Source organism: Apteryx mantelli, chromosome 13 (genome assembly GCF_036417845.1).
Source record: "Apteryx mantelli isolate bAptMan1 chromosome 13, bAptMan1.hap1, whole genome shotgun sequence".
Lineage (NCBI taxonomy): Eukaryota > Metazoa > Chordata > Aves > Apterygiformes > Apterygidae > Apteryx > Apteryx mantelli.
The window spans coordinates 207,509-350,094 of NC_089990.1; the positions used below are offsets into that span (position 1 = coordinate 207,509).

Here is a 142,586-nt window from a genome sequence, read left to right on the forward strand (position 1 = left end):
CTGCAAAAGATTACTCTGATTCTCAATGCATGAAGGTTTCAAAGAGGCAAGGTATTTAGAAAGAGTGATTGGATTTGGGGGAGTGGGGAATGTGCTTTTTACCTCTAAAAAAATCCAACACTCTAAAATGATCCAAGATCTTTGTCAAAGGTATCTCACCATGAATTTGTAGGCATTAATGTCTGAAGAGGAGATGGAAGCTGTCTGTGCAGGAGAAGAAAGCCGACCTGCCATTCCAAGAGTAGTTCATAACCAGGCTGACTAATTTTCGAAACAGAACAGTCTAGGACTACCGTGTGAGAATGTGCAGTTCTCACATTGTAATAGCAATTTTGTTTTGTGCACTCCTTTGCTTATGAGAATCAAAGCTAAATTTCTGCCAGCCTTCTAAAACAGACCTTCTAGTATGGGACACCTTTACTTTGTTTTTTTTTTGTTTGCTTGTTTGTTTGTTTGTTTGTCACACTGTGGATGGAATAATTAAGTTCTCTATCTTCTGTTGAAGCTGTGGGCAGGGCAGCTCAAGTTATCCAATATTAGTCAAAAAACCCCTGTATGCTGGAGAAATGGTGCCTTTTTTAGGCACTTATGTTAAATAAGTATTATTTCAGACCAGATCATTTACCTGCTTTTTCTGCTTAGAAGAGGATACTATAAAAGGCTTGATCTAAACAAAACTAAGCCAATAAATCCCCAGTGAAATACCAGACCTCCTCCCAGGAGAATGCTTAATGTAATCCTGGTCTAATCTAATTCTGAAATACTTTAATATTATTTAGGCCCTGAGCAAGCTGGAAATAACAGCATTTTTAGAGGTCCTGGGCAATGTTATTCAATCTGTTCAGCCTCCTCCAGGGAGAAGCTGTAGTAAGCTGGCAGTTTTACTCCTTTAAATCTCATCCTATAGTTGGGGAGGAGAGATAACCCTTGCCTGTGGCTCTCAAGGAATCCACTGATGTGCTTGTTCTCACACAAGGCCAGGCAGGGAGGGCTCAGCATTGCTTACAAGCAATCCCTCCTCAGCAGCTGGCAAAGAGGGAGAGGTCTGTGGGGGAGGTGAGATCTTGGTGCAGCACATCCACAGCAGGAATTCGTAATGACGTTGTAGCTGGAGCACCCTAAGATAAAATGTGGTGTGAGAGCCCAAGAGGAGAACATTTCAGATGTCTTGTCCTCCCCCTTGACAGGGAAGAGGAAGAGGAAGGAAGAAGTAGGAGAGGAAGTAAAGCATGGAGACTGATGTGCCTGTCACAGGGAACCCTTGTCTTTCAAAGTGGCATGAATGGTATTTTGTTTGGTATTGCTATGAGTAACAGAGAAGAAGGACAAGAGAAGTGGTTGGGATAAGAAAGAAGTGTCTATCGTGCTGTAACCTCTGCTTTGCCTTGCCCCTTCAGAGGGTAGCCTGTTTGACGTATGGTTTGTGACTTTTCTGTGCGCACAGCCAATGCCTGGCACACTACGAGTGGAAATGTGATTGCTTTGGATCGGCTTGTCTCATTGGAATGGGACTTCTTTGCATCATGGCTCCTGCCCTTAGCACTATGAGCAAAAAGTCAGTTCCCTACATGCTAAATGGTGGCTCCTTAAATAGAAAATATATTTCCTCGTGGAAATAGCTGGACTTCAGTTTCATCATTTTTGTGAAAGAGAGTGGTTAAACCCTCCAAAAATTTACCTCAGTTTTATGAAGGAACTTGGGAATACAATGTCAAGGAACTGAACTCTCCCCTCGTATATGCTCTTATTGCATTGTAATGAAGAAGTCCCCACAGAGCTGCTTGAATTCAGTGGAAACCCTAACACTTAACATTCCAGGGTCCAAACCTGGCACAGTGGGTGCCCTCTATCATTTGTTAACGTCATGAGCAAGTACCTTATTGTTCTGGATCTTTTCTGTCCATATAAATTTCTGTAAGAAACAGGGGGAACCCTTCCATGGAGCAGTTTCATTTGGCCCAGTCCAAGAAAGACTCAGTTTAAGCATGAATCAGAAAAGGACAAAAACTGTGTAAAATATGCCCTTAGGAAGCCTGTGATCTTATGTTTAGACAAGTCACACCAATTTACATCAATTCAATTAAACTGGTGTTATTTTTCCTGTGTAGACACAGCATAGGGATTCTAGTTTAGGTGAAACCTGCAGATACAGATAAAGCAAACATAACAGTTTATCGACCCTGCTCCCACCTCATTCCAGGTGGACACAATGATATAATTTTACTACTCTCAGTAGTATTACTCCCAGTTTACTCTAGGGTGAAGTAAGGCCCTGTCTCTTACAGACTGCATTTTTTTTTAATAGGGTGAGAACTATTCTGGATTTTCTCTTTCTCACATAATGCTGCATGGTGAGGAAACATCACCCTGCAAAGCAAATCAACACATTTTATAAGTCTCTAATTTAAAATTTATTTGTGTTATATTACATAGGCTTTTACAGCAATATTATTCCTTGGGGTAAAAAAAAGAAACTTCCTTTCTGCAGACTGTGAGGATTTAATTATGGGTCTTTACAAGGCACTTTGAGATCCTCTGAATAAAGTGCAATTTTTTAAAGATGCACAAAGTATTATTATGAATCTGATGTCAATTCCCAACACGCCTCCATTTAACACTAATCCCAGCAGAATCCTCTAATCAAATGAAAGAAAACAGTTTACTCAGCAGGAATCTGTGCTGAACTGCCTAGTAGATCTTGGCTTGCCCCTTTTCCATTTTATAGCTGAATTTGTGTTTTCATATTAACACAATCTTCATTTATTCACATTCAGGGAAGAAGTGGGTTATGAAGTCCAGCTAGTCTTGCATGGTCTTTCCCTGAACCAAGATGTCTTAAAGATCTGAAAATGTTTAGCAGATTTGGCAAGAAAATGAAGTTCAAGAATGATTTAAAAAAAAGGTAGGTTTCTACTTTCCTTAAAAATAGAGACACGAATTTATTGAGAACATTTCATTTCCTTCTACTGGACACAATTTGTTAACTTTAAAAAGAATGGCATTTATTCTTGGGAGAAAATAGGACTAGGGTCACCGTTTTACAGTATGCTCAAAGTACCAAATGAGAGGAGATGCCTTTTTTAAATCCCTGTGAAAATGCTGGACCTTCATTTGCTCCCAGTGGTTCCAAAACACAGATGGCACGAGAAGGTTTGGTGAGTGGTCTGCAGCTGGTCCTCAAAGCATTTTAATCCATGAATTTGATTGTTCATTTATACCATGTAATTATGTCAGTGGCCTCTGAGAAGGTCTGAAGATTAAGGGTGGTTTGCCTGCCAAGTTTCGGGAAGCCACAGCCCTTTTGTGTCTGTGATACTTTTTAAATGCCTGAAACAGGATGTGTCCTTTTTAGCTAAACAGGCACTACAAACAGCTGGTAAATAAAAGCACGATCATCCGACAGCCCTAGTTCAGGAGACTGTTGACTTACTCCACTGCTGAGCTGCACCCCAGGTGTGCATGATTCAGACTAAATGAAAGACAAAAAGATCTATCACATGCCAGTGCTGTGATCTTGTTTTTATGACGATGAAAATGCAATTTGAAAAGTGTAAAAATAACGATATTTTATAGTCCATTAAAATAGTACTTTTAGCAAAGACCAAAAGTCCCAGTGGCACCCGGTATGCAAATAAACTTCAGAGTTCACGGCTTTCTCCTGTTTTTTGGGGAGCTAATTTTAGAAGCTGGGGAAGCCCGGCTACGAGGTGCCACGAGGCAGCAGCGGGGCGACGGGCTCGGGGGCACCCTGCGAGCGGGGCCGGGGCCGCGGGGCTCCAACCCCGGGTGAGGGCGGCCGGGTCGGGGCCGGGGCTGCGCGGCTCCAGCCCCGGGTGAGGGCGGCCGGGCCGGGGTTGCGCGGCTCCAGCCCCGGGTGAGGGCGGCCGGGGCTGCGGGGCCGGGCCCGGCCGGGCCGGGGCCGGGGCGGGCGGCCGCCGCCCGGGGCGGGGTTTGCGGCGGGGCGGGCGGGAGAGCCGGGCGGCAGCGCAGTCCCGTTAGAAGGCAGCGCGCAGCCCGCAGCGAGCCCCACCGGCGTAGGAGAGACCTGCCGTGCCCGCCGCGCCCAGCCCGCCGGGAAGATGCCGAAAACGGTGGGTGCCCCGAGCCCGGCCGCCGGCCCCGCCGCGGCGAGACGACTCCTGGCGGCGCCCGAGCCGGGGGGGCGCGGGGTGGCGGCGCCCGAGCCGGGGGCGCTCGGGCAGCGGGGAGGGCGGCCCGGCCCGGCCCGGCCTGGGGGGCGCCGGCGGGGCGCGGGGTGCCGCGAGCGGCCCGGCCCGGCCCGGCGGGGGCTGCTGAGCCGCGGCGGCTCGGGCGGCCGCGGAGATGCGGCGGGCGGGCGGGGCGGGGCGGGAGGGGAGCGGAGCGGAGCGGAGCTGCCTCCCTCCATCTTGTGCTCCCTTCCCGCCCGCTTCCTGGCACGCCGCGATCCCCGGCGGAGCCCGGCGGGGCGGCCGGGCCGAGTCCGAGTCCGCGTCCGCTCCCGCTCCGGCCCGGGGGGGCGGCGGCCGGGCCGGGGCCGGGGCCGAGTCCGCGTCCGCGTCCGCTCCCGCTCCGGCCCGGGGGGGCGGCGGCCGGGCCGGGGCCGAGTCCGCGTCCGCTCCCGCTCCGGCCCGGGGGGGCGGCGGCCGGGCCGGGGCCGGGGCCGAGTCCGCGTCCGCTCCGGCCCGGGGGGGCGGCGGCCGGGCCGGGGCCGGGGCCGGGGCCGGGGCCGGGGCCGCGTCCGCTCCGGCCCGGGGGGGCGGCGGCCGGGGCCGAGTCCTCGTCCGCTCCGGCCCGGGGGGGCGGCGGCCGGGCCGGGGCCGGGGCCGAGTCCGCGTCCGCTCCGGCCCGGGGGGGCGGCGGCCGGGCCGGGGCCGAGTCCGCGTCCGCTCCCGCTCCGGCCCGGGGGGGCGGCAGGGCCCCGCCGCGGCTGCCCGCCCGGGGGGTGCTGACTAACGGCGCGGTTGTGCAACTCCCCTCCAGAAACTGCCTGTCCTCTCTAAAATGTCGTCCTTCTGCTCGATGAAGGGGTGCCCTCTTCCCCTCGTCCCTGCAGCACCAGCACCTTCTTCTATCCTGCTTGCCTCTGTGCTCCTGAACTTGTTGATGCGCGCTGATCTTAAGGAAGCGTTTTAAAAAGCATGTTGGATAAAGCTTTTTAGAGCATGGTGGAAATTAATTAATTGTATGGCAACCTCTCATGTGCTCTGAAAAGAACACAGGTTTGGGGTTTTCGCAACTCAGACTAATTATGAGTTGCTAGGGAGCCTTGTCCCAGCTTGACTCAAAGTATTTCTTGGCTGGAGAGATCTTGGTACTTCAGAAAGTCTTGTCAAGTCTGTACTTGACTCTCCCTCTCATAGCAGGAGTTTAATGACTAATAAGGAGCGTGGGTTTTTCCATTTTAATCTCTCCTGGTTGGAGTCAAAGAATTGGTCCTTGCCCTTCATTGATAAAACAGGAAGGAGCAGGCTGGAAGGCTCTGGATATTTCCTCACTAAGAATGATCCAAAATGGCTTAAGAACATCTAACATGTAAACTATGAATCTGTAGTTTACACTTAAAAAAAAAAAAAAAAGAAAAAAAAAGCCTTACAACTGGAAGCTGAAATGGAATCCACCCTGATTTTTTTTTTGAGATAGTTTAACTTTATCACTTTATAATAGATAGTAAGTGCCTGCTTGACTGACTTCTGCTTTTCCTGCTGTCTTAAGTGCCAGCTCTCTGAGACAATAGCTAGGTTTTTGTGTGTGTGTGTGTGTGTGTGTGTGTTAAAACCTCAACATCTTAAAGGATATTAACCCCAAGTTACTCTTAACCTTTAAGAAGACAACATTTTCTAAAGCTTTAAAAAAGGCGGTCTTTTCAAACATCAGTAATGATTAGTGAAGAGTTATCTCTTCCTAAAAAAAGCAAAAGTTCAATAAAAACAATGGAAGTGGGATGAGGGGACTTCTGTGTAAACTGCCACTGAGACCTTTTAGCCAGAGAAGAACGTGCAGCTGTGATGAGTGACTTCTTTTAGTGTGAATCAGCCAAAAAATCCTGAACACATTGCAGAGAGCCGTGCTGGGCAGGGTTTCCCTGCGAACAGGCCGAGTCCAGGCGTTATGACACTGTATTACAAGGTGCTCATTGTAGCCTCTGAATCCGGAGGCACACCCTGGGCTGGATTCCTGCGTTCAGTCTCCTGCTTTATCCTTCTTACACAGCAGTTCTGCTTTCGGAGCTTTCAGACCTGGAGCAGATAAAGAAGTTGGAGTGCTTGCTGTGACGCTGTGTATCATATACTCTGGACCCTGCAGAAAGCTATTCAGATGTCTGTGTCTACTGAAGTACAGAGCTGCAGGCCTTTTGTTATAAAAGCCAGTAGCCTTCAGTTTCCTGTCTCATCTGCTCTAATTGCAGATTCAACTGAAATAATGTCTTAAATGCTACTTCTTGAGCTGTGGTTTGCAGGAACAGGAAGTGCTGGCATAACTGTGTAATCAGTTCTCTCTGTAAAAGAAACATGACCACCAGTGTGCTAGCTTAAGATTTGTTAATAGCTACTTAATTAACAGTAAAATGCAAGTGACTTTCCTTAACCAGGGTCAAATATGGGTGAAACTTGAGTAGTTAGATGTGGCTATATGTGGACTTCATCACAAAAATAAATCCATTGTGAAGAAGACAGATGGAGGAAATGTTCCAGGGAACAATTCTGGCTGGGCAGGAAAAACATTTGTCTGAAGTGTTTGGTAGCTCTTATCATTCATCTCACCAAGCTCACAGAACATGCTGCTGCGGGTGCTGCGTGGTCTGAGCAGCAAAACGTGTTGAGTTCTGAGTCTCTACTCTTCATTAAACCAGGCTAAATGTTAACGCATCTAGCTAGAGATTGCTGGTTTGCTGTATGAGATTTGGTCAAAGTGGCACTATGCTTTGGTGCACTATTAATAGAAATCCAAGATTAACTCTGGTAACCTTTGAACTAGTGGCACGACTTGCTGTTGTAAAGCACGTCTCTGCACAGTTGTGACTGAGGCATGGGGGTTTGGTTGCTGGAGGCTATGTAGAAAATCCATCATGAACAGGCCCACAGATCCTGCCACTCTCCACAGGAAAGATCCATTCAGCTTCATTATTTTATCTAGGGTGCTGTTATAGGTAAGCAACCAACTCCTGTTTATAACTTTTTTTTTTTGTTCCAAGAAGTCTGCAAGATATAAGCAGCTACAGCGCACGTGAAGGGACATATAATTCCCCCCTCCCCCCTTGTAGTGCAGAGGGGTGGAAGTTAGCTTGAGTGTTAAAATGCCTCCTGCAAGCCATTGTCAAACTCTGAGAAATCTCTGCTCCGACTGTGAGAAGTCTGTTTATTGGCCATGAGTAGGCTCAATCTTGCACCCGCTGGCTGGTGCTCGGTCACTCCCTTGAGCCGTTTCAGGCATGGTAGAGCTGGAAGCCACGCTCCCTTCCAAATCCTGATAGAAGTGAATGAGCTGCCATGCTGCAGCTGGTCCAAGCTCATAGTTAATTGCTTGAATTTATTACCCCCTCCCCCCAAAAGAAAAGTTTAGCTGGTGGGGAGGAGGAGTGGGAGGGAAAGTGACCTTTTTGTACCAATCATATCTGTTTAATGAGCTGATATTTTCTTGTATTTTTAGCTAATAGAAAAAGCAGCCTTTCTATATCAGGATTTACTAACTTTTGTATGTGAATATATTGGCTTAGCGGCTAAAGGAATGGATATGCCACTGAGCATTTGAGATGTGAGAATCTGACACTTATGAAGTGTACATTCAATTCTCTTAGATGTCCTATTGCTAGGACTCGAGTAGTTCTGTTTTAGGTAATGTAGTCCTTGCTCATTGTAGAGAAATGGGTTTAATCAGACCTAATCTTTTGAATACAGCAAGCTTCAAACTAGGGCATAATCAAGTTTGGACTCCCCGTATTGTATTAGCAGAATTAAGTGTTTCTCTAGATGTTCAGCATAGCAGTCTCCAGGTTTCTAGGGCAAAGTATTACTGCAGAAAAAATCAGCTTGGACAAAGTATGGAGTCTGCAGCAAAAATTAGTGAGATTCATAGGTCTCAACTCTCTTATACTAGTTTATTCTTATTTTAATCTTCCTTCCTTTTCTGCTGTTGCCTTTTCCCTTTATATTTTCAAAAATTCAGTATAGCAGTTAGCCATTAGGACCTTCAAAGACCTTGTCTGTAGCTTAAACGGATGGTGGTCCTAATTCCCAGTTGGACTGCAATTATCTTGAAACATATTTTCCTCTGTTCTTCGGAACTGCATGGATCTTGCTAGAAGGAAGGTAACAGAGACCCAGGCAGATACCATGAGAATCCTTTGTATAACTAGTTTCTTGATCTATAGCAACTTGCTACCAAACCCTGCAACAGGACGGTAACTGTGTAGCATTCTGCTTAAATGTTTGGGTGATCCTTTCTTCTTGTGGAGTTTGTAGAGGACTTGAAAGACTGGGGTGGACAGTGATGGGAACCATGACTTGTAAGGGATGGACTCTTTACTTCTGGTGTCTTGGATTGGGATCCTGTTGTGCTATGAAGGAACAGCAGAAGCATTCCAGACACCTTCTGTCTTACCTCAGATGTTTTCTCTCCCTTCCTCAGTATAACTTGGGAAGCTTGGCAGCACTGATCAAAGTTAGGTGGGCTTTGGTCTGACATGAGTGCTAGCTTGTGAGGCAAACTCAATCTCTTACATCTTTCTTCTAACATTATCACATATATTGATTTGCAATAAAAAGGTGTGATTGAAAGCTCTCAGAGCTTGCTTTATCAAGAAATCTGTTGTGCCCAGCTCTGGGAATTTCATGTGACTTTGTACTTCAGAAGCAACGATCACTAGAACATGCTGAAAGTACTGTGGATGCAGGTAAACTACTGGACTGGCATACCGTGAATTATCTGTAGCTTTTTACCTGACATAGGATGTTACAAACCAGGAGAAGCCTTTATGCCCTAGCTTGTATTGCGTTCATCAGCTTGGTTCCTAGATGCTGCAAGAATAACAGGGTTTTGCCTCTTGTGTGGATGAATCCTGGTGACAGTGAGCAAAAACTTCTGTTTGGTACTTGTGGGCTTTCTTTGTTGAAGTTAAATCAGGAGTTAAAAGAATACCACTGATGAACTTAGTGTTCACTTTTTACATAATGGTAATGAGACAGTGTTTACTTTCAAGAGAAATATGCAGGAAAACTTTATAAAAACTTGTAACCTTACTGAAGTAGCTGAGAAACAGATAAGTTTGTTTCTGTTGCTCTTTAAACTACATAATGGCACCCAGTTTGACACTGTAAGTCAATTAAGGTAGGTTTAGAGTCAAGTCAGTGCAGATTCATATTTAAAAACACATGCAGTCAGATCACGCTTCCTGAAAGTGTAATATACAAGTCTGTCTGCTATTGGGAATGACATCTCTAGCTGAGGAGCAGTCATAAAGTCTGTCCTGATTCTTAGGAATGTTCCTTGACCAGTTGTGCTTGGGAAAAAGCTCACTCTATAGTCAACTGGAAAAGTTACCTTACTGGCAATAAACCCCAAATACTAGAACTGCATGGTAGGGTAGGTGGGATTGCTAACCACTTTTAACACTCAAAGCAAGCACATAGTTTTAGGTTTGTGGTAGGTGTAAAAGATTCAAGCAAATGATTTTTATTTACTTTAGAAACAAATTTTTCATTCAATGCATTAACCTTGCTTTTCCTACCCTGTCTTACCGAAAGCCTTGTACCAAATTAGCAGTGTTGTGCAAAGCATTAGTTATAGTGGCCTCAAATTGCAGTGAGCAAGAACTATTCTGAGCACCTGAAGTGAATTGGCAGTCATGATCCAGTTCTTAAACTTCTTAACATGACAGATTATTAGGGCTAAGAGTATTTATTGTACCAGGGGTTCCATAAAATTGAATATGTTGAGTCCTTTTTTTGTTTTTGACCTCTTGATTCGTTGCTTGAGGCAGATGAGCTAGCTTGATGAGGTACACATAATAAGCGAAGCCTGAGGAAAGCTTTAGATCTCTTACTTCTACTGTTAGAGTTCTGTGGGGAAAATAGTGCCTAATTTCTGGGACTGGTCATCAGTCACTCCTTGCAAATATCCTGTCCCCCTAACAACACCAGGCAGTTCTTTTTTTGGACCTGCAAGGAACTGCAGTGCTTTCCTTGTGGTGACTCTGCCTCTTCTGATTACTCACCTTTGAAGCCTGATTACGCTTCTTGCTTCTCTAGCTGGGATGCTTCGTAAGATGTCTTAATATGGACTCCCTTTTCTGACAGGAAATGGCATCGCTGCCCCTAGAGGAAGCTTGTCTCAGTTGTTTTGCGTGTAATGTCTGGTGTGAAGTGAGATCCTCTTGTGCAGAGCGCTCTGAAGTCCCTAGGCAGCCACATGCGAGACCGCTGGTGAACTGAAACCTGGTGACTTGAAGACCTTCTCTGTCTCAGCTTGCTGTGGAGTTGGGGGTGAGGGGGGACAGGACAGGGCGGGACCCTTCTTGAGTTGCTGGGCTCTGCCAGTCCTCTCGGACCAACTGACACTCTTCAGAGACTTGTCTGGGAGAGGTAGCTCTGGCCCAGCTCCAGCTTATAAAGGAAACTGACTAAAAGCTTCCTCTAATGATGACGTCATCTCCTGGACTCTTTCCTGGCTTAGTACAGCTCAGCCTTATTTGGCTTTTTTTTTTTCTTTCTTCTGTGCGGCAAGAGGGCCTCCCTGAATTTGCACAATAAAGCTGTTGTTATCTGTGCTTAATCACTGTGCTGAGGACTACAAAGGGGTCTGCTTGAGAAGGGATCCAAGATCTCTCAGCGCTGTAAAGCTTCCCCCCACCCTCCCAGGTGTCTTGAGTGTATGCCTGCTAAATGATTATACTAGAAATCAGCGTCGCCCTCTGAGGAGGCTCTCTGCTGTTGCAGACACACTGCTGGAAGAGAGGAAATCCCTCCCTACCCAGGAATAATCCAGGGCAATTAACTGATGTAAATGAAGAGCACTAGTAAGCAGCCAGTTAATTGCTTGCTCTTCCCGAGGGATGTTTGAGAACAGCAGGAGTTTGCATAGTGCAGCCAATAATACTGCATCAAAGGAGTTTGTTTTTATCCCATCTGAAACTTCTAAAGCAGGATCAAGTCTTCCAAATTTGTGGAAAGCTACCTTTTGGGGTAAACCTCTTCCTAGCACTTCTGTGGCTGCTTTCTAGGTGGAACACTCAACTGTTCTGGAAGTCGTGGGCAAAAACCCACCCTTCTGACTCCAATAGCTAATGCTGACGCTTACTGTAATGCTTAATAGACTGTGCTGCAAATATTTGGCAGTGATGTAGGAAAAGAGACAGTCATTGGCAGGCTTGGTGATGATAAAACTACAGGATCAGCTGCAACTGTCTGCAAATTTAAAAAACTGAACTTGCAGAAGATTGGGCCTTATATTTGAAAGAAATAATTATGGTGGTAATAATGGGGAAGGTGATCTAATGCTAATTCCTTCCTGTGCAGCTATGAAATGATACGTTCGCTTTTGTGAATGTGTAATCCCCCAATGGAGTAGTGAGGTAGTCAGAAATTTCTGACCTATGTAGAGTAGCTTTTTGAACTTGTATTAAAATGTGGAGGAAACCCTCTTTGAAGGTTTTTTTAATGGTATGACTTGTTCAAAAAAAAAAAAAGATATTCTGTTCTCAACCCGTTTCTGGGCTAAGAAATAGGAGTATTTGGCAATACCAGACTTCTCTCCTGTTGGCCATTACTAGTTGACTAATAGCTACAGACCAAAGCACAGAAGTGCCCCTAAAGGAGGAAAGAATGAAAAAGCTCTGAATCTGATCAGCTCTGCAGAGAAGTGTGTGATTAGGCAAGAACCGATTGGCAGACGGGGGGAGACACAGCCTCCTTTCTCTGCCAGCAGCAACGCTCTGTGCAGGACTAGAAAGGATTGGTAAGAGGATGACTGAAGTTAGTGAATCAGAATGGCATGGTACGCATGGTCCAGACTGATCTATACTCTCTTGCAAGTTTATAGGACTGTTGGTCAACTTGTTTGTGTCTTGGAGGAATACTGACTTCAGCAGTGTAATGGAGTGTGAATGCTGGAAAGCCTAGATTGGACATGAAGTCTGTGTTGGAGAATCTTGCACGGAGTGTTCTAGAGAACTGTAGCTCTACTATTGTGCACCTTCCTATGTGCTACAGATATTTTCCTTTTAAAGGAAAAAATGGATGATTTCCTGCAGCCATGAGCCATTTTTCTTGTCTGTCTGTACATCACTAATTTGTTCTTTTCTCCTTGGTAAGCCCTTATGATTCACAACTTACTTTCTGGACTGGGAGATGTATTTAAGGTGGGGAACTGACTAAGTAGAGGAAAAATCTGCTCTTAGTCTGACCAATCATTTAGTAATACCTTCTAATAAATGTACTTGGTTTCATATGGCACAGTCTAATAAAGCATGAAATTCTGGGCTAGATACCTCCTATATCTTTTAAACTTTATTGAGCTTGACTCACCAATACTAATGCTGTGCTTGGTTACAGTGCAAAAACTGAGATGCCAGACAAATTGTTAGGATGAAGTGTCGGGGTTCTCAACATGTCCCCTCTCTTTTTCCTGGAAGGGTGGCTTTTTGTTCATGTTGTCTCTAAGAATAATTAAGTGAATTTTTTTCACCCTCTGAATATGCTCTTCTAGAATAATGGGTTAAAAAACCCACAAACTTTATCTTTTACCTCAATATGTTAAGCGTCTTCTCAGGCTGGCTGCTGGATGGACAAGAGGATTCTAATTATTTTGATATTTTTCTCTATTAAAATTCAGGACTTGGTTTCATTGTAGGAGGATCATAATCCACAAGACTTGCAGAATGATACCAAATGATTCTGAAGGCACCTTCTAAGGAAGTAAGGCAATTCCATTGCTGACAAATTCAAGCAACATCAGATTGCCCAACATTAAAGTAGCGATACAAAAACCACACAATACTTAGTGATCCAGTACATCCTCTCGAAGAAAAACAGTTGTTCTGTTAGTATGACAACTCACTGTGCAACCCTTGTTCTAGTTAGAAATGATAGAGATGGAGGGATTTGTGCATATGTGTTAAAAGTAAGGGTTTACTTAATGGATCAGTAAGCAGGCGCTTCGGTGAATGGTTGACCTGTTCATATGCAAGTAAGCAAGGGGCAGAAGTCTCTGTACAGGCATCTTTAGAAATGCTTCCTCTCTTGCGTGCAACCTTGCGGAAGTTGACCAATGGTGTATCTGCAGCAAAACTGACTCTAAGAACTGGTGCTCTAGCCTAAAAAAAGACATGGTAACAGTGACCCTTGGTCAAAAGAGTCAGCAAATCCAAATTTTTCACAAAAGCATGACAATAAATTTGCATAATTTTTATGGTATGAAGGTTTTCTAAATTGAACTTGCAGCTGGAAGCAAATGCCCATTCTTATCCCTCCCTTCTTATTTTGAAGAAAGACTTATCTGCTCTGGCCTGCACATTGGATATTGGAGGCACAGATATAGTTTCAGATTAGCTCACTTTTTTGTTGTTTTTTGGTGACTTTCACCATGCTTTCATGTTGTATCTTGGACATACAGCTTTAAGGTTATTAGAGTAGTTTTTCTGAAGATGGAAACTCAAAATTTAAAGGTTCTCAGTGAACTCAGCTCCTGTAACTTCCTTAAAAGTAGATTGGGTATTTTTTCTGTCTTTGGATGGGTAGGAGGTTTTAACTTGAGAAATTTTGTCCTATAATGAAAAAATTTCTTTCTGTTCAACTTGCTTGTAATATGAGTTTTGTCTTTCTCTTGGGCTCTGAAAGAAATTAGATAGTATTGTCCATCAAAACCTCTAGTTGGTTGATCTGATTAATATCTGACTACTAAAATAGATCTTCTGGTAACTGTATATGTCATGAAAGCAAAATTGCCTTAAAATGTGGATTTGTTGAAAGAAACTCACTTGTATTGCAGCTTATAGTGCAGCTGAGACAATAGAATACTCAAAATGTCTACACAATAGCAAGGTGCAAAATCGGGACATGCAATTTTTTTTGTTGTTTAAACTACAATTGTTCTTTCAGGATGACACCAGATATCCCTCCAAAAATAGACCCCATTATATTATTATGTTCCACTAACTTTTGTTTGACAGTGTCCATTAATGCAGACTCTGCCCAGTATGCATAATAAAGGTGCTGTTGTTCTAGTTTACCCTTCATAACCACCATATGTTATATACCAAATGTGAAGATAACTGTGTTCTACATCAGACTTACAAGTTCCAAAGCTCAAACATCGGTAATTATATTGTAGGGGCATATGAAATAACCAGATGTTGGCATGTATCTATATGTTAAGGAAACTTAAAACACTTTTCAGAAGTATACTCTTTCTCTTATCTGTTGTATTGAGTAGATGATGAGAACTTTAGCTGAGATAGACTGAATCCAGTCTCTTTCTGTGTTCAGAGCTTTGACTACGGTTATCCTCACTGAAACATCAGGACCTGAGATCACCTCAAGAGGAGAAACCTTTCTCCTATTTCTGAAAACATGCTGTGTGAACAACTTGGCTGTTGCAATATCTGTGTATTCCACCAAGAAACACTTGACAGCTGAATTTGGTTGCATTAGTAAAATATAGAAAGCAGTTTAAGAGCAGTGAAATGGTTATATGCTAGGCAATATCCACTATCTCCTGGAGAGCCAGAAATTCAGCAGCATGAATGAACTGTGTATTATGCAAGACTGTTCGTTTTGTGAGCTGCCTCAAACAAGTGCTTTGAGTAAGGTTACTAGCAGTTGGATAGTGTGAACAGAAAAGGCTAATATTACTTTTAATACCTGAAAGCTCTGTGGTTGGGAAGGTGGTGGGCTTTGAAAGAGTTCTTATTCAGCTCCATAAAATATTATATCACTAAAACAAGAAAATACTTGAATAAGCAATGTGTCTTAGCCCTCCAATCTGTAGCTCTGTTGTACTGCCATGCTCATGGGAGCTGGACTGTAAAATATTCCTTCCTGGAACACTGAGTGGACAGGTTTTCCTTGTTGCCGTAACATTAGTGCTTTGCCCCCCAAGGCAAGCAAATAACCTCTCATCTGAACTTGGTGCTCAAAACATCAAAAAGTGTTTAGTGTTTTATGAAGTCATCTTTGTTTTTGTTTTGTTTTTTGTTTTTTGTTTTTTTTTTAATTCAGTGAAGCACTAAACTTCACCTTTAACTCATGGCATTCTGGATCAACCCCCTACAGCCTTGGAAGCAATAAGTTCTAGAAAAACAAAACCTCCCCAGACTGAAGACTGAAGACTTCGAGTTTCTCACTCTTTTATTGGCATGCTGCTGCAAGTGTTACAGGCTATGTGAAATCTCTAGACACTTGTATCTTCTGCAGTGATGGGCAAAATGTATGCATAGGATGTTGGTGTGGTGACAGTCATACATGCGGAAGTGAGTTAAAATTCAACCCCTTCCCCCCACCCCCAATTTTTTGCATGATCTTGCTTGGTGGTTTGTTACTAGTGTCTCAAGCTGAGGGCCAACTGCAAGCTGCAGTTCATTAAGCTTATATTATATTCAATGTGAATATCCCTTTGCACACCCAGTAGAATAGGATGGAGATCCCTTTCAAATGAGTCGTCATATTAGCATTTTCAACTGTCAGTGTATCGCTGTAGTGTCTGTCTTGAATGTCTATTCCAAAAGACAGAGCAAATGGGAAGACTGAGTAGCTTCCAAATCTCCCAAAGATCAGAGCAACCAACTGAAGATGAGATGAAGTTCTGAACAGTACTTGTTTCGGCATCATATGCAGGAAATGTGACATTATCTTAGTGCTTGCTCTGACAAATTCTAAATAATCAAGTAGAAATCTGACTGAAGTCTGTACTGCTTCCCCTTTGCTGCTGAAGTTCTGACAAGTTTAATATGTAGGATTTCTGTCTTGCTCAGTACTTGATTCACTTCTGTGCTAAGCCTCTTCTGCCCGTAAGGACAAATGTAGCTTATTCAGGGGTGAGCAGCCACTTTTCCCATGGCTAAGCTTTGAAAAAGTGTCTTTCATTCACACTGTAAAAAGTTGGTTGTTTTTTGACATAGAACCCCTCAAATTCCTATAAGGTATTTTGGATTTGATATTCATAGAAATCATAGTTTGCTTCTTGGTCAGCTGTTTTCCCCTCAATTTGAGAGAGGGATGCGTTGCATTACCCTTCCCTATGCATCTTGCTATTGTATGCTGTATTACTCAGTTCTTTCAAGTTATGCTTATCCCTCTCCCTCTATCTCCACTTTGGTATCAGAAAAGTTTGGCATAGAAAACTTTCAGTGAGATATATTTACAATATTCCAATGACCGCTTTAATTTGGCAGTGTTTGGAAGGCTTTGAAAATAATTCAGATCTGAGAGGGTTCAGAGAATCTTGTAAAACAAGTGATTTCGTTGGTCTGCCATTCCCTGAGAGATGGAGGGACTGTTAGATGCATTCGTGTGAACCCATCTGTTTCCTCAGCAAGCCTAGGCAAGACAAATAGTTAGCTGCCGTTACTGCTTCCAGTGTTCTGGAGATGCACAGTTGGGCACGAGGTCTCCATGCGGGAATGCTGAAGGAGCCCCGGGCTCTGATCAAAGTTGAAGCAATGTCTGCAAATCCCATGCTGCTATTCTTGGCATATGGGGGGGGGGGGGGGGGACACACAAACAACAAAACCCAACCCCTACACAGCAGGGTTGAATGAGAGCTAAGCTCTCAAGTTGATTTCTGAGTGTCCCTTGCAGAACAGTGCCCTGCAGACTCCTTGCCTCTAGTTAGTCTAGTAATTTCTTCTGCTTGCTTTCATAAGTTATATTTACATGTATGTTGACTTACGCAAGAGTCCTACTCAGCATCTGGGAATTTTTCTTCCTGCTCAGTTGTGTTTCTCAGTTTTGACCTATAGCTTTATGAAGACTACTGACAGTTCTGCTTCTGTATATGTTTGGCTGCATAAGGGTAGTGCATGGCACCTCTGTTTGTAGAGGAGGTTTAAAGGACCTACATACTTAAACTGTAAATCACATAAGGAAATTGCTTCTGCCCACTTGATACAAGAAGTCAGTTTCTGCCGTGAGCGTTACAAAGATTTAAACTAATACAGGGTTAGCTTTCTGTGGCCTCTGCAGTCTTGTAGAATCACAGAAAAAGTTAAGCTGAAAGAGATGTCTGGAAGTCATTTGGTCCAACCCCATACTTGGAGCCGTTGAATCAACTTCTAAGTTAGATTGGGTTGTTCAGGATCTTGTTTTGGTTAGAGTGAGCAATAGCTCTTGACTTTTTGGCAAACAATCTTGAAAGTACTTGAACCTACAAAGTATTGCATAGGTGCCTGGAGGTTCTTAACCTTGTCTTCAAGAGTGCGGAGGTGGGGGAAAGTAAAAGAGCTAGTCAAGCGTAAGGATAAAAATCTGTCAAAAGCAAACCCTTCTTTAATGAACACATAGTATAAGCCCAGTAACTGCTGAATGTGACTAGCTCATCCATTCCCTCTGCTAGTGCAGCTGATCCATGCAGTGCATCTCCAATTATGTCCAGGCAGTATGCTATAAACACTTTTTCACAAGAAGTTAATGTAGGCCAGAAGATCATGTTAAATTGTTGGAACCTGAAGGCAGTAAGACACTGATGCATTTAATAGGTACTTCCTAGTGATGGTTAGTACACTGTTTCAGGAGATGCATCCCTGTAGCAGACAGGGAATAGTTTGACTTAACGGCAGTCACTGGAAATCTAAAGCTTTATTCTGTTCTGTAGACTGTAACCCTGTCCCTTTGCAAAACAGAAGGGACAACTAGACTTCATCAAAGGCTTCCAGATACAAAAACTGTTCAGGTAGCTATAACTTTTTTTGAACAGGCTTTGCTAGAACACCCTGAAAGATTAAAGGAGGAAATTAACTGGAGTGGAAGGGGTAAGTAGGCCTTTCATATATTTAGAAGTCTGTTTTTTCTTCATTTAAGTCAGGGCCTCTGTGAAAGGCTCTCTGCCCAAAGATGGCAACATGATTCAGAATGTTACTTATTCTTGCATCTGAAATAGTCAAAGTGATACCCTCTACTATAGCTGTTTCTTAACTACTTGGTCTCATTATGGCACCCTCTGCTGTCTGCCTGATCTTTAAAATGTCTAAGTATTATCTGCTCTCAATTCTGCACATCATAAGGGTGGTGTGTGATGGACCTGTACTTAAAAGGAAGACATGTTAACAGTTCTTCTGTGACCACAGGGATTGCCAGGCATTCACCAATCTCTTCATGCATGTATGTAGGTGTTAAGTGATACCTAGAGTTTATCAGGCTTTCTTTTCAAATAGCCTCATTTCAAATAGCGATGAACATCAAGGGGTGTATGAGAATGTGAACTCGGGGTGCATGTTTAATTGCAGCCTTTAATAAACTAGATCAACTTGTCTGCATGTTTAAGTTCTTTAATGGCTTGCTGCTGCTGAAAAGGGGAGGCTTTGCTCCTGTCTGTGGTCCTGCTTTGCGCTGGCTCTGCTAGTCCAACTCAATGGTGGATCCATTCTGTTTTGCTGTGTTGGCAGAAAACTGGGTTAATGACATGGGCATGTGTGGCTAGATTGGGGAAAAGTCTCACCAAGGGGTTGAATGAGTACCAGAGCGAGTGCAAAGGATAAAACGGGAGTGCCTGGGAGTGAGGAATAAAAAGTAGTTAAATAGCTTGGCCTATCCTGTCCAGTTGTACCCGGAGCCATCTTACCCTTTCCCTGTACTAATGTCCTTGTGTCAGTGCAGTGAGTGGGACCAGTGAACTGAATTTGCTGGGAAAAAAGCAGAAGAGTTATTTTCAGCCCGATTCATTCTTTGGTCCTGCTTGTTGCATAGTCATGTGAGTGCTAATACTGATCCAAAGAAGGCAATGGGAACGTGCAAGCATGGTGACAGGCCCTTTAGGACGATTTGCAGCGGCAGTGGGACTGCGCTCGTGGTGTGCTGGTACTGCTCTCCGGGGGTTCCCGTGGGCAGCTCTACCCCCGTTCCCGAGCCTTTTGGCACAGGGGATTGTGTTTATCCCACTGTTGTAGCCACTCTCCTCTATATTAGGAAAGCTCAAGTGCTTGAACTAGATGGAGCTTAAAATAAAAAAGGTACTCTGGCAATCACAAGTTGGTCTTTTATAAACTATGTGCAGTACCGACAGAGCTATTTAAAACCTAAAGTAGTTGGGTGGAGAGGGAAGCAAATGTGGGTGGGGAAACTTACACCTTAGGGGGAAAAAAAAAAAGTGGAGAACTGAGCTGTTTCAGGGAAATCCTGCATTTTAGGGAACTGTGACCTAAATAGATATGAAGAGGCTGCCACTCCCAAATGACACCCTGTACTGAAAGGAAATTGCAGGATTTGTCTGGCACAGACAAAGATAAACTGAAAATCACAGGATGATGAAACAGCTTTGCCTCACATTTGCCTCTGCCTGCAGTTAAATCTGGAGGGATGGCTCATAGTCTGGACAGCTGGATCTTGCAGCAAGGCTGTGTTCTAGCTCCTCGAAGTCTGGCTCTCGTTCAGGTGCTCGGCGAGCACCGAGCTGGCCAAGAGCTTGGTGTGCCGCACCCAGGCATTGCTTTGGCTGTCTCCAGCAGGCAGACCTGTGTTTAGCTGCCCTTTTTTATCATCTGTGAGCTGAAGTGTCATCTCTCTGTTGGCTGAAGAACAGAAAATCACATGCGACAGATAGACACCTTTCTGACTTGTTCATCCAAACACTGGAATCCTATGGGAAGGAAGGAAGGGAGAGCTCGCAGCCACGGCTGCGGTCTTCATGCTGCCTTCCTTGTGAAGCCTGTTGAATGATACGCAGAACTTCTGAGCCTAGTGGGTTTTTTTGTTTGTTTGTTTTAAGTCCTCTCAATTCCAGAAGTTACCTTTGAAAACAATTTCTAATTGTAGGTGAGTTTAGAGCCCTTTATGCAGGGAATGAGTGGTTTAGTCTGTAACTTGGGAGCCTCAGATACTTGCTGTAGTTGTGCTGCCCCTATGCAGCTCACACTTGTCTTGTTAACATCCTGTCTTGATCTTGTTTTTAAGCTACTTCCAGCAAAATAGCTGCTTGTAACTTTGGCAGACATCCACTGGATGCTAGGCTTGGAAAGCTTATTGGCCATTTGGAAATGCGTCTTGGCTACCAGGCTTGTCTGCTTAACCCCTTGTCCTGTGCCTTTGCAGCTGATGAAAAGTACTGGGAAATCCCCTGGCTTTGGAGTGAAGCTGGGGAGGGAAGAACTAGACTAAGCCAAGTTTAGGTGAAAAAGCTAAATCTAGCAATCTTCTCAGAAACCCTGAAACTGTTTCCAGTGCAGGGTGGTGGTGAGAAGTGTTTCACCAGTTAAGCTACTGCAGTAGCAGCCACAGTCATAGCACTAGTGTGCAGCGTACGTTTTGGGGGAAGAGGGGGAACAAACTCTTCGTTTGTGCCCTGTGGTTAGCATTGCCTGGGAGGTGCAGGCGACGGCTGTGAAGAATGTCGTACATACCAGTGCTGGCATTTCAGACATGCCCACTGCCCTCCTGACTGCCCTTAAGTTGAAGAGCTTTAGCTAGGGATGTGGTTAGGCTCAGACATGTGAAGTACAACTACTAACCCTGCTGATGAGGTTCAGAGGCCATAATTAATATGCACTGTTTCTTCAGAGAATAGCACCTTCTAATGTGCATGAAACAAACGGGTATAAAAAATGTCTCAAAGCAGCCCAGAGTGTAGAATTTGAATGATGGCAATGGCATCTGGCTGGATTTTGCTCTGAGGTTTTGCTTCCTGATTAAAATATTGTGGGGGAAGGGCTATGGGTTCCCCCCCCCTTTGGCCTTTTTTTTTTTTTTGCTTCTGGGTTTTGACTAATAAAGGGTGTTTTCTCTACTTAGCCCAAATAATTGCTACAAAAATAGTTATTCTAAAGGTTCCTTTCAAACTGGCTCTAAAGGAATGGCAAATGGCAACGTTATGGCTTGGATCAGCTACAGGAAAGTAAAGGGAGGTGCGTGAGGAATCTATTTATGAGAGAGGAAATGGCAAAAATAGAGGAATTGACCCATTGCACAAGGTTGCAAATAACTTGTGTAGTAAGTGACATACAAATCTTGACTTGACTGTAAATCTGGGGATCCACCCACGGCTTCTTTTACCAGCCTAGTACTTTTATCTTTCAGCTCCTCTTGTCAAACTGAAACTCGTTTGCCCTCCAAACAGGGTGGCAAGCTAGCAGCAGCCATGATGTTGAAACGGGTGCTGTTGGAGGATGTGACTAGTTACTATCTGCTAGGCTGGAAAGGAAGGAATTATCTTTGAGTAGTTTTAACTTGGAAACTTGTCATTAATGACTTTAACTGTTGGAAGCCATGATGGGTGGGTGGGGGATAGGGGAATTCCCTGTCTGCTTTTATTATGTGTGTGTGTATATATATATATATATATATATATATATATATATTTTTTTTTTTGAATGACCTGCTTTGTAGTAACGCTCTTAGAAAGCAGAACCTTTATTCCTGAAAAAGCTGCCTGAGACCCCGAATCTGGTCACTAAACAAATTGGATAAATGATGTTCCCAGAGTTCTGAAATTCCAAATTCTCCAACTCATGAAGAAGCACTGGTATAAACCAGTTTTTTCGTGGCTCTGTATTCTTGCATTAGTAGTATGTGCTTGCTGGTGCTATTGGAAGAAGACAGCTCTCTACATTCAAGATCCTGACTATGAGAAAACCAGAATTTTGGTGGGGGATGGGTGAAGGCAGCCTCTGAAGTAAGGCAACTGTAAACATCAACCCCTTTGAATAAGGGATAGACTTGTCTGAAGCCCTCTTGTGAGTTTTGTGAATATGCTGCCAAGGAATTCTCTTTATGGGGACACTTTGTCCTTTGAGTAACAATTTTGGTTCTCCACCACTTGAAATGAAGAAGCCTTGGCTTGCATAAGGATGATGCCTGGCTTAGACTCCCTGACTTAACGTGGGTAACTGATATCTGGACTGATGGACAAATCCTGCAGGGAGGATTCCCTCAGGCTCAACTTTGCCTGTAATTAGACCCCTCAGATTATTAGGGAAAGTTCAACAGGGAGGTAGTCATGACTTCTGACACCTGGTCTTGAGAGCCATGAAAGCAATGAAGTACTGCTATGCTGTTCTGCTCTGTAGGCATTACTTCTTAAATGGCAGCAGGTGTCTTCAAGGAAACTGTCCTTTTCATAGGAGCATTCCTGTTTACCAGGGGCTGTGTGGAAGAATTCTATTTTCCTTATCATTGGCAGATAAGCGGTCCAAATTTATCCCATAATGGGAGGATGGAAATAAGGCAGTAGTGGTAAGGGTCTAAATGCTAGAGTTGATGCAATAAGATGATACAGTAAGATAATACAGCTTATTGATACAGTGTTTTTAGAGTGCTTAAACTAATTTTTTGATGATAGGTTTGTGAGGAGATCCTCATGAGAAGGAAGAATTGAAATGCAGAGTATCTTGTCCATGGCCCTATCACAGACAGTGGTTGGTAGAGAAAAGACTCAGAAATCTGTGCCTATCTCTGACTGTTGCACTTCTGATAAGGGTGGTCATGGTAACTAGTAGCTCTTGCTGCTGTTCTGGAGTACTGCTTGGTTTCAAGTACAGGTAGACTTTCAGCAATAAGAGGCTGTTCTGCTGGGAACAAACAGCACGGATCCTTCACTGATATGCCTCTTCACATAACTCAGTCTTTATTCTTTTTGCTTTTGTTAACCTGTTGCACTCGGTTCTAGCATACAGTTCATCTGCTCATGTTCCTGCCACCTTAAGTCTAAAGAGTTTTTAACTGTGTAGAATGCATACTTTCGTAAACATCTGGTGTAGATGGCTATTGCTGGGTGTAAGTATAGAGGTCTTGCTCTTCAGCTAGAAGAATCCACAGCTATGGCAAGAAGGACCTGGGAAAGATTTCCTGAGGGAGTTTGGTCACTCCACCAACATGCTGAATTGTAATTGGATATGATATGTATCTTATTGCACTGATTTTTACCATATAAAAACAGCTGGCGGATATTGAGATGGTACTTCAATGAACTGCTGAAAGGAGTGAAGGAAAAGAACGGGAAATGCTTTCTCATGTCAGGAGGAATGCACTTCTCAAAATTCTTCTGATCAATACTTGGCTGAAGTACAGTGTCTTCACAAGGTGGTCAAGCATGGGGATTAAATAGGCAGTAAACATTGGTCATTAAAGCAGAAATTCCGCAGAGTTAAACTTGCAAAATCACTTGGTAAGTCCTAGCATTTCTTGAAAAAACCCTCCTAGAATTCTATTTTATGTTTATGTGGGCAAGCTACTTGCCATTTTAACCATAGCTTCCAAAATAGTCTTCTGTGGTAACAGCCAAATACATACGTATTTGGGGCTCTAACACTGCAGTGTGTGCAGGGTTTATATTAGGATAAATCGCTTTCCTTTTGAAACTGATTGCTTTAACATTATATTTTATACCAGATTTTTCATGCAAACTTGTTGAGCTTTTTTTTTCTTATCCTTTTCAGGAATAGAAATTGTCTCTCAAACACTGGTAAAATGCTTGCTATAAATTCTTTCGGAATACTTGTATAGGAAATGCTGCCAGAATGGACACTAAAATCAGCTTCTTACTTTGAACCTCTTTAGTAGGTAGAGCAAAATGTCCCCACTTTCCAAGCTCTGCCTGGGACAGAGGCATTTCTGAAAGACTTAATATTAATCACCAGCTGTTAGAGTAGGTAAGTTGCAGCACAGCTCTTACATTAATAGCCAAGATGCTGTAACCAGCTCTCTCCTCCCGTCTGCTGATGGGACTAAATCAGTGCCCCAAAGGGGTGTTTTGCTGGAAGAAACAGGCAGAGAATTTCTGCCCTGGCAGCGCCCACCTCGGTGCCTCTGCTGAAGCGAGATAAAATGTCAGATGCATGCTTGTGTCACAGGGCACGTCTGGCTTCCTGCAGCTCGGGCGCTCCCTCCTCCACCCTTTCTCAGTTCAGTTTCTGCAAGTCGGCTCTTCAAAGCTGCAGACTTTCTCGGTCTCGAATGCAGTAACTAGCTCGCTTCCTGCGGCAGCTTTTTAGCCCTGCTGTTCTCAACCATTTGGTTCTTCGGAAGCTGTGTGAAAGCTGCAGCTTGCTTCCCGCATGTGCCACCTTGCCTTGCTCGAGACTTGGAGTAACCAGGGAAGGGGTGAGGGACGCAGCTGTGATGTGGCTTTGTTAAGGTGTGGCTCCGCGGTGGGTTTGCCTCTAAACCGCTCGCTGCTGCGCTCCTTCACAGGGAAGGAGCAGGACCACATGAGCCAAAATGTCATGTTCAGCCAGGTCGCCTCCCTGACCTGTCTTGTTAGTGCTTGTGCCAGTGGGGACAGGGCTGTGTGGTGAAGTTGGAGAGAGGGAGGCTGCAGCTGCTGCACCTTGGGTCGGCGGGTATTGCCGTGGAACAGGGCGCAGCTCGCTGCACCCTTACCGCCTTCAGAGGACACCAGAGTTGTCCGTACTTGTGTCCTTCTGAGATGCAAACTGGTGGTGCCTTGTCCCAACTTTCCTTCGGTTTATCGTATAGGAGCAAGTAGGGTGAACAACGGTCGTGTTGCCACGGTGTGATCTGCTCTTTTCTTAATTTTAGTTCAAACACTGACCTTAGTATGTCTTTCATGGAAGGTGCAGTGCTCAGCCCTATCTACCTGTTGACTTAGAGTGAAGAAAGTACTTTTGTAAGTGGACCTACTAATATGCATGGTGTACCTAGGATAGAGCAGTGTATTGCATATGTGACTACAGTGCTTTGCCCATAAACCAGTGGTTATACACTCATGTTGGATCCCATTTGTGGTTTAGCTGGGGAGCGCTTTGCCTGACCATAACGTTGCTGTTTCTTCTCCAGGTCACTCAGCAGCAATAGGTACTTTCCAATAGAAACTGGAGGATGCTACAAGCTCCTCATGCTTTTGTGCTAGGGCCTGGTGATGTATGGTTTGTAGCACACTGGGTGTACAGTCTCTCCTAGCCTTCTCCAAGGGTGGTGGTGGTGAGGATAACGGAACAGGGCAGAAAAAATATTTGCTGCTGAAGCTCATAAGTGGAGCTTCTTTCTGTGCTTCCAGACTGCTGCTGTTGATGTTTCTGCTTAGCTTGTTCCAGACCCTGGGTGAGCCCATTGACTGAGATCAAGTATCTAGTCCCATGCTCTGGTTGCTTAATAGGAAGCCTGTCCTCCCTCTGCAGGTGTTTTTTTTTTTTTAATTTAGTTTTATAGGTATGAACTCAAGTTTCCTTCAGTAGATGACTCTGTATTATAAGCCTCAGACCTGCCATTTCTTGCTGAGTCCAAGATTCTTGTGGTTGGCATTTTCCATGCTGTAATGACAGCCACATGCCTCTTGTTCATGTAAAGTAGTCTGACACTTGTAATGTTAGGCTAACTTTAAATGGTGGCTGGGTGCATAAAGTACCGTAACCTGTAAGAAAGGCAGTAAGCTACAAGATCCCTAGGCAGTTCAGTATCTTCAGAAATTTGGTCCTTGATCTACAGCTAATTGTCCTGTGTCACCTCTTCAGATAGAGCAACTGCAGGAAGTTGGGACACATTTATAACTAGCATATTATTGAAGGATACTGTCAACTCCAAATCTGTCTGTCAGAAATGAAGTTAAAAATAGCCCCAATTGAATAACTGATCATAACCTCTGCAAAATCAGCTTAGATGCTGTGGAGTCACATGCGCAAAGAAGGCAGAGGTGATGCGTGGGAAAAGGACAATACTTCCTCTGTTACAACAGTCTTAAGAGTTTCTTGTATAAAAGGTAAAAAGCTTTCAGATAATGATCTTTGCTTGCGTCCCCTTTTAGTTTTTCAGCTGACGATGACTACAACCTGTATGTTCAAAAAAGCTCAATTTTCGTGTAACATCAGTTCTTTGTCTTCAGACCATGCATTAAAATCATTAGAGATTCTTGTAAGAGTGAGTTCCTATTACAGGCTGTAGTGAGCTAGCAAAGCAAAGACGGAATGAATGCCTGGAAGGGAGATTTTATAATGCATATTACGTAGCACAGAAGTGGTACTTCGGGTTCTCTGATACTGAGTGCCTCAAAGGTGGGCAAGCCCCTCCTTTATTATATTATGGCGAATTTATTCAAAATGGCATGGTGGGGTGGGAACAGGACAGCTTCTGTGGCCTGTGTGGCTCCCTGCCTCAGTCAGACGAGGAGCGTGGTGCCCCCCTGAATGGAGGGGAGGGGTGGGAAGGGCTGCCAAGCTCCAGGCAGCCATCTGGAGGGTTAATATTTCCTCCTTGGGCTGCAGCGCGTGGGGGTCAGGCTGGTGGCCTGGGGGTGCCTGCTGCTGTTCTGTTCCCTGATGAGCTTAGGGGTATGAAAAGGCCCTTTAAGACTGCTGGAAGGGGGCTTGGTTTAATTAAATGTAATCCCTTCAGAAATTGCAAGCACTTTCATATGACCCGAGTCCAGCCTCACCCAACACGCAGAAGGCCTGGGACTGTTTTCGGAGGAGCGCTGGCACTCAAAAAGCAGCCGGATGTCTGTGAGTATTGCGGGTGCTGCAGGTGGGGGCCTTATCTCTGACGCTCTTTCTAGCGAGCAAGGAGCCCCAGCGCGCTCTGGGTCGGCAAGCAGCTCCTGCCCTTCCAGCAGGGCGTTGGGTGAACGAGGTGGCAGGGCCCAGGTGAGCTGATCTGCTCAGTCAGATGTGAAGTACAGTGCTGAGAAGCATCTGACCTCTGGAAAATGCAGTTAGGTTAGTGGAGCAATTCTTATCATACTGTTAGTCTTGCTGAAAGACAAAACGGGGCAGATTTTTAGATTATTAGGGTGCCTTACAAGATCTTGAGTTCCTCATGTGACTTAGTTGGGTTTACTATGTTTCTCTGGTTAGAACTGTTGGTACTGATGCATGGTGTTAGTCTGCTATCTTTACCTACAGCAACTGCTGGGTGAACAGATGCCCTGAAATATATAGGGTCTGTAAAGATGAAGGGATGTCCTGGAATTTCTCTTCAATTAGACTTGCTCCTCTTCCATGACAGTCAAATGAGCAATGAAGTATAGCTTTTCCCTAATGCAGTTTATGCTACTTTCTCTGGCAGTTGTCTGGTTGATGGTATAAACCTGGGAAACAGTATCCGAGGCTTGAAGCCTACAGACTAGCAGTGTATAACAGCCTCCTTGCATTCAGGAAGTCCAGGGAGGAAAGAAGTTTTAATAACTCAAGGTCAGGGTTTTGTAGAAGTGATACTCTGTTGTGCTGACTTTACCTATTACTCTGTCATTAATTTCCTAGTACTGTTCCTGTCTCGAAGTTTATGACAAACACTTAATCTGTTGTACCTCTTACACTGCTTAACGTACTGGAGTACTAGTACCAGTAATAACAGCTGTTGTTTAGTATGATGGTATCAGTCTTTCCTGTTTGTCTTTCCATATACAGCTACAAACCATCCTCTTAGGAAGCAGTTACAGCAGGTTATTAACAGGGTTCATTCAAAGATCTGGAAGATAACTGATAACCATTGCTGCTAGTTAAAACTTCTTGAGAATTGCAGTGGGGCAAAAAGCAAGACTGGAAGGTATATGGGGAAAGTTAAGCCTATTTGCAACAGGTCTTTTAAGAGGTTTTAACAGTGGTACCAGGTGCCTATCTCCTGCTGTCTGCTAGACTGCTGCGGGAGGAGGTGGTGGTGCCCTGTAGCTTGTGAAGGCCTTTGTGCATCAAAAGGAGCTCTCTGCCTGCAGTTCTCGGCACTGGGGCGATGTCTAATCCATGCAAGAGGCTCTGTGCAGGAGGTCTCGCCCTTGCCACAACACTGTCCTTGGCAGCAGGAAGCTCTTTAGTGTGCTGTGGTAGGGACAATCTGTAGGCCTGCTTTGACTGGTAAAACAATGGCAATTCCTCAAATAGAGATGAGGAAGAATTACTAGGTTTCTGGCTCTTTCCTGTAGGTGATGTTATGAAATGAATCAGTTAAATATCTTTTTTTCCTGAGGACTTTTTTAGCTTGGTGAGTGTAAAGTTCCCTGTTGAAATATTTAAATTTTCCTCTAATATGCAAGGTGGACTCCTGGAAGCACTTCATGCAATATTGTTAGCTGTCTGTATGCAAAATATTATATTAAATGATAATATAAAAACAAATTAAGCCTCTTTAGAGGCCAGATACTAAGATAAGACTTCTGCTAGTTTAAGATCTGAGCAGAATTTCAAGGGTGGCAGACACCTGGATGCAGTGTTGACCACGCTATAAACGCTAAGGTGAATGAGCTCAATGGGTTGCTTTAAATAGAATTTCACTTTAACTTACTGCATTAGGATAGTATTTTCGGTAAGTCTGTTAGTGATGAAATCTGGTAGGTCCTCTAACAGCACTTCCTGAATGTTGAGAGTTTAAGACAAAGGTTCACTAAGAGTCAGTTTCAGAAAATGGGTGTAGTGTACTTGGGGATCAGTGCTGGCACTGTGGACCTTGTGGTCTGATCAGTGGGGGGTAGTGCCTTTTTCTCACTGTTATTCCTATCGCTTGTATCAGAAGTGTGTGCCTTCCCCGTCTGGACTCACAGAGCAGGAGCTGCGTATGCTTGGCAGTCCGGGCTGGTTATCGTATTGAGGAGCAGTTTATCCTGCTCGCAAACCAAACAGTAAGCGTGCTGATGGCTGTGCCCGATCTCAGAGGAAGGTGTTACTGGGGGATCAGTCCGGCTGTTCTGCAGCTTGCCCAGTCTCCCCGTCTGCCTGGCTGTGTTCTGGAGCATTCCAGTTTGGTGGTCTTGATGTATTTCCCTGGGAAAATAATCAGGTTTTTCAGTCATCACTTATCTTGTTATGGGGTGGAGAGTCGGTGCCTGTAGAGAAAGGGATGGTACAGTGCCTTTGACTCAGGACCAGTGGTTTACCATTCCCGCACTGTTACTTGGAAGAAAAGTTTTTATTCTGAGCTGGGAAGAGAGCTCTCACACAAACACTACAGTTGTTTCTCATGGGGATGAGGTAAACCTATGCTTAGTACTTCATAGATAGTAGGGTATTTAGCCTAGGAAAACCTCATCTGGATGATTTAGAAATACAAAGTGCAAAAGATTAATGCTAATGAATCTCGAGACTATTCCTGCTTAGAATCAACACTGATGGTAAATTAGATTAATGTTTTAAAAGTACTTTGGCAGGGTAACTCAGAGGGGACAAAGCAAACAGAAGAGTCTAAGTTGTGGTGGGACTGGATTATAATGGCTTTCTCCCAGTATAGCACTTTATATATTTTATGTGTCTTGTGTAACTTCCGCGCTGGGTAGTGCTCAGCTGGGAATGCCTCAGTAAGGTGGTTTCAGTAAAAGTAAGGTTTCAGATGAATTGGGAGAATGGAGCAAGTGCCAGGCATTGCGTGTTACTTTGTCAGGGAGAGATTAGAAGCATCCACAGGTCTCTTGATGTGTAGGTTGCCCCCGAGACCTGCAGGCAGAACCCACGGCCGTCGCAGTGAAACTTTCCCTAGCGTAAGGTGGTCCCTGGGTGTCTTTCAGATCAAAGCTCCCTGGGTCCTTGGTTTCTCAGCCTCTTTACGTGCTAGAATCGCCCATTTGGATTTTCTGCACCAGTGCTTAAGCTCTTGAACTGAAACAAAACACCCTAGTTAGGCTGCACTGCTCGGAGGTGTTGTTCCGTGTCTCTTATCGGCTAACTGGGAGTGGAGAGCAGTGCCTCCCACCACCTGACACAGTGGAATCGTCACTTTGCTTTGCCAAGCCACAACAACTGGCTCAAAAAAACAGCTTAGCAGCATATGGGAAAAATTTTTTTCACTGTATGTTGTTTCCACACCAATAGGGCTTACAAAGCTCAAACTTTCAGCAACCTACATCTCAGCCCAATATGAAATTACTGCAAAACCAGTAGTTAAAATGTCACTGATGCATCCCAGGACATGCTTTCCCTCGCTCGGTCCCTTGACGGTTAACATCAGTACTCTATTTAACGTGTTGTTATAACTTTGTTCAGACCGGGGAAGCTAACATTACCAGGGTGTGGTTCGTAAAGCACAAGCGTGTTTCCTGTGGTATCTTAGCTCATGCGAGCCTCTGAAATAGCACAGCCTGAACTGCGAGCTCAGACCCCATTCAAGACTTCATTGCTGCCCCTAATCCTGAGGTTGCTACTCATCTTGAGCACAGAGGGCTTCTTCTAGGGACAAAAGTAAATCCCTTGCTATTGAATGTACTAATCGAAGGACTATAACTGGTCAGGTAGCATAAGTGCACTTAAGTGAGTGACAGTAAAAGAATTTTGCTGGTTCCAACGTGGGACCTTATTTTAATGTGCCGACAAAGATACAAGTCTTACAATAAGATTTCTGCATGAATTATGTATTCTGTAAAAATGTTTGTTTATTGAAGCAGCTTTATTTTAATTTTTAAGGTCTGATTTGGAGTGATGCTTAAAAGCTATTCAGGCCCAAGATGGAAAGAGCTGGCCACAAATGTTTCAGTTCTGTTTTCTGGCACTTCCACCGTCCTCAGATGTTTTAGTGTTCAATCACCTGTGCAGATGTTATCAGCCAGCAGTTGTTACTGGATTTTATCCTTAAACAGTGGAGGAAAATGACTATTTTCCTTCCTTGGTTACTGGTGCAGTAACAGTGGTTTAGGTGAAAAAGAAAGACTTTAAAATAAACAATCAAAAAACAACATGTTGCTTAATGGCTTGCTTGGTGTAAGCCCTCTTACACTTGCAAGTGGCTTACAGACACCTGTGCCCTCACCGGCGGGTGTTCCAGGCAAGGCAGACGTACAAGCCAGCAAACTCTGGCTACCTGTGCAAGAGACAACTTCTAAGTATAATTAGCAAAGTTTTTTGTTAAGGGGGCCCTCAGCATTTATAGCAAGCACTAAGATTCCTGGTTCACCAAAGCACTGTAAAATCAGCCAATTGTCAACATCTAGACTCTGGAGAGACTAATTCTGGAAAGGTATAGCAAGAAATCCTGAGGCAACTGCATGCTATTGGAAGCTGCTAGTTTTAAAACAAAGCTTGATAGCATATGAGTTTAGGCTGTTTGTTCTTTCCTTACTACTTCTGTGGGATGGTTGTTTCTCAGTTCTACTTTATTCTGTCAGAAGGTTCAGAGTGTTTCAAAACCAACTTATTCCTGGTCTGTTTGTTTATCATTTCTTTGCTCCAACATTGTCTAGTTATCCCTCCCTGCTACAATCAGAACTGCAGCTCTTTTTGACTTCAACTTTGCTGTGCTAAGTCTACCTTTAACCTCTTATAGAATAACCTCTTATAGAATATGCTTAGATTTGTAGCTAAACTCAGAACAAGAAAACCCCTAGCTTCATCACCAGGTGATACCAAGTACCAAACAGTGGTGTACCAAATAGTACCAGGCTGCAGTAGACTTACTGGGAAACTCTGAGATGTGTTTGGGCGTAGTGGTCTCTTTGCACTTGATTCAGTCTTAACTAGCTGAGTCCTTCTTGTTTATGAACAAATTTGGTTGTAGGTTCTTTGCAGTCTTCTGATATCTTAGTACAATATATGAAATCTGTATGAAATCTGTCAGTAAAAATAAGGGGATCTGAACTGGCTGCTTTCATAGCAGTATTGGGTGGTTCCTTGAATATTTCTCTGCTTACTCTTGCTTTTTTGGTCTCTAGTGTCATGTGGTTAAAATCTAGTCTAAATTTGAATTTGAGTTATTCTTAGTAAAACTGTCCACAGCATATGCCTTCCCTGCCCCGCCGCCCCAGAAGAGAAGGCTTGCAGGGAGGGATAAGAGGATTGATTGCACTGAAGAACAAATAAATCAGGATTTGGTGATGCAGGCTAATTTGGCTGTTGGCAAGGAAGAGAACTATGAATGTAGTGCCTGTATGCTGGGTATTGGTGCACTGGGAATCTCATCTGCATAACTTTGCTTTGAAACTTTGCTTTGATGGAAAAGCATTAGAACACAGTTTGTACTAAAACTATTTCCAGCTTGTATACATAAGCTGTAAAGCATTTTTTTTTTCCTTTTTAAATTGATAGGTATGCAAATAGAAATGAATTCTCAAACAACTTGGTGCATCTGAGGGCCCTAAAATTAGCCTGGTCAAAAGTTAGCAGTCATCTCCATGTTCAGGCAGAAGTGTTCCTGTCTATTCCTAAGAATCTACAAAAGATTTTCCAGCAATTCCAGTTCAGGAGTTCTGAATAGAATCAGCTCTGTTTTACAACCTTCTTTGAGGGGAAGAGCCTTTGCTGGTTAAACTATTGGTGTGTGCTTAAGATGTACAGATATTGTCCTGCTTCTGTGAGATGAACCTGCAAACTCCCTTGCTGCTGTTCCCTTCCCACTTTCATTTTACATGTGAAAACATGCTTATGAGATTTTACTGTCAAGACTGGGTCATAAAACATTTCTTCTAAAAGACAATTCATGATCTTACATCTACCTTGCTTTTTATGTCAGAGCCCTAATATTGTTATGAAATCTTGACTGCATAGTAAGCTACACTTAAAACATTTCTTCAGTGTTTACAGAGATCTTTCCCTTTCCAGAAGGACCTGCAGGTCAGTAGACCACTATCTAGAGATTCTTCTGCTGCCTTGTGAAGTGTCTGTACTTATTAGTGCATATGTTAGTTCAGTATGCATTCTTTTTGCCTTAGCGCATAAGGTCATCCTCGCATCCTGTCTGTTTTGTATCCTGCCCTCTGAGTATGTCAGGGATTGTGCCTTATTTGCCCAAATATCCATGGAAACTGGAACAATATTGTTCTATATCCATTGGCCTTCTGCAACAGACTAAGTTCTTAATGCTTCCCAGGACTTTTCTGACATTCAAGTGGAAGAAGTTGGGTGTCTGGTTGTGTGTACCAAGGTCTGGAACATCTTTGCTTTAGTGAAAAGTGCTGGGATATTCTGCACTCAGAGAGCTAACTTCATAAGCTGTAACTGACTGTCTCGCATGTGGCAATATTAGTTGGAATAGATGTAATAAACTCTTACGCTGCAAAACAGGAAGGTTTACGTTCTGCTAGTAAACTGTTAAGAGCTGCGAATGCTTTGCTGGCAGGAAACTTGTAACTGCTAGCAGTGGAGCTTCTGGAGTCTTGGGAGCTGGTCCCTGGATAGAGACAGATGTGGCTTTTCTTTATTGTGTAGTGTCACTTGGTGCATGTGTTGTAATGATGCATCTTCTGTCTTCCAGATCAGTGTGCGCGTTACCACTATGGACGCTGAGCTGGAGTTTGCCATCCAGCCCAACACTACTGGGAAGCAACTCTTTGATCAGGTAAGTGATGGAGCGGTGGAAGACTTACAGTTGGTACTGATATTGTGATTTTTCTTAAGGGCTTCAAAGATTAAACAGTAGTATAGTATCCTCAAGAGAACTCAGCATAATCAAAAATTACACACTTTTCTCAAAACTAATGTACTCTCTTTAGCTCCAGGAGTGCTGGGGCCTGTTCTGACCTCTAAGAAACTCAACTGTTGCTGTATCCCATAGGGAGGATTGGAAAGCAATAGATGTCCGTAATCCTAATTCATAAAATAGGAACTGTCTTCTGGGGGAGCTAGTAAGCTTTCGTTGGTTGGCTTATGTGCAAGCATCGTATAATGGATTTCAAAGAGCAGTCGGTCTCTGGAACAGAAGCATAGCTGGGGTTTCAAATGTTGCCGCAACTCTTGAGCGCAGGTGAAACAATGTTCTGTCTGATACTCCCAAAAGTTATGTACTGTCTGTGTTGAGCTGGCTTCGTCTGGGTGCCTAAACCTTCCTCTGCATTCACTGGCTAGGCAGACTTCCTCCTACCTTGGGCCAAGCAGAAGCAGGGAGACGTGCAGCCAAAACTTGGAGCAGCTGAAGATGGATGTTATCAATTGCAGCTGTTGAAACTTTGACAGGCCCCACTATGTGTCTCAGCTGTAGTCCCAAAGGCCATATCTAGGCAACTGCCTTCCCTTCAAAGCATCTGCTCTACTAGCAAGTGAGGTAGTCCTGTCTTGCAGAGCAGTAAGAGGCTTTGTGAGATCACTGAAGAAGAAATCAGGGCTTTGCTACTTGGAGAGGAATCTGAACAAGTTAATAGCTTAAGGAAAAGGAGTCTTAGAGTAACGACAAGATGAAGGAACTGCCAGACCAGATATGTCAAACATGGGTGTGGTTCAGCAGTGCTAGATGTTCTGGGGCCAGCTTTACATTGCACCTGTTTTAATGAAGAAAGAAACTTGAGGGCTGACCCACCCATGGAAATCAGCTATCTCATTTGGGTCCAATAAACCTAATTTATTTATTTACTTTCTTATTTTTGACCACAACAACTGCTACTTCCTCTCATACTCATCTGGGTGATTCAACACTAGATGCCACAGTGCTCTCTGCAGCCCACTCCTGAGAGGAGGGGAGCTCCTAGCCTTTTGGTAAAGAACACCCTTTCATAATGGGAAAGGCAAATAAAGCTTTTTGGGAAGGTGCTGAGTTGCACTGTAGTTTCTCAGCTGTCTGCATATTACTGCATAGGTCAGTAGCTCCCAGACTTCTTTTAGCACTGTGTGATCTCAAGTCTGAGCTGTTTGATAATGGAAGTGAGTGCCGGATTCTGTCTAGAATTCATGTGCACAACACAGAACTGCACCACACTTATTTTGTGGAAACATATTCCAATAAAATTGACTTGACGTGCTACAAGTTCATCAAAAGGTGAGCTGTTTTAGGGGGGGAGAAGGGTCCCCTCAGTTGGATGCTTCTTGTGATTATTCTTCTGTATCTAATTTCTGACACAGTTATCCAAATAAAGCAGCTGGTGCTAAAAAGCACTACTACTGACTTCAGTGGTATTTCTCTTCTGAGTGAATTTTTCACTCAACTCAAGTCCATCTGCAGCTTTGCAGCTTTTGCCTCCCTTGACATAGAGCACAAACTGAAATTGTAGTGCCAAACTTGGACTTGAACAACTTGTCTGTATTTGAGAAGCATCTGAACATGCTTCCTGTATGGGAACTTTTCATGTCTTAGTAATTGATTTCACTCCTTTGTGTCATGTTCTTGACCAGCTGTACATTCTCTTTCCTGCAATGCATTTCACACTGCACCTGTCTAAACAGAAGTTTTGTTTTGTTTTTCCACAGTAAACACTGTGTAAAGGGATAAAACAAATGCTATCGCAGAACTAAGTTTCTGAGTTGCTAATGTAAATGAGGCAGGATTTGCTTCAGCCGCACTGGGCTGTAGGTGGAGTTGCAAGAGGGAGGGAAGAGGAACTAAGCAAATACTGTAGCTTCAAGTGCAGTGGAAAAGAAAAATTATTGTGTCTAAAGCCAACTTACAAACATCAGTTATTTCTGAAAGGTCCAGTGTACACCACTTCTTCAAACTGTCCATATAGCATAGACTTGCTGAATAAGTGCTGTAGCCCCAAGAATTAAGCTGTATTCTGTTGTTTAGCACACAAGATTTCTTTGTGGAGGTAGTGTTGTTGGTTCTTGATAGGACTAATATTGAAATGATTGTCCTAGAGACTCACCAGTGACCATGTGCAGACTTTGACTAGATGATTCAAGACCTACGCAACAGTGATTCAGAATGGAGGCAGGAAGAGCCCTGCTCTGCCAGGGCTCGGGGATGCTGTGAGCAGTCAGGCAGGGGGCTGGTGGTAGATATGGAGATGTCAAGTGTTCCATCTTTGGGATGGATTGAGGCATTTTGGAAGCTATGCTATGTCACTGGATTGATGGGGAGGCTTATCCCAGCTTCTGTTACTGACCTGCAGCCTAATAAGTGGCTCTGGACAATTAAGGAAACTAACTGCAAAGGAAGTACCTATTCAGCTCGTGCAATGGGAAACTTTTCTTTCTGGCCTGAGGATACAAATACACACCAGCCTGCTTATTTCTTGATGGAAAATTCAAGGCTCTGCCCTATTGCAGAAGAGATTTTTAGTCAGACTTCCACAATAAATGAGGCTAAAATTATTGGGGAGGGGGAAAGCAGACACTTCTGGTATATGGACATGCTCAAACAAATTCTTATTCTTTGCATAAAGAGATAAGTTGAATACCAAACCAAAATATGAGAGCTTCTAGTGAGCTGTTAGTAAATAACTAGACTTGTCTGGTTAATACTGGGACAGGGCTTTGAACATCTTAAACTACTGGGCTATGAAACTTACTGATCAGCATGTGACGAATCTCTTGCTGAGTGTAAAGTGATGAAAGAATCCAATAACAAGGAGCCTCTAGTATTTAGTTATCTAGCAAAGATCACCTGGAGGCAAAGATATGAACAGCGGGAGCTCTTCTGTGCTGACCTTGTAGATGCAAATACTGCTCTCCACTGTAACCAGACCCGGTCATATGTTGCAACCGAATCATCTCATTTTATGGACAGTTCTCAACAGATTGCTATAGGCGTCTTGCTCTTGCATAAACCTCCCTTTCCTTGGTTTTATAAAGGGCTGTGCTTTCGTCTATACTGACTTTACCCTTAATCATTTACTCTGCTCCACCCTCCTGTCTTAGTTCACTGCTCTCTAAAACTAACACCTGCTGACCTCACTCTTTAGAGCATTTAGGTAAAGTGGGATCTTGTAGCTTAGCCACTTTTTTTCCTGTCTTCTCTTTCTTAAAAATGTTTTACTGGGTATGTGCCAGCTGACAGTGTATGTTTCAAATGTCTGAGCTGGTGTCTAGATTGGTTCCTGCAAAAAGGCTAGTTGAACTGTTGTCCCTGCTGTCACTGCTAACGGGGACTAAGCAATGGCTGCTGTCTGATTAATAGTCTGCTCACTCTGCCTCATCCTGAGAAGGTCTTGGGTCCATGGTGGGGTATATGAGAACAAGGTTATGGCTGTCTGTATTCCGATTGCCTTAAACTATGATGTGCTCCTGCAATTGCTAATCTAGTATTTTCTGCATGTACTGGTGCTGAGCAGTGGCTGCCTTCATCAAGGCTTTTTGGGGGTAGAGCAAGTTCCTCTGTAGAGCTATCTTATGGTTTTGCTGTGGCTGCATATAAACTTTCTGTGTGAAACCTGATTTTGACTCTTTCACAGAAGGATATTAAGATGTCCTGAATGTTTTTGCCCTAGAGTACCCTTTTGCTTTCAGTGAGCCATTAGATCTGACTTGGGGAAAAAAGGAAGCTATTAACTTTTACCAAAGTTTCTAGCCACACAGCTATTACAGTGCAGGCTGCTGTCTTTGTTCAGTAGCATTCAGGCAGTGTCTCTTTCCACCTATTGTGTTTAAAGGTGGAATAAATGTTTGTTATCCCACACTTACTTGCCCACTCTGAATGGGATTTAAAGGACTTCTGGAAAGCTTCTATCTAGTTAATGGCTTCATGAGGAAGAGCAGTTTGAGTCTAGAGATAAAGTTTCGTAGTAGTAATAGGTGAATGGGCTTCAGGTAGAAATGCTCCCATTTCCCTCTTTCCTATCTGGTTAAAATGCCAAAGTGAATTTTTGGAGTGACAGAACAAGGCAGGTGCTGCACAGCTTTGTTGGAAGTCTGCTGCTGCCCCAAGGTAGCTGGATCTGGAAATATTCTTATGAATATAGTATGCAGCATAGTAACATCATGCCTTGTACTAGAGATATCTTCCTACACCACCCCCTTCCCTAGGCTTGCAACTGTACAGCTTTAGCTTAAATAGCAATTGATTTTGTAGTTGTTAATGATCAGCTAGAGGTACCTCAAGCCAGATCTGGATGTCTGGAAGCTTAAGCAAAAATCTGGATTAATTGAGACCAGAGGATTGAGCAAGGCTGGACTCGGACAACATCCCTATATTCCTTCCAGGTTATCTGTCTCTGCTTCCACCTTACATATTTCTTAACACCAGCTGCTGAACTCCAACATGCGCCAACTCACTAGCAAAAGCATTAGCTCTGCCAAGGGAGAAATGGCGTTCTTCAGCTGCTGCTGGTGGATTCAGTGAAGAGTTTGAGTATGGGCTGTGCCTGCTGGGGGTGATGCTTACCCCGCAGTACTGCCTCATGGTACCTCAGCATGCTGCTTTACTGGATGTGCAGGGCACAGGCATGGGGACTGCAACAGGGAGAGCTGATGGGTTTTCCTTCTTTAATCCTTCTCTGCAGCAAACCAAAATGTAGTTTGGCTGGAGACTAGTGTGCAAAGCAAAGCATTGCTTTGCTGTGTACCTCTCTCATAGGGGAAAGATTAATGTTATCTCTGGTAAAACTACTTAGATACTTACTGCTGTAGATAGCTTTGAAGTCCTGTCTTTCTTTTTTTGGAGGTAAACTGATTCTAGCTTCCATCCGTGAGATTTTGTTCTGTTTTCTGTCATCCTGGGTAGGGCTAGCCTGTACCTTGGACATGGAGAGGTAACAGTAATTCACCAGGAGCCTAATGCTCCACGCTTGGCTGCCTGGAAAGCTTTCCCAGAAATGCCCTGGTTTAGTGGACACTGTGATTCACAGGCTTCTCAGGAAGCCTGTGCACAGACTAGTCACAAAATCTTCTACTTCAAGTACTTTTGTGATGTGAAAATGTACTCCCTTCCCCCGTGTCCCTAACAAACTGCATAAGGCAGCTTCCCAAATGCTTTGTTCCTGACCTTGGACCCTGCTGGTTCCCCCTTGCTCTTCCGTCCTCTTTCGAGCCCCTTATTCCTTCCGATATGTGGCAGAGGCTCCTTTGCTGTCTGCAGTACCAGATCTGTTGGGTGGTGAACGCAGTGGATGGGTGGGGCTCGGTACCCATTTGATAGTCCTTACATCAGGGTTTTTAACAATGAGTTGTGGTTACTAAACTGTTTAGTCAGTACTTCCTTCCCCAGCCTAAAATGAACTCTATTTACCTGACTTCAAACCAGATTTGCTTCTCAATGGCATGCTTTGCACTCTCTTAGCCTATGGTTTTCCGTGTGAACTTCAGTCCTTCCAACATTAGACTCTGGATATTGTGAAGTCCAAGAGATGGTGGCTCCAGCATGCGACTCCAGAACAAGCTGGTTTCAAGAGTAACCAAAAGCACCCGGCCTCATTGAAGGGCATAGCTGTCCTTTTAAGAGCCACAGGTTCGGTCACAGGTTAAGGAGAAATGTGACACTAGAAATACTTCATCTGTTGCTTCAGACTTTGAAAGCAAGCAGTTAACCTTCCTAGGAAGCCTTTCCCCAATTTCGTGAGCTTCTAGGGTCGAAACTAAACTGTGTTAGAAAAGGGCACTCAGTTATGGAATAAAATTGTAACAATTGGCATCTCTCTGCTCACTCTAAATTTAATCGCTGATGCTTCCCTATATTTTATGTCCATTAGTGAGCCTAATGCATACTGGTGTGTGTGTGTGTTTTCCTTCAGAAGGATCCTGCAGGATTCGTTAGGAGCCAGAGCTCCTCAGATTCTGAGTTCATGTGCCCTGTACTGATGCTTATCTGATGCACTGAATTCAGTGGTTTTGTAGGGCACCAGTCTGATAGTCTCTTATTCCCTCATGGTTGCTAAAGCTGACAACAGAGGCTGACCATATCCCTCTAAACTGTATGAGAAACTCCAACCCAATTGAACTATTTGTGGAATAAATGTGGTTAGTCTTTCATAGTCTGTAAAACTAAGCTTTGTGAGGAGGGAGACCTTGGGGAAGCCTTTCACCTTGGTAAATTTCAGCCTAGCAATGTTTAAATATGCAGGAGCCTGGCTTGGAACACTTGATCCAGTAAGTGAATGCACTGAACGGAGAACTTTCTTTGACAGCTTCATAGTAGAAAGCAGCGAGTCTCTGGAGAGCGGCTGGTTCCTCCAGCAAAACCCAGAACCCATCTTGTTTGCGCAGCAAAGGCCTGTGGTTGCAGTGGTATGGAAACATGTCTCAAATTTCACAGGGACATGTGGAAACTTATTGGCTTTTATAAATGCAGTAGCCTAACCAAAAATTGACTGCTTGTTGCTAAGGAGGTCAATGGCAAACTGTAATAGGCTAAAAACTCTCCTACAGAGACAATCCTCTTATTTAGCACTTTGGCACTCTTAGAAGGGACAAGTTAGGAACACACCCGTATTCTGGAGAAAGCATCCAAATGGAAGGGGAGCAGCTGAATGTTTGTTTGGCTGTAGATGGAGTCCTCTTGGATGTTCAATTATGGTACCTGCAAGACTGTATTCTAAGGTGTTTTTGATAGGAAACCATTTTTCTATCAAACACGTTCTCTAACCCTCTCCTCCCCTCTCCTCCCCACCCTTCCCCCTCCAAAATGGAAAAAGTTGGGTTTGCATGGAAATACCAAATGACTGAAAAAGCAGTGCCTAAAAACAGGAGATATTTGGGCATGGCCAAAACAAGAGTTCTTCTCTTCTGAGATGCTGCTAGAGCCAGTTGTGGTGGTGACCATTCAAGCCCCTCATATGCCATTCTTCTTTCCCCTCTGCCCACAAACTCTTTTTTTGATGGGACTCTTCTGTGCAGTGGCAAAAGGCTGTTCACCGTGGCTGTTGTCGGATGCCAAAACCAGCTTGTGCAGTAAGCTATGCAGCTTTTGTTATGTTGAAGTTGGAATAGTGTTGGCAAGCAAAATGGAACAATCTCCTTTAGCAATAAGTTTTAAACAGACAGTTGAAGAAACTAAAGCTTGAAACTTCAAGTTATAAAAGGACATGAATCTCCTTCCCATATTCTGAAGCTTTTCAAGCTTCCCGTTTTTGAAGTTTGTCTTTCTGTTCTGCAAGTAGTCTAACTTCTGCAATGTGGTATTGCTTATGCATGTGATCTTTCAGGTACGTAGCCAGAACAGCAGGGTAGTAGAGGGATGGAAATACCATCTAATAACTCAAACAATTCTTTTCATCAGACTAGTTAAATACAGATTTGGCATGATGCTATAGAGATCGAAAAGTGTAAGGAGCAACAAATGCCTTTTGAACATCTTGATGGTCATCTTGATTTACAGTAGTAAGTCTCTTGGGGGATGTCTCTGCCATAAAGTCACTGCTGGATTTCTGTTGCAGTATATCAAACTACCTCAAATGGGGTATAATTCAATGAAGCATGCCATTTTGATTCTATATGTGTAGAAGAGAATTTGAATAAAATCACCTACTTTGACATTTTCCCCTATTGCTGAGTCTAAAATGCACTAGCCTGTGAATTGCACTCCTCTATGTACGCAACCCAAGCAATGAAAGTGAGCAGCATGTTGCTGCTGATGGTGCTAGTTGGACAGGGTGGCTGTTTAGGAGAGTGGCGCTAAAAGGCTTTGTGCTATGCAACTGGAATAGATACTGGAGTGATGAAGCCCGCTGTTCAGTGTATGCTTTACAAGACTAGTTTACCAATCTGAGCCCTACTCAGAAATACATAGGGGGTAGACCATATATCTTCCCGATGCTTTCATCAAACTGCTGAGAAATCAATAGGGGACAGAGATGGGTTGTAAAGTCTTTCAGGATCCCTGTGAGGTAAACAAGTTATGCAGTTGCAGGGAGCCAATTAACTGGCATCTGGGAGGAAACATAACAGCTGTTATAAAGCGTAAAACACCAGAAAGTTAATTCAGAATCAGTGTGTGGAGTGGAGGTTGCCTTTGAAACACTCACTTCACATAAATGACCTAAGGCAGGATTCCACTGGTCTTTGCAAAGAGGAAACTTTACAAGTCTTAGCTGAGACATTTTCCTGGAAATGTAGCTTAGTGATGAGGTCAGCTCCTGAAGCAAACAAGCGATGTTACTGGCTCCATTCACCTTTTTAGAGGATAATTAATGGGAAGCTGTGTAGCTAATCTTGGTCAATGAGATTACCTTCTTCCCCTCTGATTTGTTGTCTTTGTTGAGAGACAGTGTCAGCCAGTGCATACAATGTTCATTGTCTTGGCCTAATCTAGAGTTCCTTGACTTGTTTGGGTCTCATTATGCAAAGTGCTAGTTAGGCCAGCTGATAACCTTGTCAGTACTAGCTTTCTCTCGGAGGTGGAAAAGTGCTCAGGCTTTCTGCAGCGCTGATGAGATGAATGGCCGATGGTGCTGGGCTTTCTGCTCATGGACCACATCACATGTGTAAGTTTCCTTTAGCTTTTGGTTGCTGTCCTCCCATGGTATTTCTCGCTTCTAAACAAAAGTAGCTTCATAAAGAGGTCCTCAAACAGAGGATGTGGTGGGTTTTTTTTAATTAAAAAAGAAAAAAAAGTGTTGAAGCCTTTGATAAACAAGTGGCTGTAGGAGTGAGCACCACCAATACCAAAGTGGGTTTGCCTCAAACTGCACAGACCCCGCAGAAATAAAACTAGTGTTGTGTCCTTGGCACAGTCCCTTTACCAAAGGAAGATTTCTAGTAGCTTCTTCTGAGGAGCCGGTCTGGGGCATTGTGGCTGCGTGGTGGCACGTCCTCCGTTCTGCAGCAGAGGTGGAAAGGGGGAGCGCTGCGGCGCTGGTGCCATGAACAGGCCCGTACGTGTAGGCAACTGCTTGAAGGATTACTTGGCTCTTGTTAAACTTACTGAATGAAATGCTTTTCAGCTGTAATGAAATGCTTTGCGGGTGTTTCTCTTGAAGCTAATTTTATAAATCTTTCACGTGCAGGTCATAACCAGCTTGAACTCCAAGCTTAATCTGAATTTAGTAGGTTTCCAGAGCTTTGCAAGGGTATTTGTAAAGAAAATACTTTTCTGATACAGTGTTTTGATGAAGAAATGGATGTAAACTTTCTTAAATTGAGTTCTGGAATTTGGAGGTGCTAGTTAAACAAGAAATTTACCATAAACTGTAGATTCACATTGGGTTCAGATAATGCTGTTCCCAAGTTTGTTCAGATATCGAAGTTATTTCTTACCACAATGAGGGAGTGGGATCACCGAGAGGAAGGCAACAGGAATGACCTTGTAAAGCTAAAATGAAACTTCAAAATGGCTCTCTAACCCTTGCTGCTATCTTCAAGTTTCTCTGCATCTTCCAAACTGGAATAAACAATCAATCTGACTCATTTCCAAAGACTTAAACACAAGGTATCAACTTACTGCAGTTGTACTAATGCAGGTTAATAGCTCAGCAATTTGTGAGGAGCTAATACGGTTGCGCTTCCCTTCATACAGGATATTTAATAACTATTACTAGCTGCAGATGCCTGCAGGTACACTGAAATTCAGACACTGTGTTTGGGATCCTTTTTTTAAATTTTCAGAGATCCTTAATTGTCTTGCTTGCTAATTTTCAAAGCAATTATATGTTTTCCATACAGAATATGGAATATTTAGTGTGCAGGCAGGGTAACCCTTGCTCCAGTGGTCTTAAGTAGAAGGACTTCATTTCAGAGATAATTAAAATTAATCTGTTCTATTTTTATATATAGATAGATAGATACAGATATTTTACACTCCCACACAAAAATGTGGGTTTCTTTAGTTTAAGGGGTTACATTAATGTAGCTTGATTGAGTAGGAAGTTGGATAGCAAATTCAATTCACTCGTGGATTTCTGAACACCCCATGTTTCCTATGAGGAGTTAATAGCCCCAGTGCATCTCTTCATTTTTTGTTATTGTTGCTGCTCTGGACACATTCTTCAAGCAGACAACTAGAGACTTCTTATGCTGAAGCCAATTCTCTCCTGAAGCTCTGTTCTACCTTTTCCCCTCAAGCTCCAAGGGAACCCACTTCAAGTCCTGTGCATGGCTCTGAAACCTTGCTTGGACACCAGCAATGCAAATTAATGGCTTGAGTGTCTTGAACTGTTTTGTGAGGAACAAACAAAGGAAAGGGTTACCTGGCAAGCTTAAAACGCTGTGCTAAGAACAGTGCTCAGTGAACCTTTGTAATTAACCACTGCGTTTTGTGTAGCCATTAATGGGTCTTCTGGAAAGTTTTCAATGTGTATGACTACCTGGGAAATAGATGCAAAAACAGAGGTTAGGGTTAACAGGCAGGTAATAGATTTGGAGCCGTGTTGACTCTTGTAATTCAACTTGTAATCCAAGGGTGATGCAAGAACTGTGGTTTCCATAGGTTTAAGCCTGGTTTTCTTCAAGCTGAATTCTAATTGAAAGGAAGGCTACCAGGCTGCTCTGCAGCTTTGTAAATATTTGAATGAGTTGTTCACAGAATAATGGAAATGGGGAAGCTTCTAAAAACATGGAATAGATGACTGCTTAGTGTAACCACAGCACAGCTCAGAAGTGGGAAGACTGCTTGTGTAGAAGAGGGCTCTTGGGCCTTCCAACATGGAAGAGTTGCAGGCAGTTCTGACACTCGGACCACCTCCGTTTTTATGTTACTCAAGGCCACCAGGCTTGCCTCCTCTCTTGTGCCTAGGGAGGAAGGCGTTGGTTAGCTAGAATCGCTTCCTCCTCTATGCAACCAGCGTGCTGTTGTTCTAGAGGACAAGCACTCAAGGCAGGACAAAATCGCCAGGGTGTATCAAGCTGGTGTCTGACGAGGACAGCATCAGGCAGTGTCTGATGTCTGGCTGAGTTGTGTACCTGAATGCCCAAGGTGGCTGGGGCTGTTGTGTGTGTGTCGGGGCAGGGAGGTGTTGGAGAGAGCCAGGTTTCCCCAGTCCTTGTTGCAGGGGATGTTGAAGTATGACTTAATTTCACATGGCTGAAGTGGTGCAACAAGCTGCCTAGCAGTTAGCCAGCATTTGGCTAAAACATTCTGTAGCCTGTGGAAGAACTAAACAATGATCCAGTAAACAAATCTTATCTCTTTTCAATCATAAATAGCTTAGACTGTGGCACTTATAGCAAAAAATACTTTCTTTCTTTTCCTCCAAGGGGTTGGTTCTTTAATTTTCTATAGGCATTACAAATTATTTGAGGAGCTTGGGCTTTAAGCAAAATGATAAGCTGTGAACTAATAAGAATAAGGCTTAAAAGGAGAGCAGAAGTACTTCACAGGTTATCTGATGATCTAAATGCTTGAGGCGTGGTAGTCTTGCATGGACAGTTTAAATCTAGGAAGATTAGAAAAGAGAACCAGCACGAGTGATAGTAGCTTGTCCTGAATTACTTCATTCTTGGGCTTTAATCTCTGCAGGCATCTTCTATGCCTTCAGCCAGACTAAAGATTTACAAAAATAAAAAAACCCCCTTCAATTTGCTTGAAAGGCATCAGCTGTATCTCAGTGTGATCTAATTTTGGATTAGATTCTGCGAGGTTTTTCTGTAAAAGTGATCTATACTTTGTCATTGCAGGTGTATAAACTTTTTCATTCTTATCCAGTAAGACAGCAATGCATATCACCTTTCTATGCCTTTGAAAGTGCCTGGATGAGAACTTGTTGGTTCTTGAATAGTCTACAGTTGATGCTTGGCCTTGCAAATGTAGCCAAGGTACAAATCCACAAAATGCTGGAACTTTAATTTTTTTCCTCTTAGAACATGAGTAATGGTGAACTACTTAGGGACCTTCTGAATATATGAAACTGAAAGCAAAAAAAATTCAATTTGGTGATTTATTCCTAGTTGTCAATTGAACTAAAAGGAGCTTTCTTCCTGTAAATTCCATTCTTACCTCTAATCCTTTCCACCCACACTTGATTCTGGGCATAACATGCCTGAACACCTAAATCGCTGGCTGTGCCAATGATGTGTTCAACTTTCAACAGTAGTTGAGAGAAGGCTTCCCCCTCTTCCCCACCAAAATCGTGGGAGAAAATGAAACCAAATAATGCCTGGGTCTGCTGAGGATTACTTGCACTTCCGTGGTCTAATCAAGGAGGGGTGCTTGTGCAATGGCACAGAGTGTTTGAGTGTCAGTAAGAGCAGGATGATTAAATAACACTTACCTGCTAAGTGCCCTGTTTGCTAGCCTGCACAGAAGAACTATGAAACTGTAGGTGTGCCACAGGTTCAGAGCTCCTCCAGCACTGTGGCTTGCTAGCGGTTTTCTCACAGAAGTACTTCACTTGCCCATGATATAGAAAGGGGGACAGGCCCTTTTTATTTTCAATCAGGATAGCAGTTGAGGTTCAAGACAGCTTTATGTGCTGTGGCGTAACCTGGTGTGCTGGTCTTTGGAGCAGGGACTTGGCCAGAGTGGAGTGTTTTCCTCTCTGCTTGCATGCTTTGGTCTTTCCCTTGTGCAGATGCTGCTTTCATGCAGGTTCCACGTTTGTTTACAAGTGTGGTGGTATATTTCTTGGGCTGAGAATGAGGGCAATCATCAGCTCAATATTGATGCTAAAATCTACATTTAAGAGGCCTACTTGTGGCTCTCCTGCTTTGTGGCAGCACGTAGTGGTAGCAAGAACATAGCGGGGAGAAGGGTGCATGCTTCAGGAGAAGGATGGAAGTAGGAAAAAAGTGAAGTCAGGTAGACCTGGGAAAAGTGGAGTAAGAAAAATGAGAAGCAGGAGAACAGGTTACATTTTCTCCTCTAAACACTTGGAAAGAATGGTATTAGTCATGTGCTTTGGTTGTCTCTAAAAGATGAAGATGACTTCAAGGTTACTAGAAATACACTTCTTCCCTGAAGGTAGAGGAAGAGGGACTTAATTACTTAACAAGTGCAATTTTAAGCTAATGGTGCTTGAAGGGCCTTGTTGTAGCTGGTCAAGGTACTGCGTGACGGCTAGAATTAAAGTTTGCCAGTAATCTGTTGCCAGTTGAAGACTAAGCCTTGTACTGCAGGCTGAGCACAGGCCTGGGACTGACTTAATGTCCTTCCTGGCAGGAGGAAGATGGCACTCTGTCCAGCCTAGAGACTAAACTTGGGTATTTAAGTAAAGTAGTCTGTGTTAAATAGTACTCTTTGTATTCCCTTATCCCCTGTGCCAGCTTTCATCCATCCTTAGCCACTACCAATAATTGTTTGCTTTTCTGCAGTTAATCAGGAATCTAAATGCTGCATGCCCCCAAGCAAAAATAGACTGATAATTGGGCTGCTAACTGCCAGCCAGATTCCTTGTGGCTGTAGAAAGCTGTCTCTTCCTTGATTGTCCTTTTTCCCTTGCCAAAAGGAACTAAATAGCCTCTTAAAGTCGGGATGGGAAGGACAGAGGAGGAATACCTTTCCTCCTTCCTCTCCCCTTACTTGACAGAGGCTACCTTCATGCGCACTTAGAAAGCAGCTTCAGATGAAGGCTAGATGGGCCAGCTCCACACTCGGGTAACAAGCAAGAACATGCCTTGCTTTACAGCTCGCTTTACCAGAGCGGGAACTGCAGGCACTTCAGCGTGACTCAGTAGCAGTTTGGGGGCGTGATGTTGAGTCTGCCGTGCCGTCTCCCCCTCTCCGTCCAGCCCGTTGTTGTCGCTGCTATTGCTGTGCAGGCTTCTCTGCTGTGAATAAAAGCCCTTTTGTGCAGGGGCCGCAGTGTGATGCCGTTCAGTTCCTTGCTGGCGGTTCAGCGCGTTGAGCTCCCTGGTTTAAGCTGCTGACAAATGAAAGTGAGGCAAGCAGACACATGCAGCAGCGGGGGCGAGCTCCCATCCCATTCAGATGTTAATGCTGCTGGGAACAGAGCCTTGCTTAAGCTGCAGGACAACCTTTCTTCCTCTCTTTGTACCATATGCTTTCAAATCGTATGTGGCATTTTTTAATGCTCCCCTGAAAGCACCCTTAACTGAGTGCATCCTACTGAGTGACACATACAAGTCACAAGTGAAGGTTTATCTGACCACTTCCCTCCTGTGTTTACTCCAGGCTTGAGGCAGTGCTCCAGTTCATATTCAAACAAGGGCAGGGTGAATACTTTCATGGAGTCCAGTAGGATGATGCATACAGACTACCAGCCTTGCGTAGGTTTTGTATGCATGTGTGCGCTACTAATGGCATGCCTCTGATGAAAGCTCCCTTTGCTTCATGTGCCTGAAAGGAGCAAGGGCCCAAGTGCTGGCTGCTTTGTCAGACCAGAAGAAATCTCTGACCCAAGCCGTAAAGAATCTAACTAGTGATGCGTTTGCAGGGAACCTACATTGTTAATGTGTTGCATCATGCCGATGCCATCGATCACATCGGAAGGGAACAGAATGCTTGGGTTTCGAGGAGGAAGTAGTCTAGAAGGAAAAAAAGGGCTTAGGATAGAGAACACAAAACATACGGGGCAAGGCAGCACTAAATCCTCTTCTGCAACTTGTTGAGACCCTGAGTCTCTGGTGGAGGGGAGCTGTGAGCAAACACAGGGGCTGGGCAGTGGGTAAAAGCAGTCCTTTAAGTAGAGTGTAGACCTTCTAAAAACAGAAATGTCTTCTCCCTCCATATTCCTTGTCTAGTAATGGAGATGACAGGTACATTTCTGGGGGACAGATGAGACACCCCCCCCCCCCCACACACACACACCTTGTTCGCCGGTGTAAGAACAACGTCCCAGGCTTCAGAAGGGATGTGGGGGAATGTCAGTGTCTGGACTTGCTAAATCCTGTGGCATGCCTCAGACTTGCCAGAGCACAAAGCTGTAGTCTTGTATTTGTGAACAGGCTCTACCAAGAAACTTCCCTCCTCCTTTTTACCAGAAATAGTATTATTCTGCAGTAGTCTTGCTGCATGTTGGGTGGGTTCTTGATGTTACAATATGTCTGTAAAACCTTCTTAACTCTTATTTACATAGCATCTATAGTGTGCTAGGGCCGTGACTAAGGAGAGAGCTTACATACCAGTGCAGGTAATCCCTTTGGTGGCTCTTTGCCCTGACACAAGGGAAGTGTGTTGACTTACTACAGTACCTCTTCATGGTGCCACTCATTAAGCAGCTTCATGAAAAGCCTGTCCATAGCTATAAGTAGAGTAAAGTACAAATCTTAGAATAGCACAGCCAAGTAGGACATGCATCCTAGCGGTGTGATTCATGGCTTGCCCAGAAGTAGTGCATTTACAGGACAAATGAGGGGTGTACCTGAAAATGGAGCTGAGGTGTTAATTTCTGGCAGCTATTGCAGCTGTCAACCTGTTGCATCTCATTTTGGCTATACGTATTGACTTATAAATGGCTGAACAAAACAGTATCCTGGCTGTCGCTTTTAGATAGCAACAAAACTTCAAGGTGTGGGAGACAGATGAATATAGTACATCTCCTACTTGGGACCCCTCAGATGCTCTAGTATCTTTGTATTGGTGTAGTAGCAGGGGAAACAGGACACAAGTTCAGAAGAGAACTAGAAAGGCCAGTGTCCTAATCTGTAATGTGCTTTCTGCCACTAGTGAGCACAGCCCCTCTCTGGCAGGGGCTCTTGCTAATAATCTTTTTTTCCAGGTTGTGAAGACAATTGGTCTAAGAGAGGTCTGGTTTTTTGGACTTCAGTATCAGGACACCAAGGGCTTCTCAACATGGCTGAAACTGAACAAAAAGGTATGTTTGCTTCAAGCTCTTATCTGTTCTGGGCTACTGTCTCTTGGAGGACAGGGGCTGACTTAGTCTTCATGTCAGGGATCTATTCTTGCCTCTCTGCAAACCTGAAATACAGTAAGATTAATGAGTTGTCACTGTCTTTCTTCAGACCCCCCAGAGAAGGAGGAGTCACAGTGCCCAGTCTGTTCTTCCTGCATGTAGTCCTGTTTGTTATCCAGGCAGATCTGTTATCCTTCCCTATAGTTGCTAATGTGGGTGCTCATGTAAGCATCCTGATTGGAGAGAAACCTGGAAAGTAGCTTATCTAGCACTGATCAGAACTTGTGGCTTGCCATAAATGCTATGGGGGGAGGGTGAGGAGAGGAGATATTTAATAGCAGGGGATTGAAAATTCCTGCTCTCTGCATGTTCACTTCTGCATTGGAAAGGAGGTTTTCTTTCTAATGCACGCTTGTCTTCTCTTTCTCTCCATAAACCTACTCCCCTTCAGTTGGTGTGTTGCCTGTAAAATCTGATAAATTCTGTCGCCACAGGTGACGGCACAGGATGTGCGCAAGGAAAGTCCCCTGCTCTTCAAATTCCGTGCCAAGTTCTACCCGGAGGATGTGGCAGAGGAGCTGATCCAGGACATCACGCAGCGCCTCTTCTTCCTCCAAGTGAAGGAGGCAATCCTGAATGATGACATTTATTGCCCTCCAGAAACAGCTGTCCTCCTGGCTTCTTATGCTGTCCAGTCAAAATATGGTGACTTTAACAAAGAGGTGCACAAGCTTGGCTACCTTGCTAGTGACAAACTGCTCCCGCAGAGGTAAGTGAACCTCATAGTCTTAGAGTTTCTGTGCCCTAAAGAATTTGGGATTTTTTTGTCTTGATTGGACTGTACAGAATGAAATCCAGCCTTATGTGTTTCCATGAGCATGGGGATTGGTATTCACTTAAGAGCTTTAATCTTAAAGATCCTATTGCTGCTGAAGAAACTCTAATCAGAAGTAGTGGGAGAAGCTCTGAAAAATAAAAATGTAATGGTACAAGAAGAAACACAACTGGGTGGGATTTGACAGGAGTCTGAATATTTGCCTCTGTTTCCCTAGCTAGCCTTGTAATAAAAGTGTGTCTTGGACCACCTGTGTGAAGGAGTTGTGTGCCAATGGAGTGCTCAATGAAATATTGCTCAGGAGTGATGTGACTGCATGTATGTAGATGTAGTGGTTGGTCTCAAACATCCCATGTGCTCTTCTGATGTGCTTCCATTTCCTTTCCAGAGTTCTGGAGCAGCACAAACTTAACAAGGACCAGTGGGAGGAGAGGATCCAGGTGTGGCATGAGGAACATCGAGGAATGATTAGGTAACTGATGCAGTGTGGAACTGCTGAATGTAAAGTAGCGTGAATATGCTAGTGCATAACATCAATGTAAAAATCCACAGCTTACTCCAGGATGGCTGTTGGTGTTCCTCAGGTTATTCTTCTAAAGAAGAACTAGGTTCATGTACCTCTACCCTTGCTAGTCTACACTGGCTGGCTGTTTGTAATATAGCAAAGCTAAACTTACTGATCTTGTCCACTATTATCTTCTGGGGTGATACTTGGAAATTTCCCAGCTTGTTGCTGCTCTATCCATGTAGGAAGACAGCACCTTCTCGCTCTAATGACTTAAATGGACTGAGAAAGGAATGTCTGCTTTCTTTTTGCATGTTGCAGAGAAGATGCTGTCTTGGAGTACCTGAAAATTGCACAGGATCTGGAAATGTATGGTGTGAACTACTTCAGCATTAAGAACAAGAAGGGCTCTGAACTCTGGCTAGGTGTAGATGCTCTTGGACTCAACATTTATGAGCAGAACGACAGGTAATAAAACCTATCTTTTTGTCACTGCCTTCAGCTTCTTTCCAGTACAAAGGAATATTCGAAGTAATCTTTTTTTGGAAGTCAAGTATCTTAAACTAAACCCTACTATCTCTGTATTATTCTTGGCTGCATTTCTGATGCAGCCAGAAAGATCTGGTAGTCAATCCACTACATAAACAGTTGATGTGAGGAAACGCTTTCGTAAAACATGTTACTTTGGACCAAAAAATATAAGAAGCTGTCAAATCTCATCAAGCTCATTTCACTTGCGTCCCAAGTCTTCCTGCCACAGATACATTCTTCAGTTACAGTTTATATTAAAAAAAAAAAAGGGGGGGTATTAAAGGAGTTTCCTATGTTTGTAGTTCATGTTTACGTCTCCAATTTTATTTGCTGATTCCAGTCAGTATTAGAGTACTGAAATATCATGAGGGCTGATTTGGCAGAATTTTAGGCTTTGCATTGTAGGCCAAGAATTTGGAATGACTTGGGGCTTCTATCTCCTTTGCTTTCCATTTCTGCAGGCTAACACCGAAAATTGGATTCCCTTGGAGTGAGATCAGAAATATCTCATTCAATGACAAGAAGTTTGTTATCAAGCCTATTGACAAGAAAGCACCAGTAAGAAGCAACATTTGACCTAATATATATTTTTTTAAACTTTCAGCGCTTTTTTGTTGTTGTTGAATGATCAGGCTTTTTACTGCATATAATCTCTTTACCAATAATATCAATGCTACTTACTACCTAATCTGTTCAGGGCAGTATGCACAGAATGGGCCTGATAGCAGATATATAGAGTTTAGTTCTGGCTAGGAGAGGAGAAAATTGTTCAGCCTAACCTTAAGCTATTCAAAGTCAGTGGAAGAGGCAGACTCTTGGCTTAGGGTTTCCAGTTCTCTTAAGGCCACTCAGTTCTCTGCTGTTACAGTTAAAGATCTGAGGCACCTCTGTTAGAAGCAAATGCTTCCTATGCAGCCTGTCGGATTTAGTAGTGTTCAGGAAAGTCTTTTGCAGTTTTTTCCTCAAGTGTAGTGTTTGTCACCCTACTTGAAGCTGAAGCTTCAGGTCATCTTGTAGGGTATGCTAGGAACGTTTTTTTTTTCCTTCTAGACTTTTAACAGACATAATTCAGCTTGGTTTCATCTTCAAGGCTCCTTAATTTTCCGTGTGTCTGCTGACACCTCTCTTCTCCTTCCTCTGGTCACTCGTTTCACTACTGCTTGGAAAACATTTGCTGCTGCTGTTGCTCCTTGTTAACAGAACAAAGTTATTTATCCACAGGACATAATGTTTAACACCATTCTGGCATAAGACAAAACATTACACTTCATGTGGTTGGCAAGACCACTGCATTAAATAACCACGTGGGAGGAAAGGTGGGGCAAGTCATAGTTTCAGTGTGTCTGGTAAACCAGCCTGTGATTGTGTTTGTAATAAAACCATGAATCTAAGTCAATATGTACTCTACGTACTAGAAGTGCTTTACAGTGAAGCACAGTGTGCTGTAACAGCAAGTTGGGCACTTCTGCCCTGTGTGTATTTATCAGGTTGAAATTCATTCCTGAAAGACAGGTGTCTGATTACCACCACTGATAAATTAGATACTGGTGAGAAAAGCTGTCTAACAGTTCTAGGAAGTTCAGGGTTTTGAGATGTATTGCATTCAGAGGGCTGTTTCTACTGAAGGAATAAGTCTAATGCTGCTATCTCCTTGTTCCAAGGACTTTGTATTCTACGCCCCTCGGTTACGGATTAACAAGCGAATCTTGGCGCTTTGCATGGGGAACCATGAGCTCTACATGCGCAGACGTAAACCAGATACCATTGAGGTGCAGCAGATGAAAGCGCAGGCTCGGGAGGAGAAGCATCAGAAACAGATGGAGAGGTTGGTAGGGTTCTATGTAATTGGACTTGGCTGATCAATGCACAGTAGCATCATGTGCTAGCAAAATTGCTAACAGCACTGTATTATTAATCTGCTTGAGCCAAAGATGGGGCGGATTGCTTTATGCTTCACTAGATCTAACAGGATGATGGAAGTAGCACTCATTACAAGGGTGACCCACTGTCAGGCTCTTAAGTTAAATATATGTCCATCTATTTGACAGGACTCAGATGAGTCTTGATATAAGGAGTTTTCCCTTGGCGACATTGTTGTTATGAGTACCCCATTGAGATAAAGGTCAGCAGGGCTTTTTCTCCCTGCATTTCACTTCAAAGGGATACGGATGGATTAAAGCTGATCAGCTCAGTGCTGTAGCGCACATCTCTGGCATGCTCATAGCTTTACCAGGAAGTGCTCCAGTTTGAGTAGTTGTTAATGCTAAACTGCATTGTGACCTTCCCCCTCATCAGAGCCCTGCTGGAGAATGAGAAGAAAAAGAGGGAGTTGGCAGAAAAGGAGAAGGAAAAGATTGAACGTGAGAAAGAGGAGTTAATGGAGAGACTCAAGCAAATTGAGGAGCAAACCAAGAGAGCTCAGCAAGGTAATATGGGAATACTGGAGTATTTCCTAGATGCATGTTCTGAGTGAGAAGGGTTACTGAGTAGTAAAGCCAGGAGCATCTCTGAACCATTTGGTGCTCCAGTATTGTGTGCTAAGTGTGTTAGGGCCCTGTTTTTGCAGAACTGATTTAGCCTTCTGAAGTTCAAAGTAACCTCTCAGTCTGCAACTGCTGAAGTATAGCTTGCATTAAGGAGGTGGGTGGCAGCCGGGTTGCCTCTCTGACAGTCAGAATACCTTATAGCTGTCCATGTGCTGGCTGGAAGCTTTATCCCAGCACCCCTGTGAGAAGAAGAAGTCAGGAAGCATAGTACCTGTTACATTGGCCAGCACTCTGGTCCTTACTGTCTAATTGCTTGGCCAGTGTTACAGTGCAGTGTTATCCAGGCAAAATGCTGTATCCTTCTCTGCCTCTAAAGACTCAGTTTTGGGCTGGGTACTTCCTCACAAATCCTATTAGGCAAGTAATCTCCTGGCTTTGAACAGGCCTGGCTCTGAGTCTTCCAGCTCCAGTTGTATGTGAAGGGGAGGAAATGGGAGAATTGCTTGCATGTCTCCTTTACCCCTTCCTGTGAAGGGAAACCCCTATCCAGGAGGTAGGGGCACCTTCTTCTACAGCCATTCTATACTTGGTCTCTCTTCAAATGCACTCTGCTGTTTTTTCAGAACTGGAAGAACAGACCCGCAGAGCCATGGAGCTGGAACAGGAGAGAAAACGAGCTCAGGAGGAAGCAGAGAAACTGGCTAAAGAACGCCGAGAAGCAGAAGAGGCAAAGGAGGCCCTCCTGAAAGCATCCCATGATCAACAAAAGACCCAGGAACAACTGGTAAGTGGGTGAGCTAAAAATCTGGTAGGGAAGATAGTTGCAGGGTAAGGATCTAAGCTCTCAGAGCAAACTAGACTATGAATATAATGGGAGGCATAGTTTGATTCTTTAGTTTTTAGCCTCAGGCAGATGAGCTTGTACCTAAATGCAAGTATATTTGTACAGTATGTTTGGGTTGTGGTCTTTGCACACTGTTGTAAGCAGTGCTGAGAACAGAGTGTGGAGCTCCCTAATTGCTTTCCCTGGCTTGGGTTCAAAGAAGTAAGATCTGTAGCTCTGCAAAAACTTTTTTGACTTCCTATTGCCTTGCATCATGGAGATACCAGTGGGACTGAAGTATACAAAAAGGCTTTCTCCTTACCGAAAAGGTGTTAAAGATACTCATTTTATTCAGGCTTGGACTAAACACTTCATTTAGCAGATACTTGGGTTTTGTCCCCACTAAAAGCATTTCTTTTGCAGGCTGCTGAGATGGCAGAACTCACATCTAGGATCACGCAGCTGGAGCTAGCCAGGCAGAAGAAGGAGAGTGAGGCCCAGGAGTGGCAACAGAAGGTAAAGCAGAATCCGAACAAACAGCAGAATTTTTCCTGGAACTGCTCTTTATTCTGTTGTGTGACCTGCCACACTACACTGTCTGTCTGCAAGCTTAAGGCTGTTGCAGAGACACAGCTTTGCTCTTCCTGGTGGAATGAGTGCCCTATTCTAACTCCAGGTAGAAATAGTTTGTCTCATTAGTTTGACTCATTTTCCATGAATTGTAACCATTCTTCAAATGTCCGAAGTGCTAGCCAGCAGAAGGTTTTGCAAGTGATTGGTGGCTGGAAACATATCAGTTCAGTGTGCAATAGCTGCAGGGCTTGCTTTATGCACTAAGTAGTGCTTCTGTGCACTCCTTCTGGGCAGAAGTCTTTTGCACTGCAAAGAAACTTTGTCTTCAGGATTACACTGTCTAACCCCTGTGGTTATCTTACTGCAGGCGCAGATGGTGCAGGAGGATCTTGAAAAGACCAAAGAGGAGTTGAAGACTGCCATGAGCACCCCCCACGTCGCTGAGCCCATGCATGCTGAGAATGAGCACGATGACGAGCAGGATGAGAATGCTGCAGAGGCCAGTGCCGAGCTGCGGTCGGAGGCCACCATCAAGGACCGCAGTGAGGAGGAGCGCACCACTGAAGCAGAGAAGAATGAACGGGTCCAGAAACACTTGAAGGTAAAAAGTTGGCAGCAGAGAGAGCCCGTGTGTCTGGGTGCTGCCTCTGTTGTTCTTGCCATTAATGCAGCTGGCAGGTATCATTGTTAAGAAAGAAAGGAATCATGATCTTGCCAATTAGTTTAGTAACCGCAGAAGAGCGTGGCAGATCTTGTCTCCTGGCACTTGTCTTCCATTTCATCGGTAATAGTGAAGCATTTTCAAGTGGTGCCAAGAAGCAGCATCTGTCAGATGTAGCGTGCTCGTGTGAGTCTTGCCAGCCATCTGACAGCTGTTCGTAGCCCTGCCTGCAATGAATTGGAGGACTCGGTCCAGTTCCTATCAAGCAGCTGTCAGTAACTGTCTGACTAGGTTGCACTGCTAAACTCTGAGAGCAGCCCACTAGGACCCAGCATGGGGGGAGCAATGCTGCCCCTCCTTGTTGTAAGGATCACCAGTGTCCTGCTGTTGACTATTCCCAATCATTTTGTTGTACTGCCTGCTACCTGCCTGACTGCAGCAGTTTTTGCTTGTTCTGCCTCATGCTGTGGTGGTTTTGCACAGGCAGATTGACAGAAGTGCCCTTTGTCTTCCACAGCGAGTTTTAGTGGTCAAAGGCTAGTAATTGCTCTATTTTGGCAAGACATTCTTGATGTCTTTAGGGATCCCTCCACCAGACTTTTCCACTCTTCCTCTGAAGTAGACTGATAACCGTTTTTTTTTCTTGTGCTAGACAAAGATAAACAGGGTAAGAGTACCTGATGCTTTCTACCTTCAAATGTTAGGGAAAGATACTAACTTACGTAAGTGAGGTTTCCTGTTTCCATGGGTATTGAATCTTTAGGAGAGCTGGATGAGGAAGGCTCTTTCTGAGAGAATGGCATATGCTAACCCCTTCCTATCTGTTTCCCCTCTTCCAAAGGCTCTTTCCTCGGAGCTGGCAAACGCTAGGGATGAAACCAAGAAGACAGCCAATGACATGATCCATGCTGAGAACATGCGGCTGGGCCGAGACAAATACAAGACCCTCCGTCAGATTCGGCAGGGCAATACCAAGCAGCGCATTGATGAGTTCGAGTCCATGTAAACTCTCCCCTGCACCTGCTGCCCCGCACTCTTCTCCCCTCTTTCCCATCCTCTCCCATCACTCACTCGTAATCGTGCTGTGCTGGAACCACTACAGAAGAGTGAACATGGTCTTATTTATAGAGTTTTGGGCAAGTGCTGCAGTTCAGCAACAGAGGGAAAAACCAACATCTGCATCTTCCTGGGGGTGGCTGGGGAAAGCAAGCTTGTATTGGGGCAAATTTGAAATTGCTTGGCTTTGGGTAAAGTCTCACTGCATTTAGTTTTGTATTGCTTGTTGAAATGGCTGTGTTGCTGCTCTCTCCCACTGGGTAAAGAGGCCATCAGATACTTTGACTGAATTACTTTGAGTAAACTGCTACAGTTTGACACCGTGCCTTCCTACTAACTTGCGCAAACTTCAATATTAAGCTTAATGGCCAGGGTCTAAATTTCTGACTTTATACAGGGTCTGACTCATGTAGCTGAGAAAGGGAGGCTGGAGGTAGGGAATAAGGGTTGACAGTATAATACAGACTTTCTTCTAAAAGACCAAAGCTTTTGACCTTAAAACTTAAGCAGGCAAAATACATAAACAGTGGTGTTAATAACATCTTGTATGACCCTGCTGGTGTTAGCTTTTCTTTTTTAATGATGAAATTTTGAATCTCCTAATCATGTGGAGGCCTTTGGAATATTTCCACTGAAGTGTGTTTTGGACCATCAACTTCCCTGTTTTCCAGAAGAAGTGTTTTCCTCTGGGTAAATTGCTTTGTTTACTGTCACTTGTCTGACTTGAATGTAACCAGTGAAGCAGAAATAGCTAAAGAACATTGCCTTACATTTTGGGGTCACCAATGGAAACCTAGAGGGATAGGCAGAAATGCGAAGAACTAAAACTTGTTGTAGCTATGTTTTCCCTTGCTGTAAAACAGTATACTCCTGGTTGTGGAATGGGATTTCAGGTGTCCAGAAGAGGCCTTTTTAACACATAGTCATTGGTGCCTTATGACTGTGTATAGATCTACTGTAGCTCAGATGTCTTTGCTTAAACCAGATATAATCATAAAAAGTGATGAGCAGCTGGGGACCAAAAATTACTTTTGTATCTGAGTCATGTACAAGTTTGAATCTGTCTTCCTAGCTTCCAGCAACATCCGAGGGGAGAGGATCATGAAGCATTTGTCCAGCTGCTGCCTTAATCTTCACTAGCATTCTGCTAGGTCCCTGGCTCAGATGTTTTTCCTTCCCCAGAAGGATGTGTTGCCCCTTTGCAGCTTTGAGAACAGAGGGCTCTGTCTATTAGAAATAGACCCTAGTGGCTGTGAGAAGACTTGGCCTGAGAGCCAGTTGTAACAATTGCCAGTGCCCTTGACATCCTGTCTTCCTAGCTATCCATTCCTGTCCGTGCTGTAGCTACCCAGAATCCTTTCCTCCATTTCTGGGGAAGGATCAGCCATGTATGCTCAGGGTTGAATTGGATTTTGCCTTGATCCTTCATAGAAGGAAAACTTCAACTTTAGAAGAGGCCTTTTACAAATGGATTCCATCTAAAATGGAGTTCTCCTTTGCTTTGCCCTCCTTGGATTAGCCTGTCCCTATAGGAAGTCATCAGGCTAGCCTGTAATTTAATTTCTTGCCTAGCATGATCCTAAATCTTACAGCTTTCTCAGTTTTATGGATGTCTCTCTTGTCTCTATGGTATCACTGTTAGTGGTGGTAGAAGGAAAACATCTGAATATGCTAGGACTCTTTCAGCTACCTACACTGTGGAAAAGGTAAAGGGGAGTGTGCCAAAAAGAAATGTTCATGTCAGTGTTAATAAACTGCAGTATTTCCCCAAGAGTTCCTTGGGCTGCTAGCAACAACCTCACCAGTGCTGTATTTTTTTGGAAGCAATACAAGTCTGTGTGGAGATCCACACGATGCCAACCAACCAAACCTCTGTTAGGAGCATCACTTCGTGCTCCTTCTACACATCCAGCAAAGTCACGTGGGAGCCCCCTTCTCTCCCCTGGCCGCAGCGTGTCTTTGGCGAGTGGACACGGGAAGCCTTGAGTTGGCCAAAAACACATGCCCCAGTGCTTTGAATGTCACCAATGAAAGATTGCAGTTAAACTTGTCAGAACTGATTTGCATATTTCTTTACTGAAGGGTTATTGGCACTGGCTCTGCATGAGTCTCATTATTGGGGAACAAACAACCATTACACTTCTGTTCTGGTGCTTTAAAGCTGATTCTCAGCACTTCTGCTCTGTCCATGGCAACTACCGGTGCATCTGGGGGGGGGAAAAAAAGCCCTTATTGCATTTTAATAGTTTCCTAATGAGAAGATATATGGTGCCTGGAATATGTGTTCAAATAATAAACCAGTAAACCTCTTTCTGCTTTGATGGGTCACATAATACTGCTGAACTCATGTATTACAATGCTGGCATGACTTCTGTTTATAGTTTTTGTTTTTTTTATGTCGTTCTAATTCCAAATGGTCAAATACAGGAATAGAACGGCTTGTGCCAGTGAGTCCACCAAACTCCTTGTGTAGTTGTTTCAGCCCTGCCCTCTTCTTAACCAGTATTATATTACAGTGGTATCTAATGATATCTGATTTCAATATTTCTAGCTATGCACAATTAGAAAATATTAGTCATGGGGCGGAGGATATTTTTATGGTTCCCCATCCCTTGAAAATGTATACTGTATTGTAAAGAGATGATATTTTGCAAGAAAACTAATGTAAGAAGCTTTCAGTATTACAGTGAGATTTCTAGACATGTTTTTTTTATTTTCTAGACTACAGTGAGTTTTTCTTCCTCTCCTTGTTCCAAACTAATTGGATTTATACTCCTCTTAGGGTTGGGGGGAGGGAATTACCTTATCAAATGTTTGCCTGGCTTATTTTTTCTTTTCTTTTTTTTTTTTCTTTTTGGTTGCTGTAAATTATGTTGATTTTTGTTTTGTTTTGACCAATCTTTTTGCTAGTTTTTATTAAAGTATCAGTTCCTTGTGGGGTAATTCATGGGTCCATGTGGTTATCTGCAAAGAGCCTCAATAGTAAGTTTTTTTTTTTTTTTTTTCTCCCTATTTGGAGGAGTTGTTAAAACCCATACCTTGTTCTTCCTACAGTGCCAATAAAGTTTAGAGAAGTTCAACAGAAAGTGTCTGGATGATTGCTTAAGGCTTTCTTTGAGTCTGGCGCTGCGTTTCCCAATTAAATGCGTCTGCCGTGTGGTGTCTTAGCGGTCAGCCTTCCCACAAGCCAGGAGGTTGTGCTCGATTCTGGAGGATGCAAGCGGCCGCTTGAGCGACCCCCTGCCTCACGTGGTGGGGGCCCTCGGGGCACCCGAGCAGAGCTAACGCCGCATGGGGAAGGGGAGCGTGAATTTGTGTTGGGTTTAACACGCTTGCCGCCTGAGGGAGGAGACCCAGCTCTGGGCACCCGTCGCCAGCGCGCTCCCGCATGCCTGGCTGTGCCCGGTGGGAGTCCAGTGCCTGGGTGGCCTGGCCATGGCGCCCGCCGGAGACCTGCCGATGGGTCTATCCTGGTCCGGCCACGCACTGGGATTTCGACCTCCGCTGCTTTGCCCTGGCTGTCTCCCTACCTGCCTTTCCTGAGGTCTCAGGACTGAGTCCGGTGAAGGAAGAGCATGGCTACTATTACATGTATTTTTAGGCATTTAAATGTCTAATTACGTTACATTTACCTTGTCTATGAAGTGTGGAGCGAGGGAGGATTTGCAATCCGTCAGGCTTGGAATGGCTTCAATTCCTGTAGGAAGGAATGAGGAAGACTTGCTTTCCAGCACCCCCAAAACCTGAAGACCACTAGAAGAACTACACGTGCATCTCATTCTGCCATACTGCCATCTTCAAGTGAAGGTTAGTCTGGAGAAGGTTGCTCTTGCAAATGGTACTCTGCACTCATTCCCAGAAGGACAATATCTTCCAGCTTGTGCTTACATTTCTGTGGTCTCTGAAGACTGTGTGCCTGCAGCCAGATTACTATTCTGCACGAGTGTCCTAGGTTTCATTGCATTCCATTGCCTATGTCTGTAAAGACTTAAGATGCTCAGTAATTCTCCAAGCGTAGTTAGATATAGCTATATTCAGTCTATCTTTGAAGGAACGGAATCGCAAAATATTAATGGCTGAAGGCTGCTTCTGTGCAGTAAAAAAACCCCTGATTCCTATAACCTCTTGGGAGGTATTTGGTTGTTTGGGAATCAAAAGTTTGTGTTTAACCTGCACTTTGTATGGATAGCTTCAGCTGGATTTGCTGTTCTGTCTGTGGTACACTTCAAGTCTAATCTAGGCTACACCTGCAAGTGCCAGGGGCCAAGATGCTTTTGTCTGGGAGACAGGAGCAGACCGGTGGATAAAAGGCCCTCAGGAGAGCTGGGGACCTGAGATGCTGCCCTTCGCTAGGGTCTGAAATGTGGCTTTATTAAGCAGCGCCGCTTACTAAGACCTCTAATGTAAAGAAGAGCCAATGTAACTCTGGAGTCATGTTTCTTTGAGATAAATCTGCCTGATGGACTGATGTTTTTTTTAATCCCCCTGCTCAGAATGCAGTGCAGCTATCAGAAGTATGAGTATCTCCTCTCCTCCTGGTTGCTTTTTCTTTCTCTTGTTTTTACTTCCCAAGACTGGGAATTACAAGGGGTTGCTCTCCAAGTTTGGATTTGTTTTATGAAGTCCTGTAGGTGCTGCTCTAGCTGGATGACAAACTTGTTGCTCGCTTCCTCAGACTAATGCACCAGGAGGGAAGCACGGGCATTTTTTTCAGTGACCTGGTGTTAGATCCCCCGTGAACAGATAAGCCGGATCTAGTCTTTTGGCCACTTCCTTTTTCTACGCTGAACAATAATAGGATGTAAACACCCACTGATGCCAAGCTTATCAGTTCAGGTCAACTAGCGTAGGATACTGTCAATAGCAATAGTAATTTAGAAAAGTAATCTAGGTTAAATTTTGCTCTCATCTTGTAAGCACAGGACCCTTTAACTTTCAATACCACTTTCCTCTTGAGGTCTATTTTGGGCTGTGGAGATGGCAGAGTAGTCTGAGACACCAAACAAGCTTTGTTTCCCCATTTCTCCTGTTAGCTAGTACTGAGAGCTGTTACTTGTACCTGTTACCTGGCTTCGGAGTGGGAGGTTGAGTTCAGTCTCCAGGGTCTCATACTGCAGTGGCTCTTTGTCATTAAGTAGCTGCCTCTGTTGTTTTCAAACATCTTGCAAAGCTGGATAATGCGGTATACAAGGTAAGGTATGTTGATCACAGATTGTTGCATGGCAGCTGCTTGAACACCTACAAAGGCAGAATATCTCCCAAAGGGCAAACAGAGAATAACCGCAATGTAGCTTGTTTGCCCTGTACAATCAGTGTTGCCGCTCTGTTGAGTGCTGCTTTCTCAGCTGCACATAACTCAGTTCTTGTGCACACAGTCTAAACACTTTATGCCAGTGTATAACCAGAGCACTTAACAATTGGCAGAGAACAGTGGAATTCACCTGTGACAGACGTCAGCTCAGAACTGCTGCATACCTTCATGCAAGTTGATGCCATGTGAGATCTGTTGATGTCTTTTCCCTTGCAGGAAAATCAGCTTGTTTGTAAGAAAAAGAATCTCAGCCTCAGTGCATCTAGTGTTAGGGAGAGTCTGGCTTTTGTCTTGCAGGTATCTGCAGCTCTCATTTAAACGCATTATGGACAAGGATGTAAGTCCCTAGTACAGGACAATGCCTAAATGAACATCTAATGCCAAGTGACGGGTTAAGGTCTAGTAATTTTAAGAGGGACTGTCAGGACAGAGGGCAGGATGAACAGAGGAGGAAAGAACAAGGTAGAGGTGTCAAGGAAAAATTAGTGGTGAGACTGGAAAAAAAGACATATTGGAAGTTTCTGGAGGGGACTAAAATGCACTTGGTCTCAGTAGGTCTTAATTCTATCAGTACAGCTTTCTGGTGAGCAGAGCTTGTTGGAAAATTACAAGTCTTTCGCCTCCAATAGTGATCTTTTAAAGAAATACAAACCAGGGTTGCTTTTCCATCAAGATTGAGGGAGGGTCAAGGGGATGTGGAATATCCCAGTCTTGAGCTGGGAGGCTGCAGTGAAGGCTGCCTGTACCCCACAGGCAGCGGTATTGCCCTCCCATCCATCTTCAAAGCATCCTTGACTGACTGAAGGAGAAGCATCTGCTGCTGTGAGTGAAGGACGTGGCGAGGGCACTGTAACTTTGTGGTGGCCTTCACCCAGCCAGGCAGCAGCTACATCACCAGGTGCTGGGGTAGCTGCTGGCAGAAGCCCTGTTATGAATTCGTTTGTTTCCTTGCTGCGGGGTTAGCTCATCTCTGATGATGGCTTTACTGCCCTCTTGCTTCTAGTGCTGAAAATTTGGCCCTTTTGTTCGTAGCCTCTTAGGAGGCTGCTAAGCATTTAGAGAAAGGTCAGAGGAAGCAAATGGTCGTCTTGTCTGACAGATGTGGGAACTGAAGCACAGTGTTTCAAACCTTCTCCCCAGCTCTCCAGCTGTGACCAGTCAGTGCCAGAGACTGGAGCACGCACCTTGTCTGGAGGCTCGGGCTCAGCACGCCGTTTTGGGCAGCCCCTGTGCCTGCCCCTGCGGGCTGGGAGGCAGCAGTAACTGGTGGGCTGGGCTGCATCAGCCTGGCTTTCCTGAGCGCAGCGTGTCCTATCTGCTTGTCTTAGCAGCTTGTCCTGTAACAGGAAAGGGTGGTTAATGGATTTTCAAGGGGATGATGGGGATGGGAATTTTGTTCAGTGACTTTAATTTTATGTATGTAAGCAGCTTCTATCAAGTTATAGGGATATTTGTGCTGGATGAGGAGATGGGCTCGGGAGGAGGTCAGGGACGGGACATTTTTGCTGTTTAAGAAGGAAGGCTAGGCTCTGGCAGCCCTGGTTATGCCTGGGTCTGTGTGTCTGCCACTGATTAAAGCTCCTGAGACTTCATCCTCAGTGACAGCACAGACTTGTCTGGCTACCTCTTGGCAGCGGCGACGCTTGTGCCGCTCTGCCGAACTCTGGCAAGAGCACTTCTTTGTCTTAGGTGCATGTTTTATCTATTTCCCCTCACCCTTGGAGGCCAACCAGGAATCCTTTCTCCCTTCTTCTGCCCTCTCACACCCAGACCGCCTGCCCTCACACTGATCTGGAGGAGAGCATGGACCAGCCTTACTTGCTCCAGCTAGTGACAGAGCTGCTTCTGTGCTGGGAGACAGAGCTAGTCTTCAGCTGTGTCACAGCTGACGTCGAGGAGCTGCTTGCTCAATGCCCCTCGCTCTCCTCTGGGTGTTTTTCCTTTGGGAGTTGCACTGCTGAGCACGTGGGGTTTTAGCAAATGCTGATTCAAGTGGTGGCAGAGTAACTCTCACAAACCCAGAACCACAGCATCACTAAAACTGTATTAATGTGTATATTAATAACTACATGATTAAACCAGGATTTTCATGTGCCTTCGGAGAGGCAGTAGGCTAATACAATAATTTTTAAACCTTCTCTCCAGGGTCTCTTGGAAGCCACAAGGTTAGCAGAAGAGCTCTTCTGGTTAGAGCTGTTTGCACAGGGCGTCCTGTGTCTGAAGGAACCGATGCAAGGCTGCCGTGTGCTGATTATGCCTATGTGTTTGCTGAACATGCCCATAGAAGGACTGAAACGCGAATGGTGGCCAGCGGAGCTGAGTCTGGTATCCAGGAAGTCTGAGTGTGCTTCCGGCTCTGGAGGCTGCAATGCTGTTGAGTAATTTCTTTTTGGATCAGAGAAGTGCTGCATTCAATCTGATTACTTCTTACACGGATATCAGGGATGGGGTGGAGTTAACAGCATCTTGCAGCCTGTTGCGAACATCTGGGTGAGAGTCCCCAGGCTGAGTGAGGAGGGGGAGATTGTCCTCTGCAGCGCAGAAGAGATTGGGCAATGTATTTCGGGCTAGAAAACCACTTCCTTCTAGCGTGCACTGAGACGACGCCGGGCGCGTAGGCGCAGCCGTTGCATCGGGGCAGAATGTGACCTGCTGGCGAGCAAGGGGGGTGTGCATGCCCTGGTGAACATCTGGCTCCTGCCAAATTTCTGTGAAGCAGAGCTTAGGATTCACTTCCACTGTGCCCGTCTTACCCTTGAAGCATGTGCTGACCTCCAAAGCAATTTTTTGAGGGGCTTCATCAAGGCACAAGGTTTTTTGTTTGGTTGGTTTGAGGGTTATTTTTGGTTTATTGAGGGTGGGGGGCTTGCAAGGCTTTCTATTTGTGCCCTGGGCTAAATGAACAGGGGCTTGCTTGGGAAAGGCTGCATTTTACTTCTAGGCTGGCTGCTAGGTAGGGGCAGAGGAGAGAGAAGCAGGCCTTGCTTTGTTCCTTTGTCCTGTTTCAAAGACCTTAAAACAGGCTCTTGGCAGCCGGTATGGGGCCCCCAGGGGGGCTGCTCCTGGTTTAGCCAGTGGACAGTTGCCCCCTTCACACTCCTGACTCCCCTTGGGTTTGTGTGTGATGATCTTGGCCCCAATGTTCCTCGCAGTGTTGGCCCCTCTCCCATCTGGTGGCATTGACCTGTCACTTGCTGTGCTCTGAGTTCCAGGCAAGGAGAGGGGTCAGTGCCAGGCAAACACACGCACGTCCTTGCCATGAGAACTGCTGCGCATATATCAGGCATATCTCTCAATTCAAGGTTTGCTGGAGAGATAAGACGCTCGGTAGTTTGTTTGGATGTGCTCTGGCCCCTTTCCTGCATCTCTCATTGCAAGCCTGGCTTTCCTTTTGTGTAAATGTCTGGGAGACAGAACCGGGCCACCTGCGTCTTCCCTTGGCGGTGCCTGGAAAGTGAAAGGTGATCTGGGCAGAGTCTCTCAGTGGCAGAGGCTGCCCAGACCTATTTTAAATTGAGGGCTTAGCTGAGACCCAAGCGTTTGGGTTTGAGGCTGAAGTATTCAGGGCAGCCTGTAGATGAGAGCAAACCACCTGGGACAGCTGGCCTGAGCGTGAGGGACCACAGAGCAGAGACATTGCCCGGAGCTGCTGTCGGAGGTATCCAGCCGCTTGTCTCGCTGCCAGCTCTCCTCTGCCTGCAAATGGGGGTCAGCAGGGGAGTTTTCAAAACCTGTTCTAGAAATGAATCGAAATGGGCAATTGTTATGTTGATCAGGCCTGGCGGATTGAATTTCTGCGAAATCCCAGTGACCCTGGGCTGGGCAGTCTGACATGCACCCATGCCCACCATGTGGCCTCCTTGCTTTGGCATCGTGCCCCTGCCCCATCGCTCCCAGGGATGTACTGCAGCTGCTTCCTGGCAGAAGGCATCTTTTTGCCATTGCTAGGCTCAGAGATGGCATTCACACCACATTAAAACCCTAGTGATACTCAGCAGTTCATCTCACGCTCCCCGTGCTCACAGAGCTGCTGGTCGGGATGGAGCCAGCGGGGCGAATCCTGCAGCAGGATAACATGCATGTGTGGAGGAGCGGGGCTGGCGCACGTCATGGCTGCTGCAAGGCTGGGGTTGCTGGTTGCCATGCCCATCACACGCCAGCTGGAAATGCCACCCCTCAATTGGCAAAAGGCGCGTGGAGACTGTGGCTGGTGGTGTCCTGCAAATCTGGCCGTGGAGCTGAGGACAGCGCTTTGCTGCTCTTCACATTTCTGTGGTGCTCCATGTTATCTCAGATCGTATCCCTCCGCAGCAGAGCACTGCCTGTTCCTCTTGCACGCCGCCTTGCGTCGGGACGGTCCTGCTGAGCCTGCCTCAGCAAAACGGGAGCGGGGAGGAATGAAATAGCCCTCTGTCAGCGTTGCTCTCCCAGATGCAACAGGCATAGAGAGAAGCGGGCAGGTGATTTTAGAAACTGGGTTTCCCCTCAAGAAAAAATTTTTTTTTTTTTAAATCCTTCATGTTATTCCCTGTGATTTTTCTCTCCACTTTTAATCATTTTGGTGGTGTGTTTGAAAGCTTAGACATTTCCCTTTAAAACTTTATTGGACAGAAAACTGAGATTCTCTCCCCTGCCCTCCCCCCCTTTTATGGAAAATACTTGCTTTCCTAATGTCTTTGATGTTTTTCTCAGTTTAACCATCCTCTCCCAACCTGAAAGCTTTGGGTAGAAAATTTTTCAGAGTGAAAAGTCAAAACTTCCCAGTTATCTCCAAAACTGTGGGTTCAGAGGGAGTGTGTGTGTGTGGAGAGAGGAATATTTTCCAGCAAGATCTCATTCTTGCACTGCAATTTCTCTCCCTTGTAGGGGCTGATTGAAGCATCCAGCTCCAAAGGTTATTGCTTATACCGGCTATTAATATCGGCCCCTGCCCTGCTGCTCCCAGGGATGGCCTGCAAGCGCTTCTTGGCAGAAGGCAGCTTTTTTTTGCCATCTCTAGGCATCAAAACAATTGATTAAAACAAGCATCCTATCAAACAGTAAACTGTTAATTTGTTATTGGGGGACAGTTCGGACTCCTGAGATGTGTGCTATTCTTAAACTTCACCAAAAAATGGATTGAAACTGTCTCCTCTGTTGTAGCAATGGAGCCTCCTGCATTAGGAGCGAATTGATTTGCTCTGGAGAGGAGGATAGACTAAATTAGTGTCACTGCTTCTGGGAATAAACTAAGGAGTTTTCTTCTCTGGAAATCTCACTAACATTGAATATCAATTAACATGAAATGAATTATATTTATTTATGCCTCTGTTGCACTTTTCGACTATCAGATTGGTTAAGCACGATTTCCCCTTGGTGAATCCATGCTGACTTCTCCTGATCACCTTCTTTTCCTCCACATGCTTAGAGATGACGTCCAGGATGAGCTGTTCCATCACCTTTCCAGGAATGGAGGTGAGGCTGACTGGCCTGTAGGACCCAGGAAACTACAGGTCAGTCAGTCTCACCTCCATATCTTCTCTGAATAGCTTCTCTGGAGATATCCAAAACCTGCCCGGACGCGATCTTGTGCAATGTGCTCTAGGTGACCCTGCTTGAGCAGGGGGTTGGACTAGATGATCTCCAGAGGTCCCTTCCAACCTCAACCATTCTGTGATTCTGTGAGAAAACTTAACCAATAAACAAACTGTGGCTCGTTCTCTCCACCATCCTGCAAAGTAAGTGAATGTTCCCATTTTACAGCCGGGAACCTGCAGCATCGGGGCTCATGGGAACGGGACTGGACAACCTCCGTGTCAAGAGCAGAACCCAGGCGTCCCGCTCTCACCACACTACTCTAAGTGCTGCACCCCCCCTCCTGAGGCAGCAGTGTCCAAGCACTTGCTGCCCCCACCACTCTGCTTGTCCAACGCGGAGTTTGCAGTCCCTGTGCAATTAGATGTTACAATGGATATTGTTCCTGAAATTGGCTTTAGGTCTAGCTTAGTCTAGTTTCTAGAGGGGCAATGTGTAGGGAAAAAATGAGGTGAGTCTTGCCAGGGACAGGTTTGTGGAGATGATGCTCATTACCACACTTCTCCCAACTCCTATGGCCCAGTACACCCACGTGGGCTGCGCTGCAGCGAGATCCAGCACGATCCCTCCCTCCGTCCTTCCCTCCCTCCCTCCACCCCTGGGAGGTTGTCCTCGATTTTTTTTTCCCCTCAGCTGTACTTATAACTCTGACTCTGGCCGGCCTTGCAAAGACAACCCAGGAGGCACGAAGCAAGACTTAGCTGGCATGATAGCTCAGGGCATCTCGGGGCTCATGCGACCCTTGCTAAATGGACTGAACGTGAGCAGAACTCGCTTTATTTATCCCCGCAGGGTGGCTGAGCAGAATCACACGCTGGCTAAGCAGAGGTCAGAAAGAGGCTTCAGCTCCTCAAAAAGGCTCCAGGATGCTCCCGGGGGATCGAGGTGAGTAAAAAGCTGAACTCCGCCTCACCACGTCTGGAAGGGCCTTTTCAGGAAGGACGGTCACCCACCTCTGCCTTGCCCTGCGGAAGCAGGAGGAGAGGGCCAGGTGCAGGACCTGAGCTGTCAGGAGGCGGTGGATGGGGCAGAGCAGGATCAGCAGCTGCGAAGGGCAAGGAGGAAGGCGATGGGAGCTGGTCTGTGAGGGGAGCAAGGAGGCCATGGGCAGGGGAGCACGAAGATGACTGCGCAGCACGTGAGCCCATGGCCTGGAGGGGCCCAGTCACCTGCCTGCGAGGGATGGGATGGCTGGCAAGGCCCGCCAGTCAGCTGGGCCGATGATCCGCTGTGTTCCTGCTGTGGGGAAGGGCTCAGCTGGATGGCCGTTGGGCCAGTCTGGGGACGGCACAGGTTTCTGCAGGTTTCACGTCCCCGCTGCTGTGAAGGCAGAGCAGGGAGCCAATGTGGCCAGCAGCCCCAGGGAGAAAAATCCCCTCTTTAATTCACAAGAAGCTGCGCTGCAAGCTCCCCCGCCTGCCGGCACACCCTGCCTGCCAGGGAGAGGGAAAAGGTGGCTCCGGGGCTCTGCCTCGGGGTGCGGGCTGCACCTCCAGGAGGGAGGTGCTGGGGGCTGCAGCTGTGTCCCACCTGGCTCCTGTGACCTGTGCTGGGCTTGGCTGAGGCGGCTAGCTGGGAACGGGATGCACGGTTTGCCGTAGCGGGTGGGTTTGTGATTTGGACTCTGTTGTGGAAATTGGCCAGAAACTTAGGTTAGAAATGCCTTTAAGTGCATTTGGGCCCTGCCAGGGTGGAGGACTCCAGGTGGTCACGTGAAAGGGCCTGGGAGGGTGCTCTTATAGGAGAGAGCAGGTCAAGCTGCATGACCTACAAGTTTCTGTTCCTGGACCCTGTTAAACCATGTCCTCGACGGTATGGTAGGTTTTGAGAAACTATGACTATACCCTCCTCCTTGATTTTGTTTTCCTGAGCCTGAACTGCGCCTGGGCAGAGCTTCACCCAGGAGGCCAAGAGAGCCAGACTGCACGAGCGCAAACGCTGGCGGTGGCCCACCGGGCAGGGCTGAAGCGGGGGGCACAGCGGAGGCCCCTACTTAGCTGACATCGTCCCATGCCCCTCCGTGCTGAGCCTGACCCTCACGTATCCGAGTTATTTGGGACACTAAAGCACGTCAAACTAAGCCCCTGGTCTGTACACGAGCTCAGTTTAAGGGCTGACCTCATATCCACTGCCTTTAGCTATCCTTCAGCATGGGGTTATCTGTTCAGCTGTTAAAAAGCCTCCTCTTTTACCATAGATGGCTCCTATGATTTCCTGAGTTTCTTCCCTATGCTTCAGAGGCTTTCGCTGATATATTCTGCCGCAAGTCTTTGGACTGTTTGCAAGCCTAAGCTAAGCCTCACCTCCTTACCTCAGAGTCGTAGGTGGCTGTTAAAACATGGTGACCCAGACGCAGCCTGTGGCTCTGGTTTTGAACGCACCGGGAGCTGGGGGCCTGGGAAGGTACAGTAGGAAACTGCTCACACCTGGTTCCCCTGAACACGTGCTCCTGCCCTCTGATGGAGACAGGGTGGTGGGCAGGCTGGGCCTTTGGTGCGACCCGCAGCGGCATGCCGTAACGCTCAGCACAGCAGCCGATGGATGGGGGTAAAGAGTCCAACCCGACTTCTGTACAGACACAGGTCCTCCAAGGAGCAGGCTGTGCTCCACTCAGCTGAGTAAATATGCCAGAGTGGGTGGCATGAAAGTGAGGAGCAAAGGAGTGTGGACTATCAAAGGGAATTTCATTAGCATCAAATGCATTTAAAAACAGAATAGGAACTGGATGGAGGCAAAAAGCCCGGTTCTGTGTAGTCATTATAGGATTTTCTGGATGCGGGTAGGGTTAGACTCTGGCGAATTTGCTCATGGTGACAGTATAATCCCTAGGGAACTGCACAGAAACATTGTGGAGGTGAGTGGAGAGAGGGGGGGATGGTGCTGCGATACCTGCAGGGAAGGAGGAGGCTGACGGGGAGGCTGCTGACACAGAGACTGTTCATTTGTATTTCTGTAGCAGGCACTGCAGAAACAAGATCCACCACAGCTCTCCCCGCCAGTCTTTCCTCTGTCTGGTCCTTAGGGATTATTTGGAAGGAGACTGCATTTCTCTGCGCAAAATAAAGGGAATTAGTAGATCTACCAAATACGATCCGGGTCAAACTGTAGTCTGCTAGTGGAGATTATGGTGTGTCAAGAAAAAGAGCCCAGCCAACAGCACAGAAAACACAATAGACCATTTTGCTATCTGACCTTAGAGAAAAGTTATACTGATAAGCCTGTTTAATGGGATTTATGAAGAGCTGTTATCAATTGGTTTCCTTTCTAATTGGTTTGCTGCTGATGAAGTTATCTCTGCCAGTACTTGTAGGCACCTCGCTGTTTCATATGTCCTTGGAAAGTATCTTTTAGGCAAAAACATTGAGAGGGAGAAGAGCAACCTTCCTGAAACCCCCTTCACTAGCTCCCTGTGTCACAGAAAGGTTGGGATTTTTAGAAGGGACTAATCAGTTGGTATGCATTGAGTTTGTGGGGCTGAGCTTGTCACGTGAAATTAAGATCTTTCCGAAGTAAGATCTTTTCGAGTAATCATCCTCTGACATTAATGCATTACAAAATCATTCAGCCTAAACGTCTCAAAATTGCTGAGATTTAATTTTGCTTTGTTTTAAAAAGCTTTGTTCAAAATTCTTTTTTTTAACAAAATGTGAAAGTAATTTTTCCGTAGTTTCAAAAATACTGATGAGCAAATCAACTTTGAATAAAACCAAAAAGCAAATAGAAAACAAAAAGCATGGATTTGCTTTCCAGGCGCTCCTGCAGCCTTGGGATCCCAAGGCGGGAGGCCTCTAGAGAGGACACGAGCGTGGCACCGATTTGGGGGGTACAGAGACAACTAGGCCACGCGCTAGCGGGTCTGCGGGAGGTGCCTGACTGGGACAGTGAAAACGGGGAGTACGCGGGCTGGGTTTATGCCGCCAGCAGAGGCACCTGTAAAGAACACAGACAGCTTAGGTTTCCCCTGCAGACAGCAGAGAAGCTACTTAGCAGTGCTTTCTATGTAACGGTCTCGGAGCGCCTGGCATCATCCCCGCTCTCTCGAGGGTGAAGTGCTGCACGCAGGCTTCTCCGAAGGCACGCGGCAATAGCATCTGTGCGTCCTTGTATCTAACCTAATACCCTGCGTGCCATCTCAGGCTGCAACTCCGCTGTTTCAGGACTTGTTTCACCTGCGATAGCAGCTGAAGCAGGGCTATGTCTGTGAGAAACCATGGGACTGGATTCCCTGAGCGTCCATGGGAGCCCTGTGCGGAGATCCTCCTGGTCCTGATGATGGCCGAATTTCTGGGGGCCTCGGGCACAACGTTGAGTCCTGCTCCCTGTGCTTGCAGGCGGCTGCCTTGTACAATCCTCTTGAATTGCTTATTTACAGAGAAATGTCTGTGGGTCTCACCATGAGGGAAACCGAAATGTCTTGGAAGATGCTCTTTGGCAGAGTGTGCTTTGTGAAATGGGGTGGTCCGCTTGGACCTGTGCGACTGTGGTGTGCTCTTTGCATGCCACGTGTGGGAAGCTGCTCCCTCTGCAGCATGGTCTTGCTGCTGACTTCACAGCTGTTCCCATAACCAGGGGACCGTGCTGTAGAGAAATGGTCCAGGCATTGTTTTCTGACTGAAGCTTCCTGGAAAACAGGAAGCTGGCCGCCACGTGTGAAGGTACAGCCGCTGCTCTGGTTCACTGCTGCTGGCTGAATCAAGCCATAGCCGAAAAAAAAAAAAAAAAAGATCAGAGAAGGCAAAAATACTGTTTAAATCTTCTCTCCGCTTCCAAGTGTAGATGGAACATAGGGATCGGCTTTTCAACAGATGATAATTATTTGGAAATTTCTGGTCATGAAGGCTTGCTGGTGAAATAAGACAAAGCTTCAAAAAAATAGCATCCTTAGTCACTTAGAGATGTACAGCAATTATGATTTTGTCAGAATGCAAATGTGATCAGATCTAGATGGTGATTCTGACTTCTGGGAAGAGGGATGAACAGACTGGCAAACTTTAAAGCAGGAAACATTTTTGCTTCTTTCTCCATCATATTTTTACAGATTTTTTTTTCTCCCCCCTGTCTCCTATTCACCTGGATACATCCCATGTGCCCCAACTTTGGCTCTTGTGAGTTTGGAGAGGTAAAGGAAGTTTCTTAAACTTGATCCTTATGTACTTTTGTGCTCAACATTAAAAGGAAATCAGTAGAGATTGCCACATGCTTCATATACATCCGCCACATAGCAGAGAGGGACGAGCAGTTAGTTAGGATAAGGCCTTTCAGCTGCTGCTTTTGCTGTTCCAGGGACAATTCATGTTTAGCCAATTCCTCCTCCCAGGCCCTGTGACTTTCCAAGCAAGCGCCTGGCATGGAGGAGGGTAGACGTGATCGTGTGGGCACTGCTCCTCTGCCGGAGTGGGGAAAGGTCAGAGGGTTTGCTGTAATTGTGACTCTGGCTGTGACAGTTTATATTCAGAAAGTGTGTTGCAAATATTTTTCAAGAAGTCAGCAGATAATATTAGAAATTCTCAGAACCTCCAAGTCGCTCTCGCTATGTATTTCTCTGGCCCTGGGGCTTCCAGGAATATGGCATTAACAGTCTTTTTATACCCTGCAGAAGAATGCTTTCATTGCAAGAAGCGGGTGCTGCTTCATTCAGCCTTGTGTAATTGGGAAAAGAGGGGATTGTGAACTTGGCCAGTTCTCACTGCGAAACACATTCTATTTTCAAGGCTGTGGATCTTTCTTCTTATGCCAGAAATGACAACAGCAAGGCCACGGGGCAGCACCAACACTTCCAGTGCTCAGGAGCTTATCAGGGCTGTGAGAGATGGGGATGGCTCTTTCTAGAGAAGCGGGAGAGCTGTCTGCATTGTTGGATTTACAAGAAAGGATGAACCCAGCCTCCATGACCTGGAGAAAGTCCTGGGCTTTGAGACAGTGGGCAAATGGGCAGTGCCACATTGAGAGGTTCTGGGCAAAATGCTTTCTGCATTCAGGGTGCTTCCCTGTGTCAACACCACCAGTGGGATTTGGGTATCTGGGACCTGCTGCTTCTAAGTGACCACTTGGTACGTACACTAAGGGAGGTCACTCTTTGGTTGCTTAGTGCTTCCCATAGCAAATAAATCAAAGGGCCTCAGAATATGCCTTCTTGGTGAGAAATCCCTGACATATTGCTCTTCATGGTGGGCATCTTGTCCATGTTGGTGGAGAGGGCCTGGTCTGGAGGAGATGAAGTGGATGCTGTGTATCCTCGATTTTGTAGATGTGGTTTCCACAAAGCAGCAATGAGAGATGCTGATGGCCTTGTTCTGTAGCTCATTACCAGATTAAATCCCTTAGGCTGTCAATATAACCAGCAATTTCTCTTGAGCAAGGATCATGTAATCTCGGAAGAGTTTCTTCAGAGGTGTTGCCTCACAAGCTGGGACTGAGTGTGTCTCTTATCACAGCAAGGCTCCCAGTGATTGAGGACAGGGAAGGTGTGAACATTTCATGATAGAGAAGAGTGGAAAAGGAGCAGTCAACAAATAATCCCCTTGGGAAGGGAGGAGGACACAAAAATGTGAATGACAAAAACCTGCCTGCAAACGCTCCCACCACCAGCCGGGGCAAGCAGAGGCAGCAGTTGCAGAGCTTCTGCACTTGTCTACTCATAGCCAAACACTCATTCCAAGAAAAGTTTCATAAAGGGGGAAATGTTTTGGGTCAGTTCGGATTTGAACAGCTCTAGTTTGCTCATCTCCTCTGAGAACTGATACCTGAATCTTTGGAAACTTGTCTTACAGCTCTACAGACCAGGTGATGGTGCATTTTATAAACCAGGATGGAGAGAAACTCACCGCTATAGCCAAAGAAGGAGAGACTTTGCTGGAAGTGGTTGTCAATCAAAACTTGGCCATTGACGGATTTGGTAGGTGTTACACAAGGTTATGTGGTCTTTTGGGTTGTGTGTGCTGAGTGACCAGTAGGTACCTGGGAACACTGCAAGTATACACATGCTGCTGTGTTCTGGTGACCACAGAGCGTAGGGAGGATGCAAATACTTCACTTTCTGATCTGGTCATCAGCACTTTTGCTCTTCAGTCAGTCAGCTTTCCTTGACTTGCTGAACTTGTAGCCCTTAGCTGATCTACTTGCTGGCAAGCTTCTCTTCCTCAACAAATCCTTGCTGAGCTGGCTTACCACACTGACCTAGCAGTGTGACTGCCACTCCATCACTGCTGGGACTCCAGTGGCCTGTGTCAATACTTTTATTTGGTCAGAGTTGAAGTACTAAATTGAAAGGTGATTGGGATCCTCATGGAGAGGAAGCAGGCTGAAGTCCGTATCCATCTATTGTGTCTTCTGAAGTCTTTTCCAACATGCTGTTTATCTGTCAGACAAGCTATTTGCTCACTTCCCAAAGATGATCTCCCTCACCTTCTTGTTTTCTCTGATGTGCTGTTACCCACTTACTTCTCCTCTAGGTGCATGTGAAGGGACATTAGCCTGCTCCACCTGTCACCTAATTTTTGAGAGGGACATCTTCCAAAAGCTGGATGCCATCTCAGATGAAGAGATGGACATGCTGGACTTGGCTTATGGACTCACTGAGACGTAAGTGCTCCTGCTGATTGTGGTAGATACTCAAAGCCTCTGAGATGATAGATTTAGGAGAGAACAGGAGTTATTCGTATTATAATTGTGCCTTTAGGATGGCTTGGTTTTGGGACACAGCCTCTTACCTTTAATAGGAGCATTAGGGAAAACCCAGACTGGATCAGACATTGCCAGGGTGAGTGGGGAATTTCTGCCTTTTCTGTGGGAATGGATGAACCTCACTTAATGTTGTTTTCTTCTCAGATCTCGCCTTGGCTGCCAGGTGTGCATTAAGAAGTCGATGGATGGTCTGACAGTGCAGGTCCCAACGGAGGTATCTGACGTCAGGAGGCAGCTGGAAGTCGGGAAACAAAGCAAACAGTAACCAGAAACAAATCCTGCACAACCCACTCCCTTCTTTTCGGTGCGGTGGTGGCACTTTGCTTTTGGTTAGCTCCAGCTTTGTGCCTAGCTTGCAGTAGACAATGGAGGTCTGATTCAGCATGTGTGACTGTTCAGCAAATCTCTTATTTAAACAAGCTTAATATTAGGGTCTTCAGTACATGCTTTAAGTTAAGTAAGTGCTTAAGTGCTCTGCTGAATGCAATTGGACTAAAGCATATGGCTTTACATTTTCCTGGGTGGGTGACAGTAAACATCTGTGCTGTGTGTGATTCACTCTCTCCCTTTAAAATTAAGGATGTGCTATTCTAAGTAATTGCTGGGAATTTTGCTGGGCTTGGCTATTCAGCTGCAGAGAGATTTTTTTTTTCCCCCCCAATTTAAGGTGTGGGAAGAGGTGGCTGTCCCAAATACGTGACTGTGTATCAGCACTGGCTTGATGACATGGGCTTAGTTTGGGCAGCAAGAATATACTGATAACCATTTAAAAGCTGATGTTTCCTGTAGGAGGGAACCACTTTCCATGAATGTGAGATATTATGTCACTGAATTATGTGCCATGATTTGCTATTGTCTCCAAATCTCAAATTTTCTCATTTCTGTAGTACCATCTATGTCTAATAAAATTCTAATAATCAGGTTTTTAGACCTATGAGATGCACTTTCTTGGCAACATAGGCCTGGTTACAATAGGAGGAGAGTGATGTAATTTTATGTATAATATTCTGTTGCCCTAGTTTACCTGACTCATTTTTTTTTTCCCCTGTGCTTGAGTGAATATTTCAAACGTCATCTGAGTCATATAGAGAACCTATGGTCTGTAAACAAGTTTCCAAACTGGATCCTGCACGGAAAACTTTCAGAGCAGTGTAGATCTAGTTATAACCCACGCTCGGGGTGGGGATGCCCTGAGGGACTGCAGGCCAGGATGGACCCACACTTTTTTACATTTTTACATTTTTAACATTAGTACATTAAACAGATGGCATTTAAAAAGTTCACTGAGACACTAAGCATCCTGGTGCAAAGTGGAAAGGACCTTTTAAAAATCAGGATCCATCCAATTATGTTAAACGATTTTGTCTGGGACCAGCTCGTAGCTCTGGCTTCTTCTGGAGTTTTCCCCCCCCGTACCGTCTAGATTTGAAATATGTTTGTGTTGGGCTTGGAAGCCAGGATCCACCTGACAAAATTCAGCAAAGCCAGATCGCCTCCAGGCTCACAGATCTCTAGTCACTAGCATTAAATACCAGCACTGCTGAGCCAGACTTCCCCAAACGCCACGGGCCAAGGAACAGCAGTTCCTGAGGGCTTCGGTTAGACACGAGGTGGAGCTCTCTGCCCATCAGCAGCTCCTTGAACACAGAGCAGGCAGAAAGGAAGGGGATGCGACCTGAACTTGAATTTCCTTGCATTCATGATTCAGCCTCCTTCTGTCTAACTTGCCCCATGTTTACTATAATAAAGCAAAAAGAATAAAATGAGGATTTGGGATTTACCGTAGGCTGCAGAAGGGGTAAATAAGAGCAGTAAATCCACCAGCTTCAGTGCTTCTTCATGTCTCTCCCTGCTCCTCACGCTGCCAAAATTCTCTTGCAAAGCAGGGATCAGCCAGGGCTCTGCAGTGCCACTCTCAGCCCTCTCCTGCTCCTGAGGTCAAACCTGGACCACAGGCTGCTGCTGAAAGATGTCAGTTCTTTGCATGCAGGCATGAAGGCATGTCCTGGTGGGATGACAAGTGGGGTAACAGCTGTGGCTGAAAGGCTTGTGTGACTGTCACATTCTTCCTCAGAGAATGGCTGCTTTTCAAAGAATAAGTTCCTAGGGTGAGCTGTTTCCTTTGATACCCAGGTAGCAAAAATAGCCTGCACCACTCTGTGGCAGGTCCGTCCCGCCAGGTGACATGAGGTAGCAGAGGAGGCTGCACAAAATTGCTACTTGCAGAGGGCAGGGGGGATCCTTTCTGAGTACATCATGGCTCTCCTGACTCTGCTGGGCAGTCAGAAATGAGGTTAAGACAGTAGCAATAAATAAATATCGCTGCCCCGAGCATGTCCATCATGGTTTCTGTCAGCCTGCAGGATAAGGGAGCAAAGCACACACAGGCAGAAGCAAGAAGGGGCTGCAGTACATGAATCATTGCTGCCTCAAAGCAAATGAGCTGGGCTTGGCTGGGCTTGATCTATACTGGGAGCAGGTCAAGAAGGCTCCTTGCTTCCGGCAGGGCAACCACTCAGCATGTCTTCCTCAGTGACCGTGTCCGGCCAGGCACCAGGTTGGGCTTTCAGTATGTGTCAGGCCAACTTGGACTAAATCTCTCCTTTTCATCCGGAAAAGGGCAGAGAGAGGGGAAACCCATTTGTGTCTAAGTTTGAGGGCTGTACGTTAATGGAAAACATGGCCTTTCTGGAGCAGAAAGCCGAGTGCCTGCATGTTTGGTATCCTTTGTTCTGAGCAAACTGGCTGCTGTGGAGCTTTTTAAAGATTGCTTGGTGACTCTTCTGTCTGCTCCCTCTCTCAGAGCAGTATGTCTCACTTGGGTGTTTGAGACTGGTGTGGGCCTTTGGTACCAGTGGAATATAGCATGCAACGGAAAAAAATGGCATCAAGCAGATACCTAAGGTGTCATGGATCAGCTTTTCAGCAGGTGTAGATCAGTGGCAGGGACTGTGAGCTCTGAGGATGGCATCTGCTCCTGCCGAGGAAAGGGGCCCTTATTAGAAGGTTTTGTAATTGTGTTCCTTGGACTTCCCAGGAGAGTTGGTCCAGAGACCCCACCACGTGACAGAAGATGAATCAAATATATATTTACTGGGAAGGCAAAGCTAAGTGCGATTTGCTGTGGGAGTGCTGGTGAGCTTCAGCACCCCCCCGGCCCACTGCTGGGTGTCTCTTATCAGGGACTGACAGGAGAGCGGGGTGCTTGCACATGAATTAATGCAAAATTCATATTTTGGGCCTCTCCAGATGCCAGTTTATACTTGTGGTCTTGAGTTTCTTGAGATTAAAAGCAGCAGTTTGGAGTTATCGTCTCAGCAGAAGCCAGGAGCTCTGGGATGTTTGTGTCTTTATGGCACAGTTTCTTGCAGACTGCAGCCAGGATTTGGGGGTATAGAGGCAAGGCATTATATTGATGCACTTACTTGCCCCTCAACTAGACTTGGAGAGTGCTGGATGGTGACACAGCTCACAGGATTCCTTGATCTATCCCTAAGAAAGTTATGAATAGTTTACTACATGCATGCTGATAGCTTGGAGGCAAGGGGAACACTTCTGCTAACTTATTAGATGTAGGATTGGGTGCATAAATGTGGGGAACATCTTGGTCTACAGTGAGCTAGACCTTCAGAGTTGCATTATTGCCAGGGCTCATGGAAAAGGAGCGCAGCAGCTCTCAGCACCTAAGCCCTGAGGTGGCAGATAAGATTTCTGTGTCCCTGTGAAGGCCAAGTCCCCCTCTGTCTTGTGCAGCACCCTGGCTCTGGCACTCCAGACCATTAGTGACAACTAGAAAGGATATACTTGCATGTGAGATCAGCCTGTGTCTGCTGGTTTTCGGGTGCTGTGGGGTTATTTAAACCAGCACCTTTGGAGAGTTAGTGCCAGCCAGTGCCGCTACCCACCAGTCATCTGTGGTGCGGGGAGCAGGCAGGCATAGATGGTAACAGGGTGCTTTGGCTAGAGGTAGCGCCAGCTGGTGCAAAAGAGTCACACACACCTCCCACCCCCCATCAGCATGTTGTCCACGTCCCCAGGTCAAAAGTGCTGCCCTGTGGCTTTTGTAGTGACCACAGACGTCTTGACCTTAGCAAGCTGGAAATCCACTGAAACCAGGCACAGGTTAAGCTGGATGGGGGCTTTGTGACTGAGCCAAATGTGCTTGCGGAGGATGCTGCCAGGCCCCTTTGCTAGATGGCTGCAGCTCCCTGGAGCAACGCCTGGAGACTGGCAGTGGAAGGACTGTGCTGCCTGTAGTAAGTTTTCATCCAAGACCCCAAGCAAGGTGTCTCTTGTTGTGGTCGGCCACAGCTGTGAGGCAGCAAGTGCTTGCTGTTTGGGAGACCTGGCAGCTGGTGTTCGTTTTTTTTCCTCCTCATGTGATAAGAACCATCTCAGATATTTCTGACTTGTTGAGAGCAGATGAAGGTCTCTTCAAGCCCATCTTAGTTGTGCTACGTGATGAGCTGAACCTGCCCTAGTCAGAAGAAAAGCTGCTAATCTTGGTGAGTGCAAAGTTTCTGGCTCTGTCAACCTTACTGGTAGCATTTAGCACTGGGCCGAGGCCACAGCTTGTCTCTGAGACTCAGCTGCAGCATATCATCAGTCCAAACCTTTCTAAAATAGTGTTGTTAAAACATTGAACATGAAACACCAATGGGTACGAAGACGCCCTTTTCCTTGTTGAAATAAGTTGTCTTCATCCCACTGGTGATTAGTTTCTTGATGCCAAAGTGAAGCCCTCCTAGCAAAGGCTAAAGACAGTATCATCAATCACATGCACATGAAGCTTGGCAAAAACCTTGGTGAAGAAGCTACGCACTTTCTTGCTGCTGAGGTAGCTGCTTTATTTAATCTATAACTTACTCGACCTCCCTGGACACCGGGCTGGCACTGAAGTATTTCAGTCTGTGTGAAGTAGCAAACATGGGCAGCATAGACAAGTTGGTGCATGCAGGGCTGCCTCCGCCATGCTGCAATATGCCCAGGACCAGGTGTTTGTGTTAATCTTTTCTGAGAAATTTTGGGGGAGTTTTTTTTTTTTTTTTTAATGAAGAAAAGGTATTAATAAAGAGCTAGGTTAGAGCAACTCTCCAAGGAAATGGGCCCTTATTAGGCAGACTAGGCTGAGAGGAAAAAAAATTGTTTTGCTGCCCCCCCCCCAATATTTCTTTAAATGGGTCTCTTTCTAAATTGCTCTTAATTCTTTCGTGACACAAACTGGGAGCTCTTACTCTGCATTTGGTCCAGGTCCTTCTTGTTTGAACTGAGACCAGCCCAGCCATTGAGTCAGTTTACAGTCCTTTAGCATGTTTAGAGTACAGATTAATTTCTCTTCCAAGTACAAATAGACTTTTCTCATAATATTTACTGCAGTTTCTCCTTCCTGGAAAGACACAAATAAGAGTAATGGCTGAAGATGACTCATTTTACAGCAGCTCCTAAAAATCCTGTCAGATTTGGTTTGCCTACCATGTCTAGACCTGGACCCCGGAGTCAGGAGCTTTGCAGTTCCCGGCGTGTGGGTATCACCACGATCCTCAGCTGCAAGCTGCAAACTGGGCTCTGGGACCTGAGCTTCAGCTGGGCATTTCAGCCGCAATCTGCAGCACCTGGCTGCAGCATGCCGGGCGAACATCTTCCATAACCCTGCAGCTCACCTTAAAGCAGCATATTGTTTCAGGGAGTTCTTCTTTTCGAAGATTTCCAGCCAGGCAGCTATCCTGCAGCCCCAAGGCATCCATGGGTGGGGTCTTGCCCTCAGTCTTCAGCAACAGAAAAACAAAAAACCCTCCTTGCTTGCAGGGTTATCAGGGCAGGGTGCCGCAGCCGCTGCGCTACCCGAATACTGCAGCATCAGGCTACCTGCGCCCTCCCTGACCTGGAGGCAACTCGCACTCATTCAAGCAGCACGGAAGGAGATTCATACGTATTTAGCTAGCTCTTTTTGTGGCGGAGGGGGTTTTTATACTGTCAGAACAGCAGTGACGTTATCTACCAACCTCCCATTCGCACGCTGTGGGCAGATCCAGTCCCACTGCGAGGGCCTCAGACACCGGGGGCTATAGAGGAGAAAGGGAGCTAGACCAGGGCTCCTCTGGGTGTGCGGCCCTGTGCTGCGGGCGGGTGCTGCCCGGAGCCTGGATGGGTGCTGGAGGACTTGGAAATGCTGCTTTGCCAGCACCCACCCAAGCGCAGAAGAGGGAAAACGAGAGTGAGGGGAACGAATGCAATTACCAGACCACACTGACAAACAAACTTGTGTCTCTTTTATTGAAATAGTTACAACCGTAGCTTTGGAAAAAAGATGGTGAATGCCTCTTTAGTGTTCATCTGTGAGGGAAATGATGGCAGGTGGTTTGTATTACAATTATATACACCTTTCATCATACACAGGCCACCAAGGTGAGCTGGGACAGAGGGTGCCACAGTGGGTGAGTTAAAAACTCTGCATATATCAAACTGAATTGTGGTTTTGCTTTGGTCCTCCCTCGGCCCCTGATGGGGCATTCAATGGCATGAATTGGGGGTGCTGGCCCAGCTTCCAGTCACGGACTGTCGGAGGCAGGTGGAAGATCAGTGCAGGCAACTGCTGCTTATTGAGCCATTTTACAGAGGTGGCTTCCCCACCTACGTGGGGAACCCACGGCAGGTGTTTGGAGCTTGGAGAACGGCTATGGTAGACACTCAGCTGCTTGCAGGGGGCACTTGCTCCACAAGGATCAGCTCTCAGTCATTGTGGTTCAAGTATTTCTTTTGTCTGTCTTCACCCATTCACTGTTAATTGAGTAAAAGGGGTGTCTCTCTGAGAGAAACCAACTTAGAAAACTTTCATATGAAACATCCCTAACCTTTGAGACTTCTCCTATTGCTTTCTTAACACCTAACAAACTAATGTGGCTGCCTCAACTTCTTTTTAAAGCTCAGCTGGCAGCATCATAGCCCTCCAAGCAAGTCCCATCATGGCTGAAGCTCTTGGGTCTGAGTGGACTCACAGGGATGCTCCAGAAGGGCACTGGCTGCATTTCTTTTGGGGTGCAACACAAGCCACCTTGTTAGCACATCCCTGCCTGGCACTTGTCCATACCTAACACTGCTGGAGCTCACTGGGCCGTGTACTTTGCTGAGTGGGAACTCATTACTATTCTGAGACAGCATTAGTATTGTTGAAGCCTGGATAGTCTCGGCTTTATGGGCTGACAGCTTTCTGGCCAGATGGGACTTCGCTTCAGCATCCACTTGACAACACTCTCAACTACTTCCACAGCTCCTTGACTTCTTGCTAAAGCCAAATCCTACTTAACACTCTCCCCCCCCCCGCCACTCCCCTGACTAGGGATTTGATTAGGATCTCTATCCACACTGCCTCTGAAAAGAGCCTTCTGAAATTTCACCATCACCAAAAATAATGTCATCTTTCCTAGGATTAGAAGGACCAGCTACTCCCAGGGGAGACCACAGAAGATAAATGTTCATTGCTCTGCTGAAATGACTGAGCTAGAGTTCTTTGTAGCAGCTGTGGCTCTGCCAAATGCTAGCTTTGGGAGAGGTAGGAGAAAAGAGAATTAATGCATAATTAATTGGGGAGAAAAGGAATTGTGGCGTAAAAAGATTACCAATGGCTTCTGACAGTGGAAGCTGGGCCTTGGGCTCCATTTGGTGTTTCTGGAGCACAGCCTCAAGCAGTAATGAACACAAGTAGTGAGCTAGACCACTGTGGGACAAAAGGAAAGTGAGAAGAGAGAAGTAGCAGTGATTTCTGGGGTGGAGGTGAAGGGCCTTCCTTTGGATGAATGGTGGTGATGAACAGTGAATAGTGGAGAATTTTGTGCAAGCTTAAAGACAATTGTTAACTAATTCTGATGGAGTTTTAGCTGCCCCAGTTCTCCAGTCATCCACACACACTAATGACTGGAGAAAACAAAGCAGAGTTTCTCCTTCCCCCCTTTAAAAAGAAAAGGAGTAAGACTCTGTAGGTCAGCTAATTCAGGGACAGAGTCTGGTGGCATTCAGCCCACTCAATACCCAGTCAATTAAGTGTCTTCAGTAGAAAAAGGGTGTAAAGAAAAAATAAAGAACAAAAAACCCCCTCCCAAACCCAAACAAATGTTAAACCCCAACATTACTTACACATTAGTGTCACTTTACACTTACTGCCCCATGCAGCCTGTTAGATTCTTCACACCTTGGTCATATCTTACAGAATATTTTCTGCTGCACATACACACAAAAAAATATTCAGTTCTCCCACAACTGTCTCCCTAGACAAATGTCTCTTCTGCAAATGCCACTGTATCATGCTCCTCTGTGGCCACCTCTGCTGGTGGCGGGCTCCTGAGCCACTCCACCCTGCTCCGAAGGAGTTCATTCTCCACCGCTTCTGCCTCCGTCACATGGCAGTTCTGGGTTTCATCATGCTTGAAATATTCCCTGACAGTGTTTCGAATGGAAGCTGGGAGAATGATGCGGATGGTGTGGCTGAACGTGTTGAAGCCCTTGCTCTGGGTTGGCGCCTGCGCCATTTCCACTGGCTTGCTCTCCAGTTCCTTGGGAGTGGAGGCACTTTGAGGGCTGGCTTTGTGCTCTGTCTGCAGGGACGGGGTTGTTGGTCCATGGTGGTTGCGCCTGGAGACGGACTGCAGGACTAGGGGGGTGTTCTGCCCATAGAAGACTGTCTGGGGGATATGGACTCTTACAGTCTGTAAGCTCTTGGACAGGCTTTGCTCACCGCTGCTGCTGGCCGAGTCACTGTTGCTGGTGTTCACCGGGAATCTCTCCTCTTCTACTAGAGACCCCCAAGAGCTTTCTTTATTTGGGGCCATGTAAAAAGTTATCTTGGTGCGCTTCAGGCTCTCCTGGCTTGGAGGGGAGGCATCAGTACTTTTGATCTCAATGTGTTTCACTGCCTTCTCCCTATGCTGCTGGGGGCTGATCTGTGGGGATTTCTCACCAGCTGGGCTGAGAACCGGGTGCTCAGGATTTTGTTCAAAGTCCTTGAAATAATCCAGGCTCCTGAGCACTGGGCCAGGGCCCCCTATACACCTCAGCTGTCTCTCCTCTTCTTCCCAGTCAATGTCAGTCAGCAGGCTTCCCGTGGCTGCTCTGCTGACGGACGCAAAACTTCTCACTTCCCCAGAGCAACGGCTGCTCTCTGCAGCCTTGGGTACACACTCATGGGAAGTGTCCAGGTCACAGGGATGCAAAGGCGATGTCAGGGACTTGTGCCACTCTTTCAGGGACCTCTTGGCAACCTTGGGGGACACAGCATGGAGCCTGGCAGATGTCCCGAACATGAAAGGCAGGGATGAGACATCTGTGGGACTAATAGCTGATGACTCTGAGCAGTAGGAGAAAGCACTGTCTAAGGAGCTCAGTGAGGAAGCGGATGGGGAGGTGGTGGTAGAGGACAGGCTAGAAAAGCTGGACCTGTTGGACGGGCTAGATTTCTGAAGGCTGAGCTTCTTCACTGTAGAGCTGGTCTGAGGCGATCGCCAGAAGTTCTGCCTGGTCTTATTAACCCCAGGGCTTAGGCCTTCATCAATCAACTTCTGGCTTTCCACCTGCAGCTGCTTGAACCTGTGGATGTAGTCGGTATGGCTGTGCATGATGGTGGCATCGCAGCTGGACTGACGGGCCACTGGCTCGTGGCTCTGAGTAGGAAGCTGGGAGCTGAGGCAGACGCTGGGCTCCGATGAGCACCGATCCCTGGCTGGGCTGAGGGAGCGTATTGAGCCGATGGAGCAGAAGGAGCCCTCCTCTTCCAGGAGGTCATAGCTGTCTGCGCTGGCGTTCTTCCGAGCTTTGCTTTGGTAGCAAGCTGTGATCTCGCTGAACAAGTCCCAATCTTCCTGCTCCTCATCCAGTAACAAGCTGCTGGATGGTTCAAAAATGGCATCTGTTTCAGGCACCAGGTGGTGCTTTGGTCCTTCTGGGTCACAAGCAGAAAACTCCAGCTCATCGGAGGAATCATCATGCTGAGCCAAGCCTATGCCTGGGGCAGAGAGTGCAAATTAATCTGTTGCCTATGTCTCCTAACCCAATACAGTGCCTTACAACCACAACAGGGAAATATTATCAACTCCATTTTGCAGATGGGAAAACAAAGATTCATGATTTTCCCAGAGACTAGAGGAGAACTGAGAACACCACCAAAAATTCTGGCTTGATGACCTGAGCTTTCACTGCTAGTCTGCATTCATAGGACAATTTAACAGAGATGATTGGATCTCTTTCCATTCAACCACTTGGTTTAACTTTAGAAAACTAATTTGGAAGAAAAGGTCGCTGAGATATGCATTGCTAAGACTATTCTAAACTCCTGTGGTGGTACTCTAAGCTGGAAGGGCTAGCTGGAATAGATGGAACAGCAGCCACGGAGAAAGACAACCATGTTCAGGGACACACTAAAGGTGGTTTACTTCAGCCCTCAGCTTTCCCCTTGCTTCCTGCCTGTGCCTGACAGGAAAAACCAAAACTGACTGTTTTTCAATGGTTTTCCTTAGTAGAGAGGTGAAGGGAAAGCAAACTCTTTCACATGAGGAGTTTACCTATTTTTAGAAGATTTCAAACATTCCTGGAAGACACAGTGCCATCAACTTACCTAGGGAGTCCTCTGAGTTTTTGGACTTCTTTTTGTCTGGTCTTTGAAACAAGGAAGCAATGTCACCTCCAAAAATCTCTGCTGAGTTTTCAATCAGGAACTGCACTAACATGGCCACCTGTCAAAGACATGAATTCCTGGAGTCAGTTTCAAGAATATACAGCCAGTTATACAAAACAAGTCAAATCAGCCCTGAGAGGCATCTCAGATGCCTTTTCTCAGACAAAGATGTAATTTCCTACAGAACCTTTTGCTCAAGAAGCTGTGAAGTATTCGGCGACACTTCTGTATTAACCACACCGGGGGCGAGAAGCTGAACTACATGAACTGGTAAAGTGAGCCTGGTATGGCATGTTCTGTGTTTTTCCTTACTATTCACAACACCTCATAAACTACAAGTAATTTTTCCCCCCTCTGATGCACTGTCATTTCATTGTTTAGCTTCTCTCTGCTAGACAGCTTTAGATCCAGCCGAAGTGGCAGTGTCTAACATAAGCTGCTCCATCTTTCCTGTGAATGCTTGCCCAGAAGGCAAGCTCACCTGGTAAAGCAGCCACAGCTCCTCCTTCTGCCTTGGATAAACTGAGCAGCTAAGTTCCCCTACCAGCATGGGTGATGTTGGGTAGGGGAAAGGATGAAGCTGCTCAGCTGGCAGTGTCGCTGATCCTATGCCTCCTTTTAGTCTACAAAAGGAATACTGTGCCCATAAAAAGCTGTATAAAGGAAAGACCATCATGGGGCCAAGCCTACAAAAAAATTACCTTCTTTGTAGACCTGCTCTCCTCTTCAGGCCCAGTGGGACTAGGTAGCCACAGCATATTGGGTGCTATGCAAAGAGCCAGGTTAAAGGCATTCATCTGATTCACACCCGAATTCTGCTCAATGTGATGTAGGACTCCAAAGAGGTGTCTGAGTAAAATGAGGTTGGCCTCCGGGAGTTGATTAACGAGACTGTGCAGGGAGAGGAAACAAAGGCAAACAAGGTTGTTCATAAAAATCTGGTCTCCGAATATCAGAAATTGCTTCCCAAAGCTTTTGCCCGCTTCTGCTTTTTTGTCACTCCCCTCCACCAACTTGGGAGCCACAACTTTACATCCATATTGCCCAGCCTCTCTGCTTCCGGAGGCTGAAGGACCAAGGATGGCTACTCAGGGCATGAGGGAAGACGTCCACAGTGCCTTGGCCAAGTAGAGAGCACCCGGTGGGGTTGCACACGAGGCAATGCCCTTGCCTGTGTTCCAGCTACAGAGACAACAGAGGAGGAGACCCAGGTTCAAAAACTGAGCTGAGCCATCGACAGGACGAGATTTATTCCAATGCATATCCCACATGATGCTAACAGACTATCCCTGCTCAGGGCAGCAGTCCTAAGGCAGTAAAGCCATTTTCAACATCCCAGTCTCCACCCTGGAAGGCCTATTTCTTCTAATGGCCAACATGGCAATCAATCAGCTTTGTTTTGTGCACATAAAATTTTTTACCATTGTTAAGGATCTAATTCCACTAATATCTGCTGTACTCCTGGTGGCTGAATTACTGTGGTTTTTCAGTTTGCTCGTTCTGGTAGTTTGAACTGGTCACCAGAAAAGAATTTTTTAATGACTTTTTTTTTTTTTTGCCAGAAATGTTAGCAATGTTCATAAAAGATTACTGAAAGGAAAATATTCTGACCAGTGACACTGTCAAACAGCAAGAGCTCTGCTGTGGCCTGGAGCCACATCAGGAGTCTCCCAGAACATGATGTCTATGCTTAAGGCCACATGCTCCCCCTTCTCCCACCAAAAGAAGCTTTTACAAAGGCTTTTACAAACCTTTTGATGGCTTCAATCTTATGTGCCCGATTTTCTGTGTCCACAGCTTCCATCCACAGTCCGTGCATGTCTGAGGATAGAACACTGTCAGGTATATTTCGGAGAAAATCCTGAATTAAATATATATATGCAGAGCAGTCTGGTCAGTTTTGAATTTCTTGTGTTGGTTTCATGATGCATAAAGTCAGTGTTTATTCATATTAAGCATAAGATAAAATGAGATACGACACAAATACATTTCTCCTCCCCTCCCCACTCCTACCAAGCTGTCCTCTGGGCTCTTCATTTGCAGCACTGCAAAGCCTTGTCTGCAGTTTGTGCTGGAAGAGGGTGAACAGTCAACCCTCACGCCCTGCCCCTTCTCAGACAGGATTGCTCTCTGTATTATAACAGTAAAGGACTAATATCTATGTATTACAGTCCTGTTCTAAACATTTCTAGCAATGGAGATTGTTGCCACTTTTCTCAGGGGACTATTTAACAACTTAACATGTGTCTCTTGTTGGAAAGTGCCTGAATATCTTCCCAGTGAACAGTTTGCTGTACTAGGCCAAGTGCAAGAAACAGGGATGTTTATTGATATTTCAGGTTCCTGAATTGTTCTAGCCAGATTTAATTGCCAGTGCAAGTGACAGGCTTTTCCTTATTAAAGCTTGGGTCTTACCCCAAGTTCAAACAAACCCTTCACGTGGATTTGGGAGCAGTTTTCTCTCATGCTTGCTGGCTGATTAGAGGGTGAAGGCTCAGGGTCTGGTTAGTACAGGCTGCCTTTTAGCATGGCCTCTCTGCTGGGGCATGCAGAGCAGTCGCACTCAGATGGAGTCACACTCCTTCGACGTCTCCCTGCAGTCTCCTCTGTGTGTCCAGAAAGGACAAAGAGCAGCTGTGGTGCTGTCCCCATAAGGCTTCATACCTATGTGAGCACAGCATCTGAACTGTTGAGCCCAGACTCTGGCATGCTGTTTTGCACTGTGAGATAACTTATGCATGAATACCATGGTTATCTCGGAGGTTAGACACTACCACACTCTGCGGCAGGAGGCTGTTTTGTACAGGGAGGTGCAAAATGAAACCCTGGCCTGAGGGCCAATGCACATATCTGCATGTTGAAACAACCACCTTCAGGTCAGACAGATACCTTTGTGCACATAGATGGACCAAGCCATCAGGTGAGAACATGCTTGGCTGGAAAATGTTTTGTCCCCCCCACAAATCTCCCCTCCCCGCAAAGGCTTGTGTTGCTTCCTTACTAAAAGAAAGAAGGTATGACTAGCCTGGACAGCTGAGTTACTTGGCCAGACATACCGTGATGACTGCTGCAGCCACAAAGACTGACTCTCCATCCACCTGGACATCATCTCCAGAGTTCAGTTTCTCTTTCAGTTCCTTGCAAGTCTTAGCATTGGCAGATCGTCTGAAAATACCCCTGGTAGAGGGACCTTCGTGGTACAGCAGGAGCAGCATATCCTAAGAAAAAGCCCAGTTATACTTAAAAGCTTAATGTTCTACCCTATTGCTTGAGTGCATTATGCCTCACATATAATTTTAGGGTAAGATTTATCATGACTGAACCAGGAACAAGAGTCCACGTGGGTGCTCTTATCCTGTGGCAATTGTGAGTTCAGTTGATTCTGGTAGTGAAGGAGGTCTAGGCTATGTAGCATTGGTTAGTCCATTGTCATTGTCCCTTGTTAGGTTGTGATGACCTGTTTGGAGATGCCCACTGAAACAGGATGGACATCTCTGCAGGAAGTGGTATAGATGATGCAGCAGGAGATGCAGGAAGGGATGCTTTCACCCCAGCTACTGAGCTGGATCTGAACCACAGGCAAATGCTGTTCTTCATCCCCATCCAATCCCATAAATATCAGAGATGATTTTAAAGTCCTGGCTAAACAGGTAGTACACACAAAGTTTATGCCAGGACATACAGCCCAGGCTGCTCCTTACCATGATCGGCTTGGGAAGGATCCCATCAGGACAGACAGAGGACAGAGACAGGCCAAAGAGTTTCCGTGGGGTGGTGGGCGACTGGGAAGGAGGACTGCCCGTGGGCGTACTGGTACTGCGGCGCAGGGCCCAGTCAATCAAGGACTTCTTCCTCTTGGTGTGTTTCTGCAACGATTCTGAAACAAAACACAGACCTTTGTTACACGTGTCTCTCCTTCCTACTGGCCAGCAAGCAATCTACAGCTGCAGACAAGGTTCCCAGCAACGCAAGGACTTTCTGCCATTGCCTGGTGAATGAGTACAATCTAAATGGGGATGGTCAGACAATACACAGCAGTGAAACCACTGGTTCATCTTTCAACCATCAGCACTACCATTACTCACTCACTGTTCTTCAGGGAGTCTTGCTGTCTGTTCAATGTAAGAATAGCTTGCTATTGAAAGCTATTCAAGGACTGAACGCTAGTTCTGAACTAGCTTTGACAAATTCAGCCCCCCTGCAATTCCTTCCTCTTTGCATACACTCAGGTGTGAGAGCCACTTGGTGTAAGTGTGTCATGTAGGAGGACTTCAGTATTGCCATGGAGAGCAGCAGTCTCTGCCTCATCATAAGACATTACTTCAGCCCCTACCTCTCCTCAGCTGCATTGAAGCTTGGAGCCTGGGTTTCAGGACAAACTGGCACTGTTTTTCCTTCGGGAGCTGATCAAGGAGGGGAGCCTCTGTCCCATCAGCCAGGAGGGTGTTATTGTTGGTTCCTTGTTGCTGGTCGACAGAATTTCGGAGACAGTTCAATGCGATGCTGAAAGGATGCTCGTGCCCTGTTGAGTAAAGAGGGGCATAAAGGGCAGGCAAAGGTGCAGATACGTCTGTCAGAGATGCAAGCAGCAGCTTACGTGCATCTAACGGCTTTGGATTAGATGCTGGGTAGATCAGAGGGTACTTCTTTGCTTCCACTCTGGCTGGATCCTAAATGGTGGGCCGCTTAGTGCAAGTATGAGCTGCCTGTCGGGACCATCAGTGCTACCTCGCTCTGACCCAGCAGAAAGGCCATGAGGACAAGACCCTCATGATCTTTTGGCCTGGTCCCTGACAGATGTGCAAACTCTCAAGAAAGTATTTTAAAAAAGAACAAACCTAAAACACCACAAACATTCTCAGAAGAACTAATTAAAGTGTTCTGAATTTTAGGAAAAGTTCAAATCAGGCTTGATTTGTATTTTATCTTAATGTCTCATCCCTAAATATGATTCCATCATCGAATCAAACATAATAATACAATTTGTTATGAATTACTATAGGAAAAAAACAAGAGATACCTTTTACATGCTTACCCAAAGTAAAAATGCTGCCTAATTTTAATTGTATATTTAATCTTATTTTGCTGTCTTGTTTTTGCCAAAAATGCACATATGAAAACTATTATCATCATCATCATCGGCAAACTTCAGCTTTGGTGATCTTCATGCTGAATGCCTAGTGCTTAACAAACAAAATTTGTTTCATTTTAAAATGTTTTGTTGTATTTCTAAAATCATCTCTTACAAATCTCCAGAACTCTCTTCCATTTTAGCTGTCTTCAAACCCCTGTACCTGCACATCTATTTTCCCTCAAGCCTCAGAAGTGTCTATAACTTAAAAAGCAATCGTTAAAAAAAGGAACTTTTCAAATAGACAGACTGCAAAGGGCATTGCCCCAAATGGCCCATCTCTCCTTCTGAGGTTAGATCAGATGCTAAAGACCCTCATGAAACAAATTGGGTGTTTAACATGACATGACATCTTGCATGGAAAACAGCTTCCTTGTTTGTGAACTGGAATGCAATGAAAAAAAAAAAATACCCCCAAAAGGAGGATAAATGTGTTAGCTTCTTAATTAGAGGCTTAAAAGTCACCAGTGAATCCATTTAAAAATTCTGCTTCCTTCAGCTACCAAACTGCTTTCACCTGGACCTAACATGTCCCTGGTAAATGGCAACCTAACTGCGATGACTTGTTTTGCTTTTGGTAGGGCCTGAATGCAAAGTGCTGGAAGGTGTCAGGAGTCGCTATGCCTGACAGACGCCGGTGGGTGCCTCCGTCACCGCGTCGTGACCGTGGAGTGAGGAGGCCCCAGGCCCTGAGCACGCCACTCTGTGACCTTGGACCAGAAGCCACGGGGACGGGAGCGGGCAGGCCTCGAGGCATGCCCTGCCTGCAGCCCCTTGCATCGCAGCTGCTGCACAGATGCAGCTTCTCAGGCCAGCCTAAAGGACTCCTGCATATGTGGGGCATCTACTGAAGAGTGGCACCAGGAGCTGTCTTCCAGAACTTGCTTGAAAAAGGGAGGTGAACACGAAGAAAAGCTTCAAAGATGCTACCATCCCTTGATTAAACACGGATCCTGAGACCATAAGCCAAGTGACAAAACAGCTTGACACAGCCCCCCTATCATTGCTTCTTTCAGGGAAGAGTGCAGTTTGAGATGCTTCTCTGGCATACAAACCAGTGTCATTTATCACTTATTCTAGTGGTGGTACAACTGAGGGAAATGGGAAAGCTCTTACCAATGAGAGGGTAAGCAGGGTCATCTTTTCCCGAGATCACCCAGAGGTGGTGGTCGTTTGTTCTACCCTGGAAATTGAGGGACAGAGAAGAGAAAAAAATTAGGTCAAGGGGGCCAGGATGAGGGTCTGAGAGGCTGCGCACCAGGCAGGAAGCAACGGATAGAGATAATGGCTGAGCGGGCCAAGGGGCAGGAAGCGCGTGGCCATCTCCGGGACCGTGGTGCGGCTGGGAGGGACGGGTGCGCCTGTCTGACACGCAGCGGAAGGGGAAAGGTTCAGGAGACGGAGGGATTGGGAGCTGGCAGGATGTAAACCCACGTTAAGGTTTCCTGAATGTCCACCCAGCAGGCTCCGATTCAGGAAATCCATTGACACACTGAGCAAAGCACCAGCAGTGGAGTCCTGGTGCTTGCTCAGAAATGTCAGCGTCCTTCACGAAGCGCAATACCATTTTCCACCTCAACAGGCCAAAGCATTTAGCTGTTGCTGCCAGGTCAGGTTACAAATCTGCCTATTTGGGTTCCTACCATCCCAAGTATTTCCTACATCCCCTTGCATGACAAAGCACAGCCACACTTGTATGATGTATTGTCCTCGTATGTTCTGTGAGCTGAAGAAAGGTGAGAAAGATTCATCTCCCTCTCAAGGTTGGGGAGTTATAGAGTATGATCAGCCTCATGTTCATAAAACCATACATGAGCATATGACACAACAGAAGTGATTTTGCAGGGGGTTGGACTAGATGATCTCCAGAGGTCCCTTCCAACCTCAGCGATTCTGTGATTCTGTGATTTTCTTAATATGTGGTGAGAATGAGGCTTCCCAGGACTATTTCAGCAATACATTGCACAGCCCTCCTTGGTATTGAACTGCTGGGACACTATCAGAGCCCCCTGTTAAATACTGTAATTGACGGACCACTGGGAAAAGGGAAATGGGAATGGGAAAAGGTTTGTCTGATAACAGCACTGATTTGCTCAGTCATTTGATGGCTACATTAATAATCCTTTGACTCAAGACTAATGCTGAGCACAAGCTTTGAAGTCTTCTGAAATCCAAAGGACTTCATTACACAAGGCCTGAGTTTAATGTAGGCATGTAAGCATGCCTGTGTTTCTGATTTTTTGTATCCACACAACCAGTTTGCTTCATCTTGTAGTCAAGAGAATATTAATGCCTTAAAGTTTAACTACAGCAAATCTAGACTTCTCCACGTCTGCACTATCCCATAAACCAGACGTTGCCAGCCTCTCAAGCTAAGACCTGGCAGACTATACAATAGTCACTTACAGGAAGTCCAAGCTGTTCAAGTGTCTTCTTGATCACACTGTCTACAGTTTCCACATTGGACACATTGACTGTGGTACTCTAGAAAGGAAAACAAAGAAAATACAGTAAGCTGATAAAAAGGCATGAAGTTTGATTGCAGTTTCTTGTAGCTTGAAAATCAGGGGAAAATGTCACTAATCTGTCTACTGACTGCCTTTACTAAATGCTGATGGTTAGAAGAGTTGTGCTAATTCAAACTACACTGGAATCATTGTTAAAGGTGATGGCTATGCAGTGTGAAAACTGTTCCCAGCTACTTCTATCACGGGCTTATTACAGCATCCAAAGGCTTCACCCAGTGGAAATCACAGGAACTGGGTAGCGTTCAGATGCTGCATTTGATCACATTGGTAGTTGACTGATAGTAGTGCCACTGTCACTCCAAAGGGTGAGCATGGCACTAATAAATCAAGAGTGCCTGGCGTCCTTCTCTGGGAGAAGAGTCACCAGGAGGTGAAGGTGACCGACTAAGCTTGGCATGAAGCCTAGAAATGTACGCTAGTTATATGAAGAGACAAGAACACATTCCAGTATATGAATTCAGGAGAACACTCCAGTGACTCTTTCACGATTAATATCCTCAACTTACTGCATTGAAAATAGGAATTACTGGGCACTTAACCACAAACCATCACCAATTATGAAGTAAAGCAGAAGGAAAAGAGGGAGGAAGCCAAATGCAAAGAATAATCTTAAGAATTAACTGTTCTTTGGTAAGGGTCTGACTACCTCCCGATTTCCTAAACAAAACTCTCTGAGTGAGCTTCCAGCAGGAAGTATGCAGCTGCACACTCTCTAAAACCTTTGCAGGCGGGAGTTGTGTTTTAAACGGGGATATCAGCAGCAGCATCACAGCCCTGTCTGCCTTCCCCCACCTCACAGATCTCCATGTAGTATTGGCCTGATGGGCAAGTTCTTAGTTTTACTTACAGAAGAACAGTTATCGGCATCCTGCACAAAGATCTGAAGGGCTAGAGTCTTCAGGTATTCATTCCGTTTTGTCTCACTGATATGCCTGAATGTCAAAGGAAAGGGGAGGAATATAATTTCCCAGCAGAACCCAAGAACAACCCTAAGATTTGGATCCAAGAGGTCCGAGTGACCTGCTCCTTGGCAGTATAATAATAAAGACTAATTATGCCAGTAATAACATGCATAGTTCATAGTGTGGTCATATGCTCTTACTGGCTTATTTATCTTTCTTTGAGGCCCCAGAAAAGAAAAACCCCACATGGCAATACTTTAATGCAGAGGTGCCTAGTGTAATAGCTTCCAGCATCCTTATGGTAATGTTCTCCACAAATTCGGAGACAACTTCTTCCCCTCTTTGTACCTACACAAACACTTCTGCCTGGATGTTACTGGAAACAACACTTAAAATCATAGTATTAGAAAAAACTGGAGCCTCTAAATGCCATGAAATATGATCAAACCAAAAACCATCTAAAGAATCAATATATTTGTGACATTTCGATAGCAATTAGCAAAGCCAACATCTAGCTCCAAAGGAAAAAAACGTGCTCCAAAAATGTTATCTTCTGGTGGATTTAATCTTTTCTGGACTGTCAAAACCAATTTTTCTTTCACCAAGGGATTCTACATTCAGGTTTCAAAAGGGGATTTTTTTTCAAATGGCAGCTAGGCACTTAATGTTCTGAAAATCAGAGGTGATTTGATATCTAGCATTTACATTTCTTCTGAGGACTGTAGAAGAGCCACCCAGAAGGAGGATGAAAGGAGTGTCACTTACCATAGTAATGTGGAGAGCCACCGTTCCTTCACGTCAGCTGAGCTGAAGATAAAAAGAGAGGCAGATCATCAAGTAAGTGCTGAGTGGTTAATAGTCTTTGGAAACTCTACCCAGTTTCACTTATATATAGCTGCAAGTCAAAGTTCCTTCCTGCAAAGCCCAGGAACAAAAGCACAGTCTTTTCCTGGTTCTGTTCTATTTTAATGAATAACAACAATAATAATATTAAAAAATCCCAGCAACAAACTGGATTACATTTCCTGCCCAGGCTGACAAGTGTTCAGATAAGAAATGAATATCTTTCTATGATGCTGGAGTTAACTCATCTTGCGGGCCTTTAATATTTTTGCAACGACCTTTAATTATTATTTTTTTCTACTGCTATTTCCTTTCCAACATCTGCAGTTCCTAGAAGCTTCTGCTGCCAACACAGGTTACTCAGGTCTCAGTGACGTGAAGAAAAGGGGACTGCTGTTGAGTTTGGATTAAAACATGTCTGCTTACATGTTAGAGCATGAGTCCTAAGGCCAGGATCAATCACACAGGAGGGACCAGCCTGGCTTTTGAACATGATGAGACAGTGCGTGTGAAATGAGAGTGTGGTTCCCGTTTCTTTTTCCACGGAGGCAGCTGCCCCACGGAAGCAGCAGGAGCTCCCAGACTGGCCGCACTGTCCAGCCGTACCAGCCATACCCTGGGGACAGAAGGACCCTTGAAGACTGATGGCCTCTCTGCCTCGCAAAGCAGAGGATGGAGCAGAGACGCCTGACCTAACAGAGACCTGAGCCTCCTGTGGATACACCAGCTTTATATTCAATCTAGCCATGCTACACAGAGTTCAAGCTAATTAAAAACTTACCTGCTTTTTGGTGAGCCCTCTTAGCTCAGGCACAACACTAGGTTAGTCTTTTAGATGTCATCTGGACATGATCTGGCTATTATCTAGCCTGTTCCATGCCCCCCCGCCTTCCTATCTTGGGGGTTAGCAAAGACTAAGCAAGCTCTGGACTGTGCTGCTTGTGCAGATCCATCCTGAAGAACCTCTCCATCTTTACAAGCTGTTGCTGCGGGCTTGGGACAGCCTGTCGGACAACTGCAGGAAGGTGGTTTGCCCAGGAGCTGCCCATGTCATACTAGTGGTGGATAAAGGATTTAATCCTGGCACAAGGCCATCTGGCATTTTTCATGGGCGTAACTAACCTGTTCTTCATAATGAAAAATTCTCAAACTAGGGCTAATCTTGTACAGAAGTGGCTGCTGGCAGTTGCTGAAACAACATACTTGTAGGTTACACAACGGCACAGCTGGCTTGCTATAGCAGATTTGGATGTGCTGTTCCAGGACGTTCTGCTGCAGGGTTAGCCCTCACTAGAACAACACTTGCAAGGCTCAGACCTCTAGTTTAAAAGGCTCTCAGGGACCAGCATGCAGATATAATTTTAAGATGACTGTCTCCCAAGATCTAAGTTTTTCCCGCACTGCTAAATGTTAGCAGAAGTCCTATACTCAACAGGGCCATACACCCTCAGTCATCACTTGGCTTGATGCATGGAGGACTTGGGCAGCTGCCAGGCTGCAAACAGAGGACTGGTGTCTGATGTGATACCTGAAGGTGACAACATAGTTGGTGGTAGGCCAGCCGATGACAAATGAATTCTCAGGACTCATCTTTTTCTCTGTTACTTCGCAGAGACAGGTGCTGGTCCATATTTCACTCAGATGCACCTGCTTTTTCAGCTTCAAGCTGGAGGAGGATCTGAAATTCAAATCAAGGATTTCTTAGGCCAGATCCTAACATCTAGACCTCCACAGTCTGGTCACACCATCTTCTAATCACGCAGATGTAGCGACAGCAACAGCCCCCAAAAGGTAAATGTCTGGGCATGTGCAGGCACTACCAGAAGGTTTTGCAAGTTGATTTTGGGGTTGGCGGCTGCAGTGGGACAGCTGTGGCTTACAGCAGTGTGATTCACTAGAGCCACAGGCAGGCAGATGGTGATTCAGGCTAATTACTGGCTATGCTGTCTTTCTAATAACTGAAGTCACCCAAGCTGTTCACTTATGTGTTATATGAAACCCTGGCAGAAGTGGTCAGACCAGGAATCAGTTTTCTGCACTCGCTGTCTCCTGTCCTCATGCTATTTCTTCAAGAAGCCACATAAGAAAAAGGGAAAAATACTTAGATAACCTTTTCCTTCAGGAAAACGTTGTGAAACATTAATACCAAGAGGAATTTCTGGAGGTGAAAGGGAGGGGATGCCACATTTTAGAGCCAAGTTTGAAAAGAAGGGTTGTTCTGGTGCCTGCTCCACAAATAGCGCAGAGTCGAGCCGCAACCGGAGGTACTGGGAGAATGAGCGAGTGTGAATTCCTCTTACTTGGACTTGGCGATGATCAGCGCATCACTGAACAAGATAAAGTGTCTCTCCTGGGTCTGCAGGCCCATGGTTAGCTGTACTCGCTCGTCCAGGATGAAAGTAGAGCCCGGGCTGCTGCACACCCCACTCGGCAGCCCATTGTCCGAATGGGGGGAGGAGAGGGTAGTTTCCCTGCAGGAGGAAGAAAAATCATAAGATTTTGTCAGTAAGTCTTTCCCATAAGGGTTCATGACTAACACTGGACACAAGTGACTTTGTTTTGGAACAGCTTGATAGCCTAGTGCTTCTCCCAGCACTGCCCCTGTTGCTCTCAACTGTGAACTGCATTTGCCTGCCTCTGCCCAATTAATTTCATCAGCCACAAGCCAATGTGAATACCTACACCAAATCTGGAGGGGTTAAGCTGCTCAAATGTTCATTTTTGAGTCATTTCCCACTCAAGCAAAACACTTACCCCCTGCTTGGGCGTATGAGTTGTGACTCAAAAAGAAGATGGAAAATGACTGGCAATCCCTGGCTTGTGGCACCATTCAACATAGAGCGGTGAGGGAATGCATGGCTTTTTCATTTCTACCCATGTTGTCTGTCTGTATTGAACTGCTTGTCAATGCAAGGGCTGCAGCGCAAAGAAAATGAACTGCATGTACTCGTCTAATTCCAGCCATCTGATTCTGATTTGCCTGGCTGAAATCCAGCAACTTGTGTTTCTGCTGAGACTGATTTAGGTGCTGGCCATTTCCAAAAAAAAACGATGGCTGCTGCATGTTGATTGAAGTCAACAAGCGGTCATTGGGATTAAACCAGATCCTCTCTCTGTGCTCTCCCCAGTTGTGACAGCCGCTTGTCTCCCTGCTCTCCTCCCAGGGCGTCCTGCCCTGCCAGCCCCGCTCTGCGCTCTGGCTTGCACAGCAGCCCTGGCACTACGACAGGTCCACGCTGCCACGTCCTGGGTCCGCCCGTGCTTCGGAGGTGGGATTGCACTGAACAAATAAGCAATAGTTCTTTGCCGAGAGACCTTGTTTGTGGGCCTGGTCCCGAATGGATTTGCTAACCTCTGAGAAATGGCTTTGGATTTAAGTAGACAGAAAGTCACAGAGCTCCTCCTATCCCTACACACACACAAGAACGTGCATCTTGTCTGCAGGCAAGGGCACATGTGGACAGGTATCTGCCTTTCCTCCACCCCTCGGCAATACTGTTCTAATCTGAACGTAGTCCCAACGCTAATAAACGAAAAAACACATGAGCTTTAAGTGTAGCGTTTTCAGCGTTGCTAGCCTAACTCAGTTTCCACTGGCCTCAGAAATAAGCAGCTTTGATTTCATGGGACTGAGGTTAAAGCTATTCATTAGAAGCTTTTGAAAATCATCCTCTGGTCACAGAAACACCTGCACTCTCGCAGGCAGAAATCCGCTCTTCCCACCTCACCCCTAGCAAGTGCTTGCTTGGCTTCTGCAGCCGCTGCCACTACAAATGAGAAAAAAAAAAAATCACCTTTAAACTTGCTGTTAAAAGCTTCCCATGTGCCGCACTCGAGCAGTGGGAGCCACACCATTGCTCAAGCTCGGCAGTGGATTTCCTAGTGTTGGAGGAGTTACACAGCTTTGTAAACACAACAGCAGGAGAGCAAAAAGTTTCACCAACGCTCTGGTGGCCTAAGCAAAGATGGCATCATACCAGCTCCCTTCAGAGCAATCCATCATGAGAAACGTTTAAAGCTCCCCTCCCTCACAAGGATATTCTCCGGCCAAATAAAGTCAAGAATTTGTTTCTTCCCTTTCCTTTTTTTTTTTTTTAGTGCAAGCTGGGGGCAGGGAGGAACGGCAAAGAAGCCACATCACTTGGCCAGGAGACAACTGAATGAAAACAAATTCTGCCCTTTGTTTTAAACGATCCTATGAGATTGGTTCCTGCATGGATGTTTCAGAAAAGCCGGATGTACCCTGCAGCAATTACCTATGGAGTGACAAAAAAGGGGTGCTCTTTAGGAGGGATGGTCATGGCCAAAACGTAAGTCAGTCCAATGTTGTCATCTTTTTCTTATAAGGAAAAGAAAAAAAAAAAAAAACAAGCTAAGCAAATCCCTCAGGAAATGTTATTTATAAGACCGTTATCAGATCAAGGCAAACAGGAGCATGGGATGCCCTCATCCATGTCTAATAGTTACACGATGCTGCAGGAGGAAAAAGGGATGGAACCGAAGGGGATTTGACCCCCACCGAAGGACCAAGGAGCTTGGCTCATGGCTAGCACTTGATATTTCAGCAGAAGATTTGCAGGTCTGGTGTGTCTGTACTTGACTCTGTCTGTCAACACTCCTGGTGCTTTATATCTGAAGGAACGAAAGTCAACAGAGCACTGGATGGCTCCAGGGTTGCGGGCAAAAGAGGGAGCTTTTCCCATCAAGTTCACCACTTAAGCCGTCCGCACAAGCTGGTAGTGAGGGAAAGCTGCTGTCACTTGACAGGGGACATCAGTCTCCCGGAGCAGGGCCAAGTCCTAGCGGGTGTCCCATCAAATCACCAGAACTGATGCTGTGCTACACGGTGCTAATAGAGAGCTGACAGACTCCTTAGCGTCCCCCCAAAAGCTGTTCCCAGCCTCCACACACTCCCAGAGGAATCTGTGTCCGGAAACGGCCGAATCTCAAAACCAGCCCTTCCCACTGGTGATCCCAGCAGACAGAGCAGGGAACGGACAGATCTCCCGTGGTGAGTCCCCGCACGGACACGCTGGGGTGGAACAGCAGAACGCTCATCAGGGATGGAGGCAGCCGCAGTGCCGATACGAGAGGCAGCGAGTGCCACATCATGCCTGTGTCCTGCTGCACCTTCCCAACACACCTTGGCGGTCCTGCACCTGCTCTGAAGGCAGGTATTTTTGCTCCAGGGCTGTCGTTCTGTCAACAAGACCTGTGGTCAAGGCAGTATTATTGCCTGGCCTTCCTCTCCCTGGAACAGCTCCTTCCAGATCTTTCATGGTTGGGGGTAATTTACAGCCTCTTTCTCTTTAATTTAAATTAAATCTCAGCCCCTTATTGCAGTCAGAGCCCAGGGGATGGGTCTGACTCTGCTCTCACCCAAACCAACCGACGCTGGCAGAGCACAGGCAGGCCCACACAGGGCTTCTCTTCACCAAGGTCCTCTATTTTCACACTTCCCAATTCTGCTTCTCACCCGCAGCCACACACTCCTGGCACTGATGGCCCAGGACAGAGGACCCCTTCACATAATGCTCTGCACTGGGCCACTTCTGTCTCCAAAGTTTGTTTCTGTCTCTCCTTCCTCTGACATCAGTTGTTTCATTTCTTAGGGCACCTCTGTTTCTGTTTCTCATACCATTGCCCATTGCTGGTGAGATGGTAGACTAAACAGCAATGAATCCATCAGCTAAACATTCATTGACTGTCCAGCCAGAACAACACAGGGAAGCTTGTCTCCTTTGCAGTCTAGCAAGAGGAGCTGCAATAGTGCTGCTTCTGCTGTTTGCAGGCATAGGGGATATATATATATATATTTAAGGGAAAATCTCTTATTCTTTTTAGGGGGCATGGCTTCCCAAACAACAAACCAGCATGCATTTGTGTAGATGATGATGAGTGACCTGGTCATTGCATCTCAGGAGAAGAGTGCCCTGGATTTTGGGTCTGTGAGCTGTGGCTCATCGCTCCTGCCTGGTGGGAGCACACCGGCTTCCCTACAGCCACGATGCCCTGCCCAGGCGAAAGGGAGACAGTGTGGGCTTCCAGCTGAGTGTGAATTTGGGGAAAAACTCCCAGCTGACAATTCAGGAGACTAGGTCCTCTTCTTACCTAGAGACCAAGCATGACAGTGCAGACAGAGCCACACTGGCCCTGCAAGCTCTGAACACGCCTCTGCTTGAAAATTTTGCTAAGTCAATGGGCTGATGGGGATGAGGGCACACGACAGAAAAGCCAGGAGAGCAGTCAGGAACACTGGAAGATCTGTTACTCATTTACACTTGGACTGTACAGAGCATTTCATACCCTGATGGCAGGGAATGGCTCTGCACTGCAAGGGATGGAGGAAGGGCCCTTCGTCAGCCAGTCCCTGTGCCGCTCTCGGGGCCGCACGGGTGATGCCTGTGCTGCAGGCATGCACATGCAGCAGTGCAAACACCCCACTTAGGTAAGAAAGAGAAGTGTCAGAGCTAATTTATCCCAGCTACAACAATAGAGAAACACACCGTAGAAACCTGCACACTTTGCAGTCCCTGATTTTACCTGGGTGCCTCTGCGCTGTGCAGTACTGGGCAGGTAGATGTATAGCTGGATGTGATGAGCATCAAACACCTAGACCTAATCTTGTCTGCTTTGAAATTAATCAGCTAACCTTGCAGACGTCTCCACCCTGTTCTCCTTGAAGGCCACTCATTCTGTGGGGAACAGCGTGTCTTGTCACTGGCAGTCGACTCTTGGCCTCTCGAACCGGGCTGCTACGGGTAACCAAATACTGTCGTGTGTGCAGCCAGTGGCACACAGAGTTCACCTTCGCTATGGCTATTTTTCCATAAGGGTCAGATTCTTATCTCTGCTATAAAGCTACAAACCCAGAGTAACTCCACTAAGCTCACTGGAGTTATTCTGGTTTACATCTCTGTAATGGAGATTGTTGTCTGGCACTATACATTCTCTGTACTACATTCTTAAAGCATGTTCCAGCAAATCAGAAAATCTTCCATATCTGTCCACACAAAAATTACCCTTGATATTGTGAACTGAATTAGAAAAGCAGTTTGGGTTTGGTCTGTATAAGCAGAAAGGTAAAAATAAGGGGTCAAAAAGACATTTCCTCTACCTGGGATGGTATTTTGACTTGCTGAGAGCTTTAGTAATGGCAGAAGGGGTAGATCGTCTTCTTTGGACTATGGGCTTCATTTTCTGTAAGAGAAAAATACATTCCCGTTAGCATGGCCACCTGGGAAGCAGCCCTGCTTATTGCACTCTACAAGTTTTCTTTTTATCTGTTAACACACACTGAACCTCACCACTGAAGGCCACAATCTGTGCTCTCAGAGACACTTCCTTCCTTTCCTTACTATTAAAACACCTGTCAACTCTCACATTTATGTGGGACATTCAAGATCTTCCTAACTGGAAATGCTTCCCATTTTCACAGCCAAAGTTCAAAGTAATGGCATGAAATTGAGCAGAGAAAAAACTCAGGCTGAAGGTCAGGAAAAATTTCCTAACGCTCATGTCTTGTAGACAGTGGAATAGTCTGCTAAGGAAAGGTATGGAAATGCCATTTAAAACTGGACTCGACAAAGTTATGGGCAGCATACAATACTGCAGGAGCAATATTTTATGGTCTAAAGGAATGGATGAGGTTACCTAATATATTTTTTTCCATCTTTAATTTCCATGACTTACAGATTCAGCAGCTAGACTGTTATTAAGCCCCTCTCCAGGTTATGTAACCTCAAGAAACTCATCTTTTTTTAACAGTCTTAGCCACAAAGTCTTGTATGACACACAAATGAGGTGACTATAATGGTAAGACTTGTCAGTACCTTAAATATTAACCACATTATCGTGACATTCTTATGATGTTAGAGGAAGGTATTATCCCCATTTCACTGATGGAAAGCCCAAGAACAAAGTGATTACAGGGAATGTGGGTGTTCAACGCATTGGATTTGATTTTTCTGAGCAGACAGAAAGGTTGGTTGGAGGTGTTGTTTGTTTGAAGCACGGTTCTTGCTCACTTTTGCTGGAGCTGAAAGGGCTCCCCACTTCTATAAATCTGTCTCCATGGGATTTATGTCAGGAATCCAGAGAATTAAGAACAGGTCATTAGTGACCACCTCAAAAGTTGATTGAAGTGATTTACCAAGCTTCGGAAAGGAAACTGTGGCAGAGGCGGGTGAGGAATCCGGTTGCCAGGGCGGCATCACACACTCCTACTCATGTCCCGTCTCGTTTACCAGACACCTTGGACTTCTGCAACAAAGGTCCAGGGAATCCTACAGGCAAGAGCTCGCCATAACACAGATCTCTGATTCACTGCCTGATCACATCCATCTGTGCGCTCTGAAGCACAGATGACCTTGAGAAAAAGAGTATATGATGAAATAATTCAAAGTTGGAGTGGGGTTGCAAGAACAATTTAATTAAGTCATTTCCTAAAGCCTGAATGCTCAGCTTTGCAACATCAGTAACATTCTTTTAAGTAGTCTTGTGTGTACATGTATATATGTAGATGGAGAGGCAGATGGATAGCAATTTCTCCCTCATTCTCTGATTTGACCTTGCCAAGCAAAGATCTAAGCCTGTCTTAGGGTGTTTCACAGAGAGAACTGAATAAAAATAACACCAGCTCAAAAATGTCTGTTTTAAAAAAAAGGAGAGGGTACTGAGAGGGAACATCTGGCTTTGAGAGGTGCCTCAGTAAGACAAAACGTCCTTACAAAATATGATACAGTAAAGCGGCTGTCATGCAGTATATTTGGGAAGGAAGAGACGGTGGGTGTGGTGGGAAACCCCGGGCAGCTGTCAGCTGCAGAGGCCACTTGAACGAACGCAGTGGGCACGCAGGAGACGTGAGGCATCTTTGGGCCAGGGGCATTGTGGTATCACCTGGAATGGCATTGCAATAATACCTTGCAAGTGATAGTATCTCTGTTCCCAGGGATCCTACAGCACATAAAAACCTTACTGCAGGGAAAGGAATCATTTTGGTCTCCCCAGAACTGTAGTTTCCTCTGTGGTACAACTTGGTTAGGAATACCAACAACATACATAACATGAGTTTAGTGCAGAAGGTCATTTACCCAGAATAAATATCAGGGGAAAAATCAGACAGTCAGGATTTCATTACCCAGCTGATAGAGAAAAAGTTCTGGTGTATGTTTTCTTCTGATCATAAGAATGATTTCAGACTATATCTGAATGATGGCAAGCATGCCCTCCAAGAAGCTGTGCTCGTGCCCACCCATTGCATTTCTCCAGAGGAGTCTGGTGACCTTTTCATTGGCACCACTTCCAGCAGCCACTGGACTACCAGTGAAGGTCTCCCAGTCAAGGTAGAGCCTTGGGTTTCCCGTGAAATGCTGTGACTGCAAGACACAAGTTACTCCCCACACTCAATCTCCAGATAAAATACTGAGATTATCAGTTGCATGGATGTCCAGTTGCCTGATCCAAAACAGACTTCAGACAAATTAGAAAATAGCCTTCCAAGCCCTCAGCCAAAGTCTGTGCTACCCCAGCCAACCACATATCCTTGGCAGGACACCACTGAGACGATGGTCACAGGATCACACAAGTGGCACCTTACTGAAGGAATGGGGCACAGAACTAATTGACATATTCTCACATTTAATATACTTTACGTGATTTGCATATTTAGTAGAGAAAGAATAAATTGTTCTGCCTTTGGGTTAAGTAGACATGCAAAATAAAACAGTTGCTCATTTTCTCCTCCTCTTCTTGGGAGAGCCTAGCTGTGTGCCCCATTTTAACCAATTTTGGTTGGGGTTAGCCAATGCAGAAGATGTTTCCTCAAGAGGTTACTGGACAAGAAAAGTCTTCTGACACCTTGAGTGTTATTCCAGTGACATAAAAAAGTGCTCTAAATCCTGAATATTTCTAGGGTTCACAGCTTTATGGCTTTGTTGCAACCCCCCCCCCCAAAAACAAAACAAAACAAAACAAAAAAACAGAGGGATAACCAAAATGTACCAAAAATGTGACCAAAGTAACAAATAGAGGAGCAAACATGCCGACACCAGCCAGTGAAGTCAGAAAAAAGCAATCAGACCAACATTGTTATAATGTCAAAAAATCACACTCTGCCAGGTGAAGAAATGGAGTTCACACTGCATCCTTTGGCAGTCCTCAACCTTCTCATTGGGAGAGCTGGTCAAATGTCTCTCAATGAAAACTTTGAATTGTTGGGTGCAGCGGGTCTATGAAAATATACTAGACACTATCTGACCTGACCTTCCAGTTCTTGGACCAGGAAATCCCAGGTCCTCAATATTGCCATTTTCCCATGAACACTACACTGACTAAGTATCATATGACTTTTGATACCAACATCTGATGGCACAGGTCACTAATGGAAGGACATTAAAAACCACACGACAGCTCTCTGTATCATTTGACATATTTGCACTCTTAAATCTCACTATTACAGGACAGGAGTAGCCACTTTATTCAGCACAAGCACCTCTGCTCTAGCTCTGCTGCAGGGAACTGACCAAAGAGTCCTCTCCAGGGATGCTGAGCCCCATCTGAGCTGCTGCTGGGTTCTGCAGGACCCTGACTGGGCTTTCATGGCTCCAAGGGGGGAGCGGTACCTTAACTGGCCCTCTTGAACATCCTTCTTGCCTTACAGGTGAGTGTCACTATGGACTGACAGGTAACAGTTGTATGAGGCTGAACTCTTTCGTTCTTTTTCTGGCTTTGCTGCTAAAGAGACCCAGGGAAAAAAATAGTCATCTTCCTGGTCTGTCCTGCCATTTCTCTGTCAACAAGTGAAGCAGAAGTTTTATTTGCCTCATGCAGCCACAATAAAATTTAATAAATTGATGGCGGTAATACAAGCTGTACTCTTTGAGGTAATCATTGGAGATGTCAAGAAATCATTTGAAATGCAGTGTAAGAATTTTCATATGTCTTACAAGAGCAGGATATTATGGTGCACTTCTTTTTTAATGTGATCTACACCACCATCCAATTAGTTACTAACGTACATGAAATCAGCTCAGAGGTCACTTTTTTAACAAGCTTGAAATATCATATTGTACTGGCTGTAACAGATGCTTATCATAAACTAGACCCGGAATCACCAAACCACTCACTGACCCTCTCCACCAGCAACCAGCTGATTTTCCTTTCACTCCCATGCACTTTTCGGAGCAGGTAGCTCCAGCTCCTACCTCCCATTTCACTACGAAGATGAAGTGCTGTAAGGCCTTTGCATCACTCAGAATAACTCTCTGGAGCCGCCACAACCCCTTGCCCACCCTCCACGTGGCTGCACTTCAGTGGTGGCTTGGTGGAGGCTGCTGCTGGTGGTCTACAGCCCAGGGCTCACTTGTGCACCTGGAGGTGTAACACAGCCTCATCGCAACAGCATTGCTTTCAGATGAAGGGGAAGCCTTGCTGTGTTCCGCAGCGTTACAGCCAGGGAATACTTTTGCTCTGTTCACATTAACCAGGCACTCAAATTTGAGAGCTGTCAAAGGGACACAGCATGATCTCTCGCTGCTCTGTTGCTGTGGAAACAGATACTAGTTTACCCAACATACTTTGAAAGTGCTCGAACACTTGCAACGCTCTGGACTGTGTTTGCGCCTTACTCATCCCTGAGCTGCCAATTTTAGCTGTGTATTTCTTGGCACTGGGGAAAGTTGTGAGTCTAATACCCCTCATTCCAAACCCATGTATGGCCTACAATATCGATTCATCTGGCCAACATGAGCGGGGTTTTTTTTGTTTTTTTTTTTACCCCTCTGACCTCTGTGCTTGAATGTTATTATTCAGATTGTGAAAGTGGGGTGGAACTGAAAAATAACGACACCTGCTTAGTACAAGGTGAATTTTCCTTCTGATGAGAGCAGGTCAAAGCTTGTAACATCTGTGTCACTGGAATATTGGTATTTGATTTAGTTCAGATTCAGAAATGGAAATAAGTTTTTTTGCTTCAATAGTTCAAGCTTCCTGCAAAACACAAAAATTATTTGAAACGTTTGTTTCAGAAACATCAATACACTGTGTTTCAAAAAAATGCAGTGTGCTCTCTTTGACCCCAGTGGCTGCTGAGAGTTGACCAGACCAGTGCACTCTGCAAACAGCAGCGTGAAACTGCCTGGTTAGACTCATCCCTTGGGGTCAGTGTAAAGCAGCAGGGAAACACGTTTCTGTCACTCACAAGCTGCTAGCACTAAGAAGGATTGTAGGTTATGACGAAATGGATTATCTCAGGCCGGAGACCCTGAGGCTTCTAGACCAAACATGGGAGCTAGATGGCCAAGGAGTGGTTGGCTTGGCTACCCGCAAGCCCTGGGCTGCCTGGCTGCAGGACCATCTGCAAGGTAAGAGGCGACAGATCTGTGGGACTTAAAATCTTAGGGTTAATCCATACAAGAGGGCTGCCACAAAGCTGCAGACCATGGAGCTGGGTAGGTAAGCCGGCAAGAAACAAGGGCATTTTCCAGTGGAATTTTGCCTGGCAGAAAGCTTTAAAATTCTTTTATTTTACTGGAAGGCTCCTCCAAAGCAGTGCATTTCCATGAAATGTTTGCTTTCAGTGAATCTGCATTTTCCAAGGAAAAAAATACACTACTGGAAAGTTTTGGAGTAGGTCTGCTTTGGCCATTGCGTATGTCTTCACTGAAATACAGATTCACAGCTAGTTTGAAAACAAGTAGTGGTGTAGAAATAGCAGCTCTGCAGTCTAACACTCTGCCAAGAAAAGGGGCTAGCTAGCAGGTCTAAAACTAGCCTGGTATGTCCTTGCCACCTTGCAGCCCATCGCATTAGCATGCCCTTCATGAGGGCTGGACACACAGCAAGGAAGATCAGCCAGCTAGCTGGTGTCCATCTCATACATTCTCTGCTGGGGAAAGGATGACAGCCATCCCCTACTTTTCTTTTCTTTTTTTTTTTTTGGGGGGGGGGGTTGAGGGAAGCACTGTGCACAGATTTTACAATGTTCCCTGTTGCTAGAGGTGGACACAGTCTAAAAATTGAGATTTGTCCAGTTCTAGGACATTCAGCCATCAGACTTAACCTGCTGTGAAAGAAAAGTCCAGCTGCCCCAATGAGTTGTGAATTTTGCTCGATCCCTTCTCCTTCCATTCCCTCCTACATGTTTCAGGTGTCTGTGCACTGACCCTGTTCCCATCACAAGCAGGATTTAAAGAGGTTTGAAGCTGCTTTCTATTAGAAACCATCATATAGAAACAAGAGCTTTACATTTCAGACCTGACACTGGACTGGCTTCCCTATTTTCAGAGGGGCTAAAAGCAACAGGATCAAGTACAGGGATAGGGTTAATTCACGTCTACCCTTATTCACTACAAATTGATGTTTTGCCATGAGTTCTCTGTATGCTGCTAAATGGAAGAAAAAGGATTGCAAGCCTTGCAAAATGCTGCTGGTATGGTTGGAGGCACCCAGCTCACTCCACAGAGAAATTTGTTTCTCCCAGTCCATCTTGGCTTGCACTACATTTTACTCTTTTATATGGAAAATTTGCCCGTCAGCATCACTCTACCCAAGTCTTAGACATACAGTTCACTTTCTAATGTGAAGATGGTGAAAGAATATCATACATTGATTTTATTTTTAATATAGTTGTTCATAAATCTGGCCTCTAAGTCAATTGCATGCTAATGCTTAAATCAGCCAGGGAGGATTATGTTGCTAAAGGCACTGTCAGAGGGAAGTAAAAGTGTGGGCCACAGTATCCTTGATTATTTAGAGCATTATGGAGCACTCGGAGCCAATAAGGCTGATATTATTCTCATTCTCTGATGAATTTTTGTGAAACATTACCTGCTCATACTTTCCCTGCAGTATCAGCATGTTGTGTTAGCAGACAGCTGATCACTGCTATTAATTAACAGATCTCCAGTAAAAGCATGTTTTTCAGTGATTTACTTAAACACAGTAAAGTTACTGCATACACATAGCACAGTTATTTAGCTCTCAGGCAATTTTGGAAAAAAAAAATTAAGACTCAAGAGTAGAGAAACAATTAACTGAAAGTTTGGGCTCAGATCCATCCATGTGAAAACAATTACTGCAGACCTTCCATCTAATAACGAGTTTACCTTAGCAGCAGCATTCCTATCGAATGTGAGACACTTCTGCCTTTTGCTCTGTTAAGTCCCTTGTTTATGTGAGCGCAGGATACTCTTACAAAGTGCTTGTACATATTGCATTTGCACTTCTAGTTAGAAAACCCAACTAGAGAGAGGTAAAGAAAGAGGAGGGAAGATTTCTCACTGCAAAAAAGGAAAGCTGGCATTAGGTAACAAGAGTCGAAAACAACTGGGCTTGTCTTTTTATGCTGATTTACATTTAAAATGAGTTTAGGGAAAAGTGCTTGAATAATAACCATTATAAATGAAATTCTGTCATTATGCTCAGGACTAATATAAGACCGGGAGGAACAGCACACGCAGCCAGCCAGCTGGCACGATTTACCTGCAGACGGGGAGGGAAGAGGAAGCCACGGGGACTATCACCCCTCTGTCCCGCTAGCACTGCCCCTGCTGCACGTCCTGCACGTGCCTGTCCCCCGCATCCAACCCCCACCTGCCGGCGCCACCGTCCCCCAGCCTCATCTTGGGTGATGCTGGCTTGAAAAGCTACTAGATCAGTGCAAACAACTGCACTCCTCCTCCCATCACACCAACAGCTCCGTGGAGGACTTTTCTTCTCAGCCTTGATCCCCTGCCCACCCTGCCACCCAGAATAAGATAAAACCTTCTCTAATTCTCCTCCAAGCATCCGCGTCCCTTAAAAGGGAAGTGTTCGGAGTCCTTAGTCTAGGACAAAGGTCTGGCCCGTGACTTGGTTCCTGTGCTGGTTTCCCATCTTTGCCCAGCTGCCAGTCAGGGGAAGACGCTGTATTTAGAAGAAATGCGTCGTCATAACAGCGATCACGATTAGACATCGTTAATCAGCTTCCTTCCAGCTTGCCACCTGGCAGGCAGGCCGGCCAGCACAACCTAACGAGGAGAAAGGAGCAGGCTCCCCAACGGAAGGGTCCCTCTGACGAACGCGTTTCGCGTGAACCAGCTCCTGGCGCTAGCAGCTGTTGCCTGCCGCGGGCTGCCTGCCCGAGGCTCCCTGCCTGCCTCTCGCTCCCGGGCGCGAAGGCGACTCCAGCGAGGTGCCAGCTGCCGGGAGGAACGCGGCCCCGAGGGGCAGGCTGCAGCGAGGCAGGTCCTGGGGCGCGCGTGGAGGACTGGCGACCGGCGGAGCGTCACCGAGCACCTCCAGGACGGCGCAGGGGCCCGCAGAGAGGACCAGATCCTCAGCGGGGGAAGATCAGTGCTGGCCCACTGCAGTCAGCAGCTTTACGCTCGTTTAATGTAGGGAAAGAGCCATCCAAAGTCACTGGATGCTTAAGGACTTTTTGCATGTTGCTTCTTCAACAACATAAAGAATTTAGCTAGGGTGGTAGTGTAAAATAAGCACACAATGAATTATTTTAAAGTAAGAAGAGTCTTGTGTTTTCTGCCACTGGAGTAGCAGGAAGAATTAACCTGGTGGGGCATTAGCTGGAATTGCTGGGAAGTAACAGAGCTGTTCAAGCACTAAGTGTCTACAGAAGACATCCTGAAACCATGTCACGCCTGAAAATTTAATCTCTAGCGGTGAAGTGCCGATCGACTTTAGAAAACAGCACTGATGCGAGCAGGCATGTCAGCAGTGCCTGTGGCATGCGCTTCAGGCTTGCAGCTGAGGGAGGGAGTTTGCAGACGCAGGCGAGAGTGAGACATTCGGGCGACAAAAACAGGCCTGAAAGGTTTGGCTGGAGGAAGGGGGAGCCGGTTTCCTGCGGGGAGGTCTCCCACCTCTGTCCTGTGCTTGGTTTCCTCCAAGTCAGCGTAGGAAGGCCATGAGCGTAAGGCCCGCAGGGGCTGCTGGCTTTATTAGAAAGCACACGAAACCTCAGGGTGGAGAGCTGAACACATCTCTTTCCTGAGCAATTCAGTATATTTCCTGGAACAACTTAACCACCAGGCGACTGTTAGGGATTGAACAGAGCTAAATGGGCCGTCACCTGGCCAACCTGCCTCTCTGCCTGGTCTGCAAGGCGGCAGACCCGAGCTCTCCCCCTCGGCGCTCTGGCCCGGGCTCGGGCCAGACCGAGAAAGAAGGTTCTTAGCCCGCTTGGCGCCTAGCTTGCGGCACCTCTAGGACCGCCATCCATGGCTGCGGTCGCTCCACGCCCCGCCGCTGAGCGGAGCTGGGCTTTGCAGGTGGGCTTCACGCCTCCGTCAGATGTTCCAGCCCCAGACACCAGGTGGACCTTTTCCCACCACTCAGAACAGCCAGGAGAAAACACAGCAGACTAAAAATCCAGCTCACAGTGTTCACCCGCTGGATGCTTTACCCGGCTCCTTACTCCATGGACAGTAACGCTTCTAGCAGCTGTAGGACCAGCTCCACACATTGGACCGTGACACAGCTCCATCCCAGCTCCCAAATGGATGTCGTGCGGGCATCCGAGGTACACAAGGCCTTTGTGGTGAATAGGGGGAGACGAGCAAACTCGACCCATCTAGAGGAATGCCCACCACCGCGCAGGCCCACGAACAGGTCGCCAAGCGAGCGGCCGTAGCCGTAACTCTGCAGGACTGCCGATAGCTACCAGCGCTACAAGAGGACGGATACAGCCCGTTCCCAGGACACTGGTAGCCTTAGCAAAGTGACTTTCTGCTTTTCCGGATATAACTCTCCTGTTTTTACCTTAGTAGTTTCCAGCTGATGAAATTCAAAGTGCATTACAACAGCTATTCAAGCGAGGCTTCCTTACCCCTGTCCCATCTATCTCTACTCCAGCTTCAGAAGCAACTGTTTGGAAAACAGAAACGATGGCTCAGAATGAAGACTTAAGTAACATGACCACAGCGGCACAGAAAAGTAGTGGCAGAATTAGGCTTAGAAGCCATGTTTCCCTTCTCAGATCACCCGGTATATCCCCCCAGCGTCATTATTGTGACGTTCTCACTGTGAAAACAAGACAGACGTGGTTCCTGCCCCGGGCACTTATCCAAGAGCACAGACTAACAACACGTGTGAGCAGACAGATGCAGAGGAAATCAATCTCATGGAATATTATTGGGAATTGATGATAGCTAGAAGCATGCCATCATCAGCCTGCCTCAAGAAACAGGTCCATTTCCTACCACTGGGCTAGGAGAAGCTGTTCCAAAACACAGGGGACTCTCCCCACCTAACGAGGAGCGGTACCAGCCATGCAGGCAGCCCGCACAGTGCTGCGCTAATGGCCCCAACGCCTCCCCCGGCTCCAAGACCTGGTAGCCCGTTACATTATCTGGCTAATGTCACACGGCTCTGATCCAGCCAGCCTGGTGTTTCCATATTGCTTCAAGTCAGATGAGGACATATGTGGCTGTTCATTTATATTTTAATAGTTCACATCACTTCGAAAAGGGCAAATATTCAGTGCACTGATGAGAGGAAAAAAAGTGCAGCCTTTCTGAGCTCTTAGGGTAGACTTTGCCAGCACAGGCATACGGTAAAGCAGTATTTCCTTGCAAATGCTAGGGAGAGCCTTTAACTCTCCAGCCACCACTTTAACCCTTTGACCTCCCTTAGACCTATAATTAGCTTAACTCATCAGAGGAGGAAGTATAAATACTGTTGGGTGGCCACAACCCAATATTTTATTTGGGGATGCAAGCCCCCTCAGAGAAATGGAGCTGGTCTTAAAGTGAACTCAGAGCTAAGAAACTTGAGTGTAAATATTTATCCGAGCTGTTTTACACAAGCTCTTCTTCACATGTTGTTTCACTAATTGCTTCCCTCTCCCTCCCTGCTAAAAAGCAGCTCCAACCAAACCCAAACATTTCTTAAAACACGCAGAGCTCGATGGCACTAAATCAGTTTGCAAGGACACGCTTTGAAACAAGTTTCCTTTTCCTTCCAAGAAGTGGAACTCTGCTGGTTTATTTTACAACGTCCCATACAAGGGGGATGGGGAGAAACAGCTCTCGGCTGCCAAAGGCCGGCTGGGTTTTCCACTCAGAGGTGACTGGGGATTAGTTTAACTCACACTAATCTGTTCCATGTCATTTTTTTTTCTGCGTCCATGAATTAATTGTGCCTGCAGGCCTTCTTTCCTCAGGATCCCTGGAACAATATTGACAAAGGATGGCAAAGAAAAAGGACGTTCCCAAAAGCACAGAGGGGACTGTTGTCTCATAGAGAGCACCACAGATCTTCCAAATTGAAGCCGATCTTTCCCAAAAGCAGATGTGATGGTCCATATTCTTAAATGACACTGGGCCGGACCCCAAATTAAGACGCTTGATATTTGTCAAGGCTTGGGTCTGCATTTCTGGCTACTGAACACACCACTGTTTGCATGGTATTCTCTTCCACCAAGAGTATCCACGCATGGAGATTAGTGCAAGGTTTCGGTCCCTTGCTACAACACTGCCTGGGGTCCTAAAACAGAGTGGAACTCCTAACCGCCTTTCAAACCGCAGAACAGGTTCCTAAAAGGAGCCCAAAAGCTCTGAGCAGAAACACAAGGCCACGCTGCTCCTGTTCATCATTTGTGCCTCTGCAGCACCGGGGTACCCAGTGCTGGAGCTCTGCGCTTCCTCACTACAAACTCTAATACTGCAGATGGAGAAGTGATAACTGATGAATATAAGGAAAAAAAATTCTGCTATTTCCAAGCCTCAGCTCACTGACATTGTGCTGGTGGAATGAATCTGTGATAATTACGGGCAACTCTGCTGCTGAAAATATCTGTGGGTCTTCCTTCCTCTGTAAATTTCAAGGTTTAGCACAAGGGTGTGCATCTATATATTTTGGGAGGATGACAACAACAACAACAACAAAGTACTGCATGTAAAATGACAGGAACGACCAAACTCGAGATGCGATGGGCAATCCAGGCCCTTGGTTGTTTGTAACAGTTAAGTTCTCTTCTAGACGTTTTATTTCCATTCACAGCAGCCAAGTGAGATCTTCCTCCTACACCTTCTTCCTAACCTGGAAAGGGATTGGAAGGGATTTTTATAGCCTTGTTTGTATTTTTCATTCAAATGGGGACATTTCATTCTGGAGGATGTGTTTCTCCCTACAGCCCCCACTGCTTTCTGGGTGGCAGGAGCAGGTGAAGTTCTCAGCAGCCGCCCTGCAGCGCTAGTTGATGGACACTGAAGAGATCAATAAATATTGGCATTGATTTAAAAATACTTCAGTACTTTGTGTTTCAGGACTGGTGAGGAACTAGCAGCTGCTAGAGGAAGATGTCAGCACTTCTCCTTCCAGCTCTAGCTGGACAGGCCAAAAGCAATGGGAAAAATAAAACCTTATCTTGTAATTTTCTTGATCTTTTTTCAGAGGTCATGAGGTCCTGAAGGTCTTGGTTCTAGCTGAGTAAATCTGAAATATTTGCTGACCACAGACCAGACAATGTAGCTGTCGACTGTTGGGATTCTCCTACCATGCTTATTCCCATGGTAACAATCCACTTCCATGGACTCCACTTGCACTTTTTGCAGAACTTTATAGCCTCTCCTAACAGTAAAGGGACTCTTTCTCATCCCTTTCCTTTCTTCGAGCCAGTGCCGAAAGCTACCCAAGGAACTTATCACAGAGAATACTTTCTTGCTTTTCTAGGTCTACAGAAAGCCTCTATAGCTTTACACACATTTACGATCTCTAGCATCAGCTTGTGGCATGCTCTGATAATGAATATAGCATCAAATAATTACAGGGCAACCAATGATAAGGCTCACATGGGAAATCAGTGTGAGGAGACTGCTAAAATGCCCTTAACACCATTTAATGAAGGCTGGTACTTTGCAGTAGGAGCTCTTATTGTAAAGTTGGATGTATATATAACATTGGGAGGGAACTTACTGGATTTCACAGTGTAAAAATTCATCACTGAGGCCAAAATAAATTAAGAAATGGGATCTTTTTTTAAATGCAAATAAATGGTTCACTGAACTGAGCTTTGGCAAAATGAAAAACTTGCAGAGCAGCCAAACCTGAGGAACAGAAGAATGTAACACATTCCTTCATGTCTTTAAAAGAACCCCCTTTTACTCCCCATCTCCTCGGTACAAAACTCCTACTGCTTCTATATTAAAATAAAAAAGTGCACAGACAACTCTGTCTGTCCACTAACAGAATTACTTCAGCCTTCCAAAAGCCAGTGTTGGGCATGCAAAATACCCACACTCGGCATGTGATGTAAAAAAATATAAACTGTACAAGAAAGAGAAAATTTTAACTACAAACATTTCACGAGGCAGGTCTATCGAGCAGACAGGGCTCAATGAGGAGACATACATCTCTAGTCGCCACTCAACCGCTGGAGTATGAATCCTCACCTCTCCCTCTCCTGCCACCCCAGAGGACAACACACATTCACTGCGAGCTGCCAAGGCCTCGGTATCTCGGCTGCGGCACCACTGACACGTCTCTGGAAGAGGCTGACCAAACGCTCACCACCTTTATACCCGCACTGACTTCCTCTCAGAGATAGAAACAGGCTTATTTCAAGCCAGCTTCCCACAGGCCTAGTGTAAACACGTGCATGAATTGTGGTCCCCAAGAAAGGTCCCAAGTTGCCATCTTATGAACGATCGTGCTGCAAGCAGAGGGTCTGCAGGTGATGCAGCTCTCTCCACCAGGTGACTGCTAGCAGAAACCCAACAGCTTTGGTGCCTACGAATTTAAGAACCTAGCGCATGCTGCGAGTCTGGTGTGCCTCATGTATTTACAATGATTAAATCATTTTATTCACAACTTGGCAGTGGAAAAGAGCTTGAAAAGAGGCAGCTCTATGCATCTGGATTTCATTAGAGCTAAACATTAATCCCTTTATACCTTATAAGCATCCTGTTAGTGTTATACAGCCTTGGGGTTGTTAACGGCACTCTCAGAGCTGGCTGGCTGAAAAAAAAACGAGTTAATCAACAGTACCTCTTCTAACACACACCATGAAAGGCAGTTTCCTCTTTCTGTTGCTTGCTCATCTGCCTGTCAGCATCAGGACTGGCAACATCTTTATGAGTAACATCCACTGTTGAATGCCTCCTCAAAACTTGCTTTAGGTTTGTGCTGAATTGTAGGATTCAATCTCCCCTTGGATTTTGCAGGTGATGGAAATGAAAAAAAAAAGGCATCCCAGCCTCCAACCAGGATCCAAACATCATCAACTTCAGTGGAGCTGCAAGTCTAAAGTTACATGAGCTGGGTAAATAAGAGCAGAATTTGGCTGAAGCAATTCAACTTTTTTGCTCCAACTTTTTTGGAGTCGCAGGAAGACATTAAGGGTGGAACAGTGAGAGAGGCCAAGGGAGAGAGACATTGCTGAGCAGCCGGGCAAAGGTCAGGAACAGAAAGGCAGGCTGGAGAGCTAGGAGCAACATTATGTGAGCTGAGCCCATGTGAAAAAGAAGGTGTGAAGCAGGGGCCTGAAAACACAGCCCAAAGAGACGTGAGCGGGCTGAGAAAAGCTAATCATAGAGGACAAAGACCTCAGAAATCAAATAATCTGGAAGCCAGAGGATGGAGATGACTGAAAGAAGAGTTGCCACATGAGTCTAATGAGGAACTACACACAATCTTTTAGCAAAAAGCTCTTGCTATGAACCAATGCAAGCTATATGGTGTGGACCTAAAGAACCTACTCCAGTCTGATGACACAAGAGGTGGAAGATAAGCAGGGGAACTAAACTACTCCCATCAAATCCCTTACAAGAGTCTGTAAAAAATTATCCCATGGGAACAACTGCTGCAGGCTACTGCAGAATCTCATGGATGAGTCAAGGAGGAGAAAGATTAAGGTAGAAAACTTCTTGTTCCACTGCAGTCAGCGATAAAATGCCAGTGCTTCACCGCAGGGATTTATAGGAGTGGGTACAGCACCTCCAATGAATCAGACAAAGGCTAGACAAGATAAGGACTCCTCACAACCCCTTGCAAGGGTGCAGGATGAGGTCAGGGAGGCATTTTTGCTGTGTAGAACAGACGAGCACAAAGCAGGCATCAAGACAAAGAGGTCACACCTTCTCCTCAGAGCACCCAGCGTGGGCTGGCGACGGGGAAAGCAGGGGCTCTGGGCCACGAGAGTTTTCTGAGATGTCACGCCCCGTGCCTCTATTTCTGGTGCGGCCTTAAGGAGCTGGCAGTGGAAGACTCTGAGAAACATTCTATTTAAAGATAATTCTACTTCTGTTTTATATAATATTATTACGTGCCTCCACGTTTCCAGGATTTCTTTTTTGCTTTTGTCTTAACCCCATGGGAATAAGTGTGAAAACAGTATCAGCTGAAACTAGGCCAAATATAGGACACCTTATAGAGTACAGAAGATCCCAAAGGCTTCCTGACTTGCCCCTTACACCCTCTTCCCCATCACTTGTGTTTAACACGCGACTATGCATAAACCAATCCCTCCAGTCGCAAGCATTTTTATGGGTTTTCAATCAATACTTCGCAATTTGATAGAATCTTTCTGATTTTGAGATGTCCAGAGCAGAAAACAATTGTCCAGCAAGATTTACAGAAGAGCTATATAGATGGGGTTTATTTTTTCCATCACTCAGCTGTTAGTCCCTATTGGTTTTATTACTTTTTAGGTACAATTGTCCTGAGGCTAAGCAGTAGCCTCTTCATTTACTTTCTCTATGCAAGCACATATGCACATGCACATACATGTGCATGCACACACACACATGCACACAGTCACATGTACGCACAGAGCTCTTTGACTCAAAGTTCCCAATAAAAGCTGCAGGCAACTTCAAATCCAAACCAAAACAAACATTTCAACAGGAATTATGAAAATAAGTTTTAATCACAAAAACATCCTGTTTTGCTTCTGATTCTCTCTCTCATGCCACAGGCCGGACTCCACCCTACCTGTTTTCAGAGGGGCCAATTATGGGCGCCAGGTTTTGGAAACGCTCACATCTTATCTGTCCTGCCATTTGTTCTCAGGAGAATGTGGGAAGGTCAGCATCGTGGGGACAAGCAAAGGGGGGTTGACACCCTGCACCCCTACGCACCCATCCTTATGCCAGTCCTTTTTCTCTCCCTGAACTCTAACATCCCTCAGAAGAAAGTGTGGAGGAGAAGCGCAAAATGAACACAAGTTGCTTTTTTATTTTTTGAATCATAGTTACTGCCACAGTCCCAACCTTTGGCAGAAATGGAGAAGGTGCTGCTATGCAGACTTTTCATATGCTCTGTAGGGCCTAAGTAATCATATTGATGATGCTCTCATAGACAAGTTAAAGAGAATAACCTGAGGAGAGGCAAAGTCCCTAACCAGAAGGACATGGGGTCTGGGGAGGGGGGGACACCTGGCAGGCTGGACCTTCAGGTCTTATCTGAGAGCATGGCCACATAGATCAGATGTGTATCATGCCTGAGTACCATCTCGAGATGACCTTCGTGCTTCAGCTTCCAGTCAACGGACACTGATTGCCTCTTGAACAGCATTGCTGTTTGTATACAAAGAAGCCAGTCTCAGCAGAGCAGAATAATCACCAGCCAGTGCTTCCAAACAGGGTCCTGTGGGAAGCAGCTCTGGTGTGCTCATGTACAAACTACCAAGGAAATGCACTTTTATAAAATCCAAAACCTCTCATGTTGGAAGAAGGAGGGGATCTGGGTTCTCTCACAGCTAATCACCACGAGCAAGCATCCGCTATATCTTCAGGCTGCTACAAGCAACCACATCAGTGGTACACTCCTGCACATCTCACATATCCATGAAGAAAAAACAGTTTGACTACACAGATGCTCTTGAGTCAAACCCCCTAGTGACAGTGTGAAACAGATTTAGCCTCTGAAGACTCCTCTGCAAAGACAAGGCTACATGCCTCCCATTTCTGGGGCCAGCCCAGGTGAACAGTGAAGGAAGGAGAAGCACCAGGAAGCATAAATAGCATCTGATGGGAATGCAAAGCTCACCAGGACCAGAGCCACATTAAGCGATTTGCAAGTGGGTTCAGCCAAAACCTAGATTGCAGGAGCACTGACAGACAGGTCAGGAAAATGCAACTGCGTCTGATGCTGTTGGAGGGAAGACCTTCACTGATCACCACTGAGGATCTGCAGGGGAGGCAGGGACTGTCACTGTCTCCCTGTCTAGAGACACCCTTCCAAAATGTGGTTATGCTCTTGTCCAAAACGTGGTTTGATGATCTATAGGGATTCCCTGAAGCAGTTCACTTCCAGAAAATTTACATCTTTTTAACCAATAAATTTTGATGCTTGTTTTCCTCTTAAAAGGAATCTATGTTAATTTTTAAAACATCACTAGAGGGCGTTAAACAAATAGGCTTCTTGATCAAGTTAAACATAAAAGTAGTGTACGAGCAGTGAGATTTTGGAGAAAATTGCTTAGCTGCAATCCTTGTATTTTTTTCCCCAAAACCTAGGCATATCAAAATGGCCTCCTGACCATCTTCTCTCCGGCTCCCAAAGTAAATGCTTTACTTGTCTTGAGGCATGTCCTTCAAAGCAGCAGGCCACAGCTGGAACAGCAGAAGGTGCCCAGAAAATCCACCCAGGAACCTCCACTCAGTTGGGCACGAGCTGGGCCAGGTCTCAGCAAGCCTGCGGGGCAGCTGTCCCATGACCAAAAGCACTACCATTTATACATATCCCTACCAAGTACTAGTGGCTTAATTAACTTAAAGTCATGCTGGAAAAACTAACGAGCAGGTCATGGAAAAAAAGTGCTGGGAAGGCTCAGGCGCAGCGCCCGAGGTGTTTCCTCGCATGCCAGAGCGCACAGTCAACGCAGGGGCACCATGCTCCCGCAGAAGCGCCCATCTGTGGCCTTCCTGCGCTGGCCGCGCAGCCAGCAAGGGGCCACGACGCAGAGGCAAGGGACACGCTCTTCAAGGCCTTTGCTTTTCGTATCCACAGGTAACACAGAGCCGGCACGCCACAGCAGCAGTTTATCTGTGTGACACCAAGCCATCAGCAGACAGAGGGTCCCCTTAGGAAAACGAACACTAAGGGATGGTCTAAAGCAGTAGAAGAAGGGAAGGAAAGGGGGAAAACCTGACATCTCTGCCTGATCCTTTCCAGGCAGGGCTCTTAGATAAAAACTGAAGCGTCTCTAAAAACGGACAGCCAAGGATGCAACAACACGTCGCTCTGGATTCCACAGAAACACCTTGCCTTAGAAAGACGTAACGCAGATGTGGACACCCTCCAGCCCCCTGTAGGCAGGGAGCACCGCTAGCATTACAACTGGTCTTTTTTTTTTTTTAAATATAACCTGCTATTTATTTCAGTGGAAACTCCCTCCAGAGAAAATTGTTCCACTCAGCCACTGTTTGTTTTGGATGATTAGTCTGAGAATTTCAAACTGGCATTTTGAATAACGTTTGCTGCTTTCTCTCTTATTTTCCATTATTTCAGGCTAACCTCGTGCTAGCATGATATTCTATTGTTTGCTCTGTTGTATTTTAAAAATCCGCACGGGCTGCTGCCATTCGGTACGACCGACCACCTCCCCCCCACCAGCAGGCTCTGCTTTGCTGGAGCAAGAGCCACATACTCCTCACCTCACTCCCGAGACTGCAGTTTTCCTGGCGAGTCTAAAAATATGACACAGTAACAAAAGGACTATTTTGTCTGTTACTATGTCCCAGCACGAATGCAAAGCAACGTGCACTTGACAGATCTCCTGAAATAACGCACAGAGGCAAAAGCTCCGCGATTCTGCCACCATTCTGGAAAAACCCACCGTGCAAATCCGCCCAAGCAACAACGCTCCCAAACTCCGCGCTGCAGGTACGTCCAGCTCGTTTCCCGTCCGCTCCCGCGCAAAGCCGGACGGACCCGCTGCTCCGCACGCAGGTGTGCACGTACACAACACACACACAACACACACACAGACCCCCCCCTTGCCCCCCCCCCAAACGGCACCAGGCCCCTTCGCCCCCTTCGGGGCGGGAAGCGGTGGCTGCTCGGGGCACCTGTCCCGCCGCGGGGGCGCCCTGGGCGCTGCGCCGAAACGCGGCCGCCTGGGGGGGGGGGGGCGCAGACGAGACCCCCCCAAACGCGGCCGCCTCCGGGGTGGGGGGGCCGCAGACGAGACCCCCCCCAAACGCGGCCGCCTCCGGGGTGGGGGGCGCAGACGAGACCCCCCCCCAAACGCGGCCGCCTCCGGGGGGGGGCGCAGACGAGACCCCCCCCCAAACGCGGCCGCCTCCGGGGGGGGGGGGCCGCAGACGAGACCCCCCAAACGCGGCCGCCTCCGGGGGGAGGGGGGCGCAGACGAGACCCCCCAAACGCGGCCGCCTCCGGGGGGGGGGGCGCAGACGAGACCCCCCTTCCACGCACCGAAATGCGGCGCCCCGCGGGAGAAGCGCGCGGACCCCCCGCGCCTCCGCAACGCCGCCACCGCCGGGGAGGACGGAGCAGGAGACAGCCCGGCCCCGACGAGCGGCCCCCTCGGCGGGGAGCGCAGCGCCCCCGTCCCGTCCCGTCCCGTCCCGCGGTACTCGCCTGGCTCCGCGGCGCCGGCAGCGCGGGCGCGGTCATGCCCCCGGTGCGCGGAGCGGCGGCTGCAGCGCCCAGGCTCCAGCCGCGGCGGCGGCCGCCAGCGAGCGGAGCGGGGCGCGGAGCGGGGCGCGGGGGGGCGAGCGGGGGGCGTGGCCGAGCGGGGGGCGGGGCGGGGGCGCGCAGGGGGCCGAGGGCCGCGCAGCGGGATTGGGGGGGCGCAGGGGGGCGCGGTGCGCACAGCGGGATTGGGGGGGCGCAGCGGGATTGGGGGTACATGCAGCAGGATTGGGGGCGCGCAGCGAGATTGGGGGTACACGCAGCAGGATTGGGGGCGCACGCAGCGGGATTGGGGGCGCGCAACGGGATTGGGGTACACGCAGCAGGATTGGGGGCGTGCAGCAGGATTGGGGGTGCACACAGCAGGACTGGGGGCGCGCAGCGGGATTGGGGGCGCGCAGCGGTGCCCCGCTCGTGTCCTGGCAGCCGGCCCCGGCAGCCCCCCGGCGGGAGCGCGGGTTGTTGCCCCGCTCGGTGCCTGGCGGGGAGGCGCGCAGGCGAGCGCGGAGCTGCGGCCGGTGCTCAGCGCCCTGCTCAGCTGGAGCTGGCGGAGGTGGCACATGGGGATCAGCGCCCGTCCTCACCTGCTCATCCCTCCTGGGCGCAGGCGCCCGGGGAACGACCGGTCTGTGTTAGAGCAAAGTCCGGCAGGCGCTTCCCAGCCTGTGCTCCCTCCGGAGAAATCCAAGGTGGGAAAGCAAAGTGGAAAAGTTCACCCCGTGGCTGAAGTGGGAGGAATAGCATGCTCCTGGCTCAGCTTGCATGGGATGAACCCTCCTCTCTGCGTGTTCACCTCTCGGTCATCTTCATTTGCTCAAAGCATTGACAAAAAAATAGGATGTGGAAAAGCATTTGTGCTGGGGGAGAATGGCAGAATCTGTCTGTTAAAAACAAGCATTTCTGTGCAGGGTTTAAGCAGAAGTCATTGCAGGCTGGAAAATCAGAAAACAAAGCAAAGCGCATGGAAGGGGGCCCAGCAGGTTTGGTCACTGCCCTCATTGGTGCAGAACCTCCCTTTCCATGGTGGGCATTGCCCAAGACCAGAGTCAGGGACTAAGACGGGGAAAGAGTTACCCACAAAATTATGCTAACATACTTTTTCTGGGCAAACTCCATGGAAGAACCAAGAACCGAAGGGGCCAGAGACAGTCACATTCTTGCTCTTGCCATTCCTGCAGGTTAGGACACCCGAGCGAGAGTATGAAAGTAGTTTTACAAAGTGTCTCACAGAGTTCCTGCTCTGCTGTCTTCCTTCACCTCCACCTCCAGATTTCCTGCCTCACCTTCCACCACTCGTAGCCCTGCCCACCTGGTTTTCCAGCTTCTCCTGTAATCAATCATCTTCCCACTTTGCCTATGCCTATCTGTATCCTTCCTTACATCCCATTTCCATAGAAAGCTCCAAAAAAATCAGGCCCTGCACAGCAGGTCATCCACTCCTTAGGGAGAAAGATTCTGGTTGCAACTGAGCAGTACACATCAGATTCTTTGGAACCATCAAATTGCAGCCATATCCTCTGTGACATGATCTTTTCCTGACCCTCACTCTTCCCATCTTCTTCTGGCTTTTTTGCCTCCTTATTTTCAAACTTCCTCCATTTTTTGCCTCTTTTCTCCAATTAGATTGCAGCTGTTTGGGGGAGAGACTGCAACCTTTATTTGGATTACAATCTGTTGCAATACAAATATAAACATAATGGTAAGAAATTTTCCATGGAACTTTTTTTTTTCTTTCTGAATGCTTATGAACAGTTCACATTTGGAGGAAACATGTTCATTTTGGCACATCTGATGGAACTCGGGCAAGAGCCTAGTGCAGGAAGGCCTTGGTGTGGACTGTTTTCCCGCCAGCACAGCTCAGCTTAGCTCAGCTCGGCTTCTCAGCTGCCTGCCTGAAGCTCTTGTGTTTCAAGAGCCTGTGAGTATGGACCAGGTCAGCTACATGGGGGCTGGTCAGATGTTGGAGGTTTTGTGGATGGGGCTCCTACTTTCATGGAAGACATCTGGCATCTGGGCTGGAAGACCAAGGCTCTGTGACTGGGACATCTCCAGGACAGGGCTTATCTCTGTGCTGGGAGTCCTGATGTCTTTACAGAAATGGACATAAGTATTGCCAGAGTCACAGTCGCCAGATTAACTGGGTGCTGCTGCTATTCAATGACTCCTCGGGTCCTTGGCCAGATAGCAATGCCATACATTAATTCTGTAATCCTACCAAGATTGCTGGACAGAAATTATTATGGAAAACAATTAAAGCATGCACTGACAAGGTACATTCCTCTCTGAAATTATTCCTACAACTCCCCCTGTATTGACAAAAGCCATGATTACGGCACATTTCATGGGATCAGAAATAACCTGCCATGGCAGGCATCCAACTTTCCACTCTTCTGTGCCTTTCATGGAGAGCTCAGTACCATCGGCCCTCCCGGCTGAGCGGAGCCAACCCACGCGTCATGTTTGTAACCCTGCCGTAGAGCTGGTGGATAAGAAACAATGGGTCTTAAAGGGAAGATCAGCAGAAGAGTGAAGACATTTAGTAATGCAGATTCTTGTTTGGCAAAAAAATCCAGGATGGCCCATTGCTTTTGTCCTTTCTAATTACTATGAGACGAATAATCGTGGGGATGCCGTCATTTATCACCAGTCTTACCAGGTCTTTTAGCCCTTTTCAAGTGCCCTGACAAGGCCTGTATTTTTTCCTTCATTCTGTCCTTCTTTATTAAATATCTGCTTGGAACATTTTGTCACTTATTTACTATGTGTCTTTTTACCTTACTCTTTTTTTTTTTAGTTTTTATTTATTTATTTATTTGAAGCACCTCTTCCTGTACTGTAGAACGTACCAGACAGATGACTTTGCAAGGGGAACTCGGTGTACACCCACAACGCGGAGCAAACACGCATGCCTCTCCCATATCATCCACCTTCAGTGCTTGCCCCTCGGAGGAGAGAGGCTGTCTCGCTACGGGAAAGGCTCGCTTACCTTCCTTATGACATTTCTTCAGCCTCTTCCTGGACCTTTCTGCAAGGAAGCCAGTCAGTGCCAATTGTGCTGACAGATTTTATCACTAAGTTACCTGTTAGTGTGGCCATAATATACGGGGCTGGGATTTTCCGGAAGATCCCACAGAGCAGGGGCTTAGGTCTCACGGAAAGTTAAGGGTAACCGGGCAGCTAACGCCAGGAGGTGCTCTGCTAAGCTCTCGCTCCGAGATTTTTAAAGCTCCTATCATGGGAATGTTTTTGCCATCATAAACAGAGCTGAGAGGTATGTAAAGGCCTTCAGAGACTAACCCAAACTCCTTGCCTGCCTCCACTGCTGGCGCTGCTTGAAGTGGGATCTGTCTGGGTGGCTGTCTCTCAGGCTGAAGTATCTGGGACCGTTCGTCATCGACACAACATGAAAAGCAAGAGGGGCCAAGTTTATTTCCCAAGTTTCTATTTGTGCTGTAGGAAGTTTCCTTTAGAAAGCTTTCTATTTGCACTGCAGGGAAATTTTGTCTATGTGGGGAAGTCAATTTGTGTTGAGAAAAAAGCCACTGGAGAGACTATTCCAAGGTATGCACATACCAAGGGTGGGATACTTTCACAGTTCCGTCACCTTGAGGAATTTCTGTGCTATAAAATCCTCTCTGGAGATGTGCTGAAAAGAATACATTGGGGAGGGGGAAATGAACTCTAACCTGTGCTAAGATATTTTGATCTCTTCCACATTAAAGATTCAGTGCTGCAAACAAGCACTTGAAGCATTAAAAAAACTGAAGTGTTGAAAAAAATGCATCACATCTCAGTCACACAGGACTGCCTTGCAAAACCAAGGGACTTTAAAAACTATAAATAAATAAATATGAGGGATGTCTGTACACTGTAGTCTCATCTTTACGTTTCTCTATGCATATGAGATTTAAAAAGTTGAGATTTTTCAGTAATGACACTGCTCCTCTGTCACTAAACAACCTTTACAAATATTTTCCAGCATAAGATAACCAAGAGATACTTTTGGAAAATTAAATAATAGAAACCCCCAAAAGAAATGGGTATGTGACTTGTTTTTAAAAACAAAAAATAAATCAGCTACCTTCCCCCTCAACATATATTAATGGAATATTACAAATTATGTAATCCCTCCCCACACAGCTCCCCATCAGCTCTCATTCTAATGTGAATACCTTTGGAGGCATTTCCAATAAGCCAAAAAGTACAAATGCGCCAGACAAATTTAAGGTTGCATACAGTACTAATGCTTACTGATGGATACTGATGGATATGATTAATATTGGTCACTAAGATGCTCTGTATCCTATGTTTTCACTCATGTTTTTCTGTGCCTGGTGAACTGGATCCACGATCCTGATACGGTTCTGCCCGTTATCTGGTTACAACAATACTACTATAAGTAAAATGGCACAGCCTTTTCCAGAGGAGCTCTCCAGATACAATTTCTTGGGTATTTCTTTCCCAAATGCTAATACTTCTTTCCTACCCTAGACAGCAGAAAAGGCTTTCCTTATAGTTGCAAGTTCCCGTGACTTCTGAGTTGAGTAACACTCTTTGTATCAATCAATGAAAGTGTTAGAGCCTCTCAGCTTATTATACTTCCCGTGGTAGTTTAATGGAGTTCAATCATATTTCTTTACCTTCATTGCACAGTGATAGGGTACCAGGATATCTTGTGTTTTACAGATCAGCAAAGAGCACCAATAACCATGAGAACATTTCTCCTAATTTTCAGGCAAACATAGACAGAAGATCGTCCTACCTCCCCTTTGCCTCCTGCCCAAGAAACATCCATGAACAATCATTTTCTGAAGAGTAGTTAATCTTCATAAGAAAGGGCTCAGAAATAGGTGCCGTTTTCTCAGAGTAGTTTGATTTATGGTATTACAGCAGCTATTTAGAGGATCAGATATGGAAAAAGGAAATCGATGTATCAAGCTAGAAGATAAATGCTGATACACTCTATATGGAGCAGAATTAGTGCCATGGCATTTGAGAAGGTCATCTCTGCTTGGGTTGTCTTTGCTTGTGACTTTGTTGCTCCACTCCATCATCTGCCTGTCTTTCTGAATCACTCTGTAATGTTTTTTTTTCTTTTCCTTTTCCTTTTTTGAAATGTGAATACACATAAAGCATTTTTTAAAGATACGACTGCTCCAAGCCAGCCAAATTGGCTTCAAGCCTGGATATTATAGGGAGGAATTCAGTTTTGGAAACCTGACAGCATCAGTGGTCTCTAGGCCCCTGGTGTCTTTCAAAGGGGCGCTAAACGTCAGAGCTCCACAGAAACAGCCTTTTCCGGCAGGGAAGCCCATTTGCAAAAAGATCAAAATCAACTTTAGCCCTCAAAGCAAGTTTTTAAAGAGTCATTCAAAAAAAAAAAAATTGAGAATTTTTTCTCAAAAGGACATTCAACATAATTTGTCTGGCAATGGTCATTCCAAATCATTGTGCTCTGGAGGAAGATGCAAGCTGTGCAGTATCACACGGGAGGCATCTCAGACTAACCCAATTCCACATCTCTAGCCCCATCTACATTATAAAGTAAAGAATCAGCCAAGGGATTCCACTCCAACACAGTTGTTCCCTTTGCTGGTTATGGAGTTGTTTCAAAACATAGTGTAGTCCTGTCACAGAATCACAGAATAGTTGAGGTTGGAAGGGACCTCTGGAGATCATCTAGTCCAACTCCCCTGCTCAGGCAGAATCACCTAGAGCAGGTTGCTCAGGACCATATCCAGTTCGGTTCTGAATATCTCCAAGGATGGAGACTCCACAACCTCTATCGGCAACCTGTTCCAGTGTTCAACCACTGTCACTGAAAAAGTGTTTTTTTAGTGCCCATTGCTTCTTCTCCTGTCACTGGGCATCTCTGAGAACAGGCTGGTTACATCTTACACCCTCCTATCAGATATTTAAAAACATTGCAAAGATCTCCTTGAGCTTTCTCTTCTCCAGGCTAAACAGTCCCAGCTCCCTCAGCCTCTCCTTGTATGAGATGCTCCAGGCCCTTGGTCATCTTTGTGGTCCTTCACTAGACTAAATTCAGTATGTCCATGGGACACAGTTGAGAACTTCCCCTGCTGCCATCAGATCGCTGCCATCAGGTCTCCGTATGACATGAGCCACTCAAGCAGAGACAGGCCAGTGCTGAACAAAAATAAATTTCTCAACAGATAGGAATATTCTGTTTTGATTAGCTAATTTGTTGGAGCAGTTATTTGATAGTGTAGAGAAATTATTTGAAGTAGTCTGTCAACCTGCATGATCAATGACTAAATTCACTAGGCTCCTGGGTTTTGCTCTCTATACTACAATACTGCAGAAATGCTACATGACCCATGACAGCATTTGCCATGCTGCTTATGTTGTAACTTACAATGCACTGATGTCCAGCAGTCCTAATTAGATGTTTGCTGATCAAATGCTGGGATCAGCTAAGAAGCTTCTCTATGTCTAGCACTACACTGCCAGTAAGCTGAAACCCAGGGGAACTCCTCCTTCCCTTGAGGCATTAAGTCATAGGCTACAGCTGGGGGCAGAATGCTGGATTATCTGGGCTGTGAATCAGATCTGTACAAGTCTGTGTTCCTGCGCCCTGAGCTTCAATGATAACCTTTGATGCGTGAAGGCTAGCCCATCACGTCATCCCTGCACGATGCCGTTAAACGTGACTCCCCCAGGCTGGATCTCGTTCTCAAGCCAAAGGTTGAGCTGATCCCTGCAACAGAATTAATACATCCTATATGCATTGTGTACTCCTCTCCCTGATTTATACCGTTTCCTTTAGCAGGGCTTGCTGGCATCCTGTTTGCCTGGCTCATTCAAGGAAGGTTTGTAACTTCATTCAAAGCCAAAAATACCATAAGGATATCTGTACAATGATTCAGCATCTCTGAAGAGCATGAAGGCTGCTACAAGGAACATGTTTCCAAACAGCAGATATTCCTTTTTGTTTCCTTCCTCAGGCCAAAAAGACTTTTTAAACAGTCCTCCTTGCCACAGTCCTCTTAACCATCATTTCAGGTGTGCATTTCCACACACTTTCCAGTTATTGCCTTTTCTTACCCTCAACCTGTGAGCTCACATGGACTAAAAGAGTCTAAATGTGCAGCACATGAATTACTCCCTGGTGCCTGCCCCTGCCATGCACCCTGGTCCCTGTGGGGTAACCTACCTCATGGTGAGCACCATGTAGCTCATCGTTCAGTGAGGGTGGAGTAAGCTGCATTTCACTGACCACAGGGCAAGTGTGTGTGATCAGCCTGGCCACAGGGCAGAAACAGAAACCACCTGGAGCCTCCTCAGCCCACCACCTGGGCAGAGACCAAAGCAGCCCCGGTTCCTCTATATACCTCATCCTGGGGAGAAAACAACACAGTGTGGCAATGGGTTACTGTTCCCAGAGAAGGTGGTGAGAACCAAATTTGTGGTTCTGCTTCAGTGCACATTGGCTCAATGACAGGACTGACCCACGAGGAGAAAAATGCTGGACCACTATGGTCTGCTTCCCCCTTGTTCTTCAAGGTCCTAAGCACTGAGTGCTAGTTGCAGTGCCCCTAAACACCATTTGTGCACGTTACAGAGGCTGAGAAGCTACCTAAAATTTTATCTTGCTGCCCAAAAATGTCACGAAGCTGATCTCTCATCATTAATGGACATTAGAGCTCCTCCCCATGCCCTTATCCATTCATGTTGTGTCTTAGTGACTGGCCATTTATGGGAAAATATGTGCTTTTGGGAGTATGAGCTTTTGCCACGGTAGCACTCTGCCCACGTGCACAGGGCTGTTCTCCTTGCCAGTTTCCATCCTTGGCCGCGTACACAAGATTTAGCCATTAGAAAGAAACGGGCAATGGGTGCATCCTGTGTGCCTTTGGAAAGGAATGCACAGCAGCTTGTGAAAATAATTTACTGCATATGTTGAGCACCAAGAATGTTAGGCAGGCACAGCATTGAGGGCTCCCTGTGGGATCAACCTGTGCCTTCTTTGCAGTCATTGCTGGGAGCAGTTTTGAGCAACCAGCATCAAATACTTATGGCTGTGAGGAGCACAATATACAGAAAAAAAGCATGGATTTCCATCCTTTCCCTTCCACTCTTTGTCAGCTTCTTGGATGAGATTCTTCTGAGGCTCTGATTACTTTTCTTCTAGCTCCTTTCTTTGCTCTTTTCACATGGCTGCAGTTTCAGTTCCGTATTTTGTCACCTGGAGGGCAGAACTGCCTAAATATTATATCTAAGGAGAGGGTAAAGAGAAGACAGTCAGACTGTTCTCAGAGGTGCGGAGTAAGATGTCAGGCAACAGATTCAAGCTGCAATGTGGGAAACTGATTAGTTTTAAGAAAAATTTTTGCACTGTGAGGATGGCCAAACACAGAAACAGATTGTCCAGAGAGGCTGTGAAGTCTCCATCCTTGGAGATATTCAAAGCTTGACTGAAAAAGGTCCTCAGCAACACGATCTACGTGGACCTACTTTGAGGGGTGGGCTAGACTAGATGACCTCCCGAGGTCTCTAACAACCTAAATTGTTCTATGATTCTATGATGTTTTGTCAATATTTCACATTGAATCTATAAGGTGAAGAAACTCCTAGTGTTCATCCAGAGATTTAGCTTCCGTTGAGTACTGCATTTTCTGAGCCTCACCATTTGTTCTAGTTCTCCCATTGGTACCATATGGCAGTTCTGGCCTCTATAGGATTGCCTGCTTCTAAGTGTGGGGCCATTTCAATCTCACTGAACTACAAACACACAAGCACAGAGGTCAGGTGGGGAATTCAGATCTGGATATCCACATTTCTCATAATTTGGGGATGCACAAAGCAAGCATTTGGGGTCATCTTTATGCTTAGAAGTATGTAAATGTGACCCTAGAAATATGCAAACATTACTACTACTAGTGAATGTGACTGCCATGCTTGGTACAATAGGGACAGAACATTGAATGGAGTCAGCAATCTGTACTGCCGCATGAATATTAAATAATGAGACTGGCTGTTGGAGCATCTTTTTGTCTGAAGGAGACTATGGTTTTCATTTCAAGTTTGGTTTGCCTTCTGTTCAGTTAAATACAAATAGAAGCCATCTGCTTCAAGTACAGAAATGCAGTTTCTAGCATGTATTTTGGTCTTTCCTATACTATATGAGGACAGGAAGCAGTAGGTGAGCTAGGCAAGGCCTGTGGGCATAGACAAGGCTTCATAGTTTAGTGTGAATCCTGTTGGTTTCAGCTCAGGTTAATCTGGTGATGCAGTGGATTGATAAACCTGGTTTAATTGGTGTGCTGGGATTATTAGGCAGCAACTCAAATTATTCTGTTACATTGCATAAATATACATGTTGCATGCCCTAGTAAATGCCCAGGGTCCAAGCTGAAAGTCCATGAGCTATGCAAGCTCTATCCTAGGCAAGAGAAGTTTGAATTTGGAGTAGCTTTGGAGACTGAGCTGGAGCTAAACCTGTACAGATCCAGAGTAACAGAAAAAAGAACCCAGATCCTGAGTCTCTTCTTACTCAGGTACAAACCAGAATCAGCTGCAGTGTGGTTGATGGAGTTATTTATATCAGTTCTATAGCTTATAAAAGTGGAACACTGGTGATGAAATATGTGCATTATTTAGGAATTCTTGTTCTTAGTCTTTTTGTCATAGAAAGGGGTGCAAGGTCAGATTTCTCTTCCATGGCCAGCATGGAATTGCTCCTGATACAAACTAGCAATGGTGGAAGCCACTGTAAAGATCCTTAAGCAGCATCCCTGGCATTTGCAGTGCTCCTGGAGTCTATGGAACCTGCACAACTTATCCTGTGGGAAAAGGGGAATAAGTGGAGTGAAGGGAGGGAATTACCGTGAAAGTCCTGATGGACCCCCAGGAACATCTTCCTCCTTCATAGAAGTAGGTTACTTGTGAGGAGTGCAGTGAAGCTCTCATGGCTTACCCTAGGAGTGATTTTCACTCAAAATAAGAGAAACTGGGAATAGTCTCCCATCTGGGATCCAGTGCCATGAATTGCACAGAAGACAGCTGTTCTGCACAGCATGGGTTACAAGCTGATGAGCTTGTACACTCTGGGCTCATTCGCGTTCAAGCTGTTTGTCAGGGGCACCTGAGCTGTGTGCTAAATTGCTCTGACAGGTTGACTGTGAGCGCTGAGCCCACATCTTGTATCAGGAGCATATGTCATTTTGCGTGAGATGTGTGTTGGCGACTGTATGCAGCATGTGCTTTTGGACAGGTGTGTTTACACATGTTTTTGGACCACTTAAAATATCTTTGGCAAGAGGCAGTTCTGTGAATTTGAACCAAGTCAAACACACCTCTGAGGTCACTGCTGCCATGAAATCACCAGGCAAAATGTTCAAGGCCTTTGAAGACTTCCCTTCTATTTTTTTAACATTTTCCCTCCTATTTGAGTCTGATCCAGGGCAACTGGAATCCACCAAGGGAACAAACAGAAACCCTTTGCAAGCCAGAACTATAACAGGTGGGCATGGAGATCACATGCAGGGGCTAAGACAAAATGTGTGTTGCTGTGGTCTGATTTTTCAGAAGGACTCCAAATTCATGAAGTCAGGGCAAGTATCAAATTACCATGATCCTCTGGAATTTTGCGTACAGTCTCCTACTTGGTCACTATTTCTATGTTTTCTCTCTCTGCAGAATATTTCTTGGCAATTTTGATGTTTTTCTCCTTTTTGGCTCATTTGGGTTCATTTTATTTGTCAGCCTACTTGGCACATGCCAACTGTGGATCAGAAAACTGGCTTAGAGATGGATCCAATCTTAAATGTCAGATTTTAGTACCTTGGGGTGTTGACAGTCAGCTACATCCTGGTCCAAGCCATGCGGACCAGTGAGTCTCCGACCCAAGATATCTGCTTTGAAACCAGAGGAAACAAAGTCTTAACTGCAAAGGGTCTAAGTCATATGGCGGAGGGTGGTTGGAATGCTACTGCAGGGAAGGAGGAAGCTTTTGTTTTCCCTGTGGTAGACCTGCAATATGTGGATGCTTTTGGTAAATACACCTTATCATTAGAAGAAGATGGCTTGTTGACTCAGAAATCAGGACAGCCTTTCGGGTGGGGCTTTTCTGTAATGCTCTTCGAACCGCCAGGCACTGGGGCGACTGAAGTCTCCCCGTTCCCTCAAGGGGGCTTTGAAAAGATGCAGTGTTCGTTTATTTATTCGAAGGGATAGACAGCTTTTGCTGAACCCTGGCATACTCCCCAGGCTATAACACCACAACTTTTCTGCTTCAGAAGAGGACACTGGACTCACACAGAGCGTTAACTGGGCAGAATACTGGTGTCACCCACAGGCTCACAATGGGCGGTGAGACCGTCGAGGACAGGGTGTCCTGTCAGGCAGCGTGGTGCAGGCGCTGCATGTGCCACACACAGACATTCCGCCTCGCATCCTGTCTGCGGCGATGCTCGCACACCCTCTGCTCCCGCTCCCTTTCAAGCAGACTCTCTTTCACAGCCATACACAGCCGCTTTCTTCCTGTTCCCGCTCCCTCACCACCACCCGCCCACCCACTCTCTCTTAAATACTTCCTTCTCCTCTGGTTTTCATGCAGACACCTCCCCTCCGTATGCTCCCTGGCACAACATCCCCTCTTCTCCGACACGCAGACACCCTCCCTCCCGAGAGCATATGCAGAGCAGAGGCATTTCCTTTTATTGTCCGTGCAGCCCCTGCAACCCCACCCGTCTCCCATTTATTCATCGCAATAACACATTTGGAGTGGAAGTAGCCCCGCTGAGAGCAGCCGCACAGGCAACACAGGAGAGCTAAGTCTCTGCCCAGAACTGCTCCTAGCTGTAGACCACTGCTTCCTGCCCGCACACCCAGAGGAAGCGGCACGCTCAGGCTTGGGAGCTGCGGTGGCGAGCTGTCCTACGCTGCTCAAAGGCTGTGAAAGTGTTAGCAAAGCCGCTCTCTTCTTTGCCAGGACAAATTCAGCAGAGGCAGCTGCAACAGTGAGTCTTTTCCGGTAACGCTCTCCCATGACATCTACCTTATCTGTGACACGGCATGTGGGAACAGAACAACATGGGAGAGTCTACATGTGTGGTAAAGCCCTTGATGTCCCTGTTGAGGGTGATGGAAAAAGCGGCAGGGAGTACCACCGGTTAGGAGAGACTATCTGAGACCACCAGCTTACGTTACGCAGGTCACCAAATCATTTCCCAGGGAGGCAGCAAGTCCTCAATTGCTGTAAGGCAGAACAACTTCAGTGCAGCCAGAGTAACACCAGCTTGTGCCAGTTCAGAAGCTGACCCCAAATGTACAGCTACAAGCAAATCCTACACGGACCCAGATGACCAAAACAACAGAAATAAGATCAGCAGCAGGACACTGCCCATATGAACCAGCTCTTTCTTAGCAAAATCTTAGGAGGTATGTGGCTTTTCTATATTATGATGAGGTGCAGCCTACAGGACCATACTGGACTAGAAGAGATTTCCAGTGGTATCTCTGAGCTGCTTCCCTCAAAACTCCCCCATGAGGAGCTCCTGTGCCAGACTTCGGCTGAGGACGCTTTTGGCTCTCCCCCAACGTCAACCCAAGAGCAGCCAAACACTCATTAGTGGCCGCTATTTACAACAGAGGTCCCTGGCCCTCGCACAGAAGATCTGCACTTTCCCTTCCTTCTCCTCACCCCTGATGGCTCCGGATCTCTCCACCGCAATGCCAGCTCCATACAGGTCCCAAGTGAGTAAGTGTTACAAAGGACTTAAGACCCTGTGCTCCTTGCTTTACCATTAGTGTTGTTATTAGCAAGGTGCACCTTGCCGCTGAAGGATCAGTGATACTATGTAGGGTCCAAGGACCCCGCTCAGATCAGCGTGTTAGGAGCTGTATGCACCGTTACTGAGACACCGTCCCTGTCCCACGGAGTTTAGACTCTCTCATAGCAAGGCAGAGAGATGTGTTGGTTTGACAGTCACTGTGAGCTGGCTTATACACAGCCACTTACAGGACTGGGGAACTGATCTCCGATTAAAAATTTTTTGCTGGGTTAAGTTTAGTTGGGATAAGATTTCCCCCACCGGGCTCACCATGCTGACCCTTGTGCCAGGACCACTTTTTTGGCAGCAAAGCCAGCTTATGCCAGTTTAAAGAGTCTATGAAAATACTGGCAGAGTAGGAAAGAAGCCAGAAACCTCTGATGGTCAGTGCCAAGGCTGGGAGTGTAACAGCCCTTGCTGCTTACTTTTCGTCCAGAAAAGTAAGTGCTACATAAACATAAAAGACAAAAGAAATGCAGCAGGGAAGCCGCAACATCTGAAGGCACCATATGTCTCACATATCACCACCAGCCCCTTCCCCTCCTTCTTTGGCTTGATACGTTTTGCAAGGGGTTAACTGCCAGATGAGATAAAAAAAGATGCAGCCCCCACCCCTTCATCTTCCCTTCATTGTTTAGAGCCCTTCCTGAACTTGGGGACGGCAGCAGCAGGAGCAAAAGGCATGGAATAAAACCAGCCCCAATCTTTGAAATGCCGCGACTGCCTGAGAGTGATGAAGACAATAGGCATGTGGCAAAACTGATTGTTGCTTGGAGATGGTTTTAATAGACAAACTTGGCGTCAGGATCGCTTCCGGGACATTAACATCTCTTTGAGGTGCCTACAGCCAAAAAAGTTTAAAAGTTTGCTGATGATACAAAACTGGGAGGAGTGGCTGATACACCAGAGGGCTGTGCTGCCGTTCTGAGGGACCTCAACAGGCTGGAGATATGGGCAGCAATTTTTTACTGGGAAGGCGATAGAGCACTGGAACGGGTTGCCCAGAGAGGTTGTGGCATCTCCATCCATGGAGATATTCAAAAGCCGCCTGGACAGGGCTACCTCTGTGCTCCCTCTGCTGAGGGCCTCTGGGTAGGCCACAAAACTTCCCCTCTTCCTGGCAAACAGTGCATGTGGCAGCAGACCATCTTAAAGAAGGAAGTCCAGCTGGGAAAGTCTGTCTGCAGAAGAAAAGAGACGTAAAGCCTACAAGCTACAACTCTTATGGAAAACTGCAGCATCTCAGACTAAAATACTTAAGTGGTTGGTCAGAAGTTCAATTTAATTAATTTGGGTTACATGTTAAAAAAGCCCTGCTAGCAAGAACTTTTCCCACACACACAGATGAGAGGACAACATTTGTCCAGCCAAAAGTAATGAATCTGATGAAAATTTGATAAAGATTTTTCAAGTACTCAGATGTAAAACCTCCCAGTACGTAGACTTCATTTCAAGTCATGGCTTGTCAGACTTGGTCCACAACACTTTCCTTCCCTCTCCATTATTTAAGGGATGAATAAATCCCTGAACACAGAATAAATGTAGCTCTGAACAAAGAAAGTGCTAATAAAAGTTGCTCTTGCAGCATTTCCAGCCATAGTGACAGCAGGAAAACATCAAGAATTTGTGGCAGATCTTTTGGTTCTCATGAGGTTTTCAGTCCAGTTCTTCACACACGTGTTTATGTGAAGGTCTGGAGTTGGCCATGGAGTAGCTCCATGTCCAGATACAGCTTCCTCTGGCAACGGGATTCAGCTCAGCCCTCAAAAGCTGATTCTCAGGCCCCTCTCTTCTCCTAACAATATCCTCACCCTGACGTGGCTGTACTTGCAGCTTCAGATACCCTTTCTTAAAAGGAGTCAGCTGCAAAAGAAGGTAGACTAATTTCCAGCTCTGTAGCTCTTTATAGGGCAGACTACCTGCTACACAGACCATCACTGTGCGGTGCTGGCACCCCTCAACTTCTCTTGGCAGCCAGCTCTAATGCACCTTGGAATCTCCAGAAAGCCACAGAAGCGTCTAGTCCTGCCAGTCTGAAGCATACTGGTAGCTTGTTGAGTTATTGGCTGGACAGCAAAGGCCAAGAGATATCCATGGAGCAGAGAAAGTGCCAGAGAGAAGCCAGTACTTCTGCTTTGGACACATTATCTCCATGTCAGGACTACGTAAAAATAGTTCAGAAAATGTTGTTTTTTCTCTCCTGGGCGGCAATGCCTCTTTACCAAAACTGAAATCCTTTTTGAAAATGTTGGCACCTTTTTTGACACAAAAGCATTCTAAGGCCTAGAACAAAGCACTTCAGGCAGGAATGACGATGAGACCCAACCTTCCCTCCCCTAGGCAGCAGCATGGCGGTCCAGACACGCTCCCCTGTTCCCAAGACAGGAAGGATTTCTCAGAGTCCTACCCAACCAGGCTGGCGCCACCAGAATGGAAACCAGTAAATGTGGTATCCATATGGAAGGGAAGGGAGACACAAGCTATTGGGACAGCTGAAGGCTAAAGGACAGAGTTGATGGATGTATCTGTACTGGCAATGAATCCTCTTAGGCTGGGAATTATAAAAATGTTTCTAACCCTCAAAGGAATAACACACTGCAGCAGCCTCCTGGCAGAGCAGGAGGCACAAAAACCTGGCTAGTTTTCATGTGTAACTCAAGATGTTTATAAAAGGGTAGGATGTCTTGGCCAGGATAAAGAGGGATTCAGACTCAATTGCCCAGTCCAATGGTCTCTTTGGAGACCCTGCTTTAGCCTACTGCTGGATTCAAGTTAGATATCTGGGTTTCCCAACCTTAGGGTAGGTTTCCTAGATATGGAGCTAGTGATTTGTCCTTTATCTACGAGGATTTCTCAGCTTAGCTTGCTGACATTGTTTCATTTTGAATAAATAATGACATATTTATTGAAGAGGGGATTGCTGAACCCATTTTTATATCATCTTTAGTATGAAAATGTAATTATAAAAGATCACAGGAACCCTCTTTTGCAAGTGTGAAAACATGTAAGCCTACTGGCCTTGGAGTCTATCTGTGTCTAATGCCATTAAAATTCATCAAAAGCCCCATTTTCAGGTGGATACAGCTTTCTCTTTTGTGTTGTAATAGAACTGTGTGTCTTTCATGCCCAAAGTGTGCAAAGCAATCTCTATACAGTCCTCCCCATCTCACAGAGAGATATTTTTAGGCTTTATTAATGTTTGTAAAGTGCTTTACAACTCATGTGTGAAAAGTTCAAAGTGTCAAGTACTGTACTGTTATTAATATCAGCTTGGTTCCCTAACAAGGATGTTGTGGTGTGCATATTTGAGCGGGTAATCTTATCATTTGAAGGATGAACTGGTCTCAATCTATTTTTTTGGCATGTTCGGCTCCAGACTTCCCTTCAGCAGCTGACATATGGGTTTTATTGTTCAACTGACTTTCTTCTTGAACAAACATCTTGACTGAAGCACATGTGAAGGGAGGAGGGGAGACATTCCTCTCCGTATATGTTTGAGTTTGTCTGTGTTCTTGCTATGTGGTCCCAGGGAACACTGGGACCCTGCCTGTTTTTAAGTTCTTTGCTTCCCAGTTTCCAAGGCCAGATGGTGCATCCTGACATTATGTGGCACTTTGCATTACCTCTGATCCCTGAACTTGTTACAAACAAGGATGAGAGGTCCTTACCATGGCTGTTTATAGCTAAGGAATGTCATATTAGTTACCACTATGATAATAGAACAGGTTGCACCGGAAACCAAGGAAGAACATACGTTGGAGGGCACTTTTCTTGCACTAATCTGTGACACAGTGTTTTTCTACACACCTGTGTATTAGTTCTGCTCATATGCATCCTGGTTACATTTATGTCAAAGCTAATGGATTTGTTGGTTAAGGTCAAGTGCATTGAACTGCATATACATTCACTGTTGCCTTCTACTGGACACTGGACTTGGTCTTTTGTGCCTGTGTTGGCTAAACAAATTCTCAGATGATTCCACCTAGTTTTGACACTGTATTTATTATTAATCAGTTTATTACTAATTGCATTATTATAATGCCATAGTGCTACATTCTGCATAAACACAAAGCAAGAAATGGTCCTTCATAATCTCATGCAAAACAAGGATGAGGAGTAGAAGTGGTGGAGTTCATTCAGTTTATGGACAATCCTTTTCTTTTCTTATTCTTGTGGCAAAATTGCTGCAAACTGCATATGATCAAGAACATATGTATACCTGTTAGCCTTTGCTCACATGAATTATACTAGCAGCTTCTGCGGCACTTACGGACACAACCCAAAGAGTGCTGTGAGATGGGACCCCCATTGGCTGTTAACACGAAGGTAAATGTTAAGAGTAACACCTGGCTTCTATTACTGCTAACTGCAAACATTTATACAAACATCGCCTAACTCACACAAGCGATGTTTTCATGCAATGCTCCACACAAAATCATTGTAATGACCACTTTCTCATTCTCCCAGATGCTGATGGAAGCTGGTTAAGACAATTTCAGTCTAAAGTGGGCTCTACTCTTAGTCTTAATCACTGGAAGATTTTAGCCTGCCACAGAGTCAGAGCCTAAAGCCTTCATATATTCAAGTAGTTAGATAACCAGGAAGGTTATTCACAGGGAATGGCTGCAGCACTGGGTCCCTGGAGACAATCTGCTTCCTGCAGAAGCATATAGTATTATGCATATTATATTGCACATGGAAATCATAGAATCAAAGGGCAGCTGAGGTTGGCAGGGACCTCTGGAGATCATCGAGTCCAACCCCCCTGCTCAGGCAGGGTCATCTACAGCAGGTTGCCCAGGACCATGTCCAGTCCGGTTCTGAGTATCTCCAAGGATGGAGACTCCCCAACCTATATTGCCAACCTGTTCCAGTGTTCAACCACCCTCACAGAGGGAATCCATTTGTGAGCTCAAGATCTTGTCTCAGATAGCAAAGCACTGTTATAAATATCTATTTTTTCAAGAAGACAGTGAAGTCCACAGATCCACAGAGTTAGATAACAATGGTTTATCTCACAGTTGTGATCTGCTATGTTTTCTATTATGTCTAATAAGGGATGAGCTGGATTGCATTCTTTCCTAAAATGAAGGCAATATTAAGATCTCCCTGTTCAACCCTGGTCCTCATCTTTTTAAAGCCTGTAGAAACTTCATTACCTTTAAATGTGAAAACTCTAAAAATGCTAGTTGAAACTTTTCCAAAGTTTAAAAAATTATCATATTTGGGTTGATAGTAAAAGCTTTGTTTTATTACAAAACAAAGCTTAGAATACATTTGAGGCCTCTAAGGAACAATGGGACTAGATCCCTTCTGCCACTCATAAAAGATTAACTCTGTGGGATGTCTGTTAGGTGTCTCTGCATGAACTGGTTCTCTCCTAGTTTCTTTCATCTGGATCTTATTGAAGTTTCCAGAGGAGTAAGATTCATGGAGAGAGAATATGTCATTTATAGTTTTTGGCCATGCTTTATGAAGTGCTACAATTTCAGGACATTTTATCTCCGTAAGAAGCCTGATCTGCTTTACTGCCTAAGTGCTCCAAGGGTAGATTGGTTCCACACTTACCGCCTGTGTAGCTTTGTTTTAAAGAGCTGTATTGATGCCCATTATAGCTGGGCTGGCACAGAAAGCCCAAGCACAAGAACTGGAAACCACTCACACACTGGAGGAACAATACCATACGCAGAGCAAGTCACCTTCCTCTTAGCGTCCAGTTCTTGCTGCTTCCCTGAGACATGGATCTAAATAAACTGATGCAATACAGGAGCTGAGTGAGAGGGCCAATGCTGTCACTGGTGATCAGTTGCCTCAGAAGACGAGAGATAAGTGCTCAAACCTAGACCAGGTGGGGCACACACATCACCTGGGATAAGCAAACTCACTCACAGCTAGCGAGTGAGCTTATTTACATGGCAAATCACACTTTTCCATATTCAGATTTGGGGACAAATGAAGATCAAGTTCTGTTCACCAAGAAAATATAAAGGCTGTACTTTCTAGAGAGGCCAACTTGTACTGTACTTGTGATATAGGTAGTGTGACATTTATTTGAAATGATCTGTATTATCCTCCCAATTTTTCAAGAGAAATTTGTTACTTGTAATGTATTATTATATAAGTGCTGAGGATGCAAAAGCTCTTCCTGGCACACATGCATCAATTACAGTGGAAGGATATGTCAGGACATGTTTTCTCATGTGTTGAAGACTGAAAATGCAAACTATGGAACAAACTTGGTTGAGATTAATGATCTATCACAGGGCTAAGATCTCAGGATATTTTTTTCCTTTTGAGTTCTTCTGTCCCCTGTAAAAGGTCATAGTGAGTCTTGATGCTATTTGTTTAGAAGCTATAGAAAAAAAATTAAAAGGAGACAGTGCTGCCAAAAATCAATCATTAGAGATGTTGAAAGACTTAATGTTTTGGCAGAAGCCCTTCTTACCATTCATTTGCCAGTCCAACTGTTGAAAAAGTTGTCCTGGAAATGAACATGTTTAGTATGAGCAGCTAGAACTAGGCATCTTTCATATCTCCCAAATAAATAACTTCAGTGCTTTTTCCAGCTGGGAAAGTTCACGCTGCAGGTGAATGATACGCAGAATATAGGTGCCATAATCTGGTGTGCTCTTGGAGTGGCACTACTGATGCTCTCTGTCTTTCATGTGGTCCAGATGTTTTGCAACATCAGACTGCAGCTAGTAATGATTGGGGTACTGGAGAGGTTATCTTCCGGCAAGCGTTTTAAGAGCTAATACCTTGCGACCCACAACACGTGCTACAATGCATATAACACCTCATATACCTGATTACCAAAGACTACCTCTGAAGGCCAACTCCACCACCAAATGCCTGCTATATGACTGGCTCCAGTCTAGACAATAGCACATCTTTGCAAACTCAGTTCTTCTGTCTGCATTATCTAAGTGTCTTTTGACTCAAGTGTGATGGTACACTCTGGGCATTTCAATATTCTACCTTCATTCACCAAACATGTACGAATGGCCAGAAATGTACAAATGTCATTACAAGGGAGCTAGCCCATCAGTGGAGATCTGTACAGCCACCAAAGAGAAACCCCACAACCCAGTGATAATCCCAGTACCTGCCAGTGATTAGCACAGCTCAGACACCCCAAAATATTCATTAGATGGTGGCAGCAAAATAAAGTCATTTTCCTCTTGGAAAAAAGTATTAGCAATCTTGGTAAAAAAAGGAAGTCTGTATATGCTTATTGGTAAAATTAAAAAAGAAAGTAAATTTAGATGTTAGGAAGATCATTCAAAATGATTGATAGAGTTGTGAAGGGAGAAGAAAAACTTGCCAAAGAACACAGAGATGACAATGGTTTCTGTGCTACGGTGATGCACTGTTCTGCCAGGTGTTGACTGTAAGCCCTTCTCTGAAGAGTTTCAGCCAAATTTAGATGGGATTTGTGAGCATGAACAGAGACAGCCTGGACCTGGGGGAAATGTTTGCCTGCAGATCAGAAGCTCATGGCAACTTTACTGGCTGTGGCCTGGGAGGGTGGATGTGAACTGGGGGAAAGCCCCACTTCCAGATCCCGAAGTTTAGTAATTTGCACTCCCAGGTGCAAATTACAGAGCAGAAGAAACCTTTCTATATCTATACAGAGGATTTGTCAGGTTTAGGGGAATATAGCTCTGAGTCACTGCTTCAGAATAGCTCAGTGAGTGGCTGGTAAAGTATGCAACAAAACTATACACTAGCCGGGGTTAGGAAATGGTACTCCACTCTTGAGTGGAAAAGCAGTCATGACGGGGAACAGATGATCCCTC

At 45.8% G+C, this 142,586-nt stretch overlaps 3 protein-coding genes across 4 annotated transcripts; 2 read left to right on the plus strand and 1 right to left on the minus strand.

Moving 5' to 3' along the window:
- The first annotated feature begins 3,987 nt into the window (after positions 1-3,987).
- Positions 3,988-56,877, plus strand: MSN (moesin). 2 transcript variants are annotated; one of them, XM_067303903.1, is made up of 13 exons: positions 3,988-4,091; positions 33,228-33,311; positions 49,159-49,254; positions 49,788-50,062; positions 50,517-50,600; positions 50,955-51,101; positions 51,626-51,722; positions 52,826-52,989; positions 53,460-53,590; positions 54,274-54,434; positions 54,897-54,989; positions 55,414-55,647; positions 56,549-56,877. In XM_067303903.1, exons 1-13 carry the CDS (start codon positions 4,080-4,082, stop codon positions 56,711-56,713), a joined length of 1,743 nt encoding a protein of 580 aa, XP_067160004.1. In that variant the 5' UTR covers positions 3,988-4,079; the 3' UTR covers positions 56,714-56,877. The 2 variants fall into 2 exon arrangements, with proteins under 2 accessions (XP_067160004.1, XP_067160005.1); XM_067303904.1 differs by lacking the exon at positions 33,228-33,311 and having other exon boundaries at positions 3,994-4,091.
- An 11,477-nt stretch (positions 56,878-68,354) lies between these two features.
- On the plus strand, positions 68,355-76,209 carry LOC106493637 (adrenodoxin-like). Its single transcript, XM_013953721.2, has 4 exons — positions 68,355-68,533; positions 74,419-74,543; positions 75,100-75,229; positions 75,476-76,209. The coding sequence occupies exons 1-4, from the start codon at positions 68,355-68,357 to the stop codon at positions 75,594-75,596; spliced, it is 555 nt and encodes a 184-aa protein (XP_013809175.2). The 3' UTR covers positions 75,597-76,209.
- A 5,369-nt stretch (positions 76,210-81,578) lies between these two features.
- On the minus strand, positions 81,579-102,592 carry LOC106493753 (rho GTPase-activating protein 20-like). Its single transcript, XM_013953864.2, has 14 exons — positions 102,513-102,592; positions 97,696-97,866; positions 96,924-97,073; positions 95,318-95,359; positions 94,498-94,582; positions 93,529-93,606; positions 92,239-92,305; positions 90,325-90,513; positions 89,693-89,868; positions 89,048-89,209; positions 87,743-87,852; positions 86,693-86,882; positions 85,932-86,049; positions 81,579-85,322 (listed from the first exon to the last, which is right to left on the minus strand). The coding sequence occupies exons 1-14, from the start codon at positions 102,590-102,592 to the stop codon at positions 83,593-83,595; spliced, it is 3,348 nt and encodes a 1,115-aa protein (XP_013809318.2). The 3' UTR covers positions 81,579-83,592.
- Between the last annotated feature and the right edge of the window lie 39,994 nt (positions 102,593-142,586).

What these genes read in the sequence shown, in the direction of transcription:
- LOC106493753 (XM_013953864.2), bottom strand. Translation starts at nt 102,592, where the DNA reads ATGAAGCCCATAGTCCAAAGAAGACGATCTACCCCTTCTGCCATTACT. An exon ending in TGGCTCTCCACATTACTATG is followed by an intron (nt 94,583 to 95,317) that starts GTAAGTGACACT and finishes TTTGACATTCAG; the next exon opens with GCATATCAGTGAGACAAAAC. An exon ending in ATGCCGATAACTGTTCTTCT is followed by an intron (nt 93,607 to 94,497) that starts GTAAGTAAAACT and finishes TTTCCTTTCTAG; the next exon opens with AGTACCACAGTCAATGTGTC.
- LOC106493637 (XM_013953721.2), top strand. Translation starts at nt 68,355, where the DNA reads ATGATAGCTCAGGGCATCTCGGGGCTCATGCGACCCTTGCTAAATGGA. An exon ending in GATGCTCCCGGGGGATCGAG is followed by an intron (nt 68,534 to 74,418) that starts GTGAGTAAAAAG and finishes CTTGTCTTACAG; the next exon opens with CTCTACAGACCAGGTGATGG. An exon ending in CTTGGCCATTGACGGATTTG is followed by an intron (nt 74,544 to 75,099) that starts GTAGGTGTTACA and finishes CTTCTCCTCTAG; the next exon opens with GTGCATGTGAAGGGACATTA.
- MSN (XM_067303903.1), top strand. An exon ending in GGAAGCAACTCTTTGATCAG is followed by an intron (nt 33,312 to 49,158) that starts GTAAGTGATGGA and finishes CTTTTTTTCCAG; the next exon opens with GTTGTGAAGACAATTGGTCT. An exon ending in AACCAAGAGAGCTCAGCAAG is followed by an intron (nt 53,591 to 54,273) that starts GTAATATGGGAA and finishes CTGTTTTTTCAG; the next exon opens with AACTGGAAGAACAGACCCGC.